This window comes from Oncorhynchus clarkii, chromosome 30 (assembly GCF_045791955.1).
Source record: "Oncorhynchus clarkii lewisi isolate Uvic-CL-2024 chromosome 30, UVic_Ocla_1.0, whole genome shotgun sequence".
Taxonomy (NCBI): domain Eukaryota; kingdom Metazoa; phylum Chordata; class Actinopteri; order Salmoniformes; family Salmonidae; genus Oncorhynchus; species Oncorhynchus clarkii.
Window position 1 is genome coordinate 27428021 of NC_092176.1, and position 144179 is coordinate 27572199.

The following is a 144179-nucleotide window of genomic DNA, read 5'->3' on the forward strand; positions in this document are numbered from 1 at the left end:
TGTCTAACACTTGAAAGGATTCCAGCAGGCTTCTGACCCTTCCCTGGTGACTGAGATGAGGTATTCTTCCAGTATCTAATTCAGACTGGAATAATATGTCCAGATCAGTCTGTATGAGATGCTATGTGCTTCTAGCCTACTGGCCAAAGGAAATCTGAAGCCGTATTCTGTTCTGAACTAGTGTTTTGATAGACTCCAGCAGGGCAGAAGAGACATTGACTTTTTAAAGTATTTTGACCTCACCTGTTGGATCCCCCAGCACTTTCCTCAAGATATATTCTTAAAGACTCATTACCTCTGTCTACCCTCCCAGGTGGTGGTAGTAGATGGGGTAGGGGAGCAACAACTGTCAAGGAAAACCTTGAACATAACAGACTCAACGCAAAATACATCAATGGACAGTCTGAATGCCATCAGTGACATCACATGGGGCTTAAATGTTTTGCATTGCAGTGCTGTCCCTAAATCATTTCCCACAACCCTTCTCTACCTGATATAGTACTGTCTTTGTCATTGCTACTGTCTACTTGCGACTATCTACTTGATGACGAGTGTACAAAGGGGGGCTTTATCAATGAGGTCTATTTATTTTTCATGTGTGCATCTATGCCATAATGAGTGTGTTTGTGTGTCGTGTTTACATTCTGTCAGTGGGTTCAGAGACCCATCTCTCTCCCCGTTAATGTCAAATTAGGCAAATCTATCAGTTTATTTCAACCCTGCAGACCCAATTTACCACAACCTTTACCACCACACTGACCACGCACACAGCCATGACATGCAGGCAGCACACACACACACACACACACACACACACCTCTGCTTGAATGACACATTGAAACAATTACAACACACACCATGCCCTTGGGAAATAAACATTGAGTACACAACATTTATGGGCATGGACTCACCAGGACAGCCACTAAGAGGGTTGGCGCTCAGGCTAGAAAGGAAGGTGGCTTGTGCATAGGAGAAAACATATATAGAGTGTTCAAATCATTGACCACTGCACATGCTTGCTATTGATATTCTACCTAAATGTTTAGAGACTCACATTCACAACAGTCACGCTCTTATTAAAACATAAAAACGGGCATATGAAACACTAACTGAAGCTGTGTTCTAAGTATTCTCTCTGTAAGATAAATTGCCTAATTTACAGCACAAAATAGAGAATTCTGTCTCATAGTGATTACGTGTAGTAGAATACTGTATAATGGAACTGTTAAGAGAGATGGGACGTGACTGATCATCCCATCCCCCAACTGAGACAAAATGGACCTAAGGTAGGGGCCGTATTATGAGTGGGCTTGTTGACAGATGGAGCTGATAGTTTGCATGAGGAGGAGGAGGGTCTCAAGGGACCAGAGGGACACAGGAAGAAAACTGGCCAGCAACAGACAGTTGGTCTGGGTCTAGCTACTGCAACATATGCACCTGGCAAATCAAAGCACCTGGGATAGGGATGTTAGTGAGAGCCTAAGCATGGTATCCTATAGACATAGATCAGTAGTGCAGCATTCAAAGGAAATTTCTCTCAAAGTAGTACAGCTTTTCATACAAAGAAGGCATTTATCCCAACAGAAAATTAACTGATGCAGACAGCAAAGTGAATGTATGTGAATCAAAAATGTCATTTCTCAATAGATGTAATGAAGAAAGGAAAAACCCTCCACATTCACAGCAGTGAGTTGTTTTCAGTATCTCTCTTTCAGTACAACAAAGTTCCATTTAGAGGTTCAGCAACTTGCTGAACAGGAGAAGGGGAAAAGGAGGCCGTATGATACCAGTGTTGGCCTAGAAAGAGGTGACACCTATACCTGTAATTGTCCTGCTTCACACCCAGGCATCTCCTGTCTCTCGGGTCTCAATGGGGCTTTTGTTTCTGCCTGCTGCTGGAGCTGCTGGATATGGCTGGCCTGAGCCAGCAGGTGAAGTGCTGCAGGGTGTGTATAGGTAAGGGTTTGTGGGATGTGTGTATGTCTCACACACTAATGATGAGGTGTTTTGGATAGAGGAGGTGTAGGCTATGATTATGCAAAAGACAATATTGTTTTCTCATGAAGATCTCAGAAAAGAAAGTCTGTCTGGCTGCTGATGGTTTTGGATCAGTAGAACTAGAGATGAGAAGGTTAGCACATTGTTTACTTGGCCTGTATCTCTCAAGGCAAAGTGGAGATGTTGAACATTACTGAGCATGTTCTGCCCCCTTGTGGTTAAAATGGGAATCTGGGAAATTAATGGCATTAACTGACTTTACCATTAATGTATTACATCACGGTAAACAAAGCATCTATAGTGTAAATATTTTTCACTTTTTTCAATGGTATTTTATTTTCTGTTCAGATAATAACTGTGATTTGCTGGTGCAATTTGAATTTGTGGTTCCATTTGTGGCTTGCAAGTTAAGCGTTTCACTGTGCTGTTTTACACCCAGTGGCGATTTTAGCATGTAAATAAATCTTGGGAGGGAATTTTTTTTGAAAAAATTAATGTGGGATGCATGCCAGCAAAGCCACTACACTACACAACACAACGCTAACAATACAGTAATTGCACTATAACAGTGAGAAACGGTGGCCAAACTGTTAGGGCCTACATAAAGGTGTCCCAACAGCAGAGTCCCAACATCTTACCACTGCTACACCTGGCTATCAGCGGAGCCTTGTCTGGCAGCGAAACAGTTCATTCAGCCTCATTTACTGCCTTTTAAAAAAACATACCTGATATGGCTGACTTGCTTAAACAAATGTGGTTTCTAATGACAATTGAGATGTACAAACTATGGCATAAGGGGACGGAAGCGGATAAGAGGCAATCCGTAAATTTGATTAAGACATTAATGAGCGAGCTAGGGTGGACATGGTCAATATAACTATTTGTTTAGCACTTTTAAAATGTACAGCGACAGAATTCAGAACATGGGCCATTCTTACAGTGTTCTCCCTGTACACCAAGTAAGAACTGTAGTATACATAAATGGAGCATATAAGCAGACAATGAAAGCTCTTACAATATTCTATGATTACATTTCTCTAAAACAGGTCATAGGCTACATGTGCACCACCAAGTCAGAACAGTAGGCGAAATGAATAGGGGTAAATAGACCAAATTATCAGGGTGAGGCACATGGGCTACTAACATCTTACTACACAACATACACTTGGTATTACTTTCTTAGTTATAGTATACATGTCTCTCTGGCATGTTACATCGTTTATGCAGCGGCACACAAATCATTTTTGGACTCACCTTGTTGTGCTGTGCTCACTTGAACAGGAAGGTGGCACGGCGGTCCTTCATAGGCAAATTGTGTCATCAAAGTCTGGCATTCTCTGTATTTATGGTACTTTCAAAACAACTGAGAACTCACAAAAAACTAGGTTGAATCATGATGATGTCATTGATCTAGTTCTAGAAAGAGGATGGATTTACAATTCCGAGTTTGATGACCGTTCAAAACGTATTTCCCAAACCACTCATTGTTGAATTTGTGATTTCCAACTTGTTGTGTAATGTTTATGTCCAATGGCCGATGAGCATCGATATATTTTACCTTTAATTTCTATTCATTATTTATCTTCCTATGACAAGGATAAAAAATGATTTGCCAGTAGATTGTCGACTTGATTCATGATGATCACTGCTAGCTAAGATTTTGAAAGTATGATGTTGACATGATCAGTCCAGTCATAGCTACTGTACATATGTGATTTGACGTTATTTTATCTGTGGCCAATGACCTTGAGCCTTCTTGGCTGGGCACTTCTAGTGTAACTCTATGGCCGCACCCAAGGGGCTAGAATTATCTAGCTCTACCCTTAGACTTGGCGGTGACATAGTGTCCCCATGAGTGACAGAACACTGAGCCAATCACAACGCAAAGCTCCGTATTTTCTGCTGGCTTGCCCCACCACCACCACCACAGAAAGCACTGAGCTAGGCTGAAACACCTGCATTTTGGAGCTGCCTAATTCAAGAAAACAAAAAAGAGACCATATTTGTATGCAGCTTTATTAACTTAATGATATATATTTTATTTACATTGTTTGCAAACTGATATGTGACACGTATTAATGCCAAAATAACTGGCAAGACAGGCAAGCCTGCCCCACCTGCCTTGAATGACAGGTTGCCACTGTTTACACCTGCTGTATCCTGTGCTTGTGACAATAAAACTTGAAACATATGTAAAGCCTCAGTGACATGGATAAAATGTGATTAGGGAATACCTTGACCATCATGACATGCCCTTGGTCAGACATACCCCAAATTACTATCTGCTGCAATCTTGGAAAAGCATATAGGACTAGATCAAGAGATCAATATCTCATGAATCTTCAAGGGCAAGGCTGACCCATCAACAGTAAAATTTACTAAACAACTAGTTTAGAACGTGTGAAATGTAAATATATTCCTGAATACTTTCAAATGCAAAAGTGATTGTGAATGCATATTCAAAATGTGTTGAATGTTTACTATATGGGGTAATATAGCTATAGGTATAGCTGTTTTCAAAGGTGAGCTTGTAATGTGCATTTGCCTACCACGGCTGTACACGAGTCCAAATGGTCTCAAATCTTTATGAGACAATTCCTCGAGTAGACAAAAATACGACTGCAAGGCTTGGTGCCTGATCAAATTACAATTATAGGCTAGACTGCGGCTGTGTACAGAGCATTACGATGCTTGTTCTGATCTACATCTACACTGGTGTTTAGAAGTGCTGATCAAACCGTAGAAACGCTGCAGTCCCCTGACAGCTCTGGGCGCAGGAGCGCGCGTGGGTGTCCTCCATAGGGGCGTGGTCGGTGTCCTGGATCAGGACCAAGGCCAGCTCCAGCTGCGCGAGGCGAGAGGAGAAGACAGCGCAGCACCACCAATAACGTTCTCTAATATGCTGAATCATCACCCCAAAGCGGTCTGGGACGCTGAAAAATATATGCTGGGCCTATTTCACAGGCTTATGTTTTCAATGAAGGCTAAACTTGTGTATAGGTGTTAGGCTAGTAAGCGACATGCACTGATTTTTTTTGAGACGTGCGCATGTGGGGTCATGTAAATTGGCCTTTGTGTCTCTGTGCCTCATCCTGCCTGTACTCAGACACTGCGGTGGTTGGGCGTGAGGGGTGCATGGCTCCAAGCTGCAATACGGCAATCTTGTTTAGACACCCTCACTCCGGACTCTTGGCCCACACTTCACATGCACCGATCCCATGCTGCCTGAACTGTTGCAACCGCAGTGCAAAACTGCAATGACATTATTTAGTGGGATGGGATAACCTGCACATGTAACTAGTTTCACAAAACGATATACAAAATTGACTAGGATGTGTTAATTAGGCAAATTCTGTGCCATGTTGGCCTCAATATCAGCATATAAGAGTGAAGTCGTGTTTTACTTCTATCACTATATATCATCATTATCATTAGGATATTAGTAGGCCTACTATTGTTGTTAGTATTCTTATTTATTGACCTCATTATTATTTACAGTTTATCCGTTTCCTATATAAGTCGTAGTTTGATGTGCTTTCCTTGACCATACGTCTATACTGTCTTATCTGTACAGCGCGGATTACATTTTTTTCAAGAAAAGAATGAGTTGCCAAAATACAAGGCAAGGAGCAGCATGAGTGAATTCGTGTTCCCCTGAGAATATCTCTTTTTGCAGGAGCTTGCAGGTTTCCCTGTCTCTACTGCCGCCCGTGCGTCAAATGATGCTGGAGCTCCATCACTATAAAAGCACCTGTCTTGGCCAGACATGAATTGCGTCTCTCTTTCTCTCTCCCACCCACACTCCCACACTCCACACACAATCGCACAAAAGGACTTCGCAAGCAACAAAGGTATAACTAGCATTCCACTTCTCCAACTGCAAACATGAGCTACTCCGGCGACGTCTACTCCAGCAGTTCCTATCGGAAGATCTTCGGGGATGCGCCCCGGAACTCCGGCCGCATGACCGTAGGCAGCAGCCCCTCTCGCCTGTCCAGCGGATTCCGCTCCAGCAGCGCAAACCGCAACTATGGCTCCCCATCCATGCTCACATCCTCCGGCTACCGCAAGGTGGGCGCCGGGCGCAACTTCCACTCCTCCATGTCCGACTCTATGGACCTGAACCAGTCCACCGCCGTCACCAACGAGATGAAAATCATCCGCACCAACGAGAAGGAGCAGCTCCAGGGCCTGAACGACCGCTTCGTCTCCTTCATCGAGAAGGTCCACAACCTGGAACAGCAGAACAAGGTGCTGGAAGCCGAGGTGACCATGCTGCGCCAGCGCCACACTGAGCCCTCCCGACTGCACGACCTATACGAGCAAGAGATCCGCGAGTTGAGGGCGCGCGTCGAGGAACTGACGCACGAGAAGAGCCAGATGCACCTGGACTGCGTGCAGATGAATGAGACGCTGGACCGCGTTAAGCAGAAGCTGGACGAGGAGACGAGGCTCCGCGAGGAGGCGGAGGGCACCCTGATAAGCTACCGCAAGGACGTGGATGATGCCACGATGTCCCGGCTCGAGCTGGAGAAGAAAGTCGAGTCGCTGTTGGATGAGATCGCCTTCCTCAGGAAAGTGCACGAGGAGGAGCTGCAGGAGCTGCAGGCTTCCCTGCAAGCCACACAGGTGGGGACATTACATCACCCCTCATGACCCCCCATCAGATGTCACCCACATCTCCCCATCTCCGCACATATCACACCAAATACACACCAAGGGAAAAGTTAGGCTATGTAGCCTATGAATTGCTGATAACTTTTATGTGACATGGTGATAGCCAGTGCCAAATACCTAATAATGTTCATAGCGTGTTATCATATGGCTATCTTATCATTCACACTATGGATCCACATTCACTAAGTCAAATAAGGCTGCATTTACACTGGCAACCCAATTCTGACAATTGTTTCTCTAATTTGCCTTTTTGAACAATCAGATCAGCTCTGAAAAAGCGCTGATGTGAAAATATCTGATGTGATTGGTCAAAAGACCAATTACTGGGGAAAAAAATATCAGAATTGGGCTGCCTGTGTAAACGCAGCCTTTGTTCAGTCACAGCACATGCTCTGTCCTTGGTGCTGAAGCCAGTGAACATTGCGCACTGCGATTAGTGGCAGTAAAATGTACGGCACTGCGGTTCTGTGTAAAACAGCACCATGCAGTACTCCCTTCCCTGTCTGCCAATTAATCTGCAGTGCCCCATACCCAGCGCTGGCATAGGACACTAACTATAGAAACTATGAGGGAAGTTTTGTAACTATAAAATATCATTGAAATTGTTTATATGGCTACTGAAAATTGAGTCTGCATAGTGAAAAAGTGATATACAGTGTCAAGCGCCAGAGTGTGCTAAAAAAAGAGAGAGGGAAAGGGAGAGAGGGAGAGAGGGGGAGGGAGAGAGGGGGAGCATTGGGGTTGATAGCAGTGCTGGCGCTGGCACTGATGATGCAGAGAAATAGTAGCGCAATATCTAGGTGTGGTCGTCCCATCACGCAGGGGGGATACGGGATAGGGCAGGGTCAATTCAGAACATCAGATACAGACCTCAATACAGATAGATCAGTGCATGCCCTTGTTGCATTTTACCTAGACAATCTCATGATGATCAACTATCACACTTTGTCAATTCATTTGACAGGATTGGGAAAAATTACTTTTTTATATATAGGTTACTACTGCCACATAGCATAGATGTTGTCAACATGGTGTTGATTCATGTTGTCCCACACAAGATTAGTTGGAATAATATAATCATTTAACAAGGTCAGAGTGTCCCAGAAGCCAGTGGCATTTTGGATGCATCATTGGATAAGGTGATAATACTCTAAAGACTTAAAACAAAACAAAAAAGTATGATGTACAATTTCATGTCAATCAATGCAGCATAGAATCTTCATCATTGGAAAGATCATTAATTGTTTGTTTCCTCTATGGGGCTTTTCTTTTGCCATGCAGGACATACAGTATAATTGCCATGTAAGTGATAAATGATTGACAGCACCACCATAGTGGTGCACAGAGCCCTGACTCAGTGCTCGATACATCAGCCCTCGCCATTCTACTTCACTGGATAGATAATCAATTCAAATGTATTCAAATCAAATCAACTTTTATTTGTCACATGTGCTGAATACAACAGGTGTAGATTTTACTGTGAAATTCTTCCTTACGAACCATTTCCCAGCAATGCAGAGTTAAAAAGGAAGAAAAGTTTAGCAAGTAAAAAATAAAATAAAAAAGGAAATAGTGACACAATAAAATAACAGTAACGAGGCTATATACAAGGAGAGTACTGGTACCAAGTCAATGTGCAGTGGTACAAGGTAGGTGAGGTAATATGAACAGGTAGATAGGTAGGAAGGTAAGGGTAAACGTGACTGTAAAAGTCACATTAGCACAAGGCTCACAGCTCCCAGGTGTCTACTGCAAGCACATAATGGTCTATGTTGTTTGACAAAGATTTCACATTTTCAATAGTGATTATCAAAACTTGACCTATATTTTGGTTATTTTTAGAAAAACTGGATGTTGCAACTATTTTGGTTTTGATTTATTATGATATTTCACATTTTCATTTGGATTTTTGCAAAAATACTAATATAATAACGAATAATAAAGCAAACATTCTCATATTCAAATCTCCACTGCAACTTAGAGATGTATCTATTCAGCCAGTGAAGCATTCTTTTCCCCCGTGCTAACACCTGGTAATCATTTCCAACCCTTTAACTTACCCCTCTGTCCCTACCTGGTCCCAGGTGTCAGTGGAGATGGATATGAGGGAGGGTAAACCCGACCTGGCCGTGGCCCTGAAGGACATCCGTGCCCAGTACGAGGTCCTGTCAGCCAAGAACCAGAACCAGGCGGAGGAATGGTACCGCTCCAAGTTTGCCAGTGTGAATGAGGCGGCCGCCCGCAACCAGGATCAAGTTAAGCATAGCAGGGAGGAGCTAAATGAGTACCGCAGGCAGGTGCAGGCCCGTACCCTGGAGATTGAGGCCCTCAGGGGCCACAATGAGGCCCTGGAGAGGCAGATGGCTGAGATGGAAGACCGCCATAGCAACGAGATGGGAGAGATGCAGGTACGTGGAGTAGGACAGGGTGAATATTTTTGTATACCACAGTAATTGCTACAGTACAGGCTTTACCCTGTGGATTCTATAGAATCATGTCCTCCTAAGTAACAGGTGCATTTCACAGATGGTATGTGTGATGGAATTGTAATTAGACTGTAGCACAACACATGTTAAAAGGTATTAGGTCATGCACATTGTGAGGTAGAATAGTGAGGTTTTTATCATTAGTAGTACATCCTGATGTTAATCTGCCTGCAGGAGACCATCCAGCAGCTTGAGTCTGCCCTCCGCAGCACCAAGGGTGAGATGTCCCGTCATTTGCGTGAGTACCAGGACCTGTTGAACGTCAAAATGGCCCTGGACATTGAGATCGCTGCTTACAGGTCAGTCATCACTTGATCTGAGTCTAAAAGTTATGTCTGATAATGTTAAATCAGCAGCATATCATTGATCCAAACCACAGTGCCTTTCCTGTATACTAAACACCTTTTTCACATTTGAATTCCAAGTCAGCAGAGTGACTGACAACATTCACATGACTGCTTTGACAATTATGAATGGTCGGTGTTTGGTACATTTGTAAGCTGACTCCCTCTTTCTCTGATTTAGTCAGTAGTTCAGTCAGCTCAGCAGTCAGCACAATGTTGATGCACCACAGTGTGTCTTGGAAAGATTTATGAACATCTTTTCCCCCTTTAAAAAAACGTGAATACTTAGTCAGCACACCAGTGGAATTTGACACGTGTAAACTGACTCTCTCTTCCTCAACCTCTCTATGTCTCCATCTCCATTCCCTCTTCAGGAAGCTGCTGGAAGGTGAAGAATGCCGTCTGAGTACAGTGGGCGGAAATATCCTGCAGTCAGGCTACTCTGGCTTCTCCTATTCGTCCGGCCGCTCCTACGCCCTGGGTTCCTCTGCCCCCTACAGGATGAGGGGAGCCAAGCCTGAGGAACCAGAGGAGGAGGAGGATGAGGAAGAGAAGGAGGAAGAGGAAGAGGAGAATGAGGAGGAAGGAGAGGAAGGAGAGGAGGGAGATGAGAATGCAGAGGAGAATGGAAACGGTGATGAGGAGGAAGAGGAGGAAGAGGAGGAGGAAGATCAGAAGAAGAAAGATGAGAAGAATGGCAAGGATGAGAAGGATGAGAAGAAGGGAGAGAAGGGAAGTGCTCCCAGCAAGAGCACCAAGAGCTAAACTGCTTGTGTCATCGATCATCAATGCCTTTCGCACTACTACAGTCCACTCATTCACTCATATGGATCTTATCCCTTCCCCGTCACCTCATCTCTGTTTCACAAGGACACACACAGAAACACACAGACACACAGACACACTTACCGTACTCACGCCAGATGCCTCACACACATGTACCTTCTCCTCTGTTTCTCTGGGTCTCAACAATCAGCTGTGTGGTGGAAAACAGAAATACACATCACATAGAGGAACATACTGTTGGTGTATTACCCTGACAGAAGATAAACCTGTAGCTAGATTTCCTGAATAGGGTGCTCGGGATCCTATGTCACAGTTTTACACCATAGATGATGGTTATCACAGAACAGAGAGCAGAGAGAAGGTGCTCAACATTACGGTAGTAAGCCAGTCAGTCAGTCAGTCAGTCAGTCAGTCAGTAAGAGAATGCCTTAAAGCAAGTATGATGTCATATTAAGAGGTCAGGAATAATATTGCCCAGTAACGTCCTGTCTTTATGTGCCATTAATGATATGAAATGTGGTGAAGAGCTGTTGTAATCTTGAAAGTATTAATAGGATCCTGGTAGTAACACAGACTACTATATGCACAGAGGTCTGGAGCATAAAACTTGATCAACTTTTACCAGTCCAACTTTTAAAGGTGCTTTTGATTTCGACAAAGAAAAGTTGCAAATGTCTAGAGAAATTCATTGTAGAAAATGCTTTGTAAACCTTTTCATGAATGTTAGTGTATAATATTGGGGACACAGAAATCCAGATAATTCCAGTAGGTGCAATAATGTATTTTGAGCTGCAGACACAAACTGGCACACTGAATGCTCCTCACTCCTCTTTTTTTCATTCACATGTGAAATATATAGAATGTTCAGTCCATTGACCCACTTTCTTTTCATCGCCAGAAAACGAAACATTTCACCATTAACCTTCCCCCCTCTCTCTGTCACTGCGGCGGTCAGAGCTCTGCGAAATGGTCATAACTTTTATTTGGGAGGTTTCTATTTTCAAAGGTAGGCGATAAGTGCATTGTGCAGTGATTCTTCTGTTTTCAGAAGGGCACCTTTCAGGAATGAAAAATGTAGAGTTTTAAAATGCTACTATCTTTCACATTATACCCTTATATTTGATCTAGAAATACCCCCTCTTGATTGATTCATTTGTCACTGAATGGATATGCCCTGCCCTGCCCTCCAAGTAAGATAACTCACTCCAAACCTGAGGTAAATGTCTTTCCTAGGCCCTTCCTTTCCCACAGAGTCTTGTTTGTTTACTGGGGGAGTGTGTGTTGTTTGCATCCCAAATGGCACCCTATTCCCTATATTGTGCACTACTTTTGATCATGGCCCATATGGCGCTGGCCAAAAGTAATGCATTACATAGGGAATAGGATGCCATTTGAGACACCGCCTGTGGGCCCTTTTAGCAGTGTGCTCTGTTCCAGACAGTGAAGAGGCCTGTGGCTGCTTTAACAGGACAGCTGGGGGTGACAGTGAGTGACAGACAGCCCTCCACTCTGACTGCAGGACCAGTTGGCAGCCGGTCAAGACGCCACTGGAGTCATGATTGGTCACATGGTGCAGAGCCACAGATAAGGGCTATTATCACAATATACCCCCTACCACCACCACCACTGCAGTCTGAGATGGACAGCAACAGTATGTACACCCCAGGCAGACATGTCCTAGCTGCAGGAGAGGAACCATAATAGCATATTGTAAGTTAGCTCTGATATGACTGGTGCCAAGCTATCCATATCAGGACTATCTGTGGGTCAGGGTACAGTGACTATGTGGGTTGATATGTAAGGCTTAAAGAATAGGTGTAAATGTTAAAGACAGAGACATGTATGGTGTACAGCGATACAATGAATAGTGTTGCAGGAAGTGTGTTCAGGGAAATAATAATAAATGGGAAAATACAAATGGATGGAGAGCACAGGGATTTTTTTTGTAAGAATTCAGCCAATGTACTTTAGAATCCTATACAGCAGTAAAATGACCTGTCCTCTCCAACATTTTTGTAAACTTACCGTGGACAAATGTATAGGTTGACAGAATGTTAAATGTTCTTTGTGGAGACTGCCGCACACTGTGGAAGGCCTTCCTTAACTGTTCGAGATTTCACTCTTTTTTCCTTTCTTTGAGAAATGAATCAATCGACAAGCATTGACTGCATGGCCTGATTCTTGGAGCATTAAAACTGGGCATGGGATAGATTTCGCTTGTTGAGTGTAAAAAAAAAAAGAAATTGCCTTAACCATGATCAAAACAATAAAAATAGTTTTCACTTGCATTTCACATGTTTCCGAGGTGGTTCAGGAGCGTTGAGCGTTCATTCTGCTATACTACTGTGACTGTATGTGCTGCTATCTCATGCAGTGGTATTCCTCCCAAAGCCAAATAAAGCCATTTATTAACCAAACACTTACAACCATCGGCAGTGTCTTCAATAATATCATATCATCAAAACCATTCGACGTAAGCTACATTTTATGACTGGGCGCAGGTTTAGAGCGAGAAGGACAAACCGAAAAACAATGCTATAATATTTGAAGCATTTTGCATTGAAAATGCATACAGTACACAATACAAATGTTAAAGATAGAATACTTAATTGGAACACTAACAAAGTAATCACCCGCCTCAGTTTTAGTAAAAATGCTGAGGGATGGGCCTAGAGAAATATAATCCCTTTCAAATTCATATACAGAGCTATAGATACAAGGACTGACCGTCATGATATCAACATTATAGTTTTAACCATGTTTTGTGGTTGTATAGTGTGTGTTTACGTTTACTTTGATTACAAACATTGGAATAAAACAAGTTTATATTTTGGGGTCTGGTATGGTACGACAGTGGAACTAATAAGCTCATGAGGCATTTATAAGTTATATTCTTCAAGAATCATTCATTTAAAGTAAAAATAATGGATGTATCACTATGCAGGAGGATTGCAATGGAAGAAGACACACACACACAAACATAGCAAGACAGAGCATAGTATCTAGACAGATTTATTGAAAAGAGAGGAATGTGATCAATCCCTTTCTGCGGTGTGTGGCTGTGCCGTGGTGGAGCCGTCCTTGATTTGTTTGGTGGCCTTGCGGTTCCGCACGATGCGGGGAGATATCTCTCCCCTTTCTCTAAATCTGTCTCATCCTGCTTTTTCTGTACAAGAAGAGTTTTCACTCATCCACCATTCAGCAGCTCCCCTTTCACACCCTCTTCTCAGCCTTTCTCTTGCTCTCTGTCTGTCTGTCTGTCTGTCTCTCTCTCTCTCTCTCTCTCTCTCTCTCTCTCTCTCTCTCTCTTTCACCTCCCTCTCTCTCTCTTTCACCTCCCTCTCTCTCTCCCTCTTTCCATTTCTCTGGCATCCTTTCTCCACCGCTATAAATAGACTTCTGCATTGCAGATGTCCCAGAGCCCCGAGGAGCCCCAGCCAAATTCTGCCACTCTGATATACAGTACAGCAAGATACCACACCACTGAGCGGGGCAGGGGGGCACACTGCCTCATGCATACGCAATATAGCATGACTGTGCAAAGTCGAGTGCCGGAACCTGGTGAAGAACCGCCACACCACAGATCACAGACACAACACTGCAGTACAAGGATAAAATGTAACTATGTGAAATTGGTTATTAGATTGCTTTGTGTTAAAAAAATTATAATACAGAAAACAAACAGTTATCATTTTTAGGAAAAAGGTTATTCAACAGTTAATGAACCGAGAAATGTATGGATCTTTACAACTCTCTCCCTAATATATGTCTTAGATACATTCACCCAATAACAAGATACAGTATGTGCAGCACCCTCAATACGCTGTGGATCTGATACGGTCAGGGAATGTGGAATCACAATGATCGTAAAGTAGACAGAGAATGGATATGTAGCTTATAGATCACCTCGAGGGAGTGATTGACGGAAGTGCTGCATGCATTCATTTCCATTGATTGATTTATCTCTTCCAGCACTACAGGGGTTTTGATGGGTCATAAATCTATGTGCTGTGCTCCAGCATGGGCTACTGTGGTGAGAGGGCTCTCAATGGAATTATGCAAGAATCAAAGGAAGTCATTCAAAGAACTGATAAATACTTTTTTTAAACACTTCACAGTAGGCCTATTTAACATAAGCACTGATGTTTTTATAGAAATTGTAGTTCATTCGTAGCCTACCTTACAATTGTTTAAACCACTATTGATGACCCTTTAGTACTCTCTTATGAAAAATGTAATATTGAGAGGAGAAAAGAGGGGAAACGCCCTGAGAAGCATAACAACTTGGCTTTTGTGTTTTGTCTGCAATGCTGCCTTCCCTTCACTCCGACTCTGCAGAAGGCCATTAAGTAGTTACACTTCTCCATACCCCTGTCACGCCACTGGGATGAACCACATCTCTGTGCTGCTGGGGAGAGAGAGGCACACACACAAATGCACGCATGCTGCTACACACACATGCATGCATGCTGCACAAAGCATCTCAAACAGTCCTCATTCAATACATTTGTCAGCCTTTGCTGCCACTTGGGGTCAAAACTGTCAATTGCAAAACAAAAACATTTCAACTTCATATTCATTTTAGCCCACTTCAAGTACCATAAGGGTGAGATATCAGCAAGCCAAATGCATCGTCTGGCATCGATCATCTAGCGCACCAGTCTCCGCCATGAGAGGGCACACTCCGTTGTGAAGGAACTCTCTGAAGCTGGCTTCTCGCCATCATCAATTTATTTGTTTTGTTAATCTACCTACAGTTGAAGTCTGAAGTTCTATTACACTTACAGTGGGGCAAAAAAGTATTTAGTCAGCCACCAATTGTGCAAGTTCTCCCACTTAAAAAGATGAGAGAGGCCTGTAATTTTCAATTATGACAGACAAAATTAGAAAACAAAATCCAGAAAATCACATTGTAGGATTTTCCACAAATTAACTTTTAACAAGGCACACCTGTTAATTGAAATGCATTCCAGGTGACTGCCTCGTGAAGCTGGTTGAGAGAATGCGAAGCGTGTGCAAAGCTGTCATCAAGGCAAAGGGTGGTTATATTTTGATTTAACACTTTTTTGGTTACTACATTATTCCATGTGTTATTTCATAGAACAATGTAGAAAATAGTAAAATAAAGAAAAACCCTTGAATGAGTAGGTGTCCAAACTTTTGACTGGTACTAATATATATATATATATATATATATATATATATATATATATATATATATACATACTGCTCAAAAAAATAAAGGGAACACTTAAACAACACAATGTAACTCCAAGTCTATCACACTTCTGTGAAATCAAACTGTCCAATTAGGAAGCAACACTGATTGACAATACATTTCACATGCTGTTGTGCAAATGGAATAGACAACAGGTGGAAATTATAGGCAATTAGAAAGACACCCCCAATAAAGGAGTGGTTCTGAAGGTGGTGACTACAGACCACTTCTCAGTTCCTATGCTTCCTGGCTGATGTTTTGGTCACTTTTGAATGCTGGCGGTGCTTTCACTCTAGTGGTAGCATGAGACGGAGTCTACAACCCACACAAGTGGCTCAGGTAGTGCAGCTCATCCAGGATGGCACATCAATGCGAGCTGCGGCAAGAAGGTTTGCTGTGTCTGTCAGTGTAGTGTCCAGAGCATGGAGGCGCTACCAGGAGACAGGCCAGTACATCAGGAGACGTGGAGGAGGCCGTAGGAGGGCAACAACCCAGCAGCAGGACCGCTACCTCCGCCTTTGTGCAAGAAGGAGCAGGAGGAGCAACTGCCAGAGCCCTGCAAAATGACCTCCAGCAGGCCACAAATGTGCATATGTCTGCTCAAACGGTCAGAAACAGATTCCATGAGGATGGTATGAGGGCCCGATGTCCACAAGTGGGGGTTGTGCTTACAGCCCAACACCATGCAGGACGTTTGGCATTTGCCAGAGAACACCAAGATTGGCAAATTCGCCACTGGCGCCCTGTGCTCTTCACAGATGAAAGCAGGTTCACACTGAGCACGTGACAGACGTGACAGTCTGGAGACACCGTGGAGAACGTTCTGCTGCCTTCAACATCCTCCAGCATGACCGGTTTGGCAGTGGGTCAGTCATGGTGTGGGGTGGCATTTCTTTGGGGGGGCCGCACAGTCCTCCATGTGCTCGCCAGAGGTAGCCTGACTGCCATTAGGTACCGAGATGAGATCCTCAGACCCCTTGTGAGACCATATGCTGTTGCGGTTGGTCCTGGGTTCCTCCTAATGTAAGACAATGCTAGACCTCATGTGGCTGGAGTGTGTCAGCAGTTCCTGCAAGCGGAAGGCATTGATGCTATGGACTGGCCCGTCCGTTCCCCAGACCTGAATCCAATTGAGCACATCTGGGACATCATGTCTCGCTCCATCCACCAATGCCACGTTGCACCACAGACTGTCCAGGAGTTGGCAGATGCTTTAGTCCAGGTCTGGGAGGAGATCCCTCAGGAGACCATCCGCCACCTCATCAGGAGCATGCCCAGGCGTTGTAGGGAGGTCATACAGGCACGTGGAGGCCACACACACTACTGAGCCTCATTTTGACTTGTTTTTAGGACATTACATCAAAGTTGGATCAGCCTGTAGTGTGGTTTTCCACTTTAATTTTGAGTGTGACTCCAAATCCAGACCTCCATGGGTTGATAAATTTGATTTCCATTGATCATTTTTGTGTGATTTTGTTGTCAGCACATTCAACTAAGTAAAGAAAAAAGTATTTAATAAAAATATTTCATTCATTCAGATCTAGGATGTGTTATTTTAGTGTTCCCTTTATTTTTTTGAGCAGTATATATATATATATATATATAAACTTGTATATGATATCCAAAAACCACAACCACTATGGAACGCATTAACTTTTAAAATGTGTAGACTAGAGAAAATTGATTTTCAAGAGTGTTTGGTACCCATTGTAAGCCAACGTTACAAAACGTTGCGATACAGAATGCAATTCAGACCATAAATAACGTCGCGATTCAACACCGAGGGTCGTCACTAGTCACAACAGCCACAAAGTCATAAGCCCCGCCCATTTCTCAAAATCAAATCAAATCAAATTGTATTGGCCAAACACACATATTTAGCTGGTGCGGGTGTAGCGAAATGCTAAATGCTTATGTTCCTAGCTCCAACAGTGCAGTATTATCCAACAAGTCACAAATATAAAAGTCAAATAATGTCGGAGAGGCATTTTCTAAAATACAGTAGAATATAATACAGTATATACATATGAAAGGAGTAAAGCAGTATGTAAACATTAAAGTGACCAGTGATTCCATGTCTGTGGGCAGCAGGATGAGTAATCGGGTGCTCAATTGCTCTTCTTAAATGTGTATTTTAAACCTAAACGTAACCACACTGCTAACAGTATGCCTAAACCTAACCTTGGACTAAGACCAAACTGCACATTTTTGTTTTCATACATTTTTACGATATAGACAATCATTTAGACTTTGTGGGTGTAATATCTAGTGGAAACCCAGTGAGAGGGACGTGAATCATCTGGGGTTAACAAGAAAGAATAATTTATGTCGAACGAAACCGTCGTATTTTGTTGTTTAGCAAGCTAGCTGGTAAACTGTAACAACCCTGTGTCTCATACACTCACCCTCTGTAGTAGCTGGGACACGAGTTGCAGAAATGACAGAGCTACGGCACCGCGGAACGACTGAAAACGACCTATATCAACAATCCGAAGACAAGGTAGCTAGCCTACGGTACTACGGAGTGGTTATGGACTGCCATTTGGAACAAACCAGTTAGCTAGCCAAGGCCCACTAGATGGGACATCATGCCACAAATTATGATTGTGACTAGGATAATAAGTATTATTTAGCTGTAATAGCGTACAAGACAGGATAGTTAGCCAGCCACGTCGAACGTTACAATTTAATTTGCGCTAGTTTGCTTGCTAGCAAAACATAGCTAGCACGCTAACAAATTGTATACTGACTTGCTGCTAACATTAGCTCTGGCATGAATGGCACACATTTACAAGATACCATTGGTGGTTAACTAGCTATCTATATCTAACGTTTGTCTCTAGCTTGTCATTGAACGTAACAAGAAGTATAGCTATTCCTCTCTGCCTATTCCCCAGTCAACTGAACTGAAAATTGGCGTTGTGCATTTACTGTGTGGCCAGGGCAACACACGTTTTAAGTAGATGTTTCTATTCAATTAACTTAATCATGTATTAGTCATAAACTCTGGCTAGTTTTCAAACGTATGAGTTGGATTTCAACTCATGAGGTAGGATGAATTGAAATGGCCAATCAACTCTGCAAGAAGGACAACCCACATACACATTTCAAGCCACATACAAATACAGACAGATCACCATCACTGCCTACATTTATAGTTAGTATGTATGATGCCAGTTGTGGGCTGTTTCGAATAAAAAACCTAGTTACTTTACATTAAATTAGGGATGGGCAATATGGTAAAAATATCATGTCACAGTATTTTTCAAATTATGGTATTTTATGTTTTGGATAATAAAAGTGATATATTTGCTTTGAGTAGTGGGTGGCAACACATACATTCTAAGTTATTTTAACAGGTCTCTCTCCACCCTGATTGTTTTATAATGTTCAATTAAAATTCAACCTAAAATAATTTTCTGCATTTTGATACATTTCTGCATTTCCTGCACTCTTTTGAGATAATTTCCACACTGCCACGTAGGGTTGCACGATGTTGGCAAAAAATCTTGGCCTTGTTTTTAACCAAATGTTAACTACGATTTGAATTGCGATTTAGTTTAAACTGTTGGAATCATGGAAAAACTTATGATTATTCTAATTCTATAGTTAGAAGATAATAGTGGGCACTTTGAATACAGTGCTGTTTGATATGACAACAAATTAAAATTCCAGGGAGGAGTTATTGTGACAGGGTAGGAACCAAAGTCTTGGTCAGTGTTTCATAGGGGACCCTATAATCTTTGGCTACATTAAATGTTTTCACTTAGCTACTTCATGTAGCTAACATATTCATGCGGGATGGCAGTGGTGTTTGAAATGGAGGGGAGGGACTACAGAGCTAAGCATGTCTCTTTAAGGAGGCTAAAAATAGAGTTTGGCTTGGAAAAGTTGAATATTTTCAGAAGGAGTTGGGTAATTGGTTAAGTAAGAAGAATGGGTTTGACTGGGCACAGGATGGGTTTGAATCAGTTGAAGCTAGCAATAACAAGGGAGAGGGTGCACATCCTATCTATCTATCTATCTATCTATCTATATAAAATGTAGCCATCCGTTCAAATTTGTGGATTCAGCTATTTACGCCACACCTGTTGCTGACAGGTGAATAAAATCAAACACACAGCTATGCAATCTCCATAGACAAACAGTGGCAGTAGAATGGCCTTACTGAAGAGCTCAGTGACTTTCAACGTGGTGCCGTCATAGGATGCCACCTTTCCAACATGTCAGTTTGTCAAATTTCTGCCCTGCCCCTGTCAACTGTAAGTGCTGTTATTGTGAAGTGGAAACGTCTAGGAGCAACAACGGCTCAGCCTCGAAGTGGTAGGCCACACAAGCTCACAGAATGGGACTGCTAAGTGCTGTAGCACGTACAAATAGTCTGTCCTCGGTTGCAACGCTCACTACCGATTTACAAACTGCAGCTGAAAGCAATGTCCGCTCAAGAACTGTTCGTCAGGAGCTTCATGGAATGGGTTTCCATGGCCTAGCAGTCGCACACAAGCCTAATATCACCATGTGCAATGCCAAGCTTTGGTTGGAGTGGTGTAAAGCTTGCTGCCATTGGACTCTGGAGCAGTGGAAACACGTTCTCAGGATTGATTAATCACGCCTGACTGTCTGGCAGTCCGACGGACAAATCTGGGTTTGGTGGATGCCAGGAGAACGCTACTTGCCCGACTGCATAGTGCCAATTGTAAAGTTTGGTGGATGAGGAATAATGGTCTGGGTTTTTTTTCATGATTCGGGCTAGGCCCCTTAGTTCCAGTGAAGGGAAATCTTAGTCCTACAGCATACAATGATGTTTTAGACGATCCCGTGCTTCCAACTTTGTGGCAACATTTTGGGGAAGGCCCTTTCCTTTTCAGCATGACAATGTCTCCGTGCACAAAGCGAGGTTCATACAGAAATGCTTTGTCTATCGGTGTGGAAGAACTTTACTGGCCTGCACAGAGAGCCCTGACCTCAACCCCATCGAACACCTTTGGGATGAATTGGAATGCCGACTGCGAGCCAGGCCTAATCGCCCAACCTCACTAATGCTCTTGTGGCTGAATGGAAGTAAGTCCCTGTAGCAATGTTCCAACATCTAGTGGAAAGCCTTCCCAGAAGAGTGGAGGCTGTTATAGCAGCAAAGGTAGGACCAACTCCATATTAATGCCCATGATTTTGGAATGAGATGTTTGAGAAGAGTTAGGAGGGAGTGGAGGGAGGGAGGTTTTTTTTTAAATTATTTTATTTAAAAAAAATTGAGGGAGCGGTAGTTCTCGTGGAACTGTGGCTGATCTTGGATGGCTGGGAGCTTGGGCCGATAGGTCGCTGGTTGGGGACCCTGATTTGACTTGGTGGGAGATCTGTCGACATGCCCTTGAGCAGAGCGCTTGACCCTGGTTGCTCCTGTGGAGCCAGCTAACTAGCGATTTGGCGTTAGCGGCTAACTCAACTTAGACATAACTTGCTAAGAAAATAAACAAACTAATAGTGTAATTATAGAACGCTAGTGTATTTATATTCAGAAGTGGAACCGATGTCAAATGGCTAGCTAGTTAATGGGATGCGCGCTAATAGCGTTTCAACCGGTGACATCACTGGCTCTGAGATCTTGAAGTAGTTTCTATTGCTCTGCATGGGCCGCGGCATTTGTGGAGCGTTACGTAACAATGCTTCGAGGGTGTCAATTGGTGTGTGCAGAGGGTCCGAGCCCAGGTAGGGGCGAGGAGAGGGACGGAAGCAATACTGTTACAGAAGCAAAGTGAAAACCGCATCGTAGTCGTCAACATTGTTTCATGTGCTGCGTTAACCATGAAGACTGAGCGCAAGTGTCTCGTGGTGAGCAACAATAAATGCGGTCTTTGAGTGCCAGGTTCGGGGATAGGTCTGTGGAAAGCAGCATGGAGAGGGAGCGCGAGAGAGAGATGACTCACTTAACGGAGTAAACTATAAAAATGGACGTTACACACGACGTATCACATTTAACAAACCAAACATTCAAATACCATTATAAAAGGTAAAGTAAAAACACAAACCGGTCTGTGCAGCCCTACATTTTAAAGTATTTTATGAGCTCTAATTAAGTGTCCAGCTGCTTTGTTGTGTTGCCTTTTCTCTCCTCATCCATCACACAGGCTCCACTGTGGGGCTTTACTAGTTTCAGGGTCCTTAAAAGACATGTTGTTCCCCCCTCCAAGTCCACTTTGACTTGCATTCCCGCCTCAGAATGTAGGCCTTGCGTCTTGGTTTTTGATCAGTGATTGTCAGGCTGGCAGAAAGCGGATGTTTCTGGTTGACGACTCCGCTCTGGCGTCTGTCTACTCCTGCTACGTTCGGTTAGGCAGGATTCATCATGCAGCTGTGTTGTGCTGGTGGTATAGGGCCGTGGCGCTCTGTGGTTTGATTCTGTCAGACATCACTGTAGAAGGACCCTGCCTGCAGGTGCGTCATCAGTTCTCCATCAGTTCTCCATGGATAACTTAGTGTCTCTGTCTTGTGCCTACAAAATGTTTTTGAGTTGAAATCATTTGAGCCAAAGTTGACTCGGTTTGCTCTCAGAAAGTTTGAAGAATGGTTATATCAGTCAAAATGTGACAGCCTAAGGACACTGGAAAATAGATCCAGCCTATTTATACCCAGAGGAAATGGCATGTTTGTTGGATGTTAACCCCTACCCTAACCTTTTACATTTCAATGGGGTAAGGTTAGGGACACCCCAAGGATCCTGACAGAACTGACCCTTGTTTGTTGTGTATAGTATGTATGACTGCATGTGCATGTCTATTATTGTGGTAGCGTAGGTGATAAGCGTAGGTGAAATCGCATAGGCCTACATTATTTATTTAACATGGTTGAATGAGTCTCTTGATTCTGATAATGTGACCAGAGACAAAAACAAAACACGGTGTGGGTAGTGTAGTGCTGCTCCTTGCCTCCCAGGGAACATGAACGGGGTCTCTTCAGTAACAGGAGTGTGGAAGGAGGGGCTATTTTTATCCAGGGCATCCTGCCTGATAGGAAATGGGAACCAGCAAGCCTGGGGGTTCCATCAGCTTGATAGCCATGCCTACTGCTATATGTGTGTGTACAGTGTGTGTGTTGACAACCAAGACAGGCAGAGTGTAGGCTAACAGCTATCTGTTGTGTTAATAGAAGGTTAGGTGACACAACAGTGCAATTTTGGTAGCGCTAGGGGGGAGAGACCACGATGACATCACAGCAGTCTGCAATGTCTAATGACACATTTTGTTGCCTTGGAAAAGCAGAGGGTCATCCGCTTTCAGAGTATCAAGGGGGCAGACACCATGTTGATTACTCTGTCACCATCAGCCGTATATTTATCAGACAGAATATCCTAACGCCAAAGCGGAAAAGCACTACAAGCTTGCTCTCACAATGTTGTTGTTCACTGACATAAAATAGACCCGGAAAGGAAGTGGGGGAGCATTCCTCATAGGAGGCTAGCTGTGTTTGTTTACATTGTATGACTAACTCTATATCTGTGTCTGTCTCTCTATCTCCCCCCTCTCTCTCTCTCTCCCCGCTCTCTCTTTCTCTCTCTGTAGGGATCTGAGAATGAGGGGAAAGCAGAGGGGGTGTCTGAAAGCGAGACCAAGCCTGATACAGGGCTCCCGGAGGTGCCTGTCCCTGCTGATGACACCCCTGAGGTTCTCAATAAAGCCCTATCTGGACTGTCCTCACGGTAAACACTTCCAACATATATATTATTTTTTAATTTACTATTTTCTTATGGTAATCACAACCTCCGGTTTGGAACAAGGGAAATATAACCTATTTACAAAACGTAATATCTGTGTCCCATAAGTCTCTGGTCAAAAGTAGTGCCACTAGGCCTATAGGGAATAGAGTGCCATTTGGGACACAACCAACATCTAGATTTTTTTATTTACTATCTTCGGTTTGCTCCTCCATCCTAACAACATCCTGTTATTCAGACATGGATTATTGAATGCTAATGAAATACCATCTGCTATGCTCAATATAACTATTGATCTGTGTAGGCCTATATTGACATTCTTCAGGAATGTATTGCCCAGCAGTTCATTTGGGCACACAGACAACTGATATGGATGCTTATTGTTCACCTTTTCATTACACACTGTATATGGGGATTAACTGTGTGTGTGTTCTCAGATGGAAGAACTGGTGGGTGCGAGGGATCCTGACTCTGGCCATGATCTCCTTCTTCTTCATCATCATCTATCTGGGCCCCATGGTGCTCATGCTGATTGTGAGTGATCCTCATCCTCCTTTCCCTAAGCCTTCTGTCTTTCAGTCAGTTTGTTAGCCAATCCCAAATCGCTCCCTACCCGTCCCCCTTGGTCCGAACCCCTCTTTTGCCAGATCTGCAGTCTCAGGATAGGTATATGCAGTCCAGTGATGGAACTTCCACCATATTGCGTACATACCTTACAGATCTGCAAGAACAAAAGGTTAGGACGAAAGAGAGGGTAAGGGATTGAATTGGGGCCGGCTGTCTGTCTGTGTGCTTAATGGATTTAGGCTCAGAGTGTAGCTCAGTGGAAATAACAGACTCTTCTCTGCTTTACTACCTGCTGGGAGGGAGAAAGCTTGCTGCAGGAAGTGAACAGAGAACACAAAAACTCTTTATAGAGTCACAACACAAGAACATTGAACCAAAATGTCTGATTAAATGAGATGGAGATGAGCAACCAGGAATCATCTAGATACTGTTGTCAGGGTGATATCAAATGTGAAGTGTGGTAGGGGAATACCATGTAGTTGATACCAAAACCCAGACAGTCAATGGCAAACCTCGGTCATTTATTACAGACCTGTTCAAAGTAATAATGGAACATCTTTCTCTACAGGTGCTGTGTGTGCAGATCAAATGCTTCCAGGAGATCATCCACATCGGTTACAGTGTGTACCACTCCTACCACCTGCCCTGGTTCAGAACGTTGAGTTGGTGAGATGCGCGTGCGCACACACACAATTTTATGTCTGTGTTTAATGTTATACTGCAACTAACTGTTTGTTGACCCGAGATAATGAGTTGCACGTTTTATTTCATTGCAGACTTCCTGAGGTTTGTTGGTATGGTGATGTTTACCCAGTTAGCAGAGAGAAACTATATCATGTTACATGTAGTGGTGATGCTATTTGTAGTATGTTAGCTCTGGTGTAAAAACTATTTAGTTATTATAAAACCTCATAACTTGTATATTTCTTCATAACTTGAACATTGCATCTCCAAAAGTTCACCATTGCTCCAGGTTTTCCAGAAAAGGTTGCCTAGTGAATGTTCAGTCTGTTATAACAGTTCTGACCTCACCCCTTGCTCCCCTCTTTCTCCCTTCATCTTCCTCCTCTCCCGCTGTCAGGTACTTCCTGCTCTGTGTAAACTACTTCTTCTACGGAGAGACGGTGACAGACTACTTCTTTAATCTGGTGCAGAGGGAGGAGCCGCTGCGCATCCTCAGCAAATACCACCGCCTCATCTCCTTCGCTCTGTACCTCACAGGTGAGATGCAGGCTGTCTCAAAAGTTCTGACTAACTTCCTTTTTTCATGTCTTTTCCTTCATGATCACTGACCTGGCAAGGACAGATGGAAACCGATCTAGTGCTTTTTCCTATTGGTGATAAAGAAGCCATTTTAGAGTATTGGGAGTGAGACAGAGCCAGGGAGAGTGAGGGAGGGAGAAAGGGGAGTCCTCTTTTGAACGTTTAGTGTTGTTTTAGTTGGAGCTTCTTCATTTTTAATCAGTTTTTACCTGACAGGGTTTGGTACAAGTTTTTTTTAAATTCTAAAAGCTTCAGAAGGTGTGCCACACCCTCCCTCTTTCAGTCAACCAGTGCAGCAGTGGCAGTTCATGGCAGCAGGATGTGGTGAAGGTAGCACTCGCTAAACGTCTGCTGTTTCTGTGTGACTGTATGATCATACCTCGGCTTTGTGGCTCAAGGTGAAAGAGGAAAGTTAATACCCATCTATCCCTCCTTCGTTCATACCTCCCTTAGGGTACATTTCAAAACAGGGCCGGGTTGTTTACTGGAGAAGTGTTGGCAGGGAAAGGCTTTTAAGGTAATAGGGCCATCTCTTTTAAGGTAATAGGGCCATCTCTTTTAAGGTAATAGGGCCATCTCTTTTAAGGTAATGGGGCCGTGTCCCCAATGACAGATAATGTAGAAGGAGCGGAGTTTCACAGAATCTATAAGTAGTTATATAAAGATAAATCAGAACACTGTGTGCTTTGTTCTAGCCTGGTTCCAGATCTGTTCATCAGGCCAAGTTTCAAGTTTTCTTCGTCATATGTGCTGGATGCACATATGGTATACACTGTCCAACAAAATGCTCACTTGCAGGTTCCTTCTTGACAATGCAACAACAATAGGAAATAATGAAAGATAAGTTTACGAACATAAAGTAAATGACTCAGTAGAATAGAATAAACAGTTTAGCAGAAGTATAATACAGTGACTACAATGACCATAGAACTTGGCAAGACAGCACAAACTGATCTGGTACCAGGCTAACATTGTTGTGCTCTGATGAAGCATGTGTAACAAATTGATGTGGATTGGATGTATGTAGAAATATTCTGGTGTCCAAATTGTCCTAACTGAATTATTGGCCTGACTGCTTTATCTAATTTGTTAGATTCGATAAAAGCATCTTACTCACAAGGGCGTCTTCTTACTCTGCTTTGATACAGCCTTGGGGATTGATATAATTATTGGAAGTGTAAGAAATCTAGAGTTACATGGAGCGCATTCATGTGATTGTGTTTTTATCTGTTACTGACTTTAGCAGGCTTTTAACCTCGGAACCCAAAACCAAATCATAATTTATGTCACTAGAGATTGTGATTGAGTTTGATTGAACATGGCTTGGATGACTACAATGATGCAGTTGCTGGTCCTCAGTTTTAAAACAAAGAATGACAATAATAGCTTCTAAAAACTGTCTGACCCAAAAATGCTTTGGTGTGAATCCATTTGAATTCAATCACTTTTTAACAGCATCCCTTTTGATTTAAACTAAACCTTTCATTCATGTTTGCCCGTGGAATAAGTGGTCAGAAAGTGACCGTTTGGACCTGAATGCCAAAACATTCAGGAGATAGACGGTGCTCAAAGTTCACCCATTTTGCATACCATACAATGAGACATCTGTCTTCATCACTGGAAAAGATAAATGGTTGAGTTTGACAACACTGTAAGCTTAAAAATGATATCAAACTATTTGATTTATCTTGAAAGAAAAAATATATTTTTAATAATTGTAATTTAAAAAATGTAGGGTAAATGATTTAAAAACGTATGACCTCAGATTGTTCATATTCTCATACAGTATGTTGTAGCATAGACCCTATTTTGCATCATCTGAGCTTTTTATATTTTCCCTGCCATCGGTTGAGACACAACATGCTCTTGAATACAGGGTGGGTGTCATTTCAATTATAGAAATATAATTCTTAGAATGGACCTTGACCTGTCGACCACTGCAATTTAGCTGGTACACCATTGAAATTTGAACTTTTAATTACTACCACAAAGATGACCGCCGGTCCACCCAACGTCGAATGTCAACTTAAATGGTCATGTCTATTCTATTATTTTTATTTCTATGATTTTAATAGGATTGACTGTCTTATTGAAAACAACCGATATTCCCATCCAAGTTAACATTTATCTGATGTGTGGACCTCAACCCATCTTTGTGGTATCGTTTGAAAGTTAAAATGGGAATACATTTGAGATTTTATCAGCCAAAACATGACACCCACCCCTGTATTCAAGAGCATGTTGTCTCAACTGATGGTGGGAAATCAGAAATGAGAAAATAGTTTGACAACCCTGTTTGTAAGATTTTAAATTATATCAATCTCAACCGTTTATCTTTTCCAGTGATGAAGACATGGATGTGTCTTGGTATGGTGGGGTATGCAAAATGGGTCAACTTTCAGCACCTTTTAACTCTGTAGTGTTTTGGCATTCAGGTCCAAAATGTCACTTTCTGACCACTTATACAATGGGAAGATATGTATGGAAGGTTTCGTTCAAATCATATGGGGTGCTTTGTTGACTTGTTTCCTCTGTTCTCTGTGTTGTGCAGGTTTCTGCATGTTCGTGCTGAGCCTGGTGAAGAAACACTATCGCCTGCAGTTCTATATGGTGTGTGTGTGTGTGTGTGTGTGTGTGTGTAGTGCGTGCATGCATGCATGCATGTGTTGGGTAGCATAGTGTGTGTGTGTGTATGTACTGTATTATGAACCCTCTGGGCTGCTACTTCATTAGTGAAGGGGCCTGGCCCAGAAACATGGAATCCCACCAGCAGTGATCTGGGTCCTTTCCAGGATATAGATGAGGCCCCTATTCCGATCTGCTGCTGCAGCCTTTGTCAAACACAGACACCGACACTGACCGTCTGTGGCTCTGTTTTGGGCTCTGGATTGACCATGTAGGGCAGTGACATTGCTGAGCGCTGCTAGGAAACACACACTGCAGTAACATATCACTGAGAGCACCGCATACTGCAGTAAAACTCATCTACTCAGTGTTGTGGACAAAATGTCACACTGACTGGGCTGAGGTCTCAGCACTCCTCAAGGATATGTTTGTGTTGTTGCAAAGAGAACTTGGTCATCATTGCCCTGTTATCAGTAAGGATTGTTCTGTGCAAAATGCCATTTACAGCATTAATGCTAAATTACAAACAAAGTGTGCTATGAGTAATTATAAACTGGGTGGTTCGAGCCCTGAATGCTAAAAGCCATGTTATATCAGACTATACCACGGGTATGGCAAGAAATTACTGTTCTATTTACGCTGGTAACCAGTTTATAATAGCAATAAGGCACCTCGAGAGTTTGTGGTGTATGTCCAATATTCCATTTCTAAGGGCTGTATCCAGGCACTCCGCGTTGCGTTGTGCCTGAGAACAGCCCTTAGTTGTGGTATATTGGCCATATACCAAACCTCCTCGGGTCTTATTACTTAAATATACTGCAGTGTTCTGGCCACTTTGGGGTAGCTATGTTCCTTTATCACTTATTGAAAATGTTGGGACAATTAAGCTTTCTGAAAATGAATTTCCTTCCTTCCTGTCAGTTTGGCTGGACTCATGTAACTCTGCTGATCGTAGTGACCCAGTCCCACCTCATCATCCACAACCTGTTTGAGGGAATGATCTGGTAAGAAATGTCTCTGTCACTCACTCAAATTCAATCAGAGGGCAAATTCAGTCAGACATTGGTTGTGACCTAAATGGCACTCTATTCCCTATATAGTGCACTACTTTTGATCAGTGCCCTGTGGACCATGGTCAAAGTAGTATACTATATAGGGAATAGGGTGTAATTTGGGATACAGCCAGTGGATCTGTTCTGTCAGAAGTTAGTGCATGGGAGTGTCTTCACTTAGCCCAGTGTCTCCATGCTGTACAATGGGAGGACTTATTGCAGGTTGAAAAGTCTATCTGATGTAATTAAGACTTGTCCTACAATCATGTGATGCAAATGACAAGTGCATTAGGGTGGTCTACATCTGAAGCTTATTCAGGAGTCAACAACATTTCAGAACGTTCAGGTAGAAATGTACTATGTTGAAGAGATCTGCTCTGTCTCTTCAGAGTAAATACGTATGTCTGCTTTATACACCCCACTGAATACACCCCAGGTACCAGTACCTCTCTCCTTCTCGGTCTAGGTTCATCGTGCCCATCTCCTGTGTGATCTGCAATGACATCATGGCCTACATGTTTGGCTTCTTCTTTGGACGTACTCCACTCATTAAGGTTAGCAAGACTTACACCACTACTTTATGTAGCATTTTCTGAAGTTTGGATCGTTCATTTGATATTTGGTACAAAGGATACCATTGTCCATTTGTAACACCCTGTACTGTGTCAACGTCCTGATTGTGTACTCTACAGCTGTCTCCTAAGAAGACCTGGGAAGGCTTCATCGGCGGATTCTTTTCTACTGTTGTGTTTGGGATCCTGGTAAGACACGGCCATAGCTAACTGCAAAAGTTTCCTTTCAAATTCCCCACAAGTCCTATTATTTTATTCTCTGCTTCTGTCCCTCTCTCTCTCCAGTTGTCCTATGTGATGGCAGGCTACAGCTTCTTTGTGTGTCCAGTGGAGTTCAACAGCGACCATAACAGTTTTGAGGTGGACTGTGTGCCCTCCGATCTGTTCCAGCTACAGGACTATGCCCTGCCGGCCACCCTCGAGTCCCTCACTGGATGGGTGAGTCAGATCTGTCCCCTCTGTTTGATTGTGTGGCTGGCTGGTCTCTGTTTCTGATCTGTCTTTCTGGCGGGCTGGCTGGCGGGTCTGTTTCTGATTGATCGCTGGCAGTTCTCTGATTGATCGCTGGCAGGTTTCTGATCTGTCTTTCTGACTAGCTGGCGGGTCTGTTTCTTATTGCTGGCGGGTCTCTGATCTCTCTAGCTGGTGGGTCTCTGTTTCTGATCTCTTGCTGGCTGGCGGGGCTCTGTTTCTCATCTCTGGCTGGCTGGCTAGGCTCTGTTTCTGATCTCTGGATGGGCGTCGCACAATTGGCCCTGCATTGTCCGGGTTAGGGGAGGGTTTGACCGGGGGCCTTTACTTGGCTCATCGCGATCTAGCGACTCCTTGTGGCCTTCAGGCTGACTGCGGTCGTCAGTTGAACGGGGTTTCCTCTGATACATTGATGCGGCTGGCTTCTGGTTTAAGAGGCGCGGTTTGGCGGGTCATGTTTTGGAAGACGCATGATACGACCTTCGCCTCTCCCGTGCCCATTGGGGAGTTGCAGAGATGAGACAAGATTGTAATTGGATATCACAAAATTGGGGGGGAAAGGGGGGGGGGAAATGCTTATATATACAGTGGGGCAAACAAGTATTTAGTCAGCCACCAATTGTGCAAGTTCTCCCACTTAAAAAGATGAGAGAGGCCTGTAATTTTCATCATAGGTACACTTCAACTATGACAGACAAAATTAGAAAGAAAAATCCAGAAAATCACATTGTAGGATTTTTAATGAATTTATTTGCAAATTATGGTGGAAAATAAGTATTTGTTCACCTACAAACAAGCAAGATTTCTGGCTCTCACAGACCTGTAACTTCTTTAAGAGGCTCCACTGTCCTCCAGGGGCTGTTTTTCTGCAAAGGGACCAGGACGACTGATCCGTGTAAAGGAAAGAATGAATGGGGCCAAGTATCGTGAGATTTTGAGTGAAAACCTCCTTCCATCAGCTAGGGCATTGAAGATGAAACGTGGCTGGGTCTTTCAGCATGACAATGATCCCAAACACACCGCCTGGGCAAAGAAGGAGTGGCTTCGTAAGAAGCATTTCAAGGTCCTGGAGTGGCCTAGCCAGTCTCCAGATCTCAACCCCATAGAAAATCTTTGGAGGGAGTTGAAAGTCCGTGTTGCCCAGCAACAGCCCCAAAACATCACTGCTCTAGAGGAGATATGCATGGAGGAATGGGCCAGAATACCAGCAACAGTGTGTGAAAACCTTGTGAAGACTTACAGAAAATGTTTGACCTCTGTCATTGCCAACAAAGGGAATATAACAAAGTATTGAGAAGCTTTTGTTATTGACCAAATACTTATTTTCCACCATAATTTGCAAATAAATGCATTTAAAAAAAAATCCTACAATGTGATCTTCTGGATTTTTTTTCTCATTTTGTCTGTCATAGTTGAAGTATACCTATGATGAAAATTACAGGCCTCTCTCATCTTTTTAAGTGGGAGAACTTGCCCAATTGGTGGCTGACTAAATACTTTTTTGCCCCACTGTGTGTATGTGTGTGTAATATATATATATATATATATATATATATATATATATATATACTGCTCAAAAAAATAAAGGGAACACTTAAACAACACAATGTAACTCCAAGTCAATCACACTTCTGTGGAATCAAACTGTCCACTTAGGAAGCAACAGTGATTGACAATACATTTCACATGCTATTGTGCAAATGGAATAGACAACAGGTGGAAATTATAGGCAATTAGCAAGACACCCCCAATAAAGGGGTGGGGACCACAGACCATTTCTCAGTTCCTATGCTTCCTGGCTGATGTTTTGGTCACTTTTGAATGCTGGCGGTGCTTTCACTCTAGTGGTAGCATGAGACGGAGTCTACCACCCACACAAGTGGCTCAGGTAGTGCAGCTCATCCAGGATGGCACATCAATGCGAGCTGTGGCTAGAAGGTTTGCTGTGTCTGTCAGCGTAGTGTCCAGAGCATGGAGGCACTACCAGGAGACAGGCCAGTACATCAGGAGACGTGGAGGAGGCCGTAGGAGGGCAACAACCCAGCAGCAGGACCGCTACCTCCGCCTTTGTGCAAGGAGGAGCAGGAGGAGCACTGCCAGAGCCCTGCAAAATGACCTCCAGCAGGCCACAAATGTGCATGTGTCTGCTCAAACGGTCAGAAACAGACTCCATGAGGGTGGTATGAGGGCCCGACGTCCACTGTTGGGGGTTGTGCTTACAGCCCAACACCGTGCATGACATTTTTCATTTGCCAGAGAACACCAAGATTGGCAAATTCGCCACTGGCGCCCTGTGCTCTTCACAGATGAAAGCAGGTTCACACTGAGCACATGTGACAGATGTGACAGTCTGGAGACGCTGTGGAGAACGTTCTGCTGCCTGCAACATCCTCCAGCATGACCGGTTTGGCGGTGGGTCAGTCATGGTGTGGGGTGGCATTTCTTTGGGGGGCCGCACAGCCCTCCATGTGCTTGCCAGAGGTAGCCTGACTGCCATTAGGTACCGAGATGAGATCCTCAGACCCCTTGTGAGACCATATGCTGGTGCAGTTGGCCCTGGGTTCCTCCTAATGCAAGACAATGCTAGACCTCATGTGGCTGGAGTATGTCAGGAGTTCCTGCAAGAGGAAGGCATTGATACAATGGACTGGCCCGCCCGTTCCCCAGACCTGAATCCAATTGAGCACATCTGAGACATCATGTCTCGCTCCATTGCACCACAGACTGTCCAGGAGTTGGCAGATGCTTTAGTCCAGGTCTGGGAGGAGATCCCTCAGGAGACCATCCGCCACCTCATCAGGAGCATGCCCAGGCGTTGTAGGGAGGTCATACAGGCACGTGGAGGCCACACACACTACCAAGCCTCATTTTGACTTGTTTTAAGGACATTACATCAACGTTGGATCAGCCTGTAGTGTGGTTTTCCACTTTAATTTTGAGTGTGACTCCAAATCCAGACCTCCATGGGTTGATAAATTTGATTTCCATTCATCATTTTTGATAATTTTTGTGTGATTTTGTTGTCAGCACATTCAACTATGTAAAGAAAAAAGTATTTAAGAAAATTTAATTCATTCAGATCTAGGATGTGTTATTTTAGTGTTCCCTTTATTTTATTGAGCAGTATATATATAATACACACACACACACACACAGTTATATATATTTAAACTCTGTTTTTCACAATTCCTAGTAAAAATTCCCTGTGTTAGGTCAGTTAGGATCACCACTTTATTTTAAGAATGTGACATGTCAGAATAATAGTAGAGAGAATGATTTATTTCACCTTTTATTTCTTTCATCACATTCTCAGTGGGTCAGAAGTTTACATACACTCAATTAGTATTTGGTAGTATTGCCTTTAAATTGTTTAACTTGGATCAAACGTTTCAGGTAGCCTTCCACAAGCTTCCCACAGTAAGTTGGGTGAATTGTGGCCCATTCCTCCTGACCGAGCTGATGTAACAGTCAGGTTTGTAGGCCTCCTTGCTCGCACATGCTTTTTCAGTTCTGCCCACAAATGTTCTATAGGATTGAGGTCAGGGCGTTGTGATGGCCACTCAAAAACCTTGACTTTAATGTCCTTAAGCCATTTTGCCACAACTTTGGAAGTATGCTTGGGGTCATTGTCCATTTGGAAGACCCATTTGTGACCAAGCTTTAACTTCCTGACTAATGTCTTGAGATGTTGCTTCAATATATCCACATGATACCTTCCTCATGAGGCCATCTATTTTGTGAAGTGCACCAGTCCCTCCTGCAGCAAAGCACCCCCACAACATGATGCTGCCACCCCCGTGCTTCACGGTTGGGATGGTGTTCTTCGGCTTGCAAGCGTCCCCCTTTTTCCTCCAAACATAACAATGGTCATTATGGCCAAACAGTTCTATTTTTGTATCATCAGACCAGATGACATTTCTCCAAAGAGTACCATATTTTTCCCTGTGTGCAGTTGCAAACCTTTGTCTGGCTTTTCTATGGCGGTTTTGGAGCAGAGGCTTCTTCCTTGCTGAGCGGACATTCAGGTTATGTTGATATAGGACTTGTTTTACTGTGGATATAGATACTTTTGTACCTGTTTCCTCCAGCATCTTCACAAGGTCCTTTGCTGTTGTTCTGGGATTGATTTTCACTTTTCGCACCAAAGTACGTTCATCTCTAGGAGACAGAACGCGTCTCCTTCCTGAGCGGTATGATGGTTTTTCACTCTGCAGTCCAACTCATTCCAAACCATCTCAATTGGGTTGAGGTCGGGTGATTGTGGAGGCCAGGTCATCTGATGCAGCACTCCATCACTCTCCTTCTTGGTTAAATAGCCCTTACACAGCCTGGAGGTGTGTTAGGTCATTGTCCTGTTGAAAAACAAATGGGATGCTCAAGGGGGAAGGTGTTCCTGCAGATGGAATGCCCACATGCAGGAACGCCCCGGGCTGCTGTTGCACAGCACAGGAGGCTGCTGAGGAGAGGACGGCACATAATAATGGCCGGAAAGGAGCAAATGGAATGGCATGAGCCATGTGTTTGATGTATTTGATACCACTCTACTTGTTCCGCTCCAGCCATTATCACCAGCCCGTCCTCCCTCATTAAGGTGCCACCAACCTCCTGCATTGCACTCTATTGTCCAAAAGAGATATCGACATGATATCGACATGCAGTAGGCTAGCCAAGACCAATGCTAGGTGTCTTTTTGTAGCTTTCTTTTAGCAGACTATCAACAGCGTATTCCTAATATGTTCCTTATTGAAGGTTTACTTTTGTAAATCACCTTCCTTAAAACAAATAAACTCGCTGAGTAGATTGATGGGCTCTTCTTTTTGCTCTGAACAGCTTGTTTGTTCTGTGTGTCACGAACCGGATCTGAGCCCGTAACAAAAAGGGAGACAACGTAGAGATCAAGGAATATCAAAATATATTTATTAACTGAAGTAATCTATATACAATTAACAATGGTGTATGTAGTGTGAGTGGTTGCATGCATAGATGTGATAATGAGGGGTGTTGAAAGGTGCTAAAGCAAACAAACAAAACAGCCACAAAAATGCCACAACCAAAATCCAACCGTGTGTCTGCATGGAGAGTGTCTCCTCCATGAATGGGGAAAGGTGAATTTATCCCGGGACACACCCAGGCCCATGTGTCCCATTTCGCTGACGACCCTCCCAACTCCGCCCACCGACATCCTAGTAAGGAAAACAATAGCAAATAGAGAGAATTCGGCAGACAGGTCCCCCCCCCCCATAAAACCGGGGGCCAACAAGGACACTGGAACACCACACCAATCATACATAAACAACAAAATCCTGCCCTGGTTACCCCACTGCCCCAGCCAACCTCATCCTCCCCAGACCTCAGCAACCTTTGCACACAGGAAGCAACCTTTAAGAGGAAGGAAAAAAACGAGAACAGACCGGAGCGACAGAGCAAGACAATACCAAACACAAAATAAACAGTGGTCAGTCACATGGACATTCAGGAACAGGGCGCACGAGAGAGCGCATCAGCAACGGCGTTATCTGTCCCCCTGATGTGCCGCACATCGAGATGGAATGCTTGTAAAAAATAAACACCATCTCATTATCCTCTGGTTAGGACACATGTGGCCGTCAAGAAGGTGAGATTAGACCCTTGGTCACGCTGAATGACCTTAGGGATTCCAAACAATGAGACACTGAGTGAAAGCATTTAGCACAGACTTAGTCCTGATAGACCGGAGAGGATAGGCAGCAGGAAACCTAGTGGTCTGATATCACAGTGAACAGGCAACTACTACCATTCTTAGAGTGAGGCAGAGGACCAACACAGTCAATAATCAGATTCTCAAAAGGTTGGCTGAGTACGGGAATAGGAAACAGTGGTACCGGTTTAATAGCTTGATTAGGTTTACCAGTTAATTGACAGGTGTGTCAGGTTTTGATGAACTCAGAAACATCCCTCTTTAACCTAGGCCAAAATAAATGTCTAATTATGCGATTGTAGGTTTACAATCGGAAATCGGTATTATTTTATTTATTTATTTTACACCTTTATTTAACTAGGCAAGTCAGTTAAGAACACATTCTTATTTTCAATGACGGCCCAGGTACAGTGCCTTGTTCAACAACTGCCTTGTTCAGGGGCAGAATGACAGATTTTTTTACCTTGTCAGCTCAGGGATTCAATCTTGCAACCTTACAGTTAACTAGTCCAACGCTCTAACCACCTGCCTCACGAGGAGCCTGCCTGTTACGCTAATGCAGTAAGAAGCCAAGGTAAGGTGCTAGCTAGCATCAAACTTATCTTATAAAAAACAATCAATCAATCATAATCACTAGTTAACTACACATGGTTGATGATATTACTAGTTTATCTAGCGTGTCCTGCTTTGCATATAATCAATGCGGTGCACATTGGTGAAAAAGGACTGTCGTTGCTCCAACGTGTACCTAACCATAAACATCAATGCCTTTCTTAAAATCAATACACAGAAGTATATATTTTTAAACCTGCATATTTAGCTAAAAGAAATCCAGGTTAACAGGCAATATTAACCGGGTGAAATTGTGTCTCTTCTCTTGCGTTCATTGCACGCAGATTCAGGGTATATGCAACAGTTTGGGCCGCCTGGCTCGTTGCGAACTAATTTGCCAGAATTTTACGTGATTATGACATAACATTGAAGGTTGTACAATGTAACAGGAATATTTAGACTTAGGGATGCCACCCGTTAGATAAAATACGGAACGGTTCCATATTTCACTGAAAGAATAAACGTTTTGTTTTCGAGATGATAGTTTCTGGATTCTACCATATTAATGACCGAAGGCTCGTATTTCTGTGTGTTATTATGTTATAATTAAGTCTATGATTTGATAGAGCAGTCTGACTGAGCATTCATTCAAACTGCACTTTCTTGTGTTTTGCCAGCAGTTCTTAGCTGTGCTTCAAGCATTGCGCTGTTTATGACTTCAAGCCTATCAACTCCCAAGATTAGGCTGGTGTAACCGATGTGAAATGGCTAGCTAGTTAGCGGGGTGCGCGCTAATAGTGTTTCAAACATCACTCACTCTGAGACTTGGAGTAGTTGTTCCCCTTGCTCTGCATGGGCAACACTGCTTTGAGGGTGGCTGTTGTCGATGTGTTCCTGGTTCGAGCCCAGGTAGGAGCGAGGAGAGGGACGGAAGCTATACTGTTACACTGGCAATACTAAAGTGCCTATAAGAACATCCAATAATCTGGGGATTTCCTCAGTTTCACTTTGGACCCAAACAAAGTGCCTATAAGAACATCCAAAGGAATGACCCTTGCAAGTTTTAGTTCACTGGAAAAATACCCTAGTTCAATAGATAGCTTCACAATGTGAGTTACACAGGGGCATCCTTTAGAAATCTGTCAGGAATGTTGTCAAGGCTAGTTGCTTTGGAATGGTCAAGTTCTTTCTGCCTCTCTAGCACAGTTGACTCAGACACCTTTTCAAATGAAAAATCATCTACTTGAATCCCCTGCTGTGAGTAAAACTGCTGTACATGACTCTCCCCATAACAACCTGATTTGACTAGGTAACTTGCTAACTGATGTATTAGCTATAGTTGTAAAATAGCTATTCAGACTGTCTGCAACCATGGTCTTGTCTGATCTAACCTTTCCTCCAATGTCCAAGCTAAGATTGAGAGCTTTGGTCTTTAATCTGTTACTATAACCTAACAGCTTCAGACACTTCCATAATTTACTCGGATTGTTCCTATTTTCAACTATTTTGTCATAGAATCTTCTTTCTTGGCCTTCTGTATCATCTTGTTGACTTAATTTATTATAGTCTATAAATATATCTTCTGCCCTGGAATTTCTAAACTCCAGAAAGCGTTCATTTCTACGCTTAATTGCCTTTAAAATTGTATCATTTATCCATGGTTCAGTTCTTTCCTCAATTGTAACCTGTCATGGAAATTTCCTCTATTTACCAAATCATGAGAGCAAACCACACACAAGTCAGAGTTAGTTATCACAAAGTCCATCTTTAATTATATGAGCTTTATCACAACCCTGTGACTCTCAGATCAATTCAGTGTCTATCAATGAATTCTCTGAGAGTCCCTTACACATTGCAACTGAGATCCTTTATAGCAAAGACACACAGCCAGACAGCATAGGCATAATTTATCGTTCAGCTTTGTCTCCTAAACTATGCTCTTTTCTCAAACTCAGAACCATAAACCAATCCTCCATTTCAACAGGCATATATCAAATCCATCCTATCTTGACAAGATCACAGAGACGCATTGACTGGCACACAGACATTGTGGAGCCAAGAGATACACGCTTGACCTCTCCCCTCTCTCCGGCCCAAGTAACTTAGTCTTGACATAGAACAGATACTGCAACCCCGCCACAGTATTATACAAACACATTCTGATGAGAAGTAACTTACAAACATATGATGAATATAAAACATCTTACCTATGTTACCAACTAATTCTGATTATTCCCCAACAAACTTCTTTTTTTTTTTTTTTTTTACTGGAGCCTGCTTATCTAGCATGTAAAAACAATGATTTAAAATGGCCCCAGGCATTCTCCACCTCATTGCATTTCAATACAGCAGACTAGTCCAATTTGCTCAAACAATTAACAAAAATATATGCACTATAATTATTCATAGCCTAATTTGTATTAATTTATGACAAACTGTTTTCTGAACCTTCCTACTACAGAAAATGATGGAATGATGATTTTTCACACTGCAAAGATCACACTGAGCCCATAGTTCACAACCCTACTGTTTGATATCCTTGATCTATCCAACACCAACGCAAGGTCAATGATATTTTGGGTAGAAGGACAGACCCTGGTTGGCTCATTAATCAGCTGATAAATGATAACATGCTCCAGTTTAACACGATCATGCTCTAGTTGTAACAGAAGCAGTTCATTCTATTGTTCAAAATAAAGACTACTAGGGCTAACAGGCCATTGCAGCAAAACGGGGAGACGTCTGGGGAGGTGGCGAGTCCTCGGCAGAGGTTGCCCCAGTGGTAACTTCTAGTATACCACTCTCCATCAGATTGGCCTCCAATATCAACCTAACAGAATTTTTGGGACGTTCATTAATTTCAACCTGATAATGATCAACAATCTTCAACAGCTGTTCTTTAGTACATAATTCGAACAGTTATTCTTACAAATAAAATTGATTTGATAATAAAGGTTATACAGTGCCTTGCGAAAGTATTCGGCCCCCTTGAACTTTGACCTTTTGCCACATTTCAGGCTTCAAACATAAAGATATAAAACTGTATTTTTTTGTGAAGAATCAACAACAAGTGGGACACAATCATGAAGTGGAACGACATTTATTGGATATTTCAAACTTTTTTAACAAATCAAAAACTGAAAAATTGGGCGTGCAAAATTATTCAGCCCCCTTAAGTTAATACTTTGTAGCGCCACCTTTTGCTGCGATTACAGCTGTAAGTCGCTTGGGGTATGTCTCTATCAGTTTTGCACATCGAGAGACTGACATTTTTTCCCATTGCTCCTTGCAAAACAGCTCGAGCTCAGTGAGGTTGGATGGAGAGCATTTGTGAACAGCAGTTTTCAGTTCTTTCCACAGATTCTCGATTGGATTCAGGTCTGGACTTTGACTTGGCCATTCTAACACCTGGATATGTTTATTTTTGAACCATTCCATTGTAGATTTTGCTTTATGTTTTGGATCATTGTCTTGTTGGAAGACAAATCTCCGTCCCAGTCTCAGGTCTTTTGCAGACTCCATCAGGTTTTCTTCCAGAATGGTCCTGTATTTGGCTCCATCCATCTTCCCATCAATTTTAACCATCTCCCCTGTCCCTGCTGAAGAAAAGCAGGCCCAAACCATGATGCTGCCACCACCATGTTTGACAGTGGGGATGGTGTGTTCAGCTGTGTTGCTTTTACGCCAAACATAACGTTTTGCATTGTTGCCAAAAAGTTCAATTTTGGTTTCATCTGACCAGAGCACCTTCTTCCACATGTTTGGTGTGTCTCCCAGGTGGCTTGTGGCAAACTTTAAACGACACTTTTTATGGATATCTTTAAGAAATGGCTTTCTTCTTGCCACTCTTCCATAAAGGCCAGATTTGTGCAATATACGACTGATTGTTGTCCTATGGACAGAGTCTCCCACCTCAGCTGTAGATCTCTGCAGTTCATCCAGAGTGATCATGGGCCTCTTGGCTGCATCTCTGATCAGTCTTCTCCTTGTATGAGCTGAAAGTTTAGAGGGACGGCCAGGTCTTGGTAGATTTGCAGTGGTCTGATACTCCTTCCATTTCAATATTATCGCTTGCACAGTGCTCCTTGGGATGTTTAAAGCTTGGGAAATATTTTTGTATCTAAATCCGGCTTTAAACTTCTTCACAACAGTATCTCGGACCTGCCTGGTGTGTTCCTTGTTCTTCATGATGCTCTCTGCGCTTCTAACGGACCTCTGAGACTATCACAGTGCAGGTGCATTTATAAGGAGACTTGATTACACACAGGTGGATTGTATTTATCATCATTAGTCATTTAGGTCAACATTGGATCATTCAGAGATCCTCACTGAACTTCTGGAGAGAGTTTGCTGCACTGAAAGTAAAGGGGCTGAATAATTTTGCACGCCCAATTTTTCAGTTTTTGATTTGTTAAAAAAGTTTGAAATATCCAATAAATGTCGTTCCTCTTCATGATTGTGTCCCACTTGTTGTTGATTCTTCACAAAAAAATACAGTTTTATATCTTTATGTTTGAAGCCTGAAATGTGGCAAAAGGTCGCACAGTTCAAGTGGGCCGAATACTTTCGCAAGGCACTGTAGCTCCGGGTAGCAAATGACACTACCCTACCCAAATCTCCCACTGAGGTACACAGCAGATTGTATACACCTGAGACCGATGTCCCAACAGCGAGTAGAGCAAGAGTTTCCAGCCGGGGCAGGGGCCTGGAAACTAACCAATGTTACTTTCTTCAACGCAGCACACAACCGACTATCCACCACAGTGGCAAGTTTACCAAACAAACAAAGGCAACCAAAACTGTGCCTAACAAACATTACAACTCAAAAAAGCTGTAACTGATGCAAACAAAGCACCTACCTACAGAGGTTATCAAACAATAATTCCACATTTTCTCCAAAACAATACTCATACCAGTTAGCCTAACGACACTAGTATCAGTCCTACTGGAATACTTTTACAGGCAACACATTGATGACATCACCAAACAACCAAAATCACTGATACGTATCTAAGGCACTATACAAAACACTTTTAAGAATATGCCGTGAATACCAACTAAAGCGCATTCCAATAAGCATTAACCCATCATAATGAAACAAAATAATATCTACCAAAATCTCTAGGAACCAACCTTATGGTCCCGGACAAGCCCCCACTTGTCACGTACCGGCTTGAAGCCCGTAACTACATGGGAGACAACGTAGAGATCAAGGAATAACAAAAATATATTTATTAACGGAAGTAATCTATATACAATTAACAATGGTATATGTAGTCCGTAGTGTGAGTGGTTGCGTGCGTAGATGTGATTAGGAGGGGTGTTGAAAGGTGCCAAAGCAAACAAACAAAACTGCCACAACCAAAATCCAACAGTGTGTCTGCATGGAGAGAGTCTTCTCCTTGAATGGGGGAAAGGTGAATTTATCCTGGGACACACCCGGGCTCGGGTGTCCCATTTCACTGATGACCCTCCCAGCTCCGCCCACCGACATCCTATTAAGGAAAACGAATGCAAAGAGAACGAATTCGTCAGACAGAGTGGGAGGGTTGTCACATGCGAAGGCATCAACTCATGTACTGCTCGAGAAGTTGTGACTCGCTGGAGCACGGTGGTGCTTGGATGAATGGCCAATCATATTGCTCAAATACAAATAGCTGAATATACAGAGAAAGCATGCCAACCTTTAGGCCCTGCCTGACTCCAATGCATTTAAGAACTACACATGTCCGGGCCAGTAGAAATTATTTTCGGCCCAGTAGACCCGACCGGGCCAGTGAGGAAAAATAGTTAACGTTGGACTCTGGTGTGTTTCATATGCAGCCACAGAGTGGTGGCGCAATGGCTATTTACTGTGCTTTGATTGACGAACAGCAAGCTTGATTATGTTATAAAAGGTGTTGAACTGACTGAAAAAAGTAAATATCCTGTATTCCTTTGCCATTCATTAATCATACAGCTTAGTTATTTGTCCATGAATCGCATTGGGACAAGTAAACTAAAGATCTCGTTTTAATATTTTTGATATGAAGTCCATCAGGACTCGCCAGACAGTGGCGTTACAGTGAGTGACTTGTCAGTACCTACCAAATCGCGTCGATAAGATTGCTGTTAATTTGCCTTCCTAATTTGCATACTGGTAGTCTTTTGGGTGATTATCTGCAGATACATTCTGAAAACATTTGATGAAGATGGTGAATCCTCCTCACTCCTCATCCTCCTTTTAGAACCATTTCAGCTGCTTTTCATATCAAAAGTCAAGTGTTTTGTTTTGTTTCCATAGTGATATGGGATGTCACTCACACAAAAATATAAAAACACAACATACTAAAATTTAAGATTTGACTGAGTTACGGTTTATATAAGGAAATCAGTCAATTGAAATATATTAATTAGGCCAAATTGATGGATTTCACATGACTGGGCAGGGGTGCACCCACTGGGGAGCCAGGCCCAGCCAATCAACAGGAGTTTTCCCCCACAAAATGGCTTTATTACAGACGGAAATACTCCTCAGCACGATCGAGTTCAAGTCCGGGCTCTGGCTTGGCCACTCAAGGACATTCTGAGATTTGTCCCGAAGTCACTCCTGAGTTGTCTTGGCTGTGTGCTTAGGGTCGTTGTCCTGTTGGAAGATGAACCTTCGCCCCAGTCTGAGGTCCTGAGCACTTTTCATCAAGGATCACTCTGTACTTTGCTCCGTTCATCTTTCCCTGTTTCTGATCTCTGGCTGGCTGGCTGGCTGGTCTCTGTTTCTGATCTCTGGCTGGCTGGCTGGCTGGTCTCTGTTTCTGACCGCTGGCTAGCTGGTCTCTGTTTCTGACCTGGCTGGTCTCTGTTTCTGACCTGGCTGGTCTATGTCTGGAAGTCTGCTTTGATATCCTAAATCCTTTTGTCATTGTTTCTCCTCTTTGTTAAGAAACTGTTTGACCGTATGTGAGACTGTAGTCATCCTCTCTCTCTCCCTCTTCCCCTTCTCTCTCTCCCTCTTGTCCTCTCTCTCTCCAGCCCACAGTGCGCCTCTACCCATTCCAGATTCACAGCATCTCCCTGTCTGCCTTTGCCTCTCTCATGGGACCCTTCGGAGGCTTCTTTGCCAGCGGCTTCAAGAGGGCCTTTAAGATCAAGGTGGGTATGAGGAGAAGAGACTCCTGTTATCACTGGACCTGGTGGACTCACTAGAATTGAGTGGCCTCTCAGTTGGCAGTGCTCCTGATCAATGTTTCCTCAAAGCTGCACGGCAGTCCCGTGGAACAGAAATATCAGCCCACGGAGAGAAACACAAGATTTCTATTTTTGTTGTTGTTCCAGGACTTTGCCAACACCATCCCCGGTCACGGTGGCATCATGGACCGCTTCGACTGCCAGTACCTCATGGCCACGTTCGTCAATGTCTACATCGCCAGCTTCATCAGGTAACGTTCTAGAACACCCCGTTGTTTATAAAGAGAGTAGCCAGTGGTGCATAGAGAGAGAGGAGCCACAGTCTTAACTGCTTTTGGCTGACAGTGTGTTGATTGATGAAAATAATGCATTGCTAAAGAGGAAGTGATTCTTGAAGGCTTTTACAGTATGTGATTCATTTAACTTTTTTAATGTTATTCTAGTCATTTAGCAGACAATATTATCCAGAGCGACTCAGTTAGTAATCTTCTCTGTCCCATGGGCTCAAACGGCAGCAATGTTCTACCTATTGCATAAAGACATGAGGTACAGTCTCAAGCAAATTGACTAATGGTGTATTTGTGCTGTCAAAATGTCACCCTGTATGTATATCTGTAATCCATTGTGTAATCTCTCTCCAGGGGCCCTAACCCTGCCAAGGTGGTCCAGCAGCTTTTAGCCCTGCGCTTGGACCAGCAGCTCAACATCTTCAACTCCTTAAAGAGCCACTTGATAGAGAGGGGTCTGCTGGAGGATGTAGCCTAGGGCCCCCACGGCCAGCCCAAGGTCACCCTACTGGGCACACAGAGAGGAGGGCAGCGCCTGGCACCAGAAAGCCCTGGAGGTGTGGGAGAAGAAGTGTGGTGCTCGTATGAGCAAGAACACATCTGAGAAAGTAACTCAATTCTTGGGGTTATTCAATTTTCTGTGTGACAGAGGGAGGGAGTGTATATAGTATGAAAGAAAGTGTGTCCTAAACTGTTTTCCTTTGTCAGTGTTTCAGGTTGTATTTGTGAGTAAATTTATGTCAGCTATAGTATCTACAACATAGTGATGCCACTTGATCTGTGTACCACAATGAGGTCAGGTATACATGTGTGTGAATATTTTATGGTACATATATTTTATTTGTGTTTTAATGCACTGCTCAAAATAGTCACACTGTATCGTCCTCTTCATCTGCCACAATTTTATTTGCTTCATTCATCGTAATAATTGTTTGTATTTATAATTTTTTATTTGACCTTTTATTTAACTAGGCAAGTCAGTTAAGAACAAATTATTATTTTCAATGACGGCCTAGGAACAGTGGGTTAACTGCCTTGTTCAGGGGCAGAATGACAGGTTTTTACCTTGTCAGCTTGGGGATTCGATCTTGCAACCTTTTGGTTACTAGTCCAATGCTCTAAATACTAGACTACCCTGCCGCCCCACCTATTACATAATATGTGTGGTTGAGTTTTTACATTGAAAGCTTCCATTGTATCCCTGTTTTGTATAGTCAATGTGAATTTTACCCGGTAGAGGTTCACTCTGCTATTGGCACGTCATGCTGCATATCGGTGTGTTTCTGTCTCTGTTACCATGGAGTGCGTCCCAAATGGTACCCTATTTCCTACATAGTGCACTACTTCTGACCAGAGCCATATGTGCCCAGGCATCATCAACAAGATTCAGGCGCGGCTGGTCAGGGGACCGGAAGATAATTACAAATCATTTGTAGACTGCAAATTGACCGCAAGAAGCCCAAGCAGATATAATATTTGACTAAAACATAATAATTTAAAACCTTGCTTACATTTGTATAAGATCACATATATTTCCAAAATTAAAATCACTGATTTGCTGGTGTTTTTAGTCTTATTGCCCCCCCCAAATTTCAACCCATGGGACAAATTTGGCTAGCGAGCCGCCAGTTGGGGAACCCTGATGTAGGGAACAGGGTGCCATTGTAGACACTCATGCTTCACCTGTAGCTTCATTCACACGTTCTAGGAAGTGGACTGTCTATCATTATTGCTACAAAATGGAGGTTAAGGGTAAAACATTCCCTAGGAGCAATAGAATACATGTTTGAAAGTGTAAAATGACAAAAGGAATAGTATAGGAATGTATTTTACAATATATTTCATTGCCATGTAATATTCTACTACATAATGGTCTGCCTTAATGTTAAACTTAATTTAAAACTATTGTGATCTCCTTTTGGTGTGGGAGTTGGACATCAGGGTTTCAGCTGTGGTTATTTATTTTCCAATCAAGTTCCGTTATTAGAGATGACGATGTGTGAAGGGTCCTTTCAGTTCACGCTGGATGACAGCCACCATAGTTTTATATACAGTACCACTCAAAAGTTTGGACACACTTACTCATTCAAGGATTTTTCCTTCATTTTCCTATTTTCTAGATTGTAGAATAATAGTGAGGACATCAAAACTATGAAATAACACATATGGAAACATGTAGTAACCCAAAAAGTGTTAAGCAAATTCTTCAAAGTAGCCACCCTTTGCCTTGACAGCTTTGCACACTCATGGCATTCTCTCAACCAGCTTCATGAGGAATGCTTTTCCAAAAGTCTTGAAGGAGTTCCCACATATGCTGAGCACTTGTTGGCTGCTTTTCCTTCACACTGTGGTCCAACTCATCCCAAAAAATTAAGAAAAACACTGGAATGAGTAGGTGTGTCCAAACCTTTGACTGGTACAGTGTTTATATATAGATCTCTATAAATGCTATACACTATATGCCCTCTTTATTTCTGGCTCTGACTGCCACTGTTGAGGTTCTCATAGGAATGTGAGATGGGACACAATCCACCCATGTTGTTTACATCAGCTATTGTAGTGGATGAGTAGATAGTTACAAATGGCCACCAGGCGTTATCTATTTTGTTACCTGCCCTGCTGGTATAATATATGTTTGTAAACTGCTCCTAAGAGGCAGATTTGTTCAACTGTTAGAGTGTTGTATAGAAAACACCAGGATGGTGGGGTGAAGGGATCATGCTGTCTGTTCAGTGTCCAAAGCTATGGGACTGTAGTGAAGGATACGACTCAATATTAGGAAGGTGTTCCTAATGTTTGGTATACTCAGTGTAGTGTATTACTTGAGACTAGAGCACTATGTGCCCTGGTCAAAAGTAGTGCACTATAAAGGGAATAGGGTGCCATTTAGGATGTAGCCACGCTCACAGATAGTTGCCGCCGTTACACATCCCAGTGGGTTGCGAACAATCAGTAACGGGAGGCTGCTGAGGGGAGGACGGGTCATAATAAGCCAGTAGTAATACACAATACCAAAATCACTGACAATCTCACAGATTTTGTTAAGCTACTTTTAATGCTGTTGATGTTTTTCCTCTTGTTGCCATTGTGAGATCACCACCAAGTGACTTTGAATTTATGGTCACATCCAACATAAATGGTTAAACTCTTGTCCTTGGTTGATCTCAGTTTTGTCATGTTCATTTACAGGGACCAATCTATAGACCAATCTGAGTGTAAGGATATGACATTGGGGAAACCAGGGCCTCAGAGTATAAGTGATCTAGGATCAGTTTAGCCTTTAAGAGCATAGTGGATATTCATTATATGGATAGGGAGGAGCTGATCCTGGATCAGCACTCCTACTCTTAGATGCTTTATGAATGTGGCCCCAGAGGGTCATCTGTATATGACTTAGAGAAATTTGAGGGATTGATGTGTTTAATTAAAGAGATGGGCCTGTGGTAAACTGTGACTGACCCACATACAGATTATCTCAGCACTCTGCCTGATCACATAGGGCCCAAATCTGAAATATTTTACAAACTGTCACCTCTTTCACTCTGCTTAATCACATATAGTACGACCCAATACTGATTTACTGTACAATTGATCACCTCAATCATCCATTGATGCCATATGTCTATCTGGCTCCAGATTGGGATCAAATTGTGTATGTAAAGAATCCACTGCCATTCATAGACGGATAAATGTTCAACGTGGTACATTATTGAAATTAGATTTTTGGAGTAGCCTATGTCTTACTTAATCCAAATCAAATTGTTTTTGCAGGTGAAATGCTTGAAATCAAAGGTTCATGCAACTGGATCTTGAACAATAATTAGCTACACAGATTTTTATTTTGCCAGGCATGTCCGTTAAGAACAAATTCTTATTTTCAATGACAGCCTAGGAACAGTGGGTTAACTGCCTTGTCCAGGGGCAGAACGACATATTTTTAACTTGTCAGCTCAGGGATTTGATCTTGCAACCTTTTGGTTACAAGTCCAACGCTCTAACCACTAGGCTACCTGCCACCCCAATAATGAAAAGACCTCAGTTTCTGCCAATAACATTAATGTAGGATTAAGTATTATAGCTAACACATATATTCTGTGATTATATTCTGTAACAGTAAAAGACAAAGCAATATGAAGTATCAATGTAGGATATGAAATGTCCATGCAGGGTCTAATACTTACAGTGAGGAGAGTTCATATGAAATCTGTTCACTAAAAAGCCATAGAGGTATGTTTGGGATTGGGTGATCTGCACTGTCTGCACCTCCACTATCATCATCTCTCTGTGCTTCACATCCTCACCATCCATGTCATGTAGCTCCACTAAGATGGGGTTTTGTCAAGATGGAATACAGCTTTTGTCAAAATGTACCTCGTAGCAGGTTAGAAGAATTTACCCAGCAGATTAGGATACATCATTTAGCAGGTTAAGGTTAGGAAAAGTGTAGGGTTACGATTAGCAACAACAACAAAAACTATTTGGGACAAAAGCTGTATCTTGTCTAGACATGACCCTAATATGGAAGGCCACATAATAGCGTGAAACCTCTATACAGTCCTAAAACCATGCAGCTCTACTCTTTGAAATGCCTACTTCCATAAGCACATTTTTCCTCTTTTTTTTTGTGATAATTATTTGAGATCCTGTCAGTCTTTAACTTACCTTACTTATTTGTATTACTATGTTGACTTGTATACTCTACTGGTATTAAACTTACCTTTGATTTTCAATATTATATTATTATATCATACTAATCTTGCTGTTTTGGAAATGATATTATCTATATATCCTTCAGTTTTTACATTACATAACTCACAGATTTACTTAGCTAAAGTTCAGAGAAATATTCAGGCAATATAGGACATATTTAATGTGTTTGTCACTATTTTATCTCTTATTGCTGTGGTATCAGGTGCATTAGCTAGTTTTGAATTTCCAGATATTGGCTGATGTCGGTCTATGGAAACTATCTGTGGTAACTTTGTGCTGCATTCAAGAGAGGGAACCTATTGTAATGTATCATGCTGTGTAGATGATAGAGGCATTGATAGAAGTTGTCAGAAGCCAACAAGTGGAATATTGGAAACCAACCAGTGAGAATGGTGGTACGTTTTCCTTGGACTTCATTGGCGGTAATAACAGTATTGTGCCAGTTCCATGTCAGTATTATGGATAGCTGCCACTTGAGTGTGCTAAAGTTTAAAATAGATCATTTTTGTGTTATCTTCCTTGGTCTATTAAATTGAGCCTCTGCCAGTATTGCACTTACATGTAAAAGCAGCAAGATTCTACCTTCTGCATCACTGCTGTTCGATAACATTCCATCTCCTAAGGTTAACTTGAAAGGTCTTATGGGGGAAATGGGGATCATTATTCCTCCTTAGCAATTTGCTCTTACAGAAATGAGAATTTCCCTCGCCAATAGGTTAATCATAATATTGAGCAGACATATTTTCTGCATGATAGGCTACCCCTGTGAAATGTCCTATTACACAGTTCTATTTTAATATGTTAGGAATCTTATCAAGTTATCCAGGACATTATGGAATGTATGGAGATCTGCTATGTTTGGCTGTTCAAGCATACGCTTCTCCTCTGGGTCTACTCTGGTTGGTTTGCTTTTGCTCTGATATATATTGATATTTTATGATTTCTGTTTATTATCGTATATTGTGCAATGATTTGTGTTTAATTGTATTTGTTTTAGGAAACATTTTTGATAATGTCAGAAAAATGTGCTTGGTGTTTCAGTAAAAATCTTGTTCATATGTTAGATGACAATAAAAGGAAAAGGTAAATGTGTGTCTGTGAACTCATTGGCTGTATGTTGCCTGTAAGCATCATTGCCACAGTTTGAAGAGACTGCAACCATGAAACGAACCCACTTCCCCTGAGAGAGAACGCAAGGAGACCAATGGTTTAGTGACACTATTGAATTTTAGGTCATTTGAAACCTTCCATCATGGAGCACCTAATGCTATTACCTACATGGAGATAGGAGAACATACAGTGGACCATTAGAATAGCAGAACATGTATCTACAGAGAAGTAGAAAGGGACAAGAAACAATGTGTTTTGACATTTTGAGAAAAAAAAAAGATTAATATCTATACAGGAAGTAGGAAGTCAGATACAGAACAGTTTTAGTGTCACTGGCAGACAGGAGATTTACAGCAAAACCCTTAATGGATGTGTGTGTGTGCTGTGTGTATGTGAGTACGTGTGTGCGTTTGTGTTGTGAAGTGAGACACTGACCTTTCCTATGAAGGAGGGAGAATGTCTCTCAAGCTACCTCGGAACTGGGACTTCAGCACCCTCAAAGCTGAAACCGCCAGAATAGGTAAGTTACTGGTTGTTAAACTGAACATAAAGCTATTCTTAGGTGTCATTGCATTTGTGTAAGTAGGTTGTTCTATGATCAGTTGCATTGTACACTAGTGTACATATGTGTGTGTAACAGGCCTCTAGGTAAAGAGACTGGACCTGTGGGTGTAACATGAGGTTGACTGTGGCAATGTTATTCTCAGACTTGGTTATAATTAGTGTGTTTAGCAGTCTTTGTGGTCCTGCTGGCCTTGGCTGATTACAGGTGGGGCGGTGCACCTATAACAGTGCATGAGTCCATGTGAAAACAGAAGTACAGTGCATAACCTTATATGGCATGCAAATTAATTCATGCTATAACTATCAGTGGAATATTGCAGTTGTCATCAACATGAGTCAGTGAAAATACTTGGATACTTGTATTTACAGTTTTAGTAGGCTATACTGGGTGCACCTCAGCATCATATAATAAGCATAATGTAATACATTGGCAATCATTTATTGAGTAAATTATGATATTATGAAGTGGGTTAAAACAGTATCCTATAAAAAAATACAGTAACTAAATTCACTGTCTTTTCTTAATGCATATCAAGTGTCATGCTTCAGTAATAACTGACTACACACCATACCACATTCCTGAATCCTTATTTGATATTAATAAGGGACTATAACTGGACAGTTAATTAAACCAGTGGACCAATGTTGGAGGGGCCATACTCATCTTTTTCTCATTTGAATTCCGACACACTTAGATACTACAGATAATCCCAACTTGTTGTCATATCTATAGAACATATGTCAAATGGAGCCATGAAGGCAACTTTGTATTAAAATGCTTCTTGTACTATTTGAAAAAGAAAACATGTAACATTTCCATATGTGAGGGTCATAAGAGGACTGTAAAGGCAGATAAATGAAAGTAGTCTAAAAAACTGATTTTGGCTTTGGGCCGATAGATGTGGTAAAGGAGTCAATGGAACACAGACAATGACCAGATTGGCGCTCATTCAACAAATCGGATTTAACAAAATAGATATTCGTCAAATCCATCATGATTTATGCATCGTAACAGGCCCATAATGTGGTTACTTAAGTTTGATTTGGATATATTTGGCTGTTTTCACTTTATAACATGTAGAACTTGTCCCTTTTCAGGTTTAGAAGCAGTGACTGCCTAATGCTAACCCCTGTTCGTATAAGCTGGTTAGCATAGCTAGCATACAGAAATCGGTGGTGGTCAATGCAATTGATTGGTAACGATGACATAAACATGTGCTGGTGTTGACATCCATATAAGCATTAGACACTGATTTTTACCTCAACATAGTGTGAAATACACATATAAACAGCCTAAATGTTGGCCAATTTTGCTGGGGGGCAATGAGGAGACTGGATATATCCCCCACGGACTTTTCCCCCATGCGTTTCCTTGGCAAATCCATTGTTTTGGTCGAGTTCGATTGACCTGTTTACCACATCTATGGGTTAAGTGTGGGTGAGTGAGTGAGTGAGTGAGTGAGTGAGTGAGTGAGTGAGTGAGTGAGTGAGTGAATCAGTCTGTGAGTGAGTGAATCGGTGAGTCTGTCTGCCTGTCTGTCTGTCTGACATGAGTCTGGTTCGATCTCCACTCTGTAAGTCAAAGTAGCCTGGTCAATCCTGGGATAAGGAGGCTTGAAACTCTTGAATATTTTTGTGATCATTACAACTTGGCTACACAAGGTGTGTTTTTAAATGGATGATTGTAGTTTTCTCTCTCTAATGACACTGGATGTTTGAATGGAAGTGCAATAGTAACACCCTTTGCAAGTCTGTTGTGGCAATGGGTGCAAATTAAAAGTGTTCAAGTGTGTAACACTTAATATGCATTCCATTAATGAATGGTTATTATTGGTTTAAATTATTACACTGTTGATTAACTTGTTTTGTTTTATCCACTTTGTAATGTAATATTATTTATTTTTTAAACTCACAACTGGGTGGGGGGTGGGGGGTGTGGGGTGGGGGGTGTGGGGTGGGGGGTGGGGGGTGGGGGGTGCGATTGGGGGTGCTGTGGGATTATTTAAGAAACTTTTGAAGAGGTAGGGTTTCAGATGTTTTCGGAGGATGGGCAAGAACTCTGCTGTCCTAGCTTCAGGGGGAAGCTGGTTACACCATTGAGGTGCCAGGACAGAGAAGAGCTTGGACTGAGCTGAGCTGGTGCTGGGGTGGGAGGGCCAAGAGACCAGAGGCAGAACAGAGTGCTCAGGTTGGGGTGTCAGGTTTGAGCATAGCCTGAAGGTACAGAGGGGCAGTTCCTCTTGCTGTTCTGTAGGTAAGCACCATGATCTTGTAGTGGATACGAGCTTCGACTGGAAGCCAGTGGAGTGTGCGGAGGAGCGGGGTGACATGGGAGAACTTGGGAAGGTTGAACACAGGCCAGACGGGAGATGACAAGTACCTGAATTAGGACCTGCAGCGCTTTCTGTTTGAGGCGTTATGCATTCCGCATATTTATTACATTATTGGCAATTTATTACATTATAAATGCTAAAGTTATTACATTATTAGCAGATCATTTCCTGCAATTCTACATATTTTGCCATGGGCCAAAGAGAAAAATTTGCAGTTTTATAGCTATTCACATGCTATTGTACACATTTTTCCATGAGGCTGAAAGAAAATGTTGCTGTTACACATTTTGCCATGGGGCAGAGAGGAATGTGTAGTTTTATAGCTAATCTCATGCTATTCTACACATTTTTCCATAAGGCGGAGAGAGCTAATTTCGTCAGAGCTGTGGGGGTTTCTGCTACTCCAGTGGCAGTAAGGCGTTTTTGATTTCCTCTGTGCTCTGTGGTGCTTTCAGCAGGAAGCTGATGAAATGCCAGAACAGTAGCTGTGAGTAGGCTTGCAAAGGAAGGGTATATTACCAGTAACTTTGGAAGTTTACCAATATAGGATTTTATGGAATTGTCATAACATGTCAAATTTGTAAATTAACAAAATAAAATTTGGAAATCTTGCACAGAAATTATTTTCAGATTTTTTTGCATTTTCTCCCTAAAGACCTTTGTTACCGATGTCAACTAGTATATTGAATAGTTTATTCTACCGATTTATGACATTATTCTGGTGAGCAAGTGTTTATTCAGGCTTATAGGGAAACATATTCTATGACAGAAGAGAAGCTGCATGTATCTAATTATAGGCAAGTTGACTAACAAACAGCCTAACAAAATGTTGAAAATTATAAGCAGAAACACATCTAAATCAGGCAACAACAAACAATCTGCACCCCCTGTCCAAAAATGTTTCTGCCGTCTCTGACTGTGACCTACAGAACAGTTTCTATATTAGCGGGTTAGGATCGGGTGTGGGCCTCAGATTTTCACTTTATCACATATAGTCGGGCATTTGCAGATGGGTTATCAGCAATTGCGGGCGGGTGGGGGTGAACAAACAGCTGACCTGCACACTACTAGTGTGTGTGTGTGTGTGTGTGTGTGTGTGTGTGTGTGAGAGAGAGAGAGAAAGAGAGAGACCATGTGAGAAGGCCTGTTGTACTTCTCTACATCACTACTGTATTTTTCCTTACACCAGTACACTATGAAAGTATGAAAGTCAATGGCATTCCATAGCTAGGCATACGAAATATATACACATAATTGAAATGTACAGTTACACAGCTGACTGGGGCAAGTGTGTTCTGTCATTTGAACTGCTAAAGTTGTTACCCTATTCAGTGCGTTACTTTTGACCAGGGCCCATAGGGTTCTGGTGAAAAGTAGTGCCCCATAGGGAATAGGGTGCCATTTGGGATGCATCCTTGGTATCTAGGGTTTACATTTTTTAATTTTATAATTTGACCTTTATTTAACTAGGGTTCAACATTCACTTTTTCTTCAGAACGTCATTGAGATCATTTGGAACTTCATAATCCTGCGAGTGCTGCACAGTTCAATCAAGTCTCACTCATTTGACATTATTCAACTTGACGTAAAACAGCTGGGCTTGATGGAGAATTTGAACATTTATTTCTGGTTCCATGGGTCTATTGGGTCTAGGAGGTCCCCTGTCTAGTTGACAAGTTCCTCAAAGATCTGTGTCCATCTTTCCAGAGGGTGTTGTGTCTCATACATCCAGAGCCTTTTGACCAAAGGGTCTGACTTCTAGGTAGGGGCCTTCAAAGTGTTTCTCCAATCCAGTGATGATGCAGTAGCTCTCAATTGCAATCAGTCTAATCTCTCCGGCAACCTATGGTGCCACCGTCTGTGTCACTCCGTCCGTCGCTTTCTCTCTCCATCCTGTGCCACGTAGCCTACTTTGGCCAGAATCTCCCTGTTCGGCCTGACTTCATCGTTGTGAGAAAGAGTCTCTACGCAGCTGTTCGATAAGCTGAATGTCTACACTTGTGCCCCCAAATGTTTTTGAACTCACCGTAGCTTGCAGGTGTGAAGTTGAGTCTTGGTGGCGCAGAGTTGACTTCGTAAAACTGAGTAGGTCTTTGAAACCAGTACTGGCCCAGGTTGACGTTTTGTAGGTTCTGAAGAGTAGACAATCCCAGCAGAACAGTTTCCTGGTTTACTCACACCCTGTCATCCATGGATAGCGCTCATAATTCTTAGCTTGAAAATGCCTTTCAAAGCTCTTTCCACATTGTACCAATCAGGGCAGTGCTGGTGTTGGCCACACCCTCTGCACAACATTTAACTTCTCATAGAAAGTTAGCCTTGATAAGGGCAATGCCAACATATTAGCCAACACATCCTCCTCGATAACACCTGCTACAGCCACCCCATTGTCAAACAAAAGCATGGGAAAACTAGGCTACTGCTCACTATTGGCTCCCAGTCAGTAGTGACATGTCTAGGCCTTCCAGAAGGCCTTTTTTATTTTAAACGACGCCACCCTTTCCAAGTCTAAATGTGATTGGTTTATTCCACTGTCTAATACAATTGAATGGCAGAGTCCTTCTCTCCAACTTCTGAAAGCCTAGCCAGTGGCTGACTGAACTAACTAGATTTTTCTCCCCAGAGGCCACCAAAGAAAATTCCTGATTGGATATTCTTTTCTCTTCAGTATTAACTCTTAGCTTTCCAACACAAACGGAAGCAATGAAATCAGAAGAGCATACATTTAAATAAATAAAAAACATTTTAAAAGCATTTCCTCAAGATTCCCCACTGACTTTGGGTCGTACACATCCCACTGAATGTGGATCTCCAGTTCATCTGCTGATCTTTCAGCAGTTTGCTGACATTTTCGTGGGATTTTAAATATAAAATCAGTTTGCACTCGGTTCGCAAAGCACTCTGGCAGGCAAACGTTATTGGTGTGACACGTAGCCTACAACTTTACCTCCATTTCCATTCTTTATTTTCCATGATTTTTCTCTCTCTCATGTTCTCCTCTGATATCAAACACAGACGACTAAGACACTCAGGATGTTGCTGAGCAATGGATGGCCTTTTAGTAAAGGGTAAAGAAACCCAAACATGGACAAATGACTCAACCTTGTTTCATATGGTATGTATTCATTTGTGGATGTTCATCACCCATTTCGTATGATGTGTTATGAATTACAATTCATATTATTTTATATATAATATATGTTACGAATTTGCAAAAGCTAGCAGGCTAACGTTAGCAACTTTTGGTTTGCCAGATGTTCAGGTTATACGCCTACCCATCCACCCTGACCAACCACCCTCCTTCAGTAACCATCTGTGCTATGTAACCATACCAAACATAACATATCATACTCATTTGAAAAGGTACTATATTACGTCTAGTCTATGAGACCAGGCTGAGTTGAGACCAAACTGTATTATTGTTCCTGATTTGCTCTTTCACTTTACTGTTGAAGGCCCAGTGTATTTGTTGTTTGCTACTTTCCATCCACTGAACAATCACAGCTATAATTTACAATAGCAGGTCAGATTGAGGCAGCTGTATCCTGCCAGGCCACCACACACAAGGAGGACAAAAATAGACTTGTCAAGTTTCAGCCTGCAGCCCTGCACACAGCCACACACACTGACTTCTATCTACTGCAAATGTCAGATTGATGCATATTCAAATCAATAAAAGAGGAAGACCTGACTTGACGGATGTTGAGAGCCTTGTTGACATCCTGCCTGTGTTTAGTAAAGAGTCTCTTAAGACTGTCTTTAACATTCTGGTGTGTTTGTTCCCACTCTGCTGCAGCGCGGTCTAAGAGTGTGATGCCTGGAGAGGGCAGCCCTGGGTCAGGCTCGCCCGGCTCCACCACCACCTCCATGGAGAGGCCACTGAAGGCCGGCTGGCTGAGGAAACAGAGGTCCATCGTGAAGAACTGGCAGCTGCGTTACTTTATCCTGAGAGGGAGCACACTGACCTACCATAAAGACGAAAAGGAAGGGAGTGTCCAGGTGAGAGAGGGGGCACTAGCTATCCATTAATGGCGTTTCCTGAACAGGTCATATCGTTAGGAAAAACTCAGGGACCTTTAAGCATCCAAACAACACTACTGCTGTCAATATTCAGTTAGCATGTTTCCATCTTTATTGAAGTCATTTCCTGTGTTTCCTGTAGCATATATGTGTTATTGACTAAGATGTCAGTGCCTGTCTGCCCCTCTGTCCCTAGGGAGTGATCCAACTGAGGTTCAGCAAAGTAAATGAGCTCCCACTGAACCAAGACGACCCAGGGAAATTCCTGTTTGAGATCATGCCGCGTAAGCAGAAGACTGTCTCTGGTCTCTTTCGCTCTGTCTCTCTCTCTCTTTCCCTTTTCCCCATGATCTCTCTATCTCTCTTTCACCCTCTCTCTGTCCCTCTGTCTCACCATCTCTCACTCTCTCTCTCTCTATAGACCCATCTATGTATGATGTATCCCAGTGTGTTGGAGGGTCATACCCTCTCTGTATCTCTGTGAATTCTAGGCAGCAGTGGTGATCGGGAGCGGTGCCCCTACATTCTCATGGCCAACTCCCACAGTGAGATGGATGAGTGGGTCCGCACGCTGCGCAGGGTGGTTGGAGCACCCTCTAGTGGAGGTACAGATAGCTTGCTGAACATATTTAGAGACAGGAGATTTCCCTGACCAAGGTACTTGACCAGGAAAAACAACGTATAGCTAGGATATATTTTTCCTGGTCGGATCACATGGTCAGGAAAAATGCAGGGCTCTAGTGTAACATCTGAACTTATTTCCTTGACTTTTGGTTCGAGAACTATTTTTGGAGTTGTCTTCGGGCCCATGACATAAACCATACAAATGTTTCTATCCACGGGTCAGTAGGCCTACATGGTCGCAAAGCATGAGGAGCCTGCCACCGCTACCCACCAGACCAGTGGGTCTCGAGCCTCGACCCACAACTTGAGAAACTGTGTTTTTGATTCTCCAGATTGAGAGAATGCGAATAGGCAGTTAGATAGAGGTGCTATCTTTATCAGCATCATAAAAGCTGATAGTATTTCAACCACAAAACATGGGTGACTTACTCTAACTGCTCTCTTACCCCCTCAGCGATATTTGGCAAGAGCCTGGGTGATACTGTGACCTATGAGCAGCGGTTTGGCCCCCACATGGTGCCCGTCCTGGTGCAGAAGTGCGCTGAATTCATCAGAGAACATGGACTGAGTGAGGAGGGCATCTTTAGACTACCGGGACAAGACAACACTGTCAAACAGTTCAGGGACGCTTTCAACGCCGGAGAGAGACCTTCCTTCCCAAGGTGAGATGCCTCAGAGCTAGGGCCCCAACATACAAACAGATAACTATTACACCCTTTTTATACAAACTCAAATGAACCAATTATCATTGCAGATGGGGTACTGTCTCTAAAGGTTGCATAGAGACATGAGAGAGATGCAGTCAGGATGATAGTGCAGAGAAGCCTGATACACTTCTTCTGCTCTCGGTGCTCTGTGGCTTACACCACATCCTGTCCAACTTGACAGAGAAGAGGAGTGCAACGTTAGTCAACATCACAGTGAACAGTCTTATAAGAACCTTCTGCTCACGCTGAACTCTCTATTGACAAAATGAATGAAAACGGGGACAAACTGTTTTGTAGCTGGATTCAACACAAAATAGGAATACACGACTGTATGTTTGTATGTGTGTGTGTGTGTGTGTGCATGCATGTGTATGTGCGGTAGTGTGTGTGGCTGCGCTTGTATAGCCTGTGTACAGGATGCACTGTTTGACTGTTTTGTGCCCTGCAGTGACACAGATGTCCACACAGTAGCGTCATTGTTGAAGTTGTACCTAAGGGATCTGCCTGAGCCAGTGGTTCCTTGGAGACAGTACCAAGACTTCCTAGACTGCAGCCCCATGCTGGACCCCAACAGCGCTGCAGTAGGAACTCATATTTACTTAAATGAAGACCTTAGGCAAATATTGTCATAAATAAACCCTTTGCGCTACAATTTGTGATTTAGGACCATTTCTATCAACTTGTAAAGGAATAAATACAAACTAATTCTTTAGCCAATATTCTTATAAATAAACATTTTCTCTTGGCTACAATTTGTCATTTAGCTCTATTTCTGTCAAGTGTTCTAAAATGAGTATGTACTGAATCAGTGTTTTGATTTCCTTTCAACGAAGACCTTAGCCAAATATTCATAAAAAAAAAGTTTTTCGGTACAATTTAGCTCTATTTCTGTCAACTGTGCCACAATTACTATATGGCTGCGTTTAGACAGACAGCCCAATTCATATCTTTTTTCCAATAATTGGTATTTTGACCAATCACACCATATCTTTTCAGATCACATCTTTTTCAGAGCTCATCTGATTGGTCAAAAGACCAATTTGTGAAAAATATATCAGAATTGGGCTGCCTGTTTAAACGCAGCCTATGTAGGCCAACTGAATCAATGTTTTGCCTTACTAACTCTCTCTTTGCTCAGGGTCGTGAAAGACTGGAGAAGCAGATCACCCTCCTTCCTAGACCCAACTATAACCTCCTCAGCTACATGTGCAGGTGAGCTTACAGTCACACAACCAAAGATCAGGGGGATAAGGGTGATCAGGGGGTAATTGATTGAATTACAATTCAAGGAACCTGTAGTTTGAAGCTCCTTGCAAAACATTTGAAAAGCAATTTGATAACTACACTGTAATATTTAATCTATAGCTTGCTCATACAGCATTTGTTGTTTGATTAGTACATATTTTTGGTGTGACTGACTTTGCTGCATAACCTCTCTTTGCAGGTTCTTATTTGAGGTGCAGCAAAACTCCAAGGTGAACAAGATGAGTGTTGAAAACCTGGCCACGGTCATTGGGATCAATCTGCTCAAGCCCCAGATCGAGGACCCCATCACTATGATGACGGGTGAGACCAGACTGTCAGGATCCTCTTAGTGCATACTGTAACAGGGTAGTGTTTTATACTACTTTTATTTATCACATACTGCTGCTGCTTGATGCCATGACCAACTGACCTTACTGACCTACAATAAATACAAACCATGATGCACTGTTTGATTAAGGGCTTGTAAGTAAACATTTCACGGTAAGGTTTACACCTGTTGTATTCGGCTCATGTGACAAATACAACTTGATTTGATTTTATATCAACAAATGGTTTCTTTATTCTCACTATATGTTTACCATTCAGAAGTGTTTGTGTGTTAACAGACTGTCTGTCTTCTCCAGGGACTCCTCAGATCCAGAAGTTGATGACAGTGATGATCAGACAGCATGAGGCTCTGTTTCCTCCGTCGAAAGACGTGGCTCCTTCACCCCCCAGCAAGAAGAGTGAGAGCAAGAAGAACAGTGCTCCACGCAGCTTTGTGGGCTGGGAGTCTGCTGAGGTAACAACATAACATTTTCAAACATAACCCATATGGACCTAATCGAAAATAGTGCACTATAAAGGGAATAGGGCACAATTTAGGATGTAACCTTAAAGAGGCTCTCCTATGGTTTCATACTGTGAATATGGTAATGTGAGTAATATATTATGATACATTATACCAGTAAGCATTGCATAAAGCTAAACAATATAAATATATTATCTTATTCTAGTTTTGTGGTCTATACTATATTCCACATCCTCTATGTCCCTGCAGTGTGAGGGCTTTCAGTCAGAGTCTCCAGAGGAGGAGGAGGAAGACACAGACACCCTGGGGGCTGAGCCAGTTACCATCTCCATCCCCCAGCAGCCCCACTACCCTTTCTCATCCTCAGACTTGGACCCCTTGTCTGGAAGCCCCCGCAAACGCACCCAGACCCTGCCTACATTGAACTGCCCTGTCCCTGGGAGCGGGAGGGCCCGCAAGCTGGAGGCCATGAACCACTGGAGCCGCATCCAGGAGAGCAGCGAGGAGAATGGAGAGAAGACTCTCTCAGAGGACATCTTTAAGATCCTGGACCTGCAGAAGACGTCTCTGTTCGGAGGTGCCCAAAAGGACGGGGAGGACAGAGGGACGGCCAGGAGAGGAAGTGACATCACAGTCACCTATGATGACATCACAGCCATCTCTTCCAAACCCAGCAATGACCCCCAGCAAAAGCCTCAGTCCAAGACCCCTGAGAAGAAGACAGAGGCCAGTACAGCTGTGGTTCCATCTTCAGCCCTCCAACCAGACAGCAAGGCTGACCAGCAGGAGGACAGCCAGGGAAACTCAGAGCACCTCAGTACTAGGTCTGTATAATGGGGTAAGAATACTGTCTGCATCCTAAATGGCACCCTATGCCTTACATGATGTACTGTAGGGAATTGGGTGCTATTTGAGACACAGACACTATCTTATTGGAAAGGACAAAATGTCAACACTAGTAAGATTATTACATAAATGCACGCACACACACACACACACACACACACACACACACACACACACACACACACACACACACACACACACACACACACACACACACACACACACACACACACACACACACACACACACACACTCACACACATACACTGACCAATACATACTTTACTCTGCATTCATAAATAATATCTTTCCTCTCCCCTCTCATGCAGCCTGCAGCAGAGGAACAAAGAGCTGAGTGCCACAGTAGCAGAACTGCAGTCAGCCCTGGACGCAGAGAAGCGCTGTGTGTCCGATCTGGAGATCCGGCTGAGGAACGCGGAACACAGCCGAGACGAGGCCCAGAGACGTAACCAGGAGCTGGACCAAGAGATACAGCAGTTCTTCAGCAGAGAACCACAAGGGCCAACTTAGAACCATGAGGGCCAACTTAGAAGCACGAGGGCCAACTTAGAACCACGAAGGGGCCAACCTAGAACCATGAAGGGGCCAACCTAAAACCACAGGTCCAACCTAGATCCAATAGCTCCCCACCAGGGAACCATGAAGCCTACCTAGAACATAGAACTGCCTATAGCCTTAAGTTATCAAAGAGATCCCACAATAAAGTATATGGATATTTAACATAGATATCTCTAAACTGTAACATAACATAGAGATCCCTCAATATAGAGATCTCCAACATAGAGAAGAAAGCCCATCACAGTGGACATCACAGCCTCATGCTGACTATAGGCCACCTGCTGTTCTACGAGAGGTAGAGAGTCAGTGTCTTGGCCAGAGCTGTAACTCTGGCTGGGACCTGGAACATGTTGCTACAGATGCAGAATCTTAATTTGACAATATTCCTACAGTGGGAAAATAATCCTGCATTAACAGGAAATGTGAATTATTGTGTGAATTATAATTAATGGACATTTTTGTAGGGGGTGATACATTTTTTGTTAGGGCAAGTCAAGTCTGACATTTTCAAGTACACATTACAAACTTTAGAAGCCTTTTTAAACCTTGAATACACTATACGTTTGCATTTCCTGCTGTGCATGAACTGTCCTGCAAGAACAGGGTGATCAAATTAAGATCCTATATCTGTAGGTTGTAAGTTTGTTTGTTGAGAAAACCCATGGGTAAACCCTTTAGTCAACCCAGCCATTGTGTTGACTACACTGTGACTGTATATGAATGGCCTTTGCTCGGTGTAGCTGATTATGTAGTATGGATGTGATGTGCAGTAGCCTATACAGTGCTGATAGTTGTTGACCATGCCGACTCCGTTACATTTATATTCTCAGATGATTAGAGCATGTACATGAAATAGCAGGTTGCGCATAATGTCCAGGTTAAGAGAATGTCCAGGACAATTGGACTATAATGGTCTGTATAAGTATTTCGGCCAGGATTCAATTCCCAGCGCAGCACGCTGGAAGCCAACTTTGCAGTTTTTAATTAAATGAATTTGACCTACATTCGCGGAGATCATATTCACGGTGAACGCTGTGCATGTCGGCTCAATTGTTAAGGTTTGAATCCTGTTAATACTTTGTTTGACCAGACATTAATAAAGGAGGAACAGAATAAGTCGACTTGGCTGATCAATAATCTGCACCATTTGTCATTATTATGACTTACAGGGTTGAACTATAACCTTTTAAGAGGGATTGGCAATACAATAAGTGTTACTATAATAATCATGTTTCATAGAGTGAGTGCTAGAGAGAGAGATAGAAAGGATGAATGAGGGGCAAAGTGAATGTCGTCACTCACACTGACGGGGTCAGAGGAAAGATAGTGTGTCAGTGTAGATAACATGTGGGTAAGGCCAGGGGAGAAATGGCTGCTGGGAAGTGTGTGCATATGTGTCTGTGCACATTTGTTTGTTAATTCGTGTGTGTGGGAGCACGTTTGTTCGTGCTTGTGTGTTTGTGAGAAAGGCCGTGATAGAGCGAAAGAGAGAGAGTGGGGCAGGGGTGTTATCAAGCATTCTTCAGCAATGACAGGAGAAGGAAGGGAGAAGGGACTGCATAAATGGGACTGCAGGGGAGATAAGCACCTCTGTCAACTGTCACCCTGGAGGATGAGTAACAGGGGAAGGAAGAGCCTATTCCTTCCCATGTTCTCCCCTCCTCACTATCAAGAGTGTATCTTTGCAGGTCATAGTCAGAAGCTCAGGAATGAGGACCCCTGAATTGTGGTTGAACCAAGCTGTAGCATCCATACAGATTTTGAAAGTGTAGTTAAATGATATGTCTAAATTTAGGATCTGCAGCTAACGGTGGCATAAATTAATCTCACAGTCTAGCTTTTAAGGCAAATCTGAGAAGACGAAGTGTTGTGATGAGGTATTGAGTGTTTGGAATCACAGCGTTTGGAATCAGTCACCGAAGGAGAGAGAAGGTAAAAAGGGCTTTATAAATACATTTGATTGATTGATTGATTGATTGAGAGGTAGAGACAGTGGGCACTCAGTGCAGATTACTCATCTGGTCACTGGTCAGTGGGGAAGTGTTCTAACTTGAGTCATCCAGGTTGCAGTTCTAGTTTGACCTTTGACTCCATGCTGTCTCCCCAATCACAGTGGAATGCTTGGAGACCAGTCTGCCCATGCAAAGCCCTCTCTCTCCTGCACTCCACTCTGGGCTGTGGAATCTGGACTAAAGCTAAACTCAGGACCTCAGAACCACTGAACTGAGGGACGTGTGAGGGAACAGCACAGGGCACATTGTAAGTAATTGTAAGTCCTGCCTGCTGTGCATTTAATAGGCAGTGAGGCCTCTTAATCAGACATCCAGACAGAGATAACCCATTTCCAAAACTGCTGTTACTGCAACATGTTAGCCTACTAAAAGAGGAAGTGTACTTACATTAAGTGTTGCAAACATCCAAACTCAATTAGGTAATGAGTGGATTACGGGAAAGTTGTGTTTTGTTGTGTAGTCTACTCTGTTTCCACAACAGACGGGGAAACAACAACGCTATATATCAATTTTCTGAAATGTTGGTAAATTAGCTGTTATTGGTTAAAGGAATTATGAAATAGATCGGTGTGTTTTTTCACTCTCTGATCATGGCATGGGGTTGTTCAATTACAGACGTATTTGTATAAAATCTATCACTTGATGGTTTCATTTCACATAGACAAATAATCATGTTTCTTTGCAAAATGCTATATACTCAGTGTACAAAACATTAGTAGCTCTTTCCTAATATTGATTTGCACCCCGTTTTGCAATCATAAGAGCCTCAATTCGTCAGGGCATGGACTCTACAAAGTGTTGAAAGGATTCCACAGGGATGCTGGCCCATGTTGACTCCAATGCTTCCCACAGTTGTTTCAAGTTGGCTTGATGTCCTTTGGGTGGTGGACCATTCTTGATACACACGGGAAACTATTGAGCGTGAAAACCCCAGCAGCGTTGCAGTTCTTGACACACTTAAACAAGTGCAGCTGGCACGTACTAGCATACCTCCTCAAAGGAACTTAAATCTTTTGTCTTGCCCATTCACCCTCTGAACGGCACACCTACACAATCCATGTCGCTTAAAAATCCTTCTTTAACCTGTCTCCTCCCCTTCATCTTTAACCTGTCTCCTCCCCTTCATCTTTAACCTGTCTCCTCCCCTTCATCTTTAACCTGTCTCCTCCCCTTCATCTACACTGAATGAAGTGGATTTAAAAGGTGACATCAATAAGGGATCATATCTTTCACCCATATTCACCTGGTCAGACTACAGTGCCTTCGGAAAGTATTCAGACCCCTTGAATTTTTCCACATTTTGTTACGTTACAGCCTTATTCTAAAATTGATTAAATACATTTTTTCCTCACCAATCTACACATAATACCTCATAATGACAAAGCAAAAACAGAAATACCTTATCTACATAAGTATTCATCCCCTTTGCTATGAGACTCGAAATTGAGATCAGGTGCATCTTGTTTCCATTGATCATCCTTGAGATGTTTCTACAACTTGAGGAGTGACCTCCGTCTGGCCACTCTACCATAAAGGCCTGATTGGTGGAGTGCTGCAGAGACGGTTGTCCTTCTGGAAGGTTCTCCCATCTCCACAGAGGAACTCTAGAGCTCTGTCTGTGTGACCATCCGGTTCTTGGTCACCTCTGACCAAGGCCCTTCTCCCCCGATTGCTCAGTTTGGCCGGGTGGCCAGCTCTCGGAAGAGTCTTGGTGGTTCCTAACTTCTTCCATTTAAGAATGATGGAGGCCATTGTGTTCTTGGGGACCTTCAATCCTGCAGACCTTTTTTGGTACCCTTCCCCCGGTCTGTGTCTCGACATTATCCTGTCTCTGAGCGCTACAGACAATTCCTTCGACTTCATGACTTGGTTTTTGCTCTGACATGCACTGTCCGCTGTGGGACCTTATATAGACAGGTGTGCCTTTCCAAATAATGTACAATTAATTGAATTTGCCACAAGTGGACTCAAATCAAGTTGTAGAAGAATTTCAAGGATGATCAATGGAAAACGGATGCACCTGAGCTCAATTTCGAGTCTCATAACAAAGGGTGTGAATACTTATGTAAATAAGGTATTTCTGTTTTTTATTTTTAATACATTTTCAAAAACCCTTTTTTGCTTCGTCATCATGGGGTATTGTGTGTAGATTGATCAGGGGAAAAAACAATTGAGTCAATTTTGGAATAAAGCTGTAATGTAGCAAAATGTGGAAAAAGTCAAGGGGTCTGAATACTTTCCAAATGCACTGTACAGTGCCTTGCGAAAGTATTCGGCCCCCTTGAACTTTGCGACCTTTTGCCACATTTCAGGCTTCAAACATAAAGATATAAAACTGTATTTTTTTGTGAAGAATCAACAACAAGAGGGACACAATCATGAAGTGGAACGACATTTAAACTTTCAAACTTCTTTCAAACTTTTTTAACAAATCAAAAACTGAAAAATTGGGCGTGCAAAATTATTCAGCCCCTTTACTTTCAGTGAAGCAAACTCTCTCCAGAAGTTCAGTGAGGATCTCTGAATGATCCAATGTTGACCTAAATGACTAATGATGATAAATACAATCCACCTGTGCGCAGAGAGCATCATGAAGAACAAGGAACACGCCAGGCAGGTCCGAGATACTGTTGTGAAGAAGTTTAAAGCCGGATTTGGATACAAAAAGATTTCCCAAGCTTTAAACATCCCAAGGAGCACTGTGCAAGCGATAATATTGAAATGGAAGGAGTATCAGACCACTGCAAATCTACCAAGACCTGGCCGTCCCTCTAAACTTTCATCTCATACAAGGAGAAGACTGATCAGAGATGCAGCCAAGAGGCCCATGATCACTCTGGATGAACTGCAGAGATCTACAGCTGAGGTGGGAGACTCTGTCCATAGGACAACAATCAGTCGTATATTGCACAAATCTGGCCTTTATGGAAGAGTGGCAAGAAGAAAGCCATTTCTTAAAGATATCCATAAAAAGTGTCGTTTAAAGTTTGCCACAAGCCACCTGGGAGACACACCAAACATGTGGAAGAAGGTGCTCTGGTCAGATGAAACCAAAATTGAACTTTTTGGCAACAATGCAAAACGTTATGTTTGGCGTAAAAGCAACACAGCTGAACACACCATCCCCACTGTCAAACATGGTGGTGGCAGCATCATGGTTTGGGCCTGCTTTTCTTCAGCAGGGACAGGGAAGATGGTTAAAATTGATGGGAAGATGGATGGAGCCAAATACAGGACCATTCTGGAAGAAAACCTGATGGAGTCTGCAAAAGACCTGAGACTGGGACGGAGATTTGTCTTCCAACAAGACAATGATCCAAAACATAAAGCAAAATCTACAATGGAATAGTTCAAAAATAAACATATCCAGGTGTTAGAATGGCCAAGTCAAAGTCCAGACCTGAATCCAATCGAGAATCTGTGGAAAGAACTGAAAACTGCTGTTCACAAATGCTCTCCATCCAACCTCACTGAGCTCGAGCTGTTTTGCAAGGAGGAATGGGAAAAAATTTCAGTCTCTCGATGTGCAAAACTGATAGAGACATACCCCAAGCGACTTACAGCTGTAATCGCAGCAAAAGGTGGCGCTACAAAGTATTAACTTAAGGGGGCTGAATAATTTTGCACGCCCAATTTTTCAGTTTTTTATTTGTTAAAAAAGTTTGAAATATCCAATAAATGTCGTTCCACTTCATGATTGTGTCCCACTTGTTGTTGATTCTTCACAAACAAATACAGTTTTATATCTTTATGTTTGAAGCCTGAAATGTGGCAAAAGGTCGCAAAGTTCAAGGGGGCCGAATACTTTCGCAAGGCACTGTATGTCATGGAAAGAGCAGGTGTTCTTAATGTTTTGTACACTCAGTGCATACCTGCCTCACTCAGAGAAATAAGTCACACAGTTAAATGTAACAAATAACTACATTTTTTTATAAAGAAATGTACAAATGATACATTTGTAACATCAATATTATTATTTTTTATAATTCATACAGTAATATGAGCTCTGTATGTAAAACATTTACATTTTAGTCATTTAGCAGATGCTCTTATCCAGAGCGACTTACAGTGACTTAAGATATCTAGGTGAGACAATCACATATCACAGTCAAATATACAGGATATGAACATTCCATTATAGCTAAACAGAGGATACATAGTGTTTCGCAAAACAAAAACAAAAAAACCTTCATAGACATCTGAAATCTATTAATAAAAAATCTGAGACCAGTAATATTTTACACACATATTTACACACCAATTAGCAATAATTTCTGATGAAAAACATAAATGTGAAAAATTGGTGGATATAGCTTTTTGTTAATAAACTCAACATATTCCTCTCTCATTTTACTTTTTCTCAAAATAAAATAAATGTTTTTTAGGATTCCATTTTTAAGTATTACAACTGATTTACGAAATAATACAATTTCTGTCATAAAATGAAAATGAAATGCAGGATTATGCGTTGTGCTGTTCTCATCAACTGATCTTAATCTGTTTGTTTTGTGCAGATTTACTGATGTCCAACAAATCTTTTATCCGTACCCATTACATCTCACACTTCATTAAAATTACATTCAATTGGGAAGGTTGCGACATATCCTGTCGCATTCATAAACATCAACAAACCCTTTACGGATTTGTAAACAAGAACTGGTCAATGGAGCAAAGTCCTGTGTCTGCAGATCCACAATTTACAAAACAAATAAACACATAAACAAGATCATCCCTGCCTGATTTTCTGACCCCCAAAAATATCGCTTTCACAAGGAAGGGGCTAATGTTTACAAAATCGTCATTAAGGAACACACACACACACACACACACACACACACACACACACACACACACACACACACACACACACACACACACACACACACACACACATACACACACACATACACACACACACACACACACAATATGCTTACCATATCATAGATAAGGGACAGAAAGAAAGGGAGAGAGAGCGAGAGAGAGAAAGAGAGAGAGAGAGAGAGAGAAAGGGGTAGAGGGAGCGAGAGAGAGAGAGGGGGGGAGAGAGAGAGAGAACAGAGGGATATACTGGGAGAAAAAACAAAAGAGATGCCTCCGTTGGACACCGCAAAGCCACCCTTTCGCCGGAACTCCAACTCTTTGGTAAACAACATCAAAAGGTGTGCATGAGGATAAAGGGCGTGAGATCTAGAATAAAAGCAGTTTATCTGGGTTCCAAGCCACACACAGAGAGAGGAACACACAGAGAGAGGAACACACAGAGAGCGCGACAGAACACAGACCTCCACACGGATCAGCTCCAAGGTTCAACAGCACATTTTAAGTCACCAGAGAACCGACAACCATCCGGATCAGCAAGAGAAAAACACGGTTGCTGTTTCTCACCCTTCATCAAGCTGAATGTGGACCATTGGATTAACACGTGTGATAGATCTAATTCTCTTCAATCGCAAACAACCTTGGATCGTCCCTGTGTACACATCAACAGTACCACTCCTCTCCATGGCGGAAACTGGGCTCCCCAGGTTGGAAGCTACCTTTATCACCCGGATCCTCTTCCCCCTGCTCTTCTTGCTGCTCCTGATGTGGCCCCTGTCTGGGCAAGGCAGCCCCATCTCCCTTGCCCCAGAGAGGCATCACCCTGCTCCCGGGCTGAGGGACAGCCACAGGGGAGTCATAGACCCATCTCTGTTGGAGCAGGACAATGATGTGGACATGCAGAGTCTGCTGGTGAATCTGAGAAGCCAGTTTCTCCGGACCTTCAACCTGTCTGGCCTTGGCCCTCCTGCCCAGCCGCCTGGCAGTGCCCGTGTGGAGCCTCCTGAGTACATGATGGAGTTGTGCAACCGCTTCGCCAATGACCGCACCGCCATGCCCACCGCCAACATCATCCGCAGCTTCAAGAATGAAGGTAGAGGACCGCTGTACTGTATTGGGTATCCATATCCTGTACTGAGTTCAAATTATGCTAGATGGTGTTCTTCTCTTTCATTTGAAGTAAAAAATAATTATTGTGCTGTAAGCCCTTTATCCCTTTATAATGAAAGTATTATTATCACAACTGTTCATCAACAATGTATTACGTATCAAAATTGACCTGTAGAAGGTCAACACATGCATGCATAGAGTAAAAACAATGAAGGCTAAACATTTTCAATAAGATTTGTAATACATTTTATTTATTTTTACAAATACTGTAGCACCTTAAATATTTTAGTGTTTTTTAATTATTTGGTTGAGAATATCCAAAAATTTCCAAGGTGAATTTCTCATACAATTACAGTTGAAGTCAGAAGTTTACATACACCTTAGCCAAATACATTTAAACTCTGTTTTTCACATTTCCTGACATTTAATCATAGTAAAAATTCCCTGTTTTATGGATAACCACTTTATTTTAAGAATGTGAAATGTCAGAATAATAGTAGAGAGAATGATGATTTCAGCTTTTATTTCTTTCATCACATTCCCAGTGGGTCAGAAGTTTACATACACTCAATTAGTATTTGGTAGTATTGCCTGTAAATTGTTTAACTTGGGTCAAATGTTTCGGGTAGCCTTCCACAAGCTTCCAACAATAAGTTGGGTGCATTTTGGACCATTCCTCCTGACAGAGCTGGTGTAACTGAGTCAGGTTTGTAGGCCTCCATGCTCGCACACGCTTTTTCAGTTCTGCCCACCAATTTTCTATAGGATTGAGGTCAGGGCTTTGTGATGGCGACTCCAATACCTTTACCTTGTTGTCCTTAAGCCATTTTGCCACAACTTTGGAAGTATGCTTGGGGTCATTGTTCATTTGCAAGACCCATTTGCGACCAAGCTTTAACTTCCTGATGTCTTGAGATGTTGCTTCAATATATCCACACATACTGCCTCATGATGCCATCTATTTTGTGAAGTGCACCAGTCCCTCCTGCAGCAAAGCACCCCCACAACATGATGCTGCCCCCCCTGTGCTTCACGGTTGGGATGGTGTTCTTCGGCTTGCAAGCGTCCCCCTTTTTCCTCCAAACATAACGACAGTCATCATGGCCAAACAGTTTTATTGTTGATTCATCAGACCAGAGGACATTTCTCCAAAACATGCGATCTTTGTCCCCATGAGCAGTTGCAAACCATAGTCTGGCTTTTTTAATGGCGGTTTTGGAGCAGTGGCTTCTTCCTTGCTGAGCGGCCTTTCAGGTTATGTCGATATAGGACTCATTTTACTGTGGATATAGATACTTTTGTACCTGTTTTCTCCAGCATCTTCACAAGGTCCTTTGCTGTTGTTCTGGGATTGATTCGCACTTTTGCACCAAAGTACGTTCATATCTAGGAGACAGAATGCATCTCCTTCCTGAGCGGTATGACGGCTGCGTGGTCCCATGGTGTTTATACTTGCGTACTATTGTTTGTACAGATGAACGTGGTACCTTCAGGCATTTGGAAATTGCTCCCAAGGATGAACCAGACTTGTGGAGGTCCACAATTTTCTTTCTGAGATCTTGGCTGAATTCTTTTGATTTTACCATGATGTCAAGCAAAGAGGCACTGAGTTTGAAGGTAGGCCTTGAAAAACATCCACAGGTACACCTCCAATTGACTCAAATTATGTCAATTAGCCTATCAGAAGCTCCTAAAGACTTCCGGCGCCGACAGAGATGGCGGTCTCGCTTCACGTTCCTAGGAAACTATAGTATTTTGTTGCAGTATTTTGTTTTTTTACGTGTTATTTCTTACATTGGTACCCCAGGTAATCTTAGGTTTTATTACATACAGTCGGGAAGAACTACTGAATATAAGAGCAACGTCAACTCACCATCAGTACGACCAGGAATATGACTTTCGCGAAGCGGATCCTGTGTTCTGCCTTCCACCCAGGACAACGGAATGGATCCCAGCCTGCGACCCAAAACAACGACGTCGTAAAAGAGGCAAACTAAGCAGTCTTCTGGTCAGGCTATGGAGACGGGCACATCTGGCACCACTCCCTAGCATACTACTCGCCAATGTCCCGTCTCTTGACAACAAGGTTGATGAAATCCGAGCACGGGTAGCATTCCAGAGAGACATCAGAGACTGTAACGTTCTTTGCTTCACGGAAACATGGCTCACTTGAGAGACGCTACGGAATCGGTGCAGCCAGCTGGTTTCTTCACGCATCGCGCCGACAGAAACAAGATGAGGGGCGGGGGCGTATGCCTTATGATTAACGAGACGATGATTAACGAGACGTGGTGTGATCACAACAACATACAGGAACTCAAGTCCTTCTGTTCACCTGACTTAGAATTCCTCACAATCAAATGTCGACCGCATTATCTACCAAGAGAATTCTCTTCGATTATAATCACATAATCATATTCCCCCCCAAGCAGACACATCGATGGCCCTGAACAAACTTTATTTGACTCTTTGCAAACTGGAAATCACATATCCTGAGGCTGCATTCATTGTAGCTGGGGATTTTAACAAGGCTAATCTGAAAACAAGACTCCCTAAATTGTATCAGCAAATCTATTGCGCAACAAGGGCTGGTAAAACCCTGGATCATTGCTATTCTAACTTCCGCAATGCATATAAGGCCCCCCCACCCTCCTTTCGGAAGAGCTGACCACGACTCCATTTTGTTGCTCCCTGCCTACAGACAGAAACTAAAACAAGAAGCTCCCGCGCTCAGGTATGTTCAACGCTGGTCCGACCAATCTGATTCCACGCTTCAAGACTGCTTCGATCACGTGGATTGGGATATGTTCCGCATTGCTTCCAACAACAACATTGACGAATACGCTGATTCGGTGAGCGAGTTCATTAGAAAGTGCATTGACGATGTCGTTCCCATAGCAATGATTAAAACATTCCCAAACCAGAAACCGTGGATTGATGGCAGCATTCGCATGAAACTGAAAGCACGAACCACTGCTTTTAACCAGGGCAAGGTGACCGGAAACATGACCGAATACAAACAGTGTAGCTATTCCCTCCGCAAGACAATCAAACAAGCTAAGCGTCAGTATAGAGACAAAGTAGAGTCACAATTCAAGACCCAGACACAAGAGGTATGTGGCAGGGTCTACAGTCAATCACGGATTACAAAAAGAAAACCAGCCCCGTCACGGACCAGGATGTCTTGCTCCCAGGCAGACTACATAACTTTTTTGCCCGCTTTGAGGACAATACAGTGCCACTGACATGGCCCGCAACCAAAACCTGCGGACTCTCCTTCACTGCAGCCGATGTGAGTAAAACATTTAAACGTGTTAACCCTCGCAAGGCTGCAGGCCCAGACGGCATCCCCAGCCGCATCCTCAGAGCATGCGCAGACCAGCTGGCTGGTGTGTTTACGGACATATTCAATCAATCCTTATCCTAGTCTGCTGTTCCCACATGCTTCAAGAGGGCCACCATTGTCCCTGTTCCCAAGAAAGCTAAGGTAACTGAGCTAAACAACTACCACCCCGTAGCACTCACTTCCGTCATCATGAAGTGCTTTGAGAGACTAGTCAAGGACCATATCACCTCCAGCCTACCTGACACCCTAGATCCACTCCAATTTGCTTACCGCCCCAATAGGTCCACAGACGATGCAATCGCAACCACACTGCACACTGCCCTAACCCATCTGGACAAGAGGAATACCTATGTGAGAATGCTGTTCATCGACTACAGCTTAGCATTTAACACCATAGTACCCTCCAAACTCGTCATCAAGCTGGGTCTCGACCCCGCCCTGTGCAACTGGGTACTGGACTTCCTGACGGGCCGACCCCAGATGGTGAGGGTAGGCAACAACATCTCCACCCCGCTGATCCTCAACACTGGGGCCCCACAAGGGTGCGTTCTGAGCCCTCTCCTGTACTCCCTGTTCACCCACGACTGCGTGGCCATGCACGCCTCCAACTCAATCATCAAGTTTGCGGACGACACTACAGTGGTAGGCTTGATTACCAACAACGACGAGACGGCCTACAGGGAGGAGGTGACGGCCCTCAGAGTGTGGTGTCAGGAAAATAACCTCACACTCAATGTCAACAAAACAAAGGAGATGATTGTGGACTTTAGGAAACAGCAGAGGGAGCACCCCCTATCCACATCGATGGGAAAGTAGTGGAGAGGGTAGTAAGTTTTAAGTTCCTCGGCATACACATCACGGACAAACTGAATTGGTCCACCCACACAGACAGCGTCGTGAAGAAGGCGCAGCAGCGCCTCTTCAACCTCAGGAGGCTGAAGAAATTTGGCGTGTCACCAAAAGCACTCACAAACTTCTACAGATGCACAATCGAGAGCATCCTGTCGGGATGTATCACCGCCTGGTATGGCAACTGCTCCGCCCACAACCGTAAGGCTCTCCAGAGGGTAGTGAGGTCTGCACAACACATCACCGGGGGCAAACTACCTGCCCTCCAGGACACCTACACCACCCAATGTCACAGGAAGGCCATAAAGATCATCAAGGACAACAACCACCCGAGCCACTGCCTGTTCACCCCGCTATCATCCAGAAGGCGAGGTCAGTACAGGTGCATCAAAGCTGGGACCGAGAGACTGAAAAACAGCTTCTATCTCAAGGCCATCAGACTTTTAAACAGCCACCACTAACATTGAGTGGCTGCTGCGAACACACTGACTCAACTCCAGCCACTTTAATAATGGGAATTGATGGAAATGTATGTAAAATATATCACTAGCCACTTTAAACAATGCTACTTAATATAATGTTTACATACTCTACATTACTCATCTCATATGTATATGTATATGCTGTACTCTATATCATCTACTGCATCTTTATGTAATACATGTATCACAAGGCACTTTAAACTATGCCACTTTGTTTACATACCCTACATTACTCATCTCATATGTATATACTGTACTCGATACCATCTACTGCATCTTGCCTATGCCGTTCTGTAACATCACTCATTCATATATCTTTATGTACATATTCTTTATCCCTTTACACTTGTGTGTATAAGGTAGTAGTTTTGGAATTGTTAGGTTAGATTACTCATTGGTTATTACTGCATTGTCGGAACTAGAAGCACAAGCATTTCGCTACACTCGCATTAACATTTGCTAACTATGTGTATGTGACAAATAAATGTGATTTTATTTTTTTTATTTTTAAAGCCATGACATAATTTTCTGGAATTTTCCAAGCTGTTTAAAGGCACAGTCAACTTAGTGTATGCAAACTTCTGACCCACTGGTATTGTGATACAGTGAATTATAAGTTAAATAATCTGTCTGTAAACAATTGTTGGAAAAATCACTTGTGTCATGCTCAAAGTAGATGTCCTAACCGACTTTCCAAAACTATAGTTTGTTAACAAGAAATTTGTGGAGTGTAACCTAGGTGTAACCTAGGTGTATGTAAACTTCTGACTTCAACTGTACATATTCGTTCATATCTAGTTCAATGTTGAATGGGATGTTACAGTAAAGCTGCAATTGCAGCTTGTGTTGGACAAAATCTTGGCTCTTGCTGTACTTCCAATTCTGCATGAAGTGTAGTACAATGGTGGTCTATTCAAAGCATCAACAAGGAGAACTACTGATGAACAGCCTTTGTCTCTGTGTATTCCTCTCCTGCAGACTCACCTCCCTGCAGTTTGGGTAGTGGAGGGGTGAGACGACACCCTCTGCTCTTCAACGTACCCTTCCCCCAACATGAGCGCATCACCGCCGCAGAGCTGCGTCTCTACACCCTGGTTCAGACCGACCACAACCTCTACGCCGGGGTCGACCGCAAGGTGACCATCTATGAGCTGGAGCAGCAGAATGGAACAGGTGGGAACAATAGAACAGAGGAGGACAACAGAACAGGGGAGGACAACAGAACAGGGGAGGACAACAGAACAGGGGAGGACAACAGAACAGAGGAGGACAACAGAACAGGGAGGACAACAGAACAGGGGAGGACAACAGAACAGAGGAGGACAACAGAACAGGGAGGACAACAGAACAGGGGAGGACAACAGAACAGGGGAGGACAACAGAACAGAGGAGGACAACAGAACAGGGGAGGACAACAGAACAGGGGAGGACAACAGAACATAGGAGGACAACAGAACAGAGGAGGACAACAGAACAGAGGAGGACAACAGAACAGGGGAGGACAACAGAACAGGGGAGGACAACAGAACAGGGGAGGACAACAGAACAGGGGAGGACAACAGAACAGGGGAGGACAACAGAACAGAGGAGGACAACAGAACAGGGGAGGACAACAGAACAGAGGAGGACAACAGAACAGGGGAGGACAACAGAACAGGGGAGGACAACAGAACAGAGGAGGACAACAGAACAGGGGAGGACAACAGAACAGGGGAGGACAACAGAACAGGGGAGGACAACAGAACAGGGGAGGACAACAGAACAGAGGAGGACAACAGAACAGAGGAGGACAACAGAACAGGGGAGGACAACAGAACAGAGGAGGACAACAGAACAGGGGAGGACACTGAGAAAGGAGGAGGAGGTGGAGGACGGGAGCAGTTAGTGGAGCTGGCATCACGGCAGGTCTATGGTACTGATAACGGCTGGGAGGCCTTTGACCTGACCGCTGCTGTCCAACGCTGGTGCAAGTCAGAGTACGGCACAACCCACAGGCTGGAGCACATAGCAAGCCTGGCCTCTGAGGGGAATGGAGGGCAGGCACTGGCAGAGGGCGAGGGAGAAGGAGAGGAAGAGGGGAGGTGGACATTTAGGGAAGACATGGAAATAGACACCAGCCCACAGGACAAACACAAGCCCCTGATGATCGTCTTCTCCAATGACCAGAGCGATGATCACCGTGACGACAAGCAGGAGCTGAACGAGATGATTGGACACGAGACTTCGGAGGCAGTGCTTCAGGGTGACTTGGGGCTGGGGCTGAATGGGCTATGGGGGGAGCTGAGCCGGGTTGAGGGCCAGGAAGAGCAGGACGAAGAGGCCCTGATCCAGATGCCCTCTAACCTAATCTATGACACAGCCTCTAGGATCCGCCGCAACGCCAAGGGCAACCAGTGCATGAAACAGTCCCTCTATGTGGAGTTTGACGACATCGGCTGGGACAGCTGGATCCTAGCGCCGGCTGGGTACGAGGCCTTTGAGTGCAGCGGCGTCTGCACATATCCACTGACCGAACACGTGACGCCCACCAAGCACGCCATCGTCCAGACACTGGTGAGCATGAAGAGCCCGCAGAGGGTGGTGCGAGCCTGCTGTGTGCCCACCAAGCTGGATCCGATCTCCCTGCTTTACCTGGATGACACAGGAGTGGTCACGTACAAGTATAAGTTCGAGGGCATGGTAGTGGCAGAGTGTGGCTGCAGATAGCTAGTCTACACACCCTGCTAGTCATATGGACATGGAGAGAGACAGTGGTGAAGAGAAATGTCAGGGTTTGGATGGAACAAAGCAAAAACTAAGAACAAAATGGTGGCATGAGAATACACAGACCCTGAATTGAATCTGGTATCACCATTGAGAACAGTTGAGAAGAGAAACAAAAAGGAAGAGAATAGTTTAGTTGAGCCTTGACAAAGGAGAACGGGACTATGTTGTATCTGCAACTATGATTCATCTAAACTCCTACACTTTGTACATTGTAAATGTATATTTTGAATTTCAGGAAAATGTATGTTATTTTCTACAGTACAACGTCTACAATACGAATTCATCATTCTGAATGAGGAAGAATAAATGAGGAAGAATAAACTATCCTTTTAGCCACACAGCACCCAGGCGTACAGTACTGTCCAGTAGGCCTAGCTGGTGGGACCTCACAGGGGGAGCGTCAGCTCTCCTCCTCTGACACTTATCTCTGTTCTCCCCCTAGACGCTAACACTAATCCACACTTCATTTACCTGTCTCTCTAACAGCAACAGGCTTCCCAAGGGGAAGCAAAAACCTGACTGGACTGGACTTCTGCTAGGGGCCTGCCCTCATCCTCACCCCCACCACCTCCCCTGGCACTTGGGCTGGGGTCAGAGGTTAGGGTGGACTGGGTTATCTGAGTTATCTCACCCACCCATGTCACATGACATGTGAGCCATTCTCTCCCACTCCTCTGCACCGATAAGGAGGTCTTGGCACTGAGAAACGTGCTCCGCCAATCACGACTGGGGGGGGGGGGGGGGGGGGGGTCTGTCAAGATTCCATGGTTACTAATAGAAACATGAAAAGATAAACAGCATGCTCGACTCCACTTGTATAAACTTAGACCGGGTGTTGAGCCATTGTACTGTATGTACAAAACAATAGGACAGCTCTCCAATGAATAAACTTCAATGAACATATTTTTATTGCTACACAAACTTTTCGGGTATGAGCCTTTCTTCGGCGTGCATAGGAGGCAATGGCAATCAGTGTCACGACAACAAACATTTGTGATGCAGTAAAACATTTAATTTAAGTTTATTCACCAGAGTGCTGTCTTATTTTTGTTCTACTAACGTTAATAGAAACAGACTCTACTTATACTCTTAGAAAAAAGGGTTCCGAAAGGGTTCCTCGGCTGTCCCCATAGGAGTACCCTTTTGGTTCAGGTAGAACTCTTTTGGGTTCCATGTAGAACCTTCTGTGGAAAGGGTTTTACATGGAACCCGAAAGGATTCTATCTGGAACCAAATAGGTTATTTAAAGGGTCCTCCTATTGGGACAGCTGAAGAACCCTTCTAGGTTCTAGATAGCATATTTTTTTCTAAGAGTGTAGCATAACTCACTGACCTACATGTACCCCCATGTGCCCCCACCATCACCACCCTGAAAACCCTCTCTGTCCCTTCACCTATACTACCCCCATCACTCTCCCCCCGGCCCTGCCATCCTTCACGTCTAAGGAAAAGATTTACCTGCATTTGGCCTGTTATCATGAACAGGCTGAGAATGAGAGGAGGGGGGTGGCACCTCGTGTCTCCTCCCCTCCTCTGTGAGTTTTAAGGAGTCCTGTGTGGGGTCCTCTCTTGTTGTTCTGTGTTCTTCTAATACAAATGTAATACAGTTCTCTGCTGCTTGATAATGTGAAAGCCTATTTATTGATACATTTATTTATGTATGCATACAGAGGGTGAACATACAGCACATACTCTGACCATATTGTAGAAAACAGCCTTAATTTATAGATATTTTATAGATATTTTGTGAATATTATGTTTTGTTACCTGTTGATCTGGTTGCTTTGTGAATCCTATTGTAAAATACTGAAGCAGCAAAACTGCAGTCTTAGCGTGCATAAATAATTATTTTTTCATACAATGAATAGTTAAAAAAATACTATTGAATATAAATGATCATAACATCTTCATCAGGAATCATAATCCATTTCTCCCTTGGCCTGACAACTATGAACATAATGCAAAACTTTAGAAAGGGGGCTCTCAGGACTAGGAAGCAGAACTCTGAGGTTGAGACAGTTGCGTACCACAGTATCAGCTCACAGGCCATAGTTTACACATGTCACACAAACACAGAACCATGGGAAACTGACTGGAAGCCCAGCTAATGAACACAATGGATGGTCTGCCTGTCGCTCGCTATGACAAACTGCAGATGCAGACAGCTGCTCTGGATGGAAAACCTGTCCTTCAAAGATTTTTTGTACGCTTCAAAAAACGTAGAGAAAATGAACTATTAACATGGTTCCTCTGCTTCCAATGCTCTTCCTGATGGACTTATATCAACAGCAGCAGCGGTGTCAAGGCATGTTATTATCATGTAATATCATTTTCATGTACCAACGCACATAGTGGATGTTAATAAAAATAATGTGCTCCAAAATGTTGTGTAAAGATGCATGACTCTTGCAGTTGTGATATAATGACTTGGTGTAAAAGCACTTGTAGTAGGCCAAGAACATTTACCTAAGGTTGTGGTGTTGCCTTCACAGATTTGATAATCACTTTGAAGCCATAAGCGTTTTTAAGAAAGCTATAGACTCTGGACTTGATGTAGCAGTAGGCCTACTGTACCCAGCTAAACAGTACCCAGTACACTGACACAGTGCAAGGGCCAGTTGACTGTATGCCAGTCTGTGTAGGCATGGTGTCTCCCTCTCTTAGAGGGCTAGTGTCACCCTTGTCAACACACTGAGGAGGGACACATGCAGGGAAGCAGAAACAAGGAGGAGCTATTGGCTTTCCCAAGCAGCATTCTTTAAACTGCCAGGAGCCAAACATACAGCTAGTTTAAACCCTGTGATAACACAAAAACATAACAGAGTATATAAGAACATGGTCCTACATGAATGCAGCCTCCGCTAAAGTGGGAACATTTCCTTTACATTTCCTTTCCGTGATGTGGATTGATTCAGAGATTCAGTCACAATGAAAATGGTAATAAAAAACTACCACAACAGAAATACAAATAGCACTAGCTACATGAATAGTCTGGAAGCGGTTCACGCCACCCAGAGAAACATTTCTGACTACGAGTTATGATATAGTAAGTCATAATTATTAGATTATTATGAGATTGTAATTCTGAATCATGGAAAGTCCTGCAGGTTGACCCCTTTTAAAGGAACAATCTGGAAATCTAACATTAACAAATCGTACTCCTGGATATTTTATTTGGTAAACAGCTGAGGAATGGAGACCAAAATTTTAGTTTTAACTGTGTTTTGAAGCTATGCAATGTTTGGTTATAAGTACATTGTCTACAAACAATGGAGTAAAACAAGCTTATATCTGGGGTTCTGATGGGGTAAGACTGTTGCTCATGAGGCTTTTCTAAGTTACATTCTTCAAGAATCAATGACTATATATTAATAATTTATATTAAAAAATGGATGTACCAATAACAGATTGCCCCTTTAATGGATTGAATTGAATGAACGAATGAATGAAATCAGATGTCAACCAGATGTCAACAACACATTTATGACTTGCTATCTCATAATAATAACATTTTTTATGACTTATTATCTCATAACTCGTAGTCAGATTTTCTTCTTTGTTTGTGGAAATGGGCTTCCATAGAACAGAGCCCTTACACAAAATGTAATATTAATGAAAGGATCAGTTCAACAATACACATAACACTTGACAAAACATGCCTCCACCAATCAAATACGTGCATAAAAAGCTCATTAACTGCAAAATATGAAAAGTTAAGTAACATTGACACACTTTTCTTGAAGAGTCCTACACCATAGAACTACATGTCTGAGTTATTCACAACCACAGACACAGCTCTTTAAAATCACCATACAAGTGCATTGAAATATTTTGGCAAGAAGAAAATCGGAAACTATAAGATCAGTGACCTCTGTTGTCTCGTGTTAGATGAAAGCAGAGGCCGTCTATATATGGCTGCAGACAAGAGGGCAAGGACCCAAACCAATTACTGGACGACTGGACGTCAACATGCTAGCATGCAAGCCTCAGTGTAGGAGCTCACTAATTTAATATTTACAGAAACCACTGAAAAGAGGAGTCTGGCCACTGTCAACTAATGCCCAAATCTAGGAAGCATGTTGAAATAGGTAGTCTTTAATGGTTGTGCTGACAATATCTCATGAATGTGGTTTCTATGGCTACTGCTCGTGCTACAGAATGACACGATTCTCAAAACATGCAGTGTATGACCCATCAATTGACTATCATAAAAAATTGATTCTTACTCTTTGTGTAAGGGTTCATGTGCCAGATTTATGAAAACACGTTTTTTTCTGGATGTGAAACACACTTAGGCATAATTGTGCAATTGTTATGTTTAAGTAATACACTAGTTTGTCTAAGCTAGAAAATGTGTTTTGATTTGTCATCCTCCCTGCCTTTTCTCTGATGTGGAACAGCTCCCATCCCATCCCTCCCTCTGGATCCCTCAGGCCCATATCTCAATAGCAACCCAGCTCCTTACGCTGATCCCCCTCATCCTGCACTGCAGCTGGACAACAAGACATCATATAGACCTAAACTTTACTCTGTCATTGTATGTGTCTACTCTGTCAGTTGTGCAAGGGTGTGTTTGTGGGTGTTCTTTCCAGCTGTGATTTTGTGTAATTATCTATCCATGCTCGTAGGAATAGTACAAGGGAGAAGAGGAGAGAGAATAAATAATAGACACACAGATAAAGAAGAACAGAGAGGTTAAGTAGAAGAGAGAGAGGCAGAGCGAGACAGCAAGATAGAGAGATGAGAGAGAGAGAGACAGAGATACAGAGAGAGACCGAGCAAGCGAGAGAAGGGGAGGGGAGCTGTGAGATGTAAGGAATCATCGAACGTGAGTATTTACACGGGAGGAAACCTCCTAATTGCCTGTAATGAGGACAGGGGGATGTGTGGCGTACGGTCGACGATGCTGCCCTCCATTCAGCCAGCTCTCTGACCCGCAGCCCCACTGATCAGGGAGATACAGTAGTTGGCACACTTGTGGGAGGCCAATTGTCCTGAGGAAGCTGTGCTGAGGTCATGTTGACATGTGGACTAGCTGTGTGGTGAAGAGCTAGGTGTGTGCCTGCATCCTCCAGGGATGGCCCTCGGGCCTGTCTTCCCCCTTCAAACCCCACCAATGTTAATCACAGCTAGGGCGAGCCACACGTCGCCAGGAATAAACACTACTGTTTGTATTGTACCTCAGGCAGCAGCAGCTCATTCAGGAGCTCTAGTGGATGCACAAAGAAGTCTGTGAATTGTAATGACGTTAGGGATGTCTGAAACTATCTGCACATTTCCACGCTCTGCACAAAGACATCAAATCAAGCTTTATTTGTCACATACGTCGAATACAACATGTGTAGACCTCACCGTGAAATGCTTACTTATAAGCCCTTAACCAACAGTGTAGTTCAAGAAAGAGTTTAGAAAATATTTACCAAATAAGCTAAAGTAAAAAAATTATAAAATGTAACACAATAAAATAACAATATATAGGCTATATGCAGGGGGAAAAGTTTAGTCAATTTGTACATGTAGGTAAGGGTGAAGTGACTATGCATAGATAATAAACAGCCATTAACATCAGTGTACAAAACAAATGGAAGGGGTGGTGGGTGTCAATGTAAATAGTCCGGTGGCCATTTTATTAATTATTCAGCAGTCTTATGGCTTGGGGGTAGAAGCTGTTAAGGAGCCTTTTGGTCCTAGACTTGGCACTCCGGTACCGCTTGCCATGCGGTAGCAGATTAAACGTTTTTTGACTTGGGTGACTGAGTCTCTGACAATTTTTTGGGCTTTCCTCTGACACCGCCTAGTATATAGGTCCTGGATGGCAGGAAGCTTGGCCCCAGTGTTGTACTGGGCCGTACGCACTACCCTCTGTAGCGCCTTACGGTCAGATGCTGAGCAGTTGTCATACCAGGCGGTGATGCAACCGGTCAGGATGCTCTCGATGATGCAGCTATAGAACTTTTTGAGGATCTGGGGACCCATGCCAAATCTTTTCAGTCTCCTGAGGGGGAAAAGGTGTTGTTGTGCCCTCTTAACGACTGTCTTGGTGTGTTTGGACCATGATAGTTCGTTGGTGATGTGGACACCAAGGAACTTGAAAATCTCAACCCACTCCACTACAGCCCCGTTGATGTTAATGGGGGCCTGTTTGGCCCACCTTTTCCTGTATTCCACGATCAGCTCCTTTATCTTGCTCACATTGAGGGAGAGGTTGTTGTCCTGGCACCACACTGCTAGGTCTCTCTCGGTTGAGGATCACCGTGGCAGACATGTTGTTGCCTACTCTTACCACCTGGGGGCGGTCCATCAGGAAGTTCGGGATCCAGTTGCAGAGGGAAGTGTTTGGTTCCATGGTCCTTAGCTTAGTGATGAGCTTTTTGGGCAATATGGTGTTTTTAACGCTGAGCTGTAGTCAATGAACAGCATTCTCACTTTTGTCCATGTGGGAAAGTGCAGTGTGGAGTGCGATTGAGATTGCGTCATCTGTGGATCTGTTGGGGCAGTATGCAAATTGGAGTGGGTCTAGGGTATCTGGGAGGATGCTGTTGATGTGAGTGTTACGGGGCGGTAATAATTTAGGCAGGTTACCTTCGCTTCCTTGGGCACAGGGACTATGGTGGTCTGCTTGAAACAAGTATGTATTACTATTACTATAGACTTACTATTCCAGCTGTGCTCTATGCTGCTCAGGGCTTTACTGTTGTACTATTAGTAACTTTCATCTCCCCAATCAGTGCTAAACTGACTATCACTGATATGGGGGACTCCTTTTTTGGGGGGACAATTTACATTTTTTTTGTCATTGTAGCCTCAACACACACACAAGACTAGTGTACTGTAAAAACAACTATTTCCTGTGTCTATGATTCATGGTTTCGCTCTCAGTCTAGCATCTATTTCTCCCCAACCACGCTGTGACCCTACTGAGTAGCCTACATGTTGCAAGTTATTGACTTGAGCCCCTTGTTACAATCAGTCAGAAATGGACTCAATGAAGACATCTTGTGGTCTTCCAGGGTATTTATGGACTCTGATTCTGCATCATGTAAACTTTCCAGGACCACCATTCTGACATTATTATGGAACCGCTGAGTCTTAATAAAACACAGCAGTTACTACTCAGTACTTAGCCGTATGCCAGAAAACATTATCTGTGATTGAGTTCAAGTAGAGTGAAATGTACTTTTTGTTAACAAAATGTGGAAAAGGGGAAGGGGTCTGAATACTTTCAGAATGCACTGTAATTTGAATAAACCTTGAGTACATTTTATGTATATTTCTCAACTTATTAGTAGTTATGTATTTACTACAATTCTAATTTAGTGTAAACAAATATTTATATGTAGTTGACCAATCAACAGTGGTGGAAAAAGTACTCAATTGTCATACTTGAGTCATTTTTGATTAAGGCATCTTTACTTTAAGTAAAAGTCAACAAGTAAAATATTACTTGAGTAAGTCTAAAACTATCTAGTTTTAAATGTAATTAAGTATAGTGCTGGAAAAAGTACTCAATTGTCATACTTGAGTAAAAGTATAAAAAGTACAAGTAAATGCTATACATCAAATTCCTTACATGAAGCAAACCAGACGGCACAGTGTTCTTGTTTTTTTTTAAATTTACAGACAGTGTCACGCCCTGACTTTAGATATCTCTCAGGTGGGTACTCTAGTTTTCGTATGTCTATGGGTTTTTGTATGTCTATGTTGGCCTGATATGGTTCCCGATTGGGGATCATATTTAGGTAGCTATTTTCCTCATTTGTGTTGTGGGATCTTGTCTACGGTTAGTTGCCTGTGTGCACCAGTAGCTGTTTCGTTTGGTTGTTTGTTGATTTGTTCAGTGAGTTTCAATTTATTAAAATTATGTGGAACTCTACTCACGCTGCGCCTTGGTCCGATCCTTACGACGAACGTGACAGGCAGGGGCACACTCCAACACGCAGACATTATTTACAAACTGGGTACTTGCGTTTAGTGACTCAGCCAGATCAAAGGCAGTGGGGATGACAACGCATGATATTGATAGGTGTGTGAATTGGACCATAATTCTGTCCTTCCTGATTCTTTGAACAAGTACTTTTTTGATGTCAGGGAAATTGTATGGGAGTAAAAAGTAAATTTTCTTTAGGAATGTAGTGGAATAAAAGTTGTCACAAATATAAATAGTGAAGGAAAGTACCCCCAAATACGACTTAAATAGTACTTAAGTATTTTTACTTAAGTACTTTACATCACTGCCAATCAAAGTCATTGTATTATAGTATACTAGCATGATCAATTAATAACCTTTTACTGCAGTTGGCTAAATCAAGGTCACAGAGTGTTTCTTGGTAGTATTACACAAATCTACTTTGAAACAAAAGTATACACCTCACACACATGGGAATGGGCTTAAAAAGCCTGCACCATGTGAGATATAGCATTAAATGTATTACATTGAGGTTGCATCCTAATATTAAACTTTATTTACATCACAGCAGACTGAAATATAACAGAACCATTTTAAAAATAAACACCAGATTTTCAGCGATACACTTTAAAAAAAACTGAAATTATAACATTCCACCCATGAGGCCACTAGAGGATGATTTGGTCATTTGTATTGTCTTTACAAATAGTGTTTTTTATAATATCTTCCAAGTATACTTTTACAAATAGACCTAATCATTAACCACATTGACTATTGTAATTAGCCATGCAAAGGTTACCTTGATTGACCAAAGCATCTTCTCAGCCAATGTTACAACAGTTATTTACAAATAGTTGTGGCTGGAGTTGCCATTTACAAGTAACACTTTTTATAACTGTGACCAGTTGTTCACATTACAGTAAAACATTAACATACAAAAATGTGTAACGTATAATTTAAAGTGCAACATTATTCAGTTGGAAAATGAACATCAAATTTGAATTAGCTAAATATGAGGAACAACATATAATTCAAAACTTCAGATGCAGAAAAGGATGCTGGGTAATTTGCAAAAATATCACAAATGTATCATTTGATTCATTTGAACATTTCTTTACAGTTCAGACATATAAAAAAGTAGTTATTTGTTACATTTGACTGTGTAAAACTAAGCAGTACAACTTATTTCTCTGAGAGTGAGGAAGATACAGTTGAAGTCGGAAGTTTACATACACCTTAGCCAAATACAGTCCCTCCTGCAACAAAGCCACCACACAACATGACGCTGCCACCCCCGTGCTTCACGGTTGGGATGGTGTTCTTCGGCTTGCAAACAGTTCTATTTTAGCTTCATCAGACCAGAGGACATTTCTCCAAAAAGTACGATCTTTGTCCCCATGTGCAGGTGCAAATCGTAGTCTGGCTTTTTTTAATGGGGGTTTTGGAGCAGTGGCTTCTTCCTTTCCTTTCAGATTATGTCGATATAGGACTTGTTTTACAGTGGATATAGATACTTTTGTACCCGTTTCCTCCAGCATCTTCACAAGCTCCTTTGCTCTTGTTCTGTAACTGATTTGCACTTTTCGCACCAAAGTACGTTCATCTCCAGGAGACAGAACGCATCTCCTTCCTGAGCGGTATGACGTCTGCGTGGTCCCATGGTGTTTATACTTGTGTACTATTGTTTGTACAGGTGGACGTGGTACCTTCAGGCATTTGGAAATTGCTCCCAAGGATGAACCAGACTTGTGGAGGTCTACAATTTTTTTTCCTGAGGTCTTGGCTGATTTCTTTTGATTTTCCCATGATGTCAAGCAAAGAGGCACTGAGTTTGAAGGTAGGCCTTGAAATAAATCAACAGGTACACCTACAATTGACTCAAATGATGTCAATTAGCCTATCAGAAGCTCCTAAAGCCATTACATCATTTACTGGAATTTTCCAAGCTGTTTAAAGGCACAATAAACTTAGTGATGTAAACTTCTGACCCACTGGAATTGTGATACAGTGAATTATAAGTGAAATAATCTGTCTGTAAACAATTGTTGGAAAAATTGCTTGTGTTATACACAAAGTAGATGTCCTAACCGACTTGCCAAAACTATAGTTTGTTAACAAGAAATTTGTGGAGTGGTTGAAAAACTAGTTTTAATGACTCCAACCTAAGTGTATGTAAACTTCCGACTTCAACTGTATATAACATCTATAATAATGTGTTTCTACCCGCGGACATTCATCCACTCGCAAAATATTTACAGCCTCCAAACAGTGGTGAATGGAAAGAGACATCTGTTACACAAAACACCAAAATGTGAGATGACATTTTCCGATTGTCATTAACAGGGATGCAAACTGCTCAGGGCCCAAAAAGGTGACACTTTTTTTTTTGCACTGAAAAATCCCTGCTAGGGGGAAATGCAGGCTTTAACTAATTAAACAACAAAGAATATGATCTACATGATCAGTCTCTATGTGTAAAATAAAAAGTGGTTCGTGTGAACCTAACTCACAACTAAAAAATGTAAAGCAAGCAATCCAATGTCATTTGTTGCCTAGACTTTACTGCAAATGACAAGTCTTCAGAAAAAAACTATACACTAATATTGCAGTTAGCCATGCCAGCCTTTATAATAGAACGTTTGTGACCACACACAAATATTGCACTTGGGAAAAAACATCTTAAAGTAGAAATAGAATGAAACAAACAGGGATTATATTTTTGCTCTATCATAGTGGCCACTATAGTAGACATTGATCAAGTGCTAAAGGCTATATTGGCAAAAATAACGTTCACTGAGTAAAAAATATATATATTCCCCCCTCACTCACGTGTTAGTGTCAAGTTCAACGCAACAAAAACAATATATTTGGGCTACACTGCACATTGTTACATTGTACACTTTCTGTCTGTGGACATCAGCAAAAGTGAGAAAGAGGGAAAGTGTGTGGTGTTCCTTTCACCTCTATAGTGGCATCCAGTTTAAGCCAGGCCCATCTCCAACTACACTTGATCCCTGAATCCACTTGTTTAACAAGCAATGCCTCATTTTCACCTAATTCTCTCACTCTGAAAATTAACCACATACTGTACAGGGAAAACATTAGTTAGCTTAGTGGTTAGTTTGTTAGCTAGTTAACATTTCACATAGTTGCTTACTGGACCCTGGCAATCTAACAGGTTATAATTTGAGGAACGGCAAGGAGTCATATACCAGTTAATACTATAGCGAATTGGTTAGGTTACTAATGTTAGCTCATCCGATGTTGTAACTTTAGCTAGCTGACGTTAGCTGTCTGATTTTATTAGCAAGCTAATTTTCACACCATACACTCAATTATTTGATCTGATAATGCTGCTCAACATTTCTTTGGATAGCAGAGAATTCGATCCAGCTAGCAAAATACTTAATGCTAATACTTGTTCCACCACACTTTCTCCCTCACCTCAAACTTTCCAAATGCCAGTAGTTTTTCAGTTATAGCTCATGAAGTACGCTTCATCACTTTCTCACCCCTATCTCCGTGGTCAGGATTCTCACCTAACGTTACCTCTTCGTTATCGTGCCTGCCCGTCCAACATCACTACCCTGGACGGTTTTGACTTAGAATATGTGGACAACTACAAATACCTAGGTGTCTGGTTAGACTGTAAACTCTCTCCACTCACATTAAGCATCTCCAATCCAAAATTAAATCTAGAATCGGCTTCCTATTTCGCAACAAAGCATCCTTCACTCATGCTGCCAAACATACCCTCGTAAAACTGGCCATCCTACCGATCCTCAATTTTGGCAATGTCATTAACAAAATAGAATCCAACACTCTACTCAACAAACTGGATGCAGTCTATCACAGTGCCATCCGTTTTGTCGCCAAAGCCCCATATACTACCCACCACTGCGACCTGCATGCTCTCGTTGGCTGGCCCTTGCTTCATATTCGTCACCAACCCCACTGGCTCCAGGTCATCTATAAGTATATGCTAGGTAAAGCCCCACCTTATCTCAGCTCACTGGTCACCATAGCAGCACCCATCAGTAGCACAAGCTCCAGAAGGTATATTTCACTGGTCACCCCCATAGCCAATTCCTACTTTGGCAGCCTTTCCATCCAGTCCTCTGCTGCCAATGACCTGAACGAACTGCAAATCACTGAAGCTGGAGACTCATATATCCCTCACTATCTTTACGCACCAGCTGTCAGAGCAGCTCACAGATCGCTGCACCTGTACATAGCCCATCTGTAAATAGCCCATCCAACTACCTCATCCCCATACTTTATTGATTTAGCTTGCTCCTTTGCACCCCAGTATCTCTACTTGCACATTCATGTTGTGCACATCTATCACTCCAGTGTTTAATTGCTATATTGTAATTACTTCACCACCATGGCCTATTTATTGCCTTACCTCCCTTATCTTACCTCATTTGCACACACTGTATATAGACTTTTTCTACTGTTTTATTGACTGTATGTTTGTTTATTCCATGTGTAACTCCGTGTTGTTGTATGTGTCGAACTGCTTTACTTTATCTTGGCCAAGTCGCAGTTGTAAATGAGAACTTATCCTCAACTAGCCTACCTGGTTAAATAAATAAATAAAAGGGGACGTGCTTCTGTAACTGGCAAACTGAATTTCCAGAGCGCACGCTGATGCTGTAACTCGTAAATTGGTTGTCTCTTCTTTCTTCAGTCCCGTGCTGCGCTGCATTCTGTTACGTAAACGATTGGCTGAGTAAATGATTGGATGAGCCTTGGATACAGCTCCAAACGCGATTGGGTCACCAATTTTGGATTCAAAACGGCGAATTTCACCTAAAGGTGACTAGTTTGCATTCCTGCATTAAGCCAGAATTTATGCGTCAACTGCTGTCCTTGTGCGTCTTGGTGGCGCCAACTCACCTTTGCCTTGGCAAAATGTCAGTGTTCTCTTCTAACCACATCACATTTTGGAGTATAGGCTATACCAAAGTGAAGGAAAAATGAAGATACCGATGACAATTTTCTTAGACAACTGTACTGTGTGTTATAACGATTGGAGAAGGGGAACGGCAATCCCACATGTTATATATTGAAGTGGGGTTGTATCACTTGGATGCCACTATGTACAGTATGTTTTATATAATAGATAAGTGTAACAGTATAGACTTTACGTCCGTCCCCTCGCCCCGACCTGGGCGCGAACCAGGGACCCTCTGCACACATCAACAACAGTCACCCTCGAAGCATCGTTACCCATCGCTCCACAAAAGCCGCGGCCCTTGCAGAGCAAGTGACGTCACCGATTGAAACGCTATTTAGCGCGCACCACCGCTAACTAAGCTAGCCATTTCACATCCGTTACATAAGCTTGCCAAGAAACCTCAGTAGAGAGGAGTGTGCTGAACTGAACCAGATGTTCCTTGCCTATATATGCTAAAATGTATTTATGTCTAAGAGTCCAATGCTGGCTGCATCCAGAAAAGGTCTGCGTTTCAATCGTTGAATAAACCCTGGGTGAATGCTTAACAGTTCTCGACTACAAGAGCAGTTGTTTCTACAACAGCAGTTTTCAAGTCCATTTGCTCATAAAAGGTGGTGTAATTGCCTACAGTTTTCTTGACATTTTGTTTTAATTATTTTGATAGGCTCATGCACAGTGTACCCACACTATATAATTTGCACGGGACCATAGCGCCTTACTTTCAAACGTGAAAATAATCAGAGGAAAAAAACGCTCTTACGAAGCTCTAAGAAACGTATGGTTATCAGAACGATATGCGCTAGCTGGGCTAGTAGTGACAGTAGAATAAATAGCCTGACTATAAGAGTAGAGTAATTATAACAAGTTATTAACAGTCTATTACAAACATGCCAATTTAGCCAAAGGACCAGCACTGTCTCTCTACATCTATGCTCATCACATATTGAGATCTCTGCCATACCTAAGTCCCATATGAATCAACACATAAGCACCTGGAATTTACAAAACAAACACACTTTATAAAATGTATTTCCAATCAAAAGCAGTTTTTCCTAAACCTAACCCTTACTCTAACCTTCACTCCTAAACTGAACCTTAACCTAACCCCTACATTTAAAGGGATACTTTGCAATTTTGGCAATGAAGCCCTTTATCTACTTCCCCAGAGTCAGATGAACTCATGGATACCATTGTTATGTCCACACGCACACACAAGTGGTGTAGGCAGAAATCTGTTGATGGCAGGGCCATCAAAAATTTAGATGGGTGTCACATCCTGACCATAGAAAACCTGTATTTTCTATGGTAGAGTAGGTCAGGGCATGACTAGTTTTTTTTTGTTGTTCTAGTTTATATTTTCTATGTGGGGTTCTAGGTTTGATTTTCTGTGTTGGTGATTTGTATGATTCCCAATTAGAGGCAGCTGGTTATCGTTGTCTCTAATTGGGGATCATACTTAAGTAGAATTTTTTCCACCTGTAGGTTATGGGATATTGTTTATGTATAGTGTGTTTGAGCACTACGTAGTCACGGGTCTTTGTAAGTTTTGTTATTTTGTTTTCAGTTTCACTTATTCATTAAAAGATGTGGAACTATACTCACGCTGCGCCTTGGTCCGACCATCATCATTATAACGAGCGTGACAATGCGACTAAATTTAGGCACTCAAATCATTAAATTATCATCAAAGCATACCTTATACCCTACTGTAATTAATCACACACAACAAACCATTTAACCATGTGATTTTGCATTAAATGACCAATTCGTTTTGTAGGCCTACGTAAATGCATGACTCTTGCATTTAACATGCGACTCACATAGACCTACACATAATAAACCAGAGGCCTAAAGCTTAATTAATAGACTATGAGACTAGAACATAAAGCCCAGATATAACTGTAATAATCACAATAGGCAGCCATAGCCAATATAGACAAGAACAGTGGTCACCAACCTTTTCTTAGCCGAGATCACTTTGAGTAAAAATACAAGCCTAGTGCAATTCTCTGCTGGGTGCAGGAGATCAAGTGTTCCTACAATGTGTGATATCAATGAAATGGTTCAATAGCCTATAGGGCCTAACTATAGTGCATGGGTGGAGAAGCACAGAGCTAAGTTCGATTTCCAATTAAACTACATTCCTAAAAATGATAGGCTATTGACTGGAAATAAGTATTGTTTCATTAATTTGCCTAATTTAATAAGAGAGGTCCAATTAGAGTCCAATTAGAGTCCTGTATATTTCAAAACTGTAGTCTCAACCTAGGCTGTATGATGACACTGGTAATAGGTCAGTTTTTGTAGCCTACAACTTGCGAAGCGCATCAGAGCATAAGTTGAAATAACTTTTTTTATTTCACAGGACTGATGGTTATGTCTCAGCAGAGGGAGGTAGAGTGCGAGTCGAAGTAGAGAAGCGTGTTTCATGATTTCTAAAAGTATCAGTGTTGTAGTGCTGATCATTGTCTCTGAATGTACTGAAACTATCTTTAAGGCCCTTGATTAGATCAATGCAATCAGTGACTGATATAGATGGGGATTGGAGGCCCTTCATGGCAAAATCACTGATATCAAATAACTTGGCAAATGCGCCAACATCCTCTTTTATACAAGGTCTCTTGAACAAGATTAACAGTGAGCTTTGTTTGGCTAACTAGCTAGCTAATGCTGAGTAGCCTACACAGTGTAGCCTAGCCAACACAGTGGTAAGCTACTGTTTCCTGCACATGGTATCAGTGTGAAGTGACACGTGCCAGAACCCGTCCATTATTTTGAAGTTGATAAACTGTAAATAAACAAGCATAATTCAAATTAATTTGAATTCATGAATGGAATTGATTTTATGTATAGCACTAGATTTTTTGTGGTGTCCTGAAAGGCATCTGAAAGGCATCTTCTAAATAAAATGCATTATTCTTATTGTCTCTGAAGCCTGTGATAGAACAATTACATGTTTACCTGATTTGTTTGATATTAATAGTTAGACAATAATACTTAACAAATAGGATATTTCTGTCCTGTTTGTGTTTTTTTGGTCTCCACTCTAATTCCCTGCAGCTAATCTGGGCGTATGGTCACCAGAGATGGCTTGAGTTGACAAATGAGTTAAAGATTGCATTGCATAGAAAATGTGGTTGGTGTAACCAGGAGGAGTTTAGAACAATTCCTCATTGTCTCTAAATCATCCTTGCATCTGGGAAACTAAGCCAGGGAGGGGTGAAGACATCACCCACGTGCAGATAACAACAGAATGAACCCAGAGTGACTTATTTCCATGACAAGCCTCTGATTCTGAAGGATGCAATTTCCAATCCAGCAACAGAAAGTTGTTTGAGATTTTTGTTTTAAGCCTATCCCAAACCTTAACGACTCAGAGTAGGCATTAGCCTAACCTTAAGATGTCGGAGTTAATGCATACAGTTAACCTTAAACACTTTGAAATTTGCAACAACTTCAAAAAGTTTTGTTTGAGAAACATGGACGAACGTCTAATTCTGACGTGAGACTGTGAGAGCTAGTTGAGGCTTCACTGTGTGGCTGTTTTACCAAGTTGTATCCAGGCTGTATGGCCGGGATTGGGAGTCCCATAGGGAAGCACACGATTGGCCCAGCGTCGTCCGGGTTTGGCCGTCATTGTAAATAAGCATTTGTTCTTAACAGATTTGCCTAGTTAAATAAATGTTACATTTAAAAAAAAATAAAAAATTGAAGTGCCATAGAGGAAAAAGCAAGCACAGATTGGTTCACTCCAAAGCCGACATGTAAAGAATATTAAATAATGCATCTGTGATTTGTATTTATTGCAACTTTCTGAAGATGCAATGGCATGGGAATGCCTGTGTCTACAACTTTGTGCAGCCAGTAAATTTGTTTGATATATATATTTTTTTTACATTTAAACTTTAACTAGGAAAGTCAGTTAACATTGCAGAAACAGTCATTTCTAAAGGCCTTCCAGTAAACTTTCCAAATTAAATGTTAACTGCAAAGTAGGCTTACCTGGTAGAATGAATTGTATCAAATCAAGTGGTATTTTGATTAGCAAACTCTGCTATTGCACATGCAGTACAGAAACACTGCCAGCCAAAAACCAGTCTCTTGATGTGCTCAATTGAAATTAAAAGGGGAACTAAAACCTGCAAAATAAAAAGTTTTATTTTCTTCCTCACACCTCAAAAGTGGTCTCCTGATGTGATTTAAGCTTTGTTGTACGCGCACATACATACACAGTCAGACCCCAGGCTTTTCCTCCTCCTCCTCCTCCTCATTGTCCTCCCTCCATGTTTCCTCCCAGCCTCCTCCCTTACCCTCAGGTAGGTCCCACAAAGCCAGTCCCAGTGCCTGAAGTAGGGGGCGTAGTTCCCCCTGTAGACGTGGTGGTGTGCCTGGTGGAAGGGGGCCCCTCCGAAGCAGGGCAGCAGTCTATGGAGGGCCCAGGGCAGGTCATAACCACAGTGGTCCTCTACGGCCAGCCAGGTGTTGAGCAGGTGGAACAGGGCCTCGCTCAAAGGGTGGCAGCCCACCACCCAGGCACTGGTCAGGGCCAGCACCTGCAGGGAGAGGAGCTCAGTCGGGCTGGCATCCTGGGCAGTCAGGGCAAAGGTAATCCGGTTCTGGTGGTGAGCCTGGTGGACCATCCGATACAGCCAAGGAACCCTGGGGACCATACAGACAGAACTTTGATGTGTATGCACTATAACTTTGTTGTCTGGGTTACAACTAAATGATCAAAAACATAGGTGTGTGGTGAATTAAGAGGAGTAGCCTTTAGTGATTGAACCAGTGACACCTCAAATCAAATCACATTTTATTGGACACATACACATGAGTGAGGGAGTACAGGAGAGAACTGAGCATGCACCCCTGAGGGGCTCCCGTGTTGAGGATCAGCGTGGCAGATGTGTTGTATTGTTGTTTTTGTCGCACTGTTTTGCTTTATCTTGGCCAGGTCGCAGTTGTAAATGAGAACTTGTTCTCATCTGACCTACCTGGTTAAATAAAAAATGTAATAAAAATACAAATAAAAACACCTGGGGCGGTCCATCAGGAAGTCCGGGATCCAGTTGCAGAGGGAGGTGTTTAGTCCCAGGGTCCTTAGCTTAGTGATGAGCTTTGAGGGCACTATGGTGTTGAATGCTGAGCTGTAGTCAATGAGTAGCATTCTCACAAAGAGATTGCATCATCTGTGGATCTGTTTGGTCAGGATGCAAATTGGAATGGGTCTAGGGTTTCTGGGATAATGGTATTGATGTGAACCATGACCAGCCTTTCAAAGCACTTCATGGCTACGGGTCGGTAGTCATTTAGGCAGGTTACCTTAGTGTTTTTGGGCACAGGAACTATGGTGTTCTGCTTGAAACATGTTGGTATTACAGACTCAGTCAGGGACTTGTTGAAAATGTCAGTGAAGCCACTTAACAGTTGGTCAGTGCATGCTTGGAGTACACGCCCTGGTAATCCGTCTGGCCCTGCGGCCTTGTGAACGTTGACCTGTTTAAATGTCTTACACACATCGGCTACGGAGAGCGTGATCACACAGTCATCCGGAATAGCTTGTGCTCTCATGCATGTTTCAGTGTTACTTGCCTTGAAGCAAGCATAGAAGTAATTTAGCTTGTGTGGTTGGTTTGTGTCACTGGGCAGCAGGCGGCTGTGCTTCCCTTTGTAGTCTGTAATAGTTTGCAAGCCCTGCCACAGCCGACGAGCGTCAGAGCCGGTGTAGTAAGGTTCAATCTTAGTCCTGTATTGACGCTTTGCCTGTTTGATGGTTCGTCGGAGGGTATAGCGGGATTTCTTATAAGCTTCCGGGTTAGAGTCCTGCTCCTAGAAAGCGGCATCTCTACCCTTTAGCTCAGTACGGATGTTGCCGTGTCACTGTGGGGACGACTTCATCGATGCACTTATTGATGAAGCCAGTGACTGATGTGGTATATTCCTCAATGCCATCGGAGGAATCCCGGAACATATTCCAGTCTGTGTTAGTAAAACAGCTCTGTAGCTTAGCATCTGCTTCATCTGACTGTTGCTTCCTGCTTTAGTATTTGCTTGTAAGCAGGAATCTGGAGGATAGAATTATAGTCAGATTTGCCAAATGTTGAGTGACGGAGAGTTTTGTACGCATCTCTGTGTGTGGAGTACATGTGGTCTAGAGTCTTTTTCCCTCTGGTTGCACATTTAACATGCTGGTAGAGATTAGGTAGAACGTATTTGAGTTTCCCTGCATTAAAGTCCCCGGCTACTAGGAGCACTGCTTCTGGATGAGCGTTTTCCTGTTTGCTTATGGCCGTATACAGCTCATTGAGTGGGTTTTATTGCCAGCATTCGTCTGCGGTGGTATATAGACAGCTACAAAAAATATAGATGTAAACTCTCTTGGTAAATAGTGTGGTCAACAGCTTATCATGAGATACTCCACCTCAGGCGAGCAAAACCTTGAGACTTCCTTAGATTATGCACCAGCTGTTGTTTACAAATATACATAGGATGCCGTTCTATCCTGACGAAAAACTAATGTCCCGTTGATAGGATATACGTGCTCGTAGTTCGTCTATTTTATTATCGATTGATTGTACGTTGGCTAATAGGACTGATGGTAAAGGTAGATTACCCTCTCGGCGATGGATCCTTACAAGGCACTCGGACAGTCGTCCACGATATCTCCGTATTTTCCTCCTGCGAATGACGGGGATGAGGGCCCTGTTGGGCGTCCAAAGTAAATCCTCCCCGTCCGACTCGTTGAAGAAGAATTCTTCCAGTACGGGGTGAGTAATCGCTGCCCTGATATCAAGAAGCTCTTTTCGGTCATAAGACATGGTGGCAGACACATTATGTTCAAAATATTTTACAAATAATGCAAAAAAACATACACAATAGCACAATTGGCTACGAGATCGTAAAACGGCAGCCATCTCCTTTAGCAACATTATTATTTCCATGGGAAGGACAGGGTACCCAAAATAATCACTGCTTTGCCTAGCTTCATTTGTTGCATTGAGACTATTTCATATGTTGTGCATGCGTATTGCCTAAACATTTGTGGGTAAGTCTGCGGTAAGCTCTGCACATTTGGGCGTGTCTACATAATTGTATATAAGACAGCCGATCAGAGATCAGAGGAATGTTTTACAACACTTTGGACAAAAGCCAGGTTTGATAATTTTGTTATCCTTGGCCGTACAACGCTGTCACTGAGAGGTTCAACCTAAAAGACAGATGAATAGACTTAATTTACAAGGAAAGGGCGGCCAAAACACATTTTCCTTGCAATTTGTGGAATAGGCTACTGTTGAATGAAAATACATGTAGAGTATATAACTGAAACATTTTATTTATCTAGCTAGAATTTAATTTGAGACACTGACATTTTGAACTGCATTTTCAATCATTTTTATTGTTGATATGGACATTTTGTTAGAACATTATTTATTATACAGTACCAGTCAAAAGTTTGGACACACCTACTCATTCAAGTGTTTCTTTATTTTTACTATTTTTTACATTGTATAATAACAGTGAAGACATCAAAACTATGACATAATTATGTTGGAAGTTGGTCTTTTACCAAATAGGGCTATCTTCTGAACACCACCCCTACCTTGTCACAACACAACTGATTGGCTCAAATGCATTAAGAAGAAAAGTAATTCCACAAATTAACTTAAGGCATACCTGTTAATTGAAATGCATTCCAGATGACTACTTCATGAAGCTGGTTGAGAGAATGCCAAAAGTGTCCAAAGCTGTCATCCAGGCAAAGGTTGGCTACTTTGAAGAATCTCAAATATAAAATATATAACACTTTTTTGGTTACTACATGATTCCATATGTGTTATTTCATAGTTTTGATGTCTTCACTATTATTCTACAATATAGAAAATAAAAAATAAATAAAAACACTTGAAAGAGTAGGTGTGTCCAAACTTTTGACTGGTGCTGTATATGTGTGTAATAATATTTCACATAACAATATTATTGTGTGTGTGTGCGCGCTCGCGACAGGCAACCGCAGGTTGCATGTGACACGTCTAGTGCAGTCGTGCCTAGGTAGAGTTTAGTGGCATGCCCGCTTAACACGTTTGCATACTCTCGCTTACAGCTCGCTGCCGCCGGCAAGCCCTTGTGGTGAATTGTGCAGCATCTTCATGCACAAGTCTCCCCTTGCCGGTACAAAGCCTCTCCATGACCAACACTCCTGTCGGGCCTCCTCATGGTGGCACACGTTAACTGGTTGTCTTGAAACTCCAGGCTAACCGGCAGGGGACCTGGGAGCAGCAGTGGGCCCCAGAGATGCGTCTGTACAGGCCCACCTCTGTGTGGACACATCCTGGCAGCCATCAACCACTGTCCCACTGCCTTGTGGGTTAATCTGGTACAACAAAGGCTAGGGGATCACACCCTGAGAGAAAAGCAGCGTGCTGGCGGCATGCGGTAGGCGGACGCCGACAGACTGGAGGTCCGGCAGCCTCCTGCAGCTGTGGAAGATACTGGTCGTCCTGGGTTTCCCCCTTGTCACTGGACTTTCACTGTAGGAAGAAGTAGTGCTGTTGGGGATTGCGCACCCTCAGCGGCACTTTAAATAACTTCCTTTGCACAGGTATCGACTTCTGACCTTGGTGAAGCCATCAACCAGAAACCGGACTAAAGTCTGGGGGCATTGGGGTGTCTGGTGATGGGGGCAGGAGTGAATGCACCGGGAGCCCTTAATCATACCCCTGCACGCCAGCGGCACAGGGCTACTATGGTCGCCAGCAGCTGGCACTTGAGTGGAATCTGCTCACATCAGACTACTGTGTGACTGATTAGCCCTATTAAGGAGCCACACGGCTCACCCCAGCTGGGGAGAGGCTTAGAAAAGGTAGCCTAAAAATGTCCCACTCACGCCATCCTGGATAGACTACCGCACCTATCGGGAGTTCCATTCACGCCATCCTGGATAGACTACCGCATCTATCGGGAGTTCCATTCACGCCACCCTGGATAGGCTACCGCACCTATCGGGAGTTCCACTCACGCCATCCTGGATAGGCTACTGCACCTATCAGGAGTTACACTCACGCCATCCTGGATAGACTACCGCACCTATCGGGAGTTCCATTCACGCCATCCTGGATAGTCTACCGCACCTATTGGAAGTTCCATTCACGCCATCCTGGATAGTCTACCGCACCTATTGGAAGTTAGAAAAGGTTAGAAAAGGTAGCCTAAAAATGTCCCACTCACGCCATCCTGGATAGACTACCGCACCTATCGGGAGTTCCATTCACGCCATCCTGGATAGACTACCGCACCTATCGGGAGTTCCATTCACGCCATCCTGGATAGTCTACCGCACCTATTGGAAGTTCCACTCACGCCATCCTGGATAGGCTACCGCACCTATCGGAAGTTCCACTCACGCCATCCTGGATAGGCTACCGCACCTATCGGAAGTTCCACTCACGCCATCCTGGATAGGCTACCGCACCTATCAGGAGTTCCACTCACGCCATCCTGGATAGGCTACCGCACCTATCGGAAGTTCCACTCACGCCATCCTGGATAGGCTACCGCACCTATCAGGAGTTCCACTCACGCCATCCTGGATAGGCTACTGCACCTATCGGGAGTTCCACTCACGCCATCCTGGATAGGCTACTGCACCTATCAGGAGTTACACTCACGCCATCCTGGATAGGCTACCGCACCTATCAGGAGTTCCACTCACGCCATCCTGGATAGGCTACCACACCTATCAGGAGTTCCACTCACGCCATCCTGGATAGGCTACCGCACCTATCGGGAGTTCCACTCACGCCATCCTGGATAGGCTACCGCACCTATCGGGAGTTCCACTCACGCCATCCTGGATAGGCTACTGCACCTATCGGGAGTTCCACTCACGCCATCCTGGATAGGCTACTGCACCTATCGGGAGTTCCACTCACGCCATCCTGGATAGGCTACCGCACCTATCGGGAGTTCCACTCACGCCATCCTGGATAGGCTACTGCACCTATTGGGAGTTCCACTCAGCGGTCGAAAAATGCTAAAGAAAATAATTCCCCTGAGACTGGCGACATGGAACATCAGAACTCTTTTGGACACTGACGATAATAGCGATAGACCCCATCGAAGAACAGCTTTGATTGCTGCAGAACTAAGGCGCTACAACATTGACATTGCTTCCCTGAGTGAGACCAGGTTCCTGGATGAAGGGTCCCTGAAAGAGGAGGGAGAAGGTGAAACCTTCTTCTGGAAAGGTTACCCTCCGGGTGGACAACATCAGCACGGTGTGGGACTGGCACATGAGAACAGCCTTCTACCCAGCCTCACCGAAACATCTGTCAGCATAAGTGAAAGACTCATGTCTCTCCGTATCCTCCCAGCCAAGATGCGTTATGCTACTCCTCTCAGTGGATACGCACCAACGCTACCATCTAAAAATGAGAGAAAGGACTGCTTCTACCAGTCACTAGATGAGGCAATTCACAGCATCCCCATGAATGACAAGATCTTTCTGCTGGGTGGCCTCAACGCAAGGGTGGGACAGAACAACAAAATATGGAGTGCTGGGTAGGCATGGTGTTGGCCAGGTCAATGAGAACGGCATGGGACTGCTAACTCTATGAGTCGCGCATGATCGAATTGTCACTAACACCTTGTTCCAGCAGAAGAACAAATATCTAACATCATGGATGCACCCACACTCCAAACACTGGCACCTGATTGACTACGTCACAGTGAGACATTCTGATACTAATGACATCCTGCTGACACGTGCCATGAGAGGTGCAGAATGCTGGACAAATCACTGTATGATACTGGATAATCACCAGGTGAAAATAGGTCTCCCCCCCCCCCCCAACACCTGCAGAAGTCCAGTAAGAGGCATCTGCACTGTATCTGGCTTGAGAAAGCTGCAGTAAGGGACAAGTTGCCGTCGCTCTCTCGCTGAAAGGCTGAGGGAGACTGAGCCTCTTCTGAGTGCAGAGGACCCCATGGAACAGAAGTGGACATCTATTAGCTCAGTGCTCTATCAGGCAGTGGCTCACTCCATTGGCTACAGAGGTAGGAAACATCATGACTGGTTAGATGAGAACTCTGTCCAGTAAGGGTCCAGTAAGGCTGTGATGGTGTCAATATGCACAATGCACACAGGGCTACTCTCAACAGCACCACATCTGCTACCCTTCGCAAGCAATGGCATGCATAGCGCAAGGAAGTGCAAACAACTGACCATTTTGAAGCACTACTCAATCAGCATCCTCCTACAGACCACTCCATCCTGGAAGAACTGCCTGTTCATCCACCCATTTAAGACCTCAACCATTTGCCAACCTTCCAAGAGGTGTTATCAGCTATCTGTTCTCTCAAGAACAACAATACTCCTGGCGCTGACAGCATCCCGGCAGAGCTACTGAAGGGAGGTTATTTCTGCACCAGAATGCTCCACCAGTACATCACTAAGGTTTGGGACCGGGAGATCGTCCCTCAACAGTGGCGGGATGCAAACATTGTCATGATCAATTAGAACAAGGGCGACAAGTCCATCTGCACAACAGCCGGGGGATATCCCTTCTGGCTGTTGCCAGCAAGGTCCTGGCCAAGGTGATGCAACACAGGCTGGTGAACAACATCACAGAGGCTGCTGCCAGAGTCACAATGCGGCTTCAGAAAGAACAGGAGTATGGTCGACATGACATTCACGGCAAGGCAACTCCAGGAGAAGTTCAACTTTTTTGGTGCGGGAACAAGCTGTCGTACACGTCAATCCAGAGCATCCCAAACATGCTCAATGGGTGACATTTCTGGTGAGTATGCAGGCCATGGAAGACCTGCGATATTTTCAGCTTCCAGGAATTCTGTACAGATCCTTGCGACATGGGATGTGCATTATCATGCTGAAACATGAGGTGATTTCCGCAGATGAATGGGCCTCAGGATTGCTTTCAAATTGCCATTGATAAAATGCTATTGTGTTCTTTGTCCGTAGTTTATGCCTGCCCATACCATAACCCCACCATGGGTCACTCAGTTCACAACGTTGACCCCAGCAAACCGCTCGCCCACGCGACACCATACACACGGTCTGCCATCTGCCTGGTACAGTTGAAACCCGGATTCATCCATGAAGAGCACACTTCTCCAGCGTGCCAGAGGCCATTGAAGGTGAGCATTTGCCCACTGAAGACGGTTACGACGCCGAACTGCAGTCAGGTAAATACACTGATGAGGACAACGAGCAAGCAGATGAGTTTCCCTGAGTCGGTTTCTGACAGTTTGTGCAGAAATTCTTCGGTTGTGCAAACCCACAGTTTCACCAGCTTTTCATCCCGCAGGTGAAAATGCCAGATGTGGAGGGCCTGGGCTGGCTTTGGTGGACATTCCTGCAGTCAGCATGCCAATTGCACGCTCCCTCAAAACTAGAGATATCTGTGGCATTGTGTTGTGTGACAAAACTGCACATTTTAGAGTGGCCTTTTATTGTCCCCAGCACAAGGTCCACCTGTGTAATAATCATGCTGTTTAATCAGCTTCTTGATATGTCAGGTGGTTGGAATATCTTGGCAATGGAGAAATGCTCACTAACAGGGATGTAAACAAATTTGTTCACAACATTTGAGAGAAATAAGCTTTATGTGTCTATGGAACATTCCTGGGATATTTTATTTCAGCTCAAGAAACATGGGACCTACACTTTACTTGTTGCATTTATATTATTGTTTAGTATATTTGGATGAAATGTGTACATATTTTGGTATTTTACTGCCACCTATTGGTTGTAACTGTGGATGCTACATTGATCTAGAGAATCCCACAGTAACGGTGTCATACAGAGAAATGGTTCCAATAATTTTTCCCATTGGGGATATTTAAAAACAACAACCTTATTTAGAGCCAAAAATAAATTATAAGGGCTGTGTTTCGTGTAGGCTTACCCTGGTGTGACGTTTTGATAACCATGTAAATCTCTCTCAGACAAGGTGACTTTTATTTTTGTCTTTATTTACTCTCATATTTGAAAATGCTAATTAACACCAATGTAGATATCATGCAAAACTACTAATCCCTGCAAGCTCCTGCACGTCATCTCTAGATGACACCTTTGCTAACATGTATTGTGCCAATTTAAAACTTTCACAAGACAGTTCACAGCATTGTCCATTTAAAGAAATGTAGCCAATTTATTCATTACTACATTTAGCTAACATTAGATAGTTAATCCAGAGATGCTTACCTTTTATTCGATTCAGTAGTCTCACCATGGCATTTGTAGTTCACATTAGCCGCTAATTTGCATTTCATTTTGGGGGGGTTAAATACAGGCATTATATTGATAAGTCACCATGTCCTAGAGATACTTACACAGTTATACAAAACGTCACGCCTGGGTAAAACCTACACCAAACACAGACCTTATTTTAAGTGTTTCTAAAATCTCATATGGGAAAAATTAATGGTGGTAACACGACTGGAACCATTTCCCTGTATGACTACTAGGTTTTGGAGGTTTTATGACTCATACTGTCGTACTCTATGGCTGTGCTGAGTTGAGCAGTGTCATTTTCTCAGATGATATGAAATATGTCGCCATATTATGCACAACCTGAAGTGAATCACTACACATCAAAGTTTATCATAAAAACAAAAAGCTTACCGATGCATGGAATAATGCCATATAAAGAACAGCGCATCGAATAGAAGTAGGCATGCGATAACCTCCGCTATGAGCACTCTCCAGGATGGCGCGAGTTCTGGAAATATTGGATTCCGAACGCTTTGGTAAAGCGCGCTGGCCGGGAGAATAGTTGTCAGGTATTTGATAAAAATCCTCCAAAAGCAGTCAACCCATCGCTGCAAACACAACCCCAACGGTTCAGCTATCCTAGAGATCCTGTAGAAATGTATCCGTGGCCAGAAACATCCCAGCGCTTCAAACACTAGAAAAGGTGAGCAGAGGAGAATGTGGATGAAGAACGCAAAGCACGCGGGCAGATAAGGTGACGTGAGGAACTCCCGTCGCGCTCGCAGATCATCCCACAGCGCCTGGAGCAGTAATCTATCTCCATTTGGGTCCCCATGTTGATCAAAAGTACAATTCATGTCAGCCATAGGCTTCATATTTAATCAAATCAAATTTTCAACGGGAAGTGTTCTCAGCATCTAACCAAGTGTTGGCTATTTGAAATATCGGCAGTCCTCTCCAGCAATTTCAATCCAACTGAAAGTAGGCTATGAATTTAGTTATACAAATACTTATTTTCTCCTCCTTCATGGTTGGGAACACACCCACTGTGCACAGACATCAATTCAACTGTTGGTTCAACGTAATTTCATTGAAATCACGTGGAACAACCTTGATTAAACCAGTGGGCAGGCTTGTCTGTTATTTGGTGGGAGGGTAGTTGATTCATAGCAGCAGTTAAATCTATGAGACAGTCAATCAGACTGTTTCCCATAACCAAACCTCTTGCTTGGGGTCTCTCTATGGTCAGAGACAGATTCAGAAATCATAGGCATGGGGCTTTGTTTTTTATAGCCCCCCCACCCCTCTTCCCTGCACACTATCATTTTCTGTAATCAAATCCTTGCACCAAGATGCAATCCGATGCTTGGTACATTTACTGTTGAAGAAGAAAAAAAACGTTATATTAAAGCCATAATGTTTGCCATGTGGCATAGGCTACAGTTGAGCAGAGGCGATTTCAGGATTTCCACACATAGATAAAAAAAATACCACACCAATGATCGAAATGAGTGGCTACTCTGACTGACAATGTGATATCAATCTGGTCTTGAATTCGAACAAACAATAGCCCAGGCCAATGAACACAGATTGTACAATATTAGGAGGATTTGTTTAGACACACCTACTCATTCAAGGGTTTTTCTTTACTTTTAGTAGTTTCTAGATTGTAGAATAATAGTGAAGAAAACAAAACCATGCAATAACAATTATGGAATCATGTAGTAAAAGTGTTAAACAAATCAAAATATATTTTATATTTGAGATTCTTCAAAGTGGCCACCCATTGCCTGGATGATAGCGTTGCACACGCTTGGCATTCTCTCAACCAGCTTCATGAGGTAGTCACCTGGAATTTCAATGGCATTTTTAGCATTTTAATTAACAGGTGTGCCTTGTTAAAAGTTCATTTGTGGAATATCTTTCCTTCTTAATGCGTTTCAGACAAACAGTGATGTTGTGACAAGGTAGTTGTGGTATACAGAATATAGTCCTATTTGGTAAAAGACCAAGTCCATATTATGGCAAGAACAGCTCAAATAAGTAAAGAGAAATGACAGTCCACCATTACTTTAAGACATGAAGGTCAGTCAATCTGGAAAATGTAAAGAACTTTGAAAGTTTCTTAGGAGGCCATTCCTTCTCTTGCTAGAACAAAATACACATTTTCTAGCTTTGACAAATCTGATGTATTAGTTAAACATATCAATTGCACAGTTATGACTAAGTAGGCTATGTATCAAATCCAGAAAAAAACATTGCCACAAATCTGTCACAAGCAGACATGTACACAAAAGGTAAGAATACATTTTTTTTGTGAAATAGGGGTAGTCTAGACTAGTCTGTTCCCAATGTGTTTCATTCAAACCAATGCTACTTCTTCACTTGGAAATTATTTTGTTCTGTCAGTCCTCTCTAAACTAAAATGAAACTATGAACTGTCTCGTGCTTGAAATCCCCTCTACAAGACTATCTGATGCAGGAATACTGGAATACTTCTGATTGCACACACTTAATACCTGACTGGGAATCTACACTCCTCGAAAAAATGGTGCTATTACCCTAGGGTTCTTCGGTTTGTCCAAATAGGGGAACCCTTTTTGATGCTACGTAGAAGGTCTTACCTTGAACCCTTTACTTAGTAGAATCCTCTATGAACAGTTCTAGAACCCTTCTTCCTAGAACCCTCTATGAACGATTCTACTAAGAACCCTTTTATCTTTGAAGGGTTCTTCCTAGAACCTTCTATGAATGTGTTGTCTATGAATGTTTCCATCAACCTTATTAGCCTTCACAATTAAACTATTTATGACAATAGTGTTTTACTCAACACAAAGAAAAATTACACTCAACTCTGGCTATTAACACCAACACTGGGGTTATTTTACACCACTGAGTGTTCATTTAACTCCTGAATAAACACTAGAAATGTTACACTAAAATATCAACACTAGGTAAAACTGGCCAATTTGCTGTCTACCATACAATATACTGCTGTTTCACGCATACTCCCTTCTATTCTTCTCCTCTCTGCTCAGAAAATCTCAGAAAATACTATTTTGAAAGACAGAATTGATGGCACATATATCAACTATGTCAGTACTGTATATGTACAATTATTAAGGGAATACCAGATACATGCACAAATATTCCCATATAGGTAGTTTACAGCATTCTCACATTTTTAAACTGGTCAGATTACTCAAACTCCTGATGTTAAAGTTTAAACACAGAGGTAAACACATGCTCAGGCTCTATTTTAAAATAAAGAAAAAAGTTACAAAATTAAGCTTTTTCAGATTCAGAAGTGTTCTATAGAACCCTTCTTGCCAACCAAATTATTTGTCTTGCCTTCCAAAGAATAATCAAAGAACCCTTTCTGCCAAAAAACTGTTGTTAGGATGTTAAAGGTTCTAGGCAGAACCGCTTGCCTTACAATGAACCGTTGTCTTCCAAAAAGTTTCTTCAGATGAAAACAGTTATTGGTAGAACATTATCCCTCCAACAAGAACCCTTTTAGTAAAAAACAATTCTAAGAGTGTAGGGTGTTTATCACAGGTGATACAGTTGAAGTTGGAAGTTTACATACACCTTAGCCAAATACATTTAAACTCAGTTTTCATTTCCTGACATTTAATCATAGTAACAATTCCCTGTCTTAGGTCAGTTAGGATCACCACTTTATTTTAAGAATGTGAAATGTCAGAATAATAGTAGAGATAATTATTTATTTCAGCTTTTATTTCTTTCATCACATTCCCAGTGGGTCAGAAGTTTACATACACTCAATTAGTATTTGGTAGTATTGCCTTTACATTTTTTAACTTGGGTCAAACGTGTCGGGTAGCCTTCCACAAGCTTCCCACAATAAGTTGGGTGAATTTTGGCCCATTCCTCCTGACAGAGCTGGTGTAACTGAGTCAGGTTTGTGTAACTTAAGCCATTTTGCCACAACTTTGGAAGTACGCTTGGGGTCATTGTCCATTTGGAAGACCCAAGCTTTAACTTCCTGACTGATGTCTTGAGATGTTGCTTCAATATATCCACATAATTTTCGTTCCTTATGATGCCATCTATTTTGGGAAGTGCACCAGTCCCCTCTGCAACAAAGCACCCCCACAACATGATGATGCCACCCCCGTGCTTCATGGTTGGGATGGTGTTCTTCGGCTTGCAAGTGTCCCCCTTTTTCCTCCAAACATAACGATGGTGATTATGGCCAAACAGTTCTATTTTTGTTTCATCAGACCAGAGGACAACAAAAAAAAGTATGATCTTTGTCCCCATGTACAGTTGCAAACCATAGTCTGTCTTTTTTATGGCGGTTTTGGAGCAGTGGCTTCTTCCTTGCTGAGCAGCCTTTCGGGTTATGTCAATATAGGACTCATTTTACTGTGGATATAGATACTTTTGTACCGGTCTCCTCAAGCATCTTCACATGGTCCTTTGCTGTTGTTCTGGGATTTATTTGCACTTTTCGCACCAAAGTACGTTCATCTCTAGGAGACAGAACGTGTCAGATGACACGCGATGAATGCGGTACCTTCAGACGTTTGGAAATTGCTCCCCTAGGATGAACCAGACTTGTGGTCTACAATTTTCTTTCTGAGGTCTTGCCTGATTTCCCCATGTCAAGCAAAGAGGCATTGATTTTGAAGGTAGGCCTTGAAATACATCCACAGGTACACCTCCAATTGACTCAAATGATGTCAATTAGCCTATCAGAATCTTCTAAAGCCATGACATAATTTTCAGGAATTTTCCAAGCTGTTTAAAGGCAGTCAACTTCGTGTATGTAAAATTCTGACACAGTGTGTGTGTCTCACACAGTAAGTGAAATAATGTCTGTAAACAATTGTTAGAAAAATGACTTGTGTCATGCACAAAGTAGATGTGCTAACCGACTTGCCAAAACTATAGGATGTTAACGAGAAATTTGTGGAGTGGTTGAAAAATGAGTTTTAATGACTCCAACCTAAGTGTATGTAAACTTCTGACTAACTGTAATAGGTGATTGTTTCTTTGACTGTAGATAAAACTTGGCTTAGCTATTGGACATAGACTTGTACCAGAAAAATGATAGTGAAGTCATGGCACTTTAGTGGTACATATTATAAACAATAGGCTAATGCTGTTGGATGCAAAATCATTTCTTAACGGATACAATAAAGCCATCATCAAAATTATGGATTTAGGGCTCTATTCAATCTATATCGCAGAAGTTAAGTGTTACAGCGTGATTGAAATTTAAAGGCATGTTCCCGCATTAGTGGAGACTGCATTCACACTAAACGCTGCATATCAGCTCAATCTGAAATCACCTTTACATTACTATTGCGCAATCTGTAACTCTTTGGCGATACAGATTGAATAGAGCCATTCAATTTTGAACGTTACACAACAAATTGAGTCAAACATCTCTAAAATAAGAGTTCAATTTAACAGAGGATGCTTGAAAAATATGTTATCTAATCTTTATTTTCTGTAGGCCATGTCTTCAAGTGTAAATTGGAGTTGTCTCTGTCATCAAATTGGGTAACTTCTCATCTTCATAACTTCAGAAACAGTCCGTAACTTTGTGCAATAGTCTGAATGGCTGTGAATCTATCATCACAATTTACATAACATGAGCACATCTGAACTAGCCTTTCAATAGGCAGTGGTATGTAGCCGAATCCAATCAAGATTCAACATGTTTGTCTTTCTTCCTTGACAGATGTGAAAGGGCAATGTAAGAAAAAGTCAATGAAAACACCCACAGAAACATCACTCTACAAAGGAAAACTAATTTTATTGTATAAATGATAAAATTATGGATTGCTCATTCACAATTTAATATCAGTGAGAGTGCAAAAACAGTTCCCTTCAAGTAATCAGTCAAGTCAACCTGAGCGAGTCTAAAACAGTTTATACAGGTAGTCACTCGCACGGCTAACGCAGAGCAAACCAGAGTTACATTAAGAGAACAGTTTTATAGATACACAGTACAAGAATCAAATGCCTCACAAACAAGTTTAGTTAAGCACTGGTGAAAAACATACAAATGATTAACCCCAAATGAGCTTTGTCTCCAACACTGAGGAACCAGTGAGTGAAATGCAGAGTTAAAAAAGCTGATGCTGCATCTTTCATTTACAACCCCATTGAGATCATTATACCATTGAATCCATTACCAAATCCTTCCAATAAAGTAATTAGCTTTTGTTTGTTTTTCTGTGAAGAAATCACACTGTGACAACTCTATACAAGAGATAATGTACATGAGAGAAAAAATGCACAATTATGTGTTTAGTCAAGATCTGTTACATCTGTTGTTGTGATAAGACCCTGGCAAGATAGTAAAGATAGCAAGACAATTCTTATGGGAGAGAGATCTGTATGAAGAAACAAGGTAATCCCAACATTTTAGTTATAAAATAATGAATCACACACAACTGTCTCTCTGTACACATCTCTTACACTTATGAGCTATGCAACACATAAAAGACAACCATCATTAGAAAATACAAGAAAGCGCTACCAAATGAAGTAACAATGGAAAAAAAAACATACATCACACACTTGCATAAGTTCAGTTAATGTTTAAATGTCCCTGGTGCAAGAGGAAATTAGAAAAACAATACAACACAAAAACAAAAAGTGATAATTCAGCCAACAGAAACAAACCACATTACGCTGTTACATTCAATATCTCTTTGTTTCGCCTACGGTCTTCTCAGGATAGTCTGTTGTAGAGCTAATAAAGCCTCCTGGTCCAGGTTTGCATCCCAAATGGCAACCTATTCCCTATATAGTGCACTACTTTTGACAGGAGGCCTATGGATAGTAGTGCACTATAGTAGTACACTATATAGGGAATAAGGTGCCATTTGGGATTCATAAAACAAAACAAAAACCCAAGGCTCCTCTACCACCACACCTTGTGCCTGGCCTTGGCCCAGCTCCAGCCCTAGAATGGGTCTCTCCTCTCCATCAGTCCAGGTCCAGGATCTGTTCAGCTAGGACGTCCATGGCAGCTGAGGCCTTAGATGTGCCTGGCCCAGAGTCAACAAACATCTGGGGGATCTCACTGCCAAAGTAGATCTTACTGTTAGCTGCTATGGCCTGGAACTTCATCAGCTGCAGGTACTCTGGCGTCAGCTTCAACTGGGAGGCAGAGAGAGATAGGAAAAGGAAAGATGAGGAGAAAGAGAGAGGAGAGGGGGAGAGAGAGGAAGAGGGGGTGGAGTGAGAGAAAGAGGGGCGAGACAGGGCATTGATGGATTCCTGGCTGTAGTGTGATGTTAGATTGTAGCCTGAGGGGCAGTGTGTTCTCTCTGACTGTTCCAGCTGCTCCCAATTCACTCCCTTCTACCTTCCCTTGGCTCTAACCCTCGGATATTTGTAGATCTGCATGGAGGAAGCAATATAGTGGAATTATGTAGACCCTTCAGATCTGCAAACATGGAAGGGTTAGGGCCAAGGGGAACCGTCCGTCTCCTCTCACCTTATTGGCCTCAGCGGCTCTTTGTGCTGTGTAGAACTCTGCATCGGCCCTGGCTCTCATCTTGGCCAGGAAAGCCCTGTCTGCAACCCAGGGGTTAGAGGTCAGAGACAAAGAGGAGTGGGTCAGAGAGGAGGCATCAGCATTAGCAGGGCTATAAAGTGTAGAAAACAAATGTAGAAAAGAAGAATCCCTTGGGCTTTGGGAAATGCCAACACTAGTTAAAATGGAAACTGTGTCTGAGGAGACAGGAGGGAGCAGGAATATGTCTCAATCAGGGGTTCTTAAACTTTTTCAGCTCGAGACCCAATGAGCAATTGACCGTCCTCCCATGACCCAAATTGTCCTCATTCCAAGATGGCAATTTGTCCTTCGTCTTGTCGTGTCCCATGTATATACAGTGCCTTGCGAAAGTATTCGGCCCCCTTGAACTTTGCGACCTTTTGCCACATTTCAGGCTTCAAACATAAAGATATAAAACTGTATTTTTTTTATGAAGAATCAACAACAAGTGGGACACAATCATGAAGTGGAACAACATTTATTGGATATTTCAAACTTTTTAAACAAATCAAAAACTGAAAAATTGGGCGTGCAAAATTATTCAGCCCCCTTAAGTTAATACTTTGTAGCGCCACCTTTTGCTGCGATTACAGCTGTAAGTCGCTTGGGGTATGTCTCTATCAGTTTTGCACATCGAGAGACTGACATTTTTTCCCATTCCTCCTTGCAAAACAGCTCGAGCTCAGTGAGGTTGGATGGAGAGCATTTGTGAACAGCAGTTTTCAGTTCTTTCCACAGATTCTCGATTGGATTCAGGTCTGGACTTTGACTTGGCCATTCGAACACCTGGATATGTTTATTTTTGAACCATTCCATTGTAGATTTTGCTTTATGTTTTGGATCATTGTCTTGTTGGAAGACAAATCTCCGTCCCAGTCTCAGGTCTTTTGCAGACTCCATCAGGTTTTCTTCCAGAATGGTCCTGTATTTGGCTCCATCCATCTTCCCATCAATTTTAACCATCTTCCCTGTCCCTGCTGAAGAAAAGCAGGCCCAAACCATGATGCTGCCACCACCATGTTTGACAGTGGGGATGGTGTGTTCAGTGTGATGAGCTGTGTTGCTTTTACGCCAAACATAACGCCTTGCATTGTTGCCAAAAAGTTCAATTTTGGTTTCATCTGACCAGAGCACCTTCTTCCACATGTTTGGTGTGTCTCCCAGGTGGCTTGTGGCAAACTTTAAACTACACTTTTTATGGATATCTTTAAGAAAAGGCTTTCTTCTTGCCACTCTTCCATAAAGGCCAGATTTGTGCAATATACGACTGATTGTTGTCCTATGGACAGAGTCTCCCACCTCAGCTGTAGATCTCTGCAGTTCATCCAGAGTGATCATGGGCCTCTTGGCTGCATCTCTGATCAGTCTTCTCCTTGAATGAGCTGAAAGTTTAGAGGGACGGCCAGGTCTTGGTAGATTTGCAGTGGTCTGATACTCCTTCCATTTCAATATTATCGCTTGCACAGTGCTCCTTGGGATGTTTAAAGCTTGGGAAATCTTTTTGTATCCAAATCCGGCTTTAAAACTTCTTCACAACAGTATCTCGGACCTGCCTGGTGTGTTCCTTGTTCTTCATGATGCTCTCTGCGCTTTTAACGGACCTCTGAGACTATCACAGTGCAGGTGCATTTATACAGATACTTTATTACACACAGGTGGATTGTATTTAACATCATTAGTCATTTAGGTCAACATTGGATCATTCAGAGATCCTCACTGAACTTCTGGAGAGAGTTTGCTGCACTGAAAGTAAAGAGGCTGAATAATTTTGCACGCCCAATTTTTCAGTTTTTGATTTGTTAAAAAAGTTTGAAATATCCAATAAATGTCGTTCCACTTCATGATTGTGTCCCACTTGTTGTTGATTCTTCACAAAAAAATACAGTTTTATATCTTTATGTTTGAAGCCTGAAATGTGGCAAAAGGTTGCAAAGTTCAAGGGGGCCGAATACTTTCGCAAGGCACTGTATATTTTTCTTCGCATATCTTTTTTATATTTTTCTAAACCTCAACTTCAAAATACTCTCCTGCACCACAATGTGGTGTGGATCTGTTTTTTGTAAAGTATTTTTATTTACCTCGGAACCGGAATCCCCCAACATAAACTAGCCAGCTCACTAGCGGTCATCAGCTAACCTTTAGCTCGGAAAACTCTCGCCAGTTTGTACAACGCGACTCAAACCGGACCAATTTTCTCTCCATATCCCCGGATTCCTACCGCAAGCTCTGAACCTTTTCACCTAGATCATAGCAGCTAGCTAGCTGCAATCCGAGTGACAATTCCTGTCTAACGTCTGTCCCGAACCAAGCACCAATTAACCTGGAGCTATCCCATGCTAGGCCCATTCTCCCGGCTAGCTGAAGAGGCCCATCAGCCACTCCTGGGCTACAATACCCGGACCCCTTCCACTGCCGGTACGGGGCACGGAACCCCGCCGATCCTTCACGACTGGACTACCGATGTAACCTGCTCGAGGAAGTACTCAACTGCCCCTACGTCACGACATCCCCTGAATGCCTATCTGCTAGCCGCGGCCCACTAGCTGTCTAGAGCATATTGGACTGTTAGCTGAATAGATCCATAGGCCAATTTCTTGGGCCACTATACTTATTTTGCCAATTGGACTTGGACCCCTCTGTAACTCGGAACCCTACTAATCCATCACGACTGGTCTATCAACGTTACCGCACGAGGAGGTTAAAACAGACTTTCCTCCGTTGCGACGTCCCTCTAGGGTCCTTCTGCTAGCCCCGGCCTGCTAGCTGTCTTAATCGCCGTGTCTCCAGTCAGCCCAACCACTCACTGGACCCCTATGCTCACTCGGCTACGCATGCCTCTCCCTAATATTAACATGCCTTGTCCATTACTGTCCTGGTTAGTGATTACTGTCTTATTTCACTGTAGAGCCTCTAGCCCTGCTCAATATGCCTTAACCAACCATTTAGTTCCACCTCCCACATATGCGGTGACATCACCTGGTTTAAATGTCTCTAGAGAATATCTCTCTCATCATTACTCAATGCCTAGGTTTACCTCCAATGTACTCACATCCTACCATATCTTTATCTGTACATTATGCCTTGAATCTATACTATCGCGCCCAGAAACCTGCTCCTTTTACTCTCTGTTCCGAACGTACTAGACGGCCAGTTCTGATAGCCCTTAGCCGTACCCTTATCCTACTCCTCCTCTGTTCCTCTGGTGATGTAGAGGTTAATCCAGGCCCTGCAGTGACTAGCTCCACTCCTACTCCCCAGGTGCTCTGATTTGTTGACTTCTGTAACCGTAAAAGCCGTGGTTTCATGCATGTTAACATTAGAAGCCTCCTCTCTAAGTTTGCTTTATTCACTGCTTTAGCACACTCTGCCAACCCGGATGTCCTAGCCGTGTCTGAATCCTGGTTTAGGAACACCACCAAAACCCCTGAAATTTCCATCCCTAACTGTAATATTTCCCGACAAGATAGAACTGCCAAAGGGGGCGATGTTGCAATCTACTGCAGAGAGAGTAAGACAGAACTCCACAGGCTATCGAGATTTGTGCCCAAACAATTTGAGCTTCTACTTTTAAAAATCCACATTTCCAGAAACAAATCTCTCACCGTTGCCCCTTGATATAGACCACCGTCTGCCCCCAACTGTGCCCTGGACACCATATGTGAATTGATTGCCCCCCCATCTATCTTCAGAGCTCGTGCTGCTAAGTGACCTAACTTTCATGAAATCACAAGTGCAATAAATCAAAATAAAGCTTAACTTGTTGTTAATCCAGCCAAGATGTCAGATTTCAAAAAGGCTTTACGGCGAAAGCAAACCATGCGATTATCTGAGGACAGCGTCCAACACACAAATGCATAACAAATCATTTTCAACCAGGGAGTTGAGACACGAAAGTCAGAAATAGCGATATAATATATGCCTTAACATTGAAAATCTTGTTCTGTTGGCACTCCAAAAGGTCTGTTACATTAAAAATGGTCCTTTTGTTCGATACATTTTTTCTTTATATCCATAAAAACGATGGATATAAAGATGGAGCTCTTCTGTCAATAATCCACTCGGTTTCCATCGGTCAAAATGCATACAAAATTAATCCCAAACATTACCAATAAACTTATCCAAACAAGTCAAGCAATGTTAATAGTCCATCCTTAGGTACCCTAATATGCAAATAAACAATCAAATTTAAGATGGAGAATCGTTATTTTCTTTACCGGAGATAAACAAAAAGAACGCGCTCTCTCGGCAATGCGCATGGAAGCACTACAGCCAAAATGGGAGCCCTTAGAAAAACTACTTCTCCCTCATTTTTCCAAAAACCAGCCTGAAACTCTAGACTGTTGACATCTAGTGGAAGCCCTAGGAACTGCAATCGGGCACGAAATCAGTGGTAGGGGGTGGTTTGTCCTCGGGGCTTCACCTGCCATTTCAGTTCTGTTATACTCACAGAAACTTTATAGAGTGTTTTCTATCCAAATCTACCAATTACAGTGGGGCAAAAAAGTATTTAGTCAGCCACCAATTGTGCAAGTTCTCCCACTTAAAAAGATGAGGCCTGTCATTTTCATCTTCGGTACACTTCAACTATGACAGACAAAATGAGGAAAAAAAATCCAGAAAATCACATTGTAGGATTTTTAATGAATTTATTTGCAAATTATGGTGGAAATTAAGTATTTGGTCAATAACAAAAGTTTAATCTCAATACTTTGTTATATACCCTTTGTTGGCAATGACAGAGGTCAAACATTTTCTGTAAGTCTTCACAAGGTTTTCACACACTGTTGATGGTATTTTGGCCCATTCCTCCATGCAGATCTCCTCTAGAGCAGTGATGTTTTGGGGCTGTTGCTGGGCAACATGGACTTTCAACTCCCTCCAAAGATTTTCTATGGGGTTGAGTTCTGGAGACTGGCTAGGCCACTCCAGAACCTTGAAATGCTTCTTATGAAGCCACTCCTTCGTTGCCCGAGCGGTGTGATTGGGATCATTGTCATGCTGAAAGACCCAGCCACGTTTCATCTTCAATGCCCAGCCACGTTTCATCTTCAATGCCCTTGCTGATGGAAGGAGGTTTTCACTCAAAATCTTACGATACATGGCCCCCATTCATTCTTTCCTTTACACAGTCGTCCTGGTCCCTTTGCAGAAAAACAGCCCCAAAGAATGATGTTTCCACCCCCATGCTTCACAGTAGGTATGGTGTTCTTTGGATGAAACTCAGCATTCTTTGTCCTCCAAACACGACGAGTTGAGTTTTACCAAAAAGTTATATTTTGGTTTGATCTGACCATATGACATTCTCCCAATCTTCTTCTGGATCATCCAAATGCTCTCCAGCAAACTTCAGACGGGCCTGGACATGTACTGGCTTAAGCAAGGGGACACGTCTGGCACTGCAGGATTTGAGTCCCTGGCGGCGTAGTGTGTTACTGATGGTAGGCTTTGTTACTTTGGTCCCAGCTCTCTGCAGGTCATTCACTAGGTCCCCCCGTGTGGTTCTGGGATTTTTGCTCACCGTTCTTGTGATCATTTTGACCCCACGGGGTGAGATCTTGCGTGGAGCCCCAGATCGAGGGAGATTATCAGTTGTCTTGTATGTCTTCCATTTCCTAATAATTTCTCCAACAGTTGATTTCTTCAAACCAAGCTGCTTACCTATTGCAGATTCAGTCTTCCCAGCCTGGTTCAGGTCTACAATTTTGTTTCTGGTGTCCTTTTGGTGTCCAGCTCTTTGGTCTTGGCCATAGTGGAGTTTGGAGTGTGACTGTTTGAGGTTGTGGACAGGTGTCTTTTATACTGATAACAAGTTCAAACAGGTGCCATTAATACAGGTAACGAGTGGAGGACAGAGGAGCCTCTTAAAGAAGAAGTTACAGGTCTGTGAGAGCCAGAAATCTTGCTTGTTTGTAGGTGACCAAATACTTATTTTCCACCATAATTTGCAAATAAATTCATTAAAAATCCTACAATGTGATTTTCTGTATTTTCTTTTCTCATTTTGTCTGTCATAGTTGAAGTGTACCTATGATGAAAATTACAGGCCTCTCATCTTTTTAAGTGGGAGAACTTGCACAATTGGTGGCTGACTAAATACTTTTTTGCCCCACTGTATATGCATATCCTAGCTTTTGGGCCTGAGTAGCAGGCAGTTTTCTTTGGGCATGCTTTTCATCCGGACGTCAAAATACCGCCCCCAACCCAAAGAAGTTAACACTCTAGCCATCCTACAATCTAAGATTGATGCCCTCAATCTCACACAAATGATAAATGAACCCACCAGGTACAACCCCAAATTCTGAAACACGGGCACCCTCACTTGCCCTCCAAAGACACCTCTGCTGTTTTCAACCAAGATCTCAGAGATCACTGCCTCATTTCCTGCATCCGTAATGGGTCTGCGGTCAAACGACCACCACTCATCACTGTCAAACGCTCCCTAAAACACTTCAGCGAGCAGGCCTTTCTAATCGACCTGGCCCGGGTATCCTGGAAGGATATTGACCTCACCCTGTCAGTAGAGGATGCCTGGTTATTCTTTAAAAGTGCCGTCCTCACCATCTTAAATAAGCATGCCCCATTCAAAAAATGTTGAACCAGGAACAGATATAGCCTTTGGTTCTCTCCAGACCTGACTGCCCTTGAACAGCACAAAAACATCCTGCGGCGTTCTGCATTAGCATCGAATTGCCCCCGTGATATGCAACTTTTCAGGGAAGTTAGGAACCAATATACACAGGCAGTTAGGAAAGCTAAGGCTAGCTTTTTTAAGCAGAAATTTGCATCCTGTAGCACAAACTCAAAAAAGTTCTGTGACATTGTAAAGTCCATGGAGAATAAAAGCACCTCCTCCCAGCTGCCCACTGCACTGAGGCTAGGAAACACTGTCACCACCGATAAATTCACTATAATTGAGAATAAGCATTTTTCTACGGCTGGCCATGCTTTCCACCTGGCTACACCTACCCAATCAACAGCCATGCACCCTCCACAGCAACTCGCCCAAGCCTCCCCCATGTCTCCTTCACCCAAATCCAGATAGCTGGATGTTCTGAAAGAGCTGCAAAATCTGGACCCCTACAAATCAGCCAGGCTAGACAATCTGGACCCTCTCTTTCTAAAATTATCTGTTGAATTTGTTACAACCATACAACTCTCCTTCCGTGGCCTCCAACTGCTCTTAAATGCAAGTAAAACTAAATGCATGCTCTTCAACCGATCGCTGCCCGCACGTCCAGCATCTCTACTCTGGACGGTTCTGACTTAGAATATGTGGACAACTACAAATACCGAGGTGTCTGGTTAAACTGTAAACTCTCCTTCCAGACTCCTTCTGGCACACGCTTCAAACTCGTCGCCAAACCTACTGGCCCTAGGTCATCTCAGGTCGTCTCTGCTAGGTAAAGCCCCGCCTTATCTCTGCTCACTGGTCACCATAGCAGCACCCACCCGTAGCACACACTCCAGCAGGTATATCTCACTGGTCACCCCCATAGCCAGTTCTTCCTTTGGCCGCCTTTCCTTCCAGTTCTCTGCTGCCAATGACTGGAATGAACTGCAAAAATGACTGAAGCTGGAGACTCATATCTCCCTCACTAGCTTTAAGCACCAGCTGTCAGAGCAGCTCACAGATCACTGCACCTGTAAATAGCCCATCAAACTATCTCATCCCCATACTGTATTTATTTATTTATCTTGCTACTTTGTACCCCAGTATCTCTACTTGCACATTCATCTTCTGCACATTACCATTCCAGTGTTTAATTGCTATATTGTAATTACTTCGTCACCATGGCCTATTTATTGCCTCACCCCCCTTATCCTACCTCATTTGCACACACTGTATATAGACTTTTTCTACTGTATTATTGACTGTATATGTTTGTTTATTCCATGTGTCGAACTGCTTTGCTTTATCTAGGACAGGTCTCGGTTGTAAATGAGAACTTGTTCTCAACTAGCCTACCTGTTTAAATAAAGGTGAAATAAAATAAAAAAAATAAGAAACATTGTGTAATTATAGATGTATTCTCCTAACTCACGACCCACCTTTTACATGCCCAGGTCCCACTTTGGGTCCCGACCCATAGTATAAGAAACCCTGTTTAAATGTATTTCACCTAAGCTCTGAGCTTCCACACTCAGTCAGTCAGTCCTCGGGTAACTGCTTTTTCTACCATCATGACTCAGAGCCAGAGCCAAGGACAAAAATGTAGAGCATCCTAAAACCCCCGTTGTATAAGCACACTATTTCACTGGCCTGTGGCCTAATGATAAATATACAGGTACTATAATTTTGCCAGATATACACACCTTCAATTTCAGAGATTGTTTTCTCTGTTTCTTTCTCCATGACTTTCTGGCTAAACTTGATTTCCGCCACTTGAGCCACCTTCTCTGCCTCTGTAGAGCAGCACATGGAGACAGGAAATTAACCTTGTATTCTGGGATTTTAGCGAGAAAACTGTCTGAATCCCTGTTAAAAATGATAATTTGTTTATAAAATGTCAGTGTTATTGTAAATGTCAGTTTAATATTTTGTCAGTGTAAATATAAGGTTATAGTGCGTTAGTGTCACCCATGACTCACCAATCACAGCCCTCTTTCGCTCTGTCTCCGCCTCCTTCTCCACTACCTTCTGAGTCTGAGCAGAAATCAGCAGCTTTGTCTTCTCGGCCTCCCTAAACCCACACACAAACAGAGATTACAGCGCGTGCCAACAGCTGGTTAACATCTTTCTCCAGTCCCACAACATGCAGTGGTTCTATAATTTCCTAGAATATCCAATCCTAGGAAATATCCTAACCTTCTTTAGTGATAAGTATGGTGACTTTTGTGCAACAACATGTTAACTCACCACCATGAATAAACAGCATCAACAGTCCCTCACTAAAGTCTTCCAGATGTAAGTGGAGAGCAGACAGAGACATGAACCAGCAGAGACAGATCCACTTACTTTGGGTCTGCATCCCTATTCCCTATGTAGTGCACTGGTCAAAAGTAGTGCACTATTTAGGGAATATGGTGCAATTTGTGACACAGCCTAGGTCCGGGGAGAACATATATGGGTGATTCTACAGAAGTGGTGTAAATTGCTGTCCCCCCCAAAAACTATAAAATGCATATGTTCTAATGCAAGGCAATAACAAACATATTGTTAAATTAATATAGTACAAAGGTATTGTTCATACATCTATTTCAATTGAAAGGTGGCTGTCCCAAACCATGACTACTAAACTTTAGCAATAAATGATTTGTATAATGTTCTTAAAAACCTCTTACTTCTACCCCCTCCTTTTTCGAACATTCTGTTAAAAATCGCGCAACTTTTCAGTGTCCTGCTACTCATGCCAGGAATATAGTATATGCATATGATTAGTATGTGTGGATAGAAAACACTCTGAAGTTTCTAAAACTGGTTAAATCACGGCTGTGACTATAACAGATCGTGTGTTTCATTGAAAAACGCAAGAAAAACTGCTCTCTGAAAGCTAAAAATAATTTCCATAAGTCACTTTCATGGGTTGTTAAAAGAGGGCAAAATTTAATATCGACCTGCATGCAATTCATACAAATTCCACACGATGTCGCCATTGTCGTCATTTTCAATTGAATTTTTTGTTGGAAAATCCAAGTATCTGGCATCCGTTTCTTCCAGTCTCCACCAGGACGCTGTAAATGTGGACAATGGCAGCCATTGATTTGCAGACGAGGAGCTATTGAATATACATCGCCCTGTAATCATTTTGATAGATTATAAACGTTTACTAATACCTAAAGTTGGATTACAAAAGGATTTCGAAGTGTTTTGTGAAAGTTTATCGTCGACTTTTTTAATTTAAAAAAATGATGCAGCGTTAAAAAACGATGTTTTTTTCTGAATGACACAGCTTCCATAGAAAGCTATTTTGGGTATATATGGACCGATTTAAACGAAAAAAAGACCCAATAGTGATGTTTATGGGGCATATAGGAGTGCCAAGAAAGAAGCTCGTCAAAGGTAATGAATGTTTTATATTTTATTTCTGCGTTTTGTGCTGCGTCGGATAAGCAGAGTCTTTGTTTACGTCGCATTCAGGCATTTTCAGGTGGTGCATGCTATCAGATAATACCTTCTCATGCTTTCGCCGAAAAGCATTTTAAAAATCTGACTTGTTGGCTAGGTTCACAACGAGTGTAGCTTTAATTCAATACCCTGCTTGTGAATTTTGATCAAGGTTTGAGTTTTAACGAGTACATTTAGCATTTAGCGTAGCGCATTTGCATTTCCAGGTGCCTACTTGAGACATATGCGTCTCAAGTAGAATCAAGAAGTTAACACTATTATTTCAATAGAACATACTGAGTTCTGTTATTACACTGAAAAATACTGATCTAAATTGGTAGTTTAAAACATCTTTCTCTGAAAAATGCTGCCCCACTTTTGATATCACTACCAAAACACACGCTAAAAGATTGTAGAATGTGCCTTAAGCTACCACCCTACAAATACATTACATGACCAAAAGTATGTGGACACCTGCTCCTCGAACATCTCATTCCAAAATCATGGGCATTAATATGGAGTTGGTCCCACTTTGCTGCTATAACAGTCTCCACTCTTCTGGGAAGGCTTTCTGCTAGATGTTGGAACATTGCTGCGGGGACTTGCTTCCATTCAGCCACAAGAGCATTAGTGAGGTTGGGCACTAATGTTGGGCGATAAGGCCTAGCTCTCAGTCGGCGTTCCAATTCATCCCAAAGGTGTTCGATGGGGCTGAGATCAGGGCTCTGTGCAGGCCAGTCAAGTTCTTCCACACCGATCTCGACAAACCATTTCTGTATGAATCTCGCTTTGTGCACGGGGGCATTGGCATACTGAAACAGGAAAAGAGCTTCCCCAAACTTTTGCCACAAAGTTGGAAGCACAGAATTGTGTAGAGGACCACCATGTGGGTAGTGGACAAGTGCTCACTCCAGGAAAAACTGGAGAGTATTGACATGCACAGCCAGCAAAGTTCCTCCAGCTCTTCAAGAGCCCAAACATTAACGTCTATTTGTCCAAAACATAGATGTCTATAATGTGCTATACTGTACTGTTCACTACTGTACTGTGCTCTACCGCACCCTATTCTAATGTACCCTACTGTACTTTACTCTACTTGAGTTTCTCACAACTGAAGGGACCACTTGAGACCCCAAAATTCTGTCTTTATTAACTTGTCATTGTCAACTCACTGGGTCTGGATCTTGGGACCCATGTCCTGGTATAAATATTGGTCTTGGCTCCTGGATATTATTTTAGTCTGGTTTACAAACCAAAGGCAACCAAATTTGAAGACAATGCTCTCTGGTCATTGGCTGATCACTCCCAACCAATGTTACCTCAAAAAAAAATGCCACTGATCAAATTTCAGGTCTGCTGAGCGCAAACTTGAACATTGTGAAAATTCTGTGCAACTTCCAACATTTACTGTGAACACTGAGGCTGTACCCACTTTAAGTTGGTTTTAACAGTAGCCAAGTAGGTAACTGTGGCTATTTGATCATAATATATGCCTACCAGAGTGGCCTACCATCAAAAACAATGGAAAAAAATGCATCCCATAACATTTTAACAGCTCAAAATTCATAAGGCACTCGCACATCTGAGCTACCTTTTTTGCAGGTGCATGGTAACAGTTGGATAAGATGATAAAAACGAGAAGGAACCTGCACACTGCTCTTGATAGTATGCTCTGATCTTTAATAAGCTTTACGTATCGGCCTCAAGGCCTTCGTCATTCAGCCTACAGTAGCTGTGTGTGGTGTTAAATGCCTACATTCCATGAGACTTTTGGGAGAGAAAAAAACATGCAGGGCTTGACATTAACCTATTTATCCACTTGTCCTTCAGGGCTCATATTTCTTCTGAGTGGCAGTCCGAGGGGAGCTGCACACAGCTTATAGGGAACATTGCCTCAACCCATAGGAATCCCCACTCGGTTGACTACTTTTTAAAATGGTGGAAGCGCTCAATGATAATGTCTATACCAAAATGAGTTTGATTGACACGACACCGAAACGCCTGTTATTTTGCCAAAATAAAGATTGGTAAAGTGAAAATTTAAACATCTATCAACAAGTTTTAGATTCATACAATCAACATTGAACATTTTCCAGAGAAAAATAGTATCTATTTCTCTAAATTCAATTTAAAGGTTTTGAAAATCAGGTAAAAAAAAAAAGGTGTTTTAAAATTTGTATGCAAATACAATTTAAGGTTGGGAATTCAGGTAAATATTTAAATATGCAATACAAACAGTGTGTGAGTAGTATATACACGGGCCACAAACACACAAATAAAGGCACAGTACAACAGTGGTGTGCAGAACGGCATCTCGGAACACACAACTCGTCGATCCTTGTCACGGATCGGCTATTGCAGCAGACGCCCACACCGGGTTCCACTCTTATCAAGAAGAAGTCTCCAGTGGGCACGCAATCACCTACACTGGACAATTGAGGAGTGGAAAAACATTGCCAGGTCCGACGAATTCCGTCTCATGTTGCATCATGCAGATGGCCGCCCATGGACCCATCCTGCATGGTGTCAACGGTACAGGCTGATGGCAGTGGTGTACCGCCGTCAAATCTGAAGCAACTGTGTGATGCCATCGCGTCAGCATGTACCAACACCCCTGTGGAACGTTTCAAACTTGTAGAATCCATTCCCCGAAAAATTAACGCGGTTCTGGAGGCAAAGGGGGGTCCGATCCGGTACTAGATGGGTGTACATAATAAACTGGCTGCTGAGTGTATGTCTACCAGACATATATTGGAAGACATGTGTGCTGAAAGTTTGGGAGAAATATGATACAAATATGACTTTCTTTCCAACCCCCAATTTATACCGCTTCTGTAGAACGACCCATATAAAGAACACACAGCAGGGGATTGGGGGTTCAGGGAACATGGAAAGTTTCAGTGTTCTACAGCCAAATTTTCTACTCACATCATCTCATAGTTCCTGCGAATGCTCTCAGGGATGTTGGGCTTCGTGACCCGGACCGCCTGTGGTAACGATTGCCAAACCACAAGTATGAAAAAGAGGGGAGACTTGAGATTATTCTTTTACTGTGGTAATAAGATGAATTATCATTACCAGATGATCATCTAGGCTAAGTTCCAATTGGCACTATATTGCCATTGTAGTGCACTACCTTTGACCGGGCCCCTTAAGGATCTAGTCAAGGGAATACATAGGGTGCCATTTGGGAGACAGCCTTGTAAAAACGAACACAATCCTCCTCCCCAAACTCCCTCTAAAGTGAACTGTACTGTAGTGTTATTAGTTCCTGGTAGAACCTACAGTTGTTATTGTAGTTTCTTCTAGAGGATTTATGGGAAGAACCAGCTGAGTGTTTTTTTACCCAGTGGGACATTAACCCTTATTTTTACTTTTTAGCTTGAGACTCAAATGAGCAACAAAAACAAACATCTCAGCTCTACAGGAATAGAGAAAAGACTGAAAACATCTCAGCTCTAACAAGAATAGAGAGAAAAGACAAAGCATCTTAGCTCTAACAAGAATAGAGAGAAAACACTAAAATCAAATGGTTTACAGGAATGAGCAGAGTTGGGGAAGGAAATGATTATTTCTCTCCGCGTCTGCCAGAATCTCGCTCTCCTTTCTGTATTTTCCCATGGTTCTCCAGTCCAGAAATTGCAACTATGGATGTGACAAATGTAACATTTTTCTTAACGTTTAAATTAGTCTTTGACAACAAAAAATTCCCAAAATGAAAATGAGACAGTCAGGGAGAATTGAAAATTCCCAAAACAATGAATTTAGAAGAATATATTTTGTTATTGTGTTTGAGCAAATTAGCCATTGCAAAATGCATAGAATTGCAGGAAACTTTCTCTAAAAGTAATGACGTGGCCCTTTCTAGGTATAGATCGTGGCTTTACCCCTCTCTCACTTTCTCCTACACCCAGGTTCTGTTATCTCAGGTTGTAAATTCCTGGCGGAGACGCTCTCCTTCTGGCCACACAGTATGGAGAGAGAGGGTTTCACAGTAGAACTTCTACTACATCACAGAATTTGAGAACTGAACAATATCCATATTTTGGATATTGTTTAAACGGTCGGTGGAGAAGCCAGCTACGACACTGTCCGTTTTATTTCATGTTTGTGCCCTCATGAAAAACAATATAGCCACATTACCCTAACTCTGTTTATACAGGTTCCTCAGTTAAGAGATTTGCATCAAATTCTTGTATAAAATGAATGAGTAAAGATGAAACTATTTGTGAAATGATGTAATGTTAAACATTTAATGGGAGAGAATTGTATTCCATTTAATGTTTATCTAAGTCATTTGCCCGCCCCGTGAGCACAGACATGATCTGGCATCATGGAACAGCCCTTTCCCATTGTTACGAATAAAACCCCCTCCAGAGGAAATCATCTTCAGATCACGCATACCTCGGTGCAACCTGAGATGGCACAGGTTTGAGTACCAAGACTAAGCAAACCCACAGCGTAAGCTGTGATTGCGAATAGTTATTGAATTCCTAACCATACCCCGTGGAGCATTGGCTACACGGCTGGAAATGGTTAATCTCTGAGACTATCGATCCCTACAGAATAAGAGCAAATCTTAGATACTAATTACTAGTCTGCAGCTAGAAATTATGTAAACCTGGGATGCGAATACCGACATCCGCCGAAACATCTATTCTATGAGAACATTTCTAAATGGTACTCTGAAGTATCCATTCTAACCACAAAATACTTTGATCTTCAGGGAAAGAGAAAGAGACTCGGATGAACTTTACAGCAGACAGACCGGATTTCAACAGAGGAGATCACGACACATAGGCGTAAATATATATTGATTGCAATTATTCCCGAATGAGCGAGTGTTCATGTGCAAAGGATTAGCATTTCAATTGATATAGTTATCAACTGTGTGTAGTGATCCTTTTGTCTTTCCCGCTCTCTCTCAGTCCACACCCACTTTGCTTTATCCACCAAGCCATCATATCGGCTTAGCCCACTAAGGAATCTTCAACAAAATCATTTGTTAGTAATATATCTGTTTGTTTATGCATTTCTGTGATTATTTAGTTAGTTAGTAAATAAATGATCATGCCAATTGATGTATGAATGATTCATAGTAATATATCTGTTTGTTTATGCATTTCTGTGATTATTTAGTTAGTTAGTAAATAAATGATCATGCCAATTGATGTATGAATGATTCATAGTAAAGGCTTGAAGAATTTATATTTTACAAATGTTAGAATTTTGTATCTTTTTTTATTTTTTTATTTTACCCCTTTTTCTCCCCAATTTCGTAGTATCCAATTGTTGTAGTAGCTACTATCTTGTCTCATCGCTACAACTCCCGTACGGGCTCGGGAGAGACGAAGGTTGAAAGTCATGCGTCCTCCGATACACAACCAACCAAGCCGCTGCTTCTTTTAACACAGCGCACATCCAACCCGGAAGCCAGCCGCACCAATGCGCCGGAGGAAACACCGTGCACCTGGCCACCTTGGCTAGCGTACACTGCGCCCAGCCCGCCACAGGAGTCGCTGGTGCGCGATGAGACAAGGACACCCCTACCGACCAAGCCCTCCCTAACCCGGGCGACGCTAGGCCAATTGTGCGTCGCCCCACGGACCTCCCGGTCGCGGCCGGTTACGACAGAGCCTGGGCGCGAACCCAGGACTCTGATGGCACAGCTGGCGCTGCAGTACAGCGCCCTTAACCACTGCGCCACCCGGGAGGCAAAAATGTTAGAATTTTTGATAGTGTATTTTGTGTAGATTGTTGACAAAAAATTACAATGAAATATATTTTAATCACACCTTGTAACGCAACAAAATGTGGAAAAAGTCAAGGTGGTGAATACTTTCTGAAGGCACTATAAATATATTTAAATAAACATGGATTAATTAACAATATTTATACTGGTATGCAAGAATTCCCTAAGACTAGTTTCTCCCGCCTCCCATGTCTCTCCCTCCCGCCTCCCATGTCTCTCCCTCCCGCCTCCCATGTCTCTCCCTCCCAGTCAGTTTCAGTACCTGTATGATCAGTCCAGGAGCCATGCTGGTCAGATCTTCTTGTAAGGTCAGCTTCAGGTTCTCATCTATCTGGTCTGAGGACACACACAACAGGGTTAGAGGATATACCATGGAGACAGAGGCTGCCATTTGTGATACCCACTATAGCATGTGTACGTTGTAAGCCCATAATAGAGCTAACTGGCTAGCTACTACTGTTAGCTAGCCTGATAGCCAGGAAGAATTGCTACCTAGCTACCCATGAAGAATTGACAGCTGCCTTGGATAACATTGGTTTTAGATCATTTTTGACTGTTATACTATCTAGTTAGTGACATTATTCAGATTCACATATCTAGCTGATAATTATGAAGTAAAACGTTTGCTTTGTGTATATCTTGTTTTGTCACTATTGCCATTGTCCTGTCTAGAAGAAGGAAGGTTCAGTGAATGGGTAAGTCAATAGGGCTAACTGGCTAGCTAGCTAGCGACCCACAAAGAATTGTTAGCTAGCTACCCACAAAGAATTTACATCTACCTTGGATAACATTGGGGAGATGCAGCGTGAGGTAATACAGTAGGGGGAGTGTGAGTGCTTCTCAAATTAAATGTTTTATGCGTTCTCCACAACCTCGTCCTCACAAGTAACTCAACAGAATGTCCTCGGAGAATGCACTTGGAGCATGGTAGTATGCATATTGAGAAACACCCTTTAAACCCTTTTAATGAATATTCTAGAACTGTCTACAGTTTACACTTACCGAACAAACCGATGTAGACCTCCTGAAGAGAATGGACACTGCAGAACTGGTTGAGCTCATGGTGAACCTTATTGAATATTAGGGCCTTGTCGTAATCCGCTGTGAAGTTCTTCACTATATCATACACTGTAGAGGAGAGAACAAAGAGATGCTGTGAAGTTCCTCATTATATCATACACATACAGACAGAGAAAGAAGTGTGGCTACATTAAGTAAGTAATAGTGGCTACCGTAAATAACCCACTGGGTACACAGTGTTTGAATAAACGCTGTTTCAACATAATTTGTCAACGTTTTGTGACGTGGAATCAACGTGGAAAATACATTGGATTTGAAAAAAAGAAATCAACCAGTACCCCCTTTCATCTCATTTCAACCAGTGTTGAGGGACATCCTTTATTTCTGGCTAATATTTATTAGGTACACAACCCACTTCACGAAAATGGTATTCTCCTACAGACAGTGAGTCAGGTGGCCGTGACTTGCTGTATAAAGCAGACCAACAGGCATATAGGCATTCCGTTACTGTTTGACTGAAAGTTAGAATGGGCAAAACTAGTGACCCAAGTGACTTTGAGCATTGTATTATCGCCGGTGCCAGGCTCGCCGGTTTCAGTATCTCAGAAACGTCCGGCATCCTGGGCTTTTCACGCACAACAGTGTCTAAGGTTTACCGAGAATGGCGCGACAAACAAAAAACATCCAGCCGGAGAATGGCAAGAATTGTGTAAGCTAACAGGCGGACCCACAAACGGGCAAATAATGGTGCAGTGCAACAGTGGTGTGCAGAACGGCATCTCGGAATGCACAACTTGTCAGTCCTTGTCATGGATGGGCTATTGCGGGAGACGACCATGCTGGGTTCCACCCCATCAGCTAAAAACAAGAAGAAGCGGCTCCAGTGGGCATGTGATCACCAACACCGGACAACAGGTTCCTGTTGCGTTACATCTCTTGATACCAATTCAGCAACGTTTCCATGGCCCAAAGAATCCAGGTCCCAAAGTTGACAGTGCATGTCAGTGAAAAAAACCAAGCCATGAGGATGTCAGTAGAGCTCTGAGACAGGATTGTGTCAAAGTACAGATCTGGGGAAGGGTACAAAACATTTCTGCAGCATTGAAGGTCCCCAAGAACACAGTGGCCTCCATCATTCTTAAATGGAAGAAGTTTGGAACCACCAAGACTCATACCGCATGACGGTATTTTATGTTTTTGATTAATTAAAGTTCTACATTTTCTTTGAGTAGTGCGTGACCCTAGGGTGGCAACACAAACTCAGCAAAAAAAAGAAACGTCCTTTTTTCAGGACCCTGTCATTCAAAGATAATTCGTAAAAATCCAAATAACTTCACAGACCTTCATTGTAAAGGGTTTAAACACTGTTTCCCATGCTTGTTCAATGAACCATAAACAATTAATGAACATGCATCTGTGGAACAGTCATTAACTTCATTGCGATAGGGGGCAGCATTGGGAAGTTTGGATGAAAAGCGTGCCCAGAGTAAATTGCCTGTTACTCAGGCCCAGAAGCTAGGATATGCATATACGATTAAAATAATGTCTGTGAGTATAACATAATTCATATGGCAGGCAAAAACCTGAGAAAAATCCAACCAGGAAGTGGGAAATCTGAGGTTTGTAGTTTTAAAAAGAAAAATGATTGCCTATCCAATATCCTGTGTCTATGGTGTCAAATTGCACTTCCTAAGGCTTCCAGTAGATGTCAACAGTCTTTAGAAGTTGTTTCAGGCTTGTATTGTGAAAGGGGAGAGAATAAGAGCTCAGGCTGAAAGCCTTTAGTTTAGTCTCGCTGAGGTTCGTTCCCTTTCCTTTCTAAAGAAAACAGTATTGTCCGGTTGAAACATTATCGAAAATGTATGATAAAAACACCCTAAAGATTGATTAGAAACATTGTTTGACATGTTTCTGCGAGCTTTAATGGAACTTTTTAAAAACTTTTCGTCTGGACTTTGTGCCCACGCTTTGTGCATCTGGATTACTGGACTAAACACGTGAACAAAAAGGAGGTTTTTGGACATAAAGATTAACTTTATCGAACAAAACAAACATTTATTGTCTAACATGGAGACCTGGGAGTGCCATCAGATGAAGATCAAAGGTAAGTGATTAATTTTAACGCTATTTCTGACTTTTGTGACACCTCTCCTTGGTTGGACCTAACATAATCGCATGGTGTGCCTTTTTGAAATCGGACACAGCGGCTGGATTAACAAGAAGTTTATCTTTAAAATGTTGTATAATACTTGTATGTTTGAGGAATTTTAATTATGGGATTCCTGTTGTTTGAATTTGGCGCCCTGCAATTTCACTGGCTGTTGGCGAGGTGAGACGCTCACGTCCCGAACGATCCCAGAGGTTAAGACACAAACAGCTTACAAACGGTAGGCAATTAGGGTCACAGTTCTGAAAACTTAGGACACAAAAAGAGGCCTTTCTACTTACTCTGAAAAACACCAAAAGAAAGATGCCCAGGGTCTTCCCTGCTCATCTGCGTGAACATGCCTTGGGCATGCTGCAAGGAGGCATGAGGACTGCAGATGTGGCCAGGGAAATACATTGCAATGTCCATACTGTGAGACGCCTAAGACAGCGCTACAGTGGTAGACCACGTGCAACAACACCTGCACAGGATCGGTACATCACACCTGCGTGACAGGTACAGGATGGCAACAACAACTGCCCGAGTTACACCAGGAATGCACAATCCCTCCATCAGTGCTCAGACTGTCTGCAATAGGCTGAGAGAGGCTGGATTGAGGGCTTTTTTTTTTTTTTTTTTTCAATCCTCAGGATTGTGGGCCTGTTGAATGGCAGGTCCTCACCAGACATTACCGTCAACAACGTTGCCTATGGGCACAAACCCACCATCGCTGGACCAGACAGGACTGGCAAAAAATGCTCTTCACTGACTAGTCAAGGATCTCTCTCACCAGGGGTGATGGTCGGATTCGCGTTTATCGTCGAAGGAATGAACGTTACACCGAGGTCTGTACTCTGGAGCGAGAACGATTTGGAGGTGGAGGGTCCGTCATGGTCTGGGGCGGTTTGTCACAGCATCATTGGACTGAGCTTGTTGTCATTGCAGGCAATCTCAACACCTGGAAGACATCATCCATTCTGATTGTTTCATACTGTTCAAATCAACCTAAAATAATTTCCTGCACTCATTTGAGATCATTTCCACACTGCCACAATATGGGCAAAAATACGAGGCCTTATTTTTAACCAAATGTTGCAATTGCGATTTAGATCAAAACACTTGGGTGAACTTTTGGAATCATGGTAATAACTTTTATTATAATTCTAGTTAGTGCCCACTATTATTTATATTCTATGAATTCAGTGTTGTTTGACATGACAATGAATGAAAATGCCATGGACAAGTTATTGTGTCAGGGTAGGAAACAATGTGATGTTCCGTGTTTCCTAGGGGACCCTTTGACTACCATAAATCTTTATTCATGTATCCAACATATTCATGCTTCGCCTACTCCTCTTTCATTTAGAAGATATTGTTGCACAAACAACATGCTGATTTAAGCCTCTACCAGTACTGGTATCAGGCTGTATTAGCTAGCTACGTTTGCTCTGACTCAGTGCTTTGCTAGCCAGCTAACTAGCGATTAGCATTAGTGGCTAACACGATTTAGCTTAACTTGCTAAGAAAATACAAACTAGCTGTTTGCAGATGTAAGAAACAAACTAATATTGTAATTATAAAACGCTTGTGGATTTATATTAAGATCAAATTTGGAAACAACATGTGCATGTGCTGCATTGACCATGCAGACTGAACGAAAGTGTCTCGTGGACAAGCAACAATAAATGCGCTCCTTGAGTGACCGGGTGGGACTAAGTCTGTGTGGAAAGCGGCGTGGAGAGAGAGCGATGACTCATGTAGCGGAGTAAACTATAGAAATGGACTTTACACACAGCTTATCACATTTAACAAGCCAAACATTCAAATACCGTTATAGAAGGTAAAGTAAAAACCCAAACTGGTCCGTGCATCAATACCGGTATATAGTAAAATACGGTATACGGCAAAGCCCTATTTCACTAACAGAAAAAGTGATTCATTAAAGAGTTGTTTTATTTTACTAAAACAGTTCAAATGTCCAATGAAAATGTCAAATCATTTCTGGTAACAATTAAGGACCTTACTGTGATTGTAAAACGGACACAAAAATAGAAGCTATCTGCATTTATGTCAAAATTGTGTTATCGACGCCAGCTTCGAATGCCGATAGATAGGCCTAGGTTCTCTCGCCCCCCCCCCCCCCCCCCTCTCTCATCAGTTATGTTTCGTTGACAGGCATCTCTTGTTTTGTATCGTTCTATGTTCTTTAATATTAAACTCACTAACTGCCCCTGCTTGCTGACTCCGTGTCAACGTTACCGAATACTTCCTCACTGAATGGAAGCAGAAGTTAATCAGGACTTGTCCCAGATGGTCAACGAACAGGGACAACTACTTCGCCAACACCACGACCAGCTGGCACATCTGGGGACGCATACGGATGAGGCCTTCCGCATTCTTCAACGTCTCTACATTTCCCGAGGGGCATCAACCCAATGAGACAGCACCCCAGCCCATCCAACTGTCCGCCCAGGTCAGCGATGTCCGTTTGTCCCTCCCGGACAAATATGACGGGACTCCTTCCAAATGCCGTGGCTTCCTGCTCCAGTGCTCCCTCTTTCACTCATCAGATGGGAGCCCCCACCACGGAGAGGTCCAAGGTTGCCACGGTTATTCCCCTGCTGACCAAACAGGCATTGGAGTGGGCTACGGCCTTCTGGGAGAGAGGCGGAGCTGGGTTCCTATGGGGGGGTTCATGGCTCTGTTCAGGGGGGTCTTCGACCATCCACCGGAGGGCAGAGAGGGGGGGTGAGCATCTACTCCAACTACGGCAGGATGGCCAGACCACGGCGGAGTAGGCACTTATCTTTCGGACAGTGGCAGCATCCATGGCTCCTCAATCTATTCAGAAGAGGATTGTGCGAAGAGGTCCAGACGGAGTTGGTGTGCCGACAATCTAACCTTGGACATACTCATCTCGATGGCCATCCGTCTGGATAACCTTCTTCGGGAGCGTCGGCACCCCAATCGCCTCTCTCCCTCCTTCGTTGACTGTCAAGAGCCTGAAACCATGGAGGTAGGGGCCACACACCTCCCCGCATCTGAGCGACGCCGTCTGAGACAGTTAGGGCTCTATCCCCATTGCGGCCAGGAGGGGCACCAGCTTCAACGGTGTCCGGTACGTTCAAACATGGAATCCACGAGAGCAGAAGGACGGCCCGTGATCATTTGTCTCCTGGGTTAGGCGCGAGTACTCCATCATCATCATCAACATCACTTTCCACCAAACCTTTTTTAGTATCCATTTCACTAGCTGGCTGTCTCATCTATTGTTTCTACAGCTCTAGTGGATTCCGGTGCCGCAGGGAATTTTATTGACCAGGCCCTTGCCTCCTCCCTGCACATCACCTAATACCTGCTCTTCTCTCCGTTTGCGGTCGTTGGAAATGCAACCATTGGGATCCAGCACTGTTACGCACGTCACAGCTCCACTCACCCTCACTGTGGGAACCAAGCACCAGGAAAGCCTTTCCTTCCTCATCACCTCCGCTCAAAGTCATACTTGGCCTCCTGTGGCTCCAACTCTATAATTCCACCATCTCCTGGTCAGAGAGGAGGATTACTGCCGGGGGACCAAGATGTCAGAGCCCTGCTTTCCTGCACCCTGTGGTTCCACATCTGTGGAGGGCTCTGTGAGTGTACGCCAGCCCATCAATCGATCCTCCCGTATCGTTGGATGCGTGTTTTGGGAAGTAGATGTGGACATCCGCCAGGCTCTGGAGAGGGTACCCACTCCTGCCACCTGCTCTCCGGAGCGCATCTAAGTCCCCACAGGGGTCAGAGATTGGTTGCTGACCTGGGCACACACATCCCTCGCCGCTGGACACCCAGGTATCACCCGCACCACTCAATCCCTTTCTGAGAAATACTGGTGACTCACTTTGGCCCAGGATGTTGCACACTATGTCAACTCATGTTCAGTATGTACCTGTATCTAAATATTCCCGACACTCCAGCAGGAAAGTTCCTTCCCTCTCCTGTGCCTCAGCATCCCTGGTCTCATCTGTCCATTGATTTTTTCACTGATCTCTTCTCTCCGCTGATGGTTTCACTCCCATTTTGGTGGTTGTGTACAGATTCTTCAAATCATGCCGTTTTATCCCTCTCTCTGGTCTCCCTACCGCTCTCCAGGTCGCTGAGGCACTGTTCCAGCAGGTCTTCCGGCACTATGGCCTTCTGGAGGAGATCATGGCCCCCAATTCACATCATGTGTATTAAGGCCTTCATGGAGAAGCGGATCGCCACCACAGTGAGGCTCCCGTGTTCCATCCTGGTGATCACGTCTGGCTCTCCGCCCTGTAAGAAGTGGAGTCCCCAGTTTGTGGGGCTGTTCAAGGTCCTCGGAAGGGTCAATGAGGTAACTTAGATTACTACTCCCATCTAACTACCGGATCTCACCATCTTTTCATGTTTCCCTCCTCAGGCTCCTGGTCCCCTGGCTGATGACATCCCCCACGACACCCCTCGGTCTCCCTTGGACATTGAGGGGAGCCCCGTCTATGCCGTCAGATCACTCCTGGACTAACAACGTCGTGGGGGTCGGCTCCAGTACCTGGTGGACTGGGAAGTGTGGTGGTGGTAAGTAGACCGGCGAAGTCGAGCGGGAGTAGACGTGACAGTTCCCCATCTCTTGCGCTCGCTAACCACCGGTCCTGGCAACCCATCTTTACGCACACCTGCGTCTCATCATCAGTCACACCTCATTTTGCTATCAGGCAGTATTGTTTTTGTTTCCTTGTCAGACGTTTCTCATTTTGTATCGTTCTATGTTCGTTAATATTAAAGTCACTAACTGCACCTGCTTCCTGACTCCCTGCGTTGACGTTACAGGGACTCACTGGGAGACCCAAACCGTTGCTGACAGGTGATGTCACTAGGCAGGCCAAAACTCACACCAAAACAGGCAGACATTTCAGGTGGTCTTTTCAAACAGCTCAGACACTAAAGGAGCATTATCATACTTTTCACAATTTTACAGTATTATTCCAACCTCAGTGTGGAAATATATATAAAACCGAGGAAAATCAAGTTTACTGCACAGGGCCTTAAAGACTGAATACAATACATAAGTTTGTGTTACAATACATAGGTTACAATGTTCTAAAATAGTACAGCCTATATACTAAGGAGGGATTTGAAAAGTAGACATGCTATGCCACAAGTTGTATTTATTTATTGTACCTTTATTTAACTAGGCAAGTCAGTTAAGAACACATTGTTATTTTAAATGACGGCCTAGGAACAGGGGGAGAATGACAGATTTGTACCTTGTCAGATCGGGGGTTTGAACTTGCAACCTTCTGGTTACCAGTCCAACGCTCTAACCACTAGGCTACCCTGCCGCCCCAAGTAAGATCCCAAGTGGCTCCCGAGTGGCGCAGCAGTCTAAGGCACAGCATCTCAGTGCAAGAGGCGTCGCTACAGACACCCTGGTTCGAATCCAAGCTATATCACACCCGGCCGTGATTGGGAGTCCCATAGGGCAGTGCACAATTGGCCCAGCATCATCAGGGTTTGGCCGGTGTAGGCCGTCATTGTAAATAAGAAATTGTTCTTAACTGACTTGCCTAGTTCAATAAAAAATAAAAACAAGATCAGTTTTGAGGTGTGTTGAGAGAAATTAAACTTGAGCACATAGTAAAATTGAAATAAAACTACAATATGTGTTTTATTGTATTTTTAAAAAAAAAACCTGCTCCACCTTTTGATTTATTGGCAAATGACTTTACCTGCTGAGGGTACGAGGTAGTTCACCACTTCTATCCGGTCAAAGTAAATCATCACTCCACCACTGAAATAAATAAAAACAGAATGTGTAACAACGCATACATGCAATAAATCCTCAAGAATGGAGATAAAAGTAGCCGGTATTTTTTTTTGCATCCATCAAGTTTATTTTGGGAAGAGATAGACAGACAACCCTACCCTGTTCCACACGGTACATTCTTCACTTCATCTGTCTGTAGAGTGGTCTACAAAGATAGAAATAAAGAGAAGGCATTCAACATTCAAAAAGCCATTACTTCCACAGGGCTCAATTTGAATAAAACATGCATTGTATTATTTACACAGTAGTTCCTTTTTCCAAGGTCAAATAACTTCACAGACTGGTCTTGGGCACAGTATAAAAACCTACATGTAAACTTCCCTCACGTGTATACTGTCACTTTCACGAAAAAGTGTGTGGGCTTGGGGCGATGTTTGTAAACAAACTCACAAAGACACTACATAAACATTGAAGTCCAGCCTCAGTCTTTGTACAACTACATTTGAACCTAAACCCCTCACTCCCAGTCAGACCAGCCATGCCGAGGGCCTGTTCCTGAGAACGGTCTGTTGTCTCACCTGCACAGACTTGAAATGAGTGATGAAGGGCATCATGAGGTGGAAGCCAGGGCTACTGGTGGTGGTCAGGAGAGCTCCTCCTCTGTGGAACACACACATGATCACATCACAAGGAAATGAAAATAATCACATCAAAGCCAAATGTCAATCAAAATGGTTCTGATGTAGTATGCAACCACAATTGCACATGTTAGTTGTAAATGTGAGAGGAGACTGGAGAATTTGCTGGACTGATCTTAAGTTCAACACAAAATAATCTTAGCCCTCTTTCTATATCACACTACAGATATCATCTGAGTTTAGCGCTGGTATGAAGTATGTGTGCAGTGCACTGCAAGTTGAACAGATGCATGCCCCCAGAAACCAAAATGAATTAATAGACAGTAAGCCTCACAGTAGACAAAACAATGACTAGCCTAATATCTAACTGACCTGTAGTAAACTCCAGTGTGTCCCTCCTCAATCTTGTGCACAGAAGAGAAGAGAGCTGCACCTCCAATTGCACAGATTATTGAGGCTATGGCACCCAACTGTGCCATCCTGGGAAGAAGAAGGACAATGAGTTTCAAAAGGATCAACATACACAATGTTGGACATAGGGGACAGATTAATGAAATAAGCCTATAAGCCTAGCCTATATAACAAGTAGGCTAGAATAAGGCTTTCATAACAATCAAATTGTAGCAAATAGAGTTACCTTGCAAGCTCTGGATATTAGCTAGAACAGTTGAATAGAATCAACCAGTGCCTTCTATACTAAACAAAAATATAAACACACCATGTCAAGTGTTAGTCCCATTTTTCATGAGGTGATATAGAAGAACCCAGAAATGTTCCATACGCACAAAGCTTATTTCTCATAAATATTATGCACCTGTTAGTGAGCATTTCTCCTTTGCCAAGATAATCCATCCACATGACAGGTATGGGATATCAACAAGCGATTAAACAGCATGATCATTACACAGGTGCACCTTGTGCTGTGGACAATAAAATACCACCCTAAAATGTGTTGTGTCACACAACACAATGCCACAGATGTCTCACGCCAGCCCATGACCTCCACATCCGGCTTCTTCACCTGCAGTAACATCTGAGACCAGCCACTTGGACAGCTGATGAAACTGTGTGTTTGCACAACCAAAGAATTTCTGCACAAACTGTCTCAGGGTAGCTCAGCTGTGTGCTGGACGTCCTCACTAGTATCTTCACCTGACTGCAGTTCGGCCTTGTAAATCCCAGTTTCAACTGTACTGGGCAAATAGCAGACATTATGTATGACATCATGTGGGCAAGACGTTTGCTAAGGTCAACATTGTGAACAGAGTGCCCCATGGTGGCGGTGGGATTATGGTATGGGCAAGCATAAGCTAAAGACAACGAACACAAATGCATTTTATTGATGGCAATTAGAATGCACAGAGATACCGTGACAAGATCCTGAGGCCCATTGTGGTGGCACTCATCCACCGCTATCACCTCATGTTTCAGCATGATAATGCCCCATGTCGCAAGGATCTGTACACAATTCCTGGAAACTGAAAAAGTCCCAGTTCATGGCCATACTCACCAGACATGTCACCCATTGATCATGTAGATGATACTCTAGATTGATGTGTATGACAGCATGTTCTACTTCCAGACAATATCTAGGAACTTCGCACAGCCATTAAAGAGGAGTGGGACAACATTCCACAGGCCACAATCAACAGCCCGATCAACTCTATGCGAAGGAGATCTGTCGCGCTGCATGAGGCAAATGCTGGGATGTGTCACGCTGCATGAGGCAAATGGTCAAACCAGATACTGACTGGTTTTCTGATCCACTCCCCTACTTAAAAAAAAAAGAAGATATCTGTGACCAACAGATGCATATCTGTATTCCCAGTCATGTGAAATCCATAGATTAAGCCCGAATTCATTTATTTAAATTTACTGATTCCTTAGATGAACTGTAACTATTTGAAATTGTTGCATGTTGCGTTTATATTTTTGTTCAGTGTATTTCGAAATAAGCTATAGCCATTTAAACATTAGGCCGGAATCAATCACAGGTATTAACAACATATGTGATATCCAGGCACAGGGCAGGCATATTGTTGTCAAGCTAAACTCCTCTGTCAGGAAGAAGAAGCTTAGCTGAGACATCAACAAGGACTGACCTTGTAGCGTTATAAGAGGATTGTCCAAGACAAGGCGTGATAAAAAAACTTCTCCCGGCTGTCTTACCTCATAACAATCCTAACAACTGCAGCCAGCTCAAACTTCCTAACTTAGTGTGTAGTTAGCTATACAATACCTCCAAATAAGACCGCTAAACAAACCTCAAGTCAAGCAATGACAGGAAGCAGACTTTTGATACCAGGAGGTCGTGAACCTTTTTGTTGCACGTGTAGGATCAGTATCTTTGGTTCCACTTTCTAACATGGAGAAGTTGATTAGCTTTGAGTTGACAGAATACTAACAGCAAACCATGAATCGCCCAGTATTGGACGTACTCATACACCCCTCTCCAGCAAGAGAAGACTAAATAAGCCAACTACGTAACAAGCAACCGTTTGGCTTTTTAGCAAGCTATGCTAGCTACTTTAGCTACCTACCTAGCTAACGTTAACCTAGGCTACGCTCGATTTCAAACACGGGAACGGTCACATCCACTGACACAATATTTCACTCACATTGTTGTCATTGTAGATACTTGATAGGTACGTTAAACCACATTGACAAAAGTGTTCTGGAAATCCGTACTATTACCTGTAGTATTATCACTCGAGATGCCTCCTCCACCGACAAAAATAAGCAAACACCTGCTACCAGGCTCACTTCCGCATTTTGCGTCATACGTCTTCAGTTGGACGTTCTTCAACGAGGAAATATCCCACAAGACCAACAGAGGGGGACAACGAGTATCATAGAAAGCTAATTATTCTGTTGTGAAGTTGATTCTGTGAAAAGAGCCATCATATCTAGCAAAATTATATTTATATTCATTTTGACACTGATATTAACCATTTACATAGGAGTACTGATAGGTAAATTGCTACCCCTTGGCTTAAGTGATACTTGAGTGACTAGACTAGCGAGCAGAGTTGCTTTTATATTAATGTAACATGTTAGGAACAGATTTGGTCAGTGTTTCACAGGGGATCATAATTACTGGGGAACATGTTATTGTATAAATGCACCCCTTAGTCCTGTGCGTATATGACAGTGGTGAGGTTTTAATGGATGCAGGGTTGGTGGCGGCATGTACCTATAACATTTGTTTGCGGACCGCCATAATACCAAAGAAGGAGAAGTGGTGCGCCGATGGGAGCTTTGTATCAGAAGGCCTTGTGTGGGTAAAAGCCAATTTATGCTTGTTCCAGAAATGTGCTTGTAGCTTGCCGTATGGATGGTGTGATGCAATTGCGGAGCCTCTGGAGGCAAGCAGGGGCCAAATTGAGCTCTGTACTGCATCGCCGTGCGCCTCTCAAATGTTGTAACAATGCGGAGAGCTCCAAATCGCTATGCATTGGCATGATTGGTTGACGGTAGGTGAGGGTGGGAGGTCCTATATAAACACAAACTCACTTCCTTGACAACTTCATTCACAACAGCCCCTGCGCTGCTCCATGGAGCGCAAGAATGATGAATTCCTTGACTTCAGCAGAGGCCGTATCACCATAAATGCTGCAAGGCAAATGCAGCCCTCGGATTGACCATGCAGCGCCTCTAAACCCATATAGGCTGTCCAGTGTCATTGTTGTACTTTGCTAGTCATTTGTTTGAGAGCCAACCGAGGACCATGCTGTCTTAAAATGTTTGGCGTTTAGTCTAATGTATTCTGAAGGTCTGTTGGTTTATCTGTCGGCCTATTAGTGTTTACGATTGACAATATTCCCAAAAGTGTATCAATTTGCCACTGTAGTAATTGTCTTTGTTTTCAATTGGTTGCAGTTGAGCCCATGTGCTTGACTGGCTAACTTCACTGATAGTGGTGGTTCAAGGAACAGACTAAGTTTGCCGAACGAATTAGCTTTCACACTCTGATTTGAAACAAGGGTTAACCATAGGGAGGCGATTGTTGTGGATTACAGCACAGGCAGCCAGTAAAAATACAATTTAAGAAGATCTACATTATATTATAAATACATTTTAACATATTATTTGCAGCCTTGAAAAGTAGAGTGAGAACTCTTCAACAAGCTTCAAAAACATTTATGTGTTTTCTCACCTCAACAACAAGCCTTTATTAGATAGGTGCAATGGTCCAGGGCAGAGATTTGGATATAATGTCCAGGGTCATGAGGCAGAGATGGCGAACGCTTTATTTATAGCCCTCGCTCGGTCGCCTCAGAAATATGAAATGCCAAACCTAACCCCTAGGTGCCGCAGTGCAATGCAGATCTGTGCTGCACATTTTAAACGAGAAGAGAAAAAGGAATAACCGAGTGAGGGGAAAATGTTTGTCAGAGTTCACTAAGTAGCCTATCAAGGGAACATCGCTGGAACTGGCAACGTAAGCTGTGCCGGGGCCCTACTGCCATTAATCACGACTGACAAGGAACCAGGGCCCGGGGGGGGGCACGGGTGCTGCTGCCAGAGACTCTGGTAGTGATTATAGCATGGGGTCCACTCACAGCGAGAGTGTTGAAGGTAGAATTTGCCTATAGCTCATAGTCCAGGTAGGCTCCTCTGTGTAATCCCACAGTGTAAACAGCCCACAATTATGAAATGATCACTCTTTTACCGTTACGATTTCTTTACCGTTACTCTTTGTATAATATAAATGACACCATGTCAAATAAGTTAAGTGCAGTGCTTGAAAGCATGCCTGGCCTCATTAACTGTCAGTTGTAACAATACTTAACTAGCAGCGAAGACTGCTCTGAGTCTAGCAACCATAAATCACAGCCTGACAGCCCTCTGACAGGCTGGGAACCAGCACACAAGCAAGCCCTAATCCTTCTCTCTCACTCACTCACTCACTCACACACACACAATTACAGCCCAACACACACTCAGACACACACACTTACATGCCCACTACTTTCTTACCTTCCTGAACAGGAGAGACTGATAAGCGGGTTTAGATTGGAAATGTATGAATGATCTCTAGAGCTTTGTATCGTGTGTGTCTCTGCATGTGTTTTGTTTGCATGCGTAGTACCTAGTAACCCTCAGTCTATTGCTGTGGCCTAGTGGGGGTCGCTCCAGTGTCAATCTGCTGGTGTCCACTAAATTGACGCGTGACTGTGTGTGTGACATGGCTGGAAAGGAAGGAAGCAGGAGAAACAAAGCCTGTGGGTCATTAATCACAGGGCCCTGACACACACATACCAGGACGCCAGGGGTACGAGCAGACACACACAAACCCACACGGGTGCAGGCATTCGCACACACACATACACACCCTCAGACAGAGGAGAAGGCCATGACACCATGAGTGAGTGAGCTCACAGCTGGGCCAGACTCCACTCAACTCACAACATGCTGACCTACCACTCATACTCATACTCTGCATTCCTCTCCCTCAGCCTTCATCTCTCTCCATCTGATGTCCACCTGCTACCTCCTCCTTTTTTTTATATAATTCACCATCGCCTCACAATGGCGAAGGTACCTGACACAAAGTTAGGGAGAAAGGGAATAGGTCAATATATTATTTTCAGCTTTTGAAAACTGATGTTCTACCTTTCCACTGTCCTCCTTTTCAGTGCCATTCATTATCATTACTGTCTGTGTTCCAGGTCTTGAATATCCTCTCTCTTGTCTCTGCTGCTCTCTCTCTCCTCCCTCTCTCTTGCTCCATCACCACATTCATCTCCTCGTTGCTGAGATCTCCATTTAATGTCTTTCTCATGGGTGTCCGCCTGCTTTTACTTCATCTGGAGATGTATGAGAGTGTGTGTGAACAGTATATGTGTAGTACAGTGTGTCTGTGTTCGTTTGAGTGTGTGTGTGTCTGGGGGCGGGGTAAAATGGTCCTATGAATGTGCTTGACTATATTTGTCGTACATAGACACAGTGTGTGTCTGGTGCAGTGGGGGTATGGGAAAGGCTCTTTGAAGACTTCAGAGAGGCAATGGAAGAATCAGAAATGTGCAGATACACTGAACAAACATATAAACACAACATGTAAAGTGTTGGTACCATTTTTCATGAGCTGAAATAAAAGATTCCAGAAATTTTCCAAACGCACATCTCTGTTAGTGAGCATTTCTCCTTTGCCAAGATAATCCATCCACCTGACAGGTGTGGGATATCAACAAGCTGATTAAACCGCATGATCATTACACAGGTACACCTTGTGCCGTGGACAATAAAAGGCCTCTAAAATGTGCAGTTTTGTCACACAACACAATGCCACCGATGTCTCACGTTTTGAGGGAACGTGCAATTGGCATGCTGACTGCAGAAATGTCCACCAGAGCTGTTGCCAACGTTGTTTTAGAGAATTTGGCAGTATGTCCAATCGGACTCACAAATGCAGACCACGTGTATGGCGTTGTGTGTACGAGCAGTTTGCTTATGTCAACGTTGTGAACAGAGTGCCCCATGGTAGGGTTATGGTTTGAGCAGGCATAAGCTACGGACAACTAACACAACAGCATTTTATTGATGGCAATTTAATGCACAAAGATACCGTGACGAGATCCTAAGGCCCATTGTGCCATTCATCCATCGCCATCACCTCATGTTTCAGCATGATCATGCACGACCCCATGGTCGCAAGGATCTGTTCACAATTCCTGGAAGTTGAAAATGTCCCAGTTTTTCCATGGCCTGCATACTCACCAGATATGTTGCCCGTTGAGCATGTTTGGGATGCTCTGGATCGACGTGTACGAAGTGTCTTCCACTTCCCGCCAATATCCAGCAACTTCGCACATCCATTGAAGAGGAGCGGGACAACATTCCACAGGCCACAATCAACAGCCTGATCAACTCTATGCGAAGGAAGTGTGTCGCGCTGCATGAGGCAAATGGTGTTCACACCAGACGCTGACTGTTTTTATGGTATATGTGACCAACAGATGCATATCTGTATTTCCAGTCTTGTGAAATCCATAGGTTAGGGCCTAATTATGCATTTTTATTTAACCTATGTAAATTTACTGATTTCTTTATATGAACTATGACTCAGTAAAATCTTTGAAATTGTTGCATGTTGTGTTTATATTTTTGTTCAGTATAGATAGCCCCTCATGCATCTGCTCTAGGAACTAGGAAGAGGCTGTAAGGCTACCAGCTGCTAGCCATCTATCTGACCTTGCTGGAAGGACAAGGGGTGGTCTGCAGGGACTCAGTTTGGCAAGGAGTTTGTATACTAGGGCTATGTCCCAAATGTCACCCTGTTCCCTATATAGTGTACTACTATTGCAATAAGGAAAAGGGTGCCATTTTGGACGCACTTCAGAACCTCTTTTGTTGCCTCTATGGTAAATCAGGTGGGGATAATGAAGGATGTATTGATGGATTTGTAATATCGTCTTAGTCATTTCCGTTGAGAGATGTTCTGTACTTGTATTACACTTGACAGTGCATATCCCATGGCTTAGGAAACATGTTGCACATGTGAGCACAGTTATTACATAAAGTATCACCCTGATTAATGGAAAAATAAATGGTTTTGTGTCCCTTTCTCACTTAAAGGGGATTTATAGAGTCATGTAAGCCTATTAATTCACTCATTCAAAGGCAGCTTGACAGGCTGGTTGATTTATTGCTTAGGTGATTTATTGAGATTGAAAATGTGACCCTTTTTCTTTCATAACACAGAAAATATCAAAGTAGCACTGGAAAGCCTCATCTTGACATGTTGCTTTCTAAAACCTAGTTTGTAAGAGTCACAGTATTTACTTGGCTGTTTCTCCCTCCCTTCCATCCCCTCCTTCCTTTCCTCTATCCCTCCCTAACTCTTTACCTCCTGCCTGTTCCCTAATGCTCACTCTCCACAAATCCCTTTTCTCCCTACTCCCCCCCCCCCCCCCCCCCCCCCCAGCACTCTCCTAACCCCACTATGGTCTCACACACCAGGCCTGCCATAAATCAATGGGTAGGATCGTGTCTGCCAGTTAGACTAAACAAGAGCATTTGTGAGGATTTGCTCTACCCCATTAATCATCTTGACAGTTTGAAAAACACATTTCCCCTTTAATGACTGTATTTGGATAATGTGTTTCTCCTCCTGCTTCTGCTCTCCCGGCCCAGGCCCTCCCTTCCCTCTTTTTCTTTCTGCCCCAAGCAACATCACAGGCAGCTAGCTGGGTTGACTTACTGCAGGACAGAGCTTGTGTCCAAAATGGCAGCCTATTCCATATAAAGTGCACAATTTTTGACCAGGGTCCATAGGGCAGTGCTCAAAATTAGTGCACCATGTAGTGAATATGGTGCTATTTGGGACACACACAGAGAGGCTAGGCGGAGAAATAGTGAGGGAGTGGTCTCTCTCAGGCTTCTAAAAGGGTCTTGAGTAATCACAGCTAGGGCCTCTGGTGGATTTTTTTTCAAGAAACCGCTATAACTCTCCTTATGTAAACTCCTGTATGTGAGCACACACACTCACAGTCCTGCTGAATTAAAATTCACAAAACACGAATGGGCATGAGATACTGACAGCAAACAACTCTGTAATGTAATGTTAGAGGGGCAACGAGCTAGGGAGACTTGTGGGACAATATATGTAACAACTAGCTAAATACAAGGGCTCAAAGCCTGTCGTTAGAGTCACTGTGATGGAATCAAGCCACCGTGTCAGTTTAGACCAACTGTGTTCACTGTCTTATTCAGAGTTGTCATTGCATAAAATAGCCATATAAACTGAAGTATGGGAGTGATAAGGGTGACTCCTACTGTGTGTG

General features: G+C 42.9%; 6 protein-coding genes across 9 annotated transcripts; 4 read left to right on the forward strand and 2 right to left on the reverse strand.

Annotated features, from left to right (window-relative positions):
- The first annotated feature begins 5767 nt into the window (after positions 1 to 5767).
- LOC139390084 (neuronal intermediate filament family member 1) lies at positions 5768 to 12708 on the forward strand. The gene is made up of 4 exons (XM_071137228.1): positions 5768 to 6627; positions 8760 to 9083; positions 9336 to 9460; positions 9880 to 12708. The coding sequence occupies exons 1-4, from the start codon at positions 5884 to 5886 to the stop codon at positions 10268 to 10270; spliced, it is 1584 nt and encodes a 527-aa protein (XP_070993329.1). The 5' UTR covers positions 5768 to 5883; the 3' UTR covers positions 10271 to 12708.
- A 4877-nt stretch (positions 12709 to 17585) lies between these two features.
- LOC139389734 (phosphatidate cytidylyltransferase 2-like) lies at positions 17586 to 49245 on the forward strand. The gene is made up of 13 exons (XM_071136650.1): positions 17586 to 18009; positions 23066 to 23202; positions 23655 to 23751; positions 24353 to 24450; positions 24866 to 25005; positions 27599 to 27657; positions 28594 to 28676; positions 29191 to 29278; positions 29417 to 29485; positions 29582 to 29734; positions 43005 to 43124; positions 43308 to 43411; positions 43802 to 49245. Exons 1-13 carry the CDS (start codon positions 17947 to 17949, stop codon positions 43923 to 43925), a joined length of 1335 nt encoding a protein of 444 aa, XP_070992751.1. The 5' UTR covers positions 17586 to 17946; the 3' UTR covers positions 43926 to 49245.
- Positions 49246 to 49330: 85 nt separating this feature from the next.
- LOC139389399 (rho GTPase-activating protein 25-like) lies at positions 49331 to 62109 on the forward strand. Of its 2 annotated transcripts, XM_071136125.1 has the most exons (11): positions 49331 to 49787; positions 55961 to 56163; positions 56381 to 56468; positions 56676 to 56789; positions 57263 to 57470; positions 57964 to 58096; positions 58654 to 58727; positions 58960 to 59081; positions 59405 to 59562; positions 59821 to 60395; positions 60747 to 62109. In XM_071136125.1, exons 1-11 carry the CDS (start codon positions 49724 to 49726, stop codon positions 60946 to 60948), a joined length of 1941 nt encoding a protein of 646 aa, XP_070992226.1. In that variant the 5' UTR covers positions 49331 to 49723; the 3' UTR covers positions 60949 to 62109. The 2 variants fall into 2 exon arrangements, with proteins under 2 accessions (XP_070992226.1, XP_070992227.1); XM_071136126.1 differs by lacking the exon at positions 49331 to 49787 and having other exon boundaries at positions 55831 to 56163.
- A 6129-nt stretch (positions 62110 to 68238) lies between these two features.
- On the forward strand, positions 68239 to 76566 carry LOC139389909 (bone morphogenetic protein 10-like). Its single transcript, XM_071136942.1, has 3 exons — positions 68239 to 68922; positions 74595 to 74861; positions 75496 to 76566. Exons 1-3 carry the CDS (start codon positions 68412 to 68414, stop codon positions 76320 to 76322), a joined length of 1605 nt encoding a protein of 534 aa, XP_070993043.1. The 5' UTR covers positions 68239 to 68411; the 3' UTR covers positions 76323 to 76566.
- Positions 76567 to 88763: 12197 nt separating this feature from the next.
- Positions 88764 to 103456, reverse strand: LOC139390086 (cholesterol 25-hydroxylase-like protein). The gene is made up of 3 exons (XM_071137230.1): positions 102891 to 103456; positions 95862 to 96047; positions 88764 to 93910 (listed from the first exon to the last, which is right to left on the reverse strand). Exon 3 carries the CDS (start codon positions 93889 to 93891, stop codon positions 93451 to 93453), a length of 441 nt encoding a protein of 146 aa, XP_070993331.1. The 5' UTR covers positions 93892 to 93910; positions 95862 to 96047; positions 102891 to 103456; the 3' UTR covers positions 88764 to 93450.
- A 4795-nt stretch (positions 103457 to 108251) lies between these two features.
- Positions 108252 to 138200, reverse strand: LOC139389264 (erlin-2). 3 transcript variants are annotated; one of them, XM_071135819.1, is made up of 12 exons: positions 138088 to 138200; positions 135766 to 135873; positions 135334 to 135415; positions 134914 to 134960; positions 134718 to 134779; positions 126825 to 126950; positions 126085 to 126158; positions 122999 to 123057; positions 118615 to 118706; positions 118339 to 118428; positions 109966 to 110045; positions 108252 to 109625 (listed from the first exon to the last, which is right to left on the reverse strand). In XM_071135819.1, exons 2-12 carry the CDS (start codon positions 135870 to 135872, stop codon positions 109452 to 109454), a joined length of 993 nt encoding a protein of 330 aa, XP_070991920.1. In that variant the 5' UTR covers position 135873; positions 138088 to 138200; the 3' UTR covers positions 108252 to 109451. The 3 variants fall into 3 exon arrangements, with proteins under 3 accessions (XP_070991920.1, XP_070991919.1, XP_070991921.1); XM_071135818.1 differs by having other exon boundaries at positions 138012 to 138168; XM_071135820.1 differs by lacking the exon at positions 138088 to 138200 and adding an exon at positions 136031 to 136089.
- Positions 138201 to 144179: the final 5979 nt, after the last annotated feature.

What these genes read in the sequence shown, in the direction of transcription:
- LOC139389734 (XM_071136650.1), top strand. Translation starts at nt 17,947, where the DNA reads ATGACAGAGCTACGGCACCGCGGAACGACTGAAAACGACCTATATCAA. An exon ending in CTGTTTGAGGGAATGATCTG is followed by an intron (nt 28,677 to 29,190) that starts GTAAGAAATGTC and finishes TTCTCGGTCTAG; the next exon opens with GTTCATCGTGCCCATCTCCT. An exon ending in GACGTACTCCACTCATTAAG is followed by an intron (nt 29,279 to 29,416) that starts GTTAGCAAGACT and finishes TGTACTCTACAG; the next exon opens with CTGTCTCCTAAGAAGACCTG.
- LOC139389264 (XM_071135818.1), bottom strand. An exon ending in AATGTACCGTGTGGAACAGG is followed by an intron (nt 134,780 to 134,913) that starts GTAGGGTTGTCT and finishes TATTTATTTCAG; the next exon opens with TGGTGGAGTGATGATTTACT. An exon ending in CGCAGGAACTATGAGATGAT is followed by an intron (nt 118,707 to 122,998) that starts GTGAGTAGAAAA and finishes GTGTGGGTTTAG; the next exon opens with GGAGGCCGAGAAGACAAAGC.
- LOC139389909 (XM_071136942.1), top strand. Translation starts at nt 68,412, where the DNA reads ATGTGGACCATTGGATTAACACGTGTGATAGATCTAATTCTCTTCAAT. An exon ending in CCGCAGCTTCAAGAATGAAG is followed by an intron (nt 68,923 to 74,594) that starts GTAGAGGACCGC and finishes CCTCTCCTGCAG; the next exon opens with ACTCACCTCCCTGCAGTTTG. An exon ending in AGGGGAGGACAACAGAACAG is followed by an intron (nt 74,862 to 75,495) that starts GGGAGGACAACA and finishes GAGGACGGGAGC; the next exon opens with AGTTAGTGGAGCTGGCATCA.
- LOC139390084 (XM_071137228.1), top strand. Translation starts at nt 5,884, where the DNA reads ATGAGCTACTCCGGCGACGTCTACTCCAGCAGTTCCTATCGGAAGATC. An exon ending in CTTCCCTGCAAGCCACACAG is followed by an intron (nt 6,628 to 8,759) that starts GTGGGGACATTA and finishes ACCTGGTCCCAG; the next exon opens with GTGTCAGTGGAGATGGATAT. An exon ending in ATTGAGATCGCTGCTTACAG is followed by an intron (nt 9,461 to 9,879) that starts GTCAGTCATCAC and finishes TTCCCTCTTCAG; the next exon opens with GAAGCTGCTGGAAGGTGAAG.
- LOC139390086 (XM_071137230.1), bottom strand. Translation starts at nt 93,891, where the DNA reads ATGGTCCACCAGGCTCACCACCAGAACCGGATTACCTTTGCCCTGACT.
- LOC139389399 (XM_071136126.1), top strand. Translation starts at nt 55,864, where the DNA reads ATGTTGAGAGCCTTGTTGACATCCTGCCTGTGTTTAGTAAAGAGTCTC. An exon ending in TGGAGCACCCTCTAGTGGAG is followed by an intron (nt 56,790 to 57,262) that starts GTACAGATAGCT and finishes TTACCCCCTCAG; the next exon opens with CGATATTTGGCAAGAGCCTG. An exon ending in CTCCTCAGCTACATGTGCAG is followed by an intron (nt 58,728 to 58,959) that starts GTGAGCTTACAG and finishes CTCTCTTTGCAG; the next exon opens with GTTCTTATTTGAGGTGCAGC.